The 144,179-nt window shown below is 40.5% G+C and overlaps 1 protein-coding gene across 1 annotated transcript; it reads right to left on the minus strand.

The window, feature by feature from the left end:
• Positions 1-38,789: 38,789 nt before the first annotated feature.
• On the minus strand, positions 38,790-99,299 carry SH3BGRL2 (SH3 domain binding glutamate rich protein like 2). The gene is made up of 4 exons (XM_080807012.1): positions 99,104-99,299; positions 60,057-60,242; positions 45,868-45,948; positions 38,790-42,919 (listed from the first exon to the last, which is right to left on the minus strand). The coding sequence occupies exons 1-4, from the start codon at positions 99,146-99,148 to the stop codon at positions 42,908-42,910; spliced, it is 324 nt and encodes a 107-aa protein (XP_080663138.1). The 5' UTR covers positions 99,149-99,299; the 3' UTR covers positions 38,790-42,907.
• Positions 99,300-144,179: the final 44,880 nt, after the last annotated feature.

The raw sequence follows: 144,179 nt of genomic DNA on the forward strand, positions 1-144,179 counted from the left end.
GAATCTCATGGTTTGTTTCCCTCTGTTTTTCTTTATTTATTTGTCATATGTTTATCTGTTTTGTTTCTTAAATTCCACATCTGAGTAAAATCATATGGTATTTGTCTTTTTAAAAATTTCACTTGGCATAATACACTCTAGCTCTATCCATGTCATTGCAAATGGCAAGATTTCATTATTTTGGATGGCTGAGTAATATTCCATCATATATACTACTTCTTTATCCATTCATCAGTTGATGGACATTTCGCCTTCTTCCACAGTTTGGGTATTGTTGATAAGGCTACTATAAACATGAGGATACATGTATCCTTTTGAATCTGTATTTTTGTATCCTTAGCTTAAATACTCAGTAGTGCAATTGCTGGGTCATAAAGTAGTTCTATTTTTAACTTTTTGAGAAACCTCCATACTGTTTTCCAGGGTGGCTGCACCAGGTTGCATCCCACCAACAGTACATGAGGATTTCCTTTTCTCTGCATTCTTACCAACATCTGTTTTTTCCTGTGTTGTCAATTTTAGACATTCTGATAGGTACGAGGTGGTTTTCACCATGGTTTTGATTTGTATTTCCCTGATGATGAGTGACATTGAGCATCTTTTCATGTGTCTGTTAGCTATCTGGATGTCTTCTTTGGAGAAATATCTATTCATGACTTCTGCCCTTTTCTTAACTATATTATTTGTTTTTTGAGTGTTGAGTTTTTCTTTCTAGATTTTGAATACTAACCCTCTATCAGATATGTCATTTGCAAATATCTTCTCCCATTCTATAGATTGTCTTTTAGTTTTGTTGATTGTTTCCTTCACTGTGTAGAATTTTATCTTGAAGTCTCAATAGCTCATTTTTGCTTCTGTTTCACTTGCCTCCAGAGATGTGTCTATAAAGAAGTTGCTGCAGCTGAGTTCAAAAAGGTTGCTGCCTTTGTTCTCTATGATTTTGATGGTATCGTGTCTCACATTTAGGTCTTTCATCCATTTTAAATTTATTTGTGTGTATGGTGTAAGAAAGTGGTCCAGTTTCATTCTTCTGCATGTTGCTGTCCAGTTTTCCTAACACCATTTGTTGAAGAGACTCTTTTTTTCCATTCGATATTCTTTACTGCTTTGTTGAAGATTTGTTGACCATATAGTTGTTGGTCTATTTCTGGGTTTCCTATTTTGTTCCATGTATCTATGTGTCTGTTTTTGTGCCACTGTCATACTGTCTTGATGATTACAGCTTTATAATATAGCTTGAAGTCCAGAACCAACTTTGCTGTTCTTTTTCAGGATTGTTTTGGCTATTGTTTTGGCTATTTGGGTCTTTTGTGGTTCCATACACACTTTAGGATTGTTTGTTCTAGCTCTGTGAAAATGTGAAAAATTCTGGTGGTATTTTGATAGGGACTGCATTAAATGTGGAGATTGCTTGGGGTAGTATAGACATTTTAACAATCTTTGTTCTTCCAACCCATGAGCATAGAACATTTTTCCATTTCTTTGTGTCATCTTCAATTTCTTTCATAAGTGTTCTATAGTTTTCAGAGTACAGATCTTTTACCTCTCTGGTTAGGTTTATTCCTAGGTATCTTATTGTTTTGGTGCAATTGCAAATGGGATCAATTTCTTGATTTCTTTTTCTGCTGCTTCATTATTTCTGTACAGAAATGCAACAGTTTTCTGTACCTTGATTTTCTATCCTGTGACTTTGTTCAACTCATGTGTTAGTTTTAACAATTTTTTGGTGGAGTCCATTCAGATTTTCTACATAGAGTATCATGCCATCTACAAATAGTGAGTGTTTGACTTCTTCCCTGCCAATTTGGATGACTTTTATTTCTTTCTGTTGTCTGATTGCTGAGGCCAGGACTTCTAGTACTATGTTAAATAGTAATGGCGAGAGTGGACATCCATGTCTTGTTCCTGACTCCAGAGGAAAACTCAGTTTTCCCCATTGAGGATGATATTAGCTGTGGGTCTTTTGTAAATGGCCTTTATGATGTTGAGGTATGTTACCTCTATCCGTACTTTTTTGAGGGTTTTTATCAAGAATGGATGCTCTAGGGGCGCCTGGGTGGCTCAGTGGGTTAAGCCTCTGCCTTCGGCTCAGGTCATGATCTCAGGGTCCTGGGATCGAGCCCCGCATTGGGCTCTCTGCTCAGCAGGGAGCCTGCTTCCCCCTCTCTCTCTGCCTGCCTCTCTGCCTACTTGTGATCTCTGCCTGTCAGATAAATAAATAAAATCTTTTTAAAAAAAATGGATGCTGTATTTTGTCAAATGCTTTTTCTGCATCTATTGAGAGGATCATATGGCTCTTGTTCTTCTTTTATTAATGCAATGTGTCACATTGATTTGCAAATATTGAACCACCCCTCTAGTGCAGGAATAAACCCCACTGATTGTGGCAAATGATTCTTTTAATGTGCTGCTGGATTCCATTTGCTAGAATCTTGTTGAGAATTTTTGCATCTATGTTCATTAAGGAGATTGGCCTGTAATTCTTTTTAGTGGAGGTCTTTATCTGGTTTTGGAATCAAGGTAATCCTGGCCTCATGGAATAAGTTTGTAAGCTTTCCTTCCATTTCTATTTTTTTGGGAACAGTTTAAGAAGAATAAGTATTAACTTTTCTTCAAATGTCTGGCAGAATTCCCCTGGGAAGCCAGTTGGCTCTGGCCATTGGTTGATTACTGACTCGATTTCTTTGCTGGTTATGGGTCTGTTCAAATTTTTTATTTCTTCCCATTTCAGTTTTGGTAGTTTCTATGTTCCTAGGAATTTATCCATTTCCCCCAGATTGCCCATTTTGCTGACATAATTTTTTGTAATACTCTCTTACGATTGTTTATATTTCTGTGGTGTTGGTTGTGATCTCTCCTCTCTCATTCATGATTTTGAGTCCTCTCTCTTTTCTTTTTGATAAGGCTGTCAATCTAGTTGTCATTCCTTTGTAATAATAGCTAACACTTTTTGAGTGCCTGCTCTGTACCAGTGTGCTAAACACAGATATGAACTCACTTGAACTTCATAATAAACTTGTGAAGAAAGTAGTGTCAATATTTCATGTTCTGGGGGCACCTGGGTAGCTCAGTTGGTTCAGCATCTGCCTTTGGCTCAGGTCATGATCCCAAGGTCCTGGGATCAAGTCCCACTCTGGCTCCCTGATCAGTGGGGAGTCTGCTTCTCCCTCTCCCTCTCTCCCTCTCTCCCTCCCCTCTGCTTGTGCATGATCTCTCTCTCTCTAATAAATACATACTTTCATGTTATATATAAGGAAACCAGAGCACTGAGAGTTGAAGTACCATGGTAAGTGTCCACAATCAATTAGTGGTAAAGCTGGAAGTGTATATTTGTCTTTATCATACTCAGTACTCTTAGTGTGCTCTTTGGTCAGTAAATTATGTCTTTCAACTCTGGAAAATGCTAGCTCAAATCTTTTCAAATAGTGATTTTTCCACTATTCTCTGTTCACTCTCTTATCAAAGCTCTTTGTTGGCAAAGGCCCTTGTGTATGGTTGTGCAGGTAACACACAGCATAACTCTAGGAGCACCATTCACACCAGAGGCTATGAACTATTTATTTCCTACTTACTTTCAGTCATTTCACTTAGAGACTTTTTTTTGGTCAATTCTCAGTCAAGGAATTGATGTTTAAATACATTTCTACTATATGCTTATAAAGTAGCTATTACTATCTGGTACTCCAGGAAAGAAGATGGTTTCTGATGACTTGTTGCCAAGGAAGTCAAGTTTACCTCAGCTTTTAAATCATAATCATAATCATAATCCCGCTTTTGTGTGTCATGTTCTACTTTCTTTTTTTTTTTTTTTTTAAGATTTTATTTATTTGACAGAGATCACAAGTAGGCAGAGAGGCAGACAGAGAGAGAGGAGGAAGCAGGCTCCCTGCTGAGCAGAGAACCTGATGCAGGGCTCGATCCCAGGACCCTGGGATCATGACCTGAGCCGAAGGCAGAGGCTTTAACCCACTGAGCCACCCAGGCGTCCCCATGTTCTACTTTCTTAAAAATGACTCTTGTACATTATTTAACTCGATTTTCATCACAATCCCATGAGATTGTTTGGGACTATGGTGTCATTTGATAAGGAAAATAGATCTCAGAAAAACCAAGGGCCTTACACAAGATTACAAAGCTATTGAATGGCGGCTAGATCCATAACTGAAGGGTGAAGTCAAGGCACCACAAATGGACTCTCACATCTTGGCTCCTCTTTCCATTTCTCTAGTCTCTTTTCTTATTACTTTTTGCCAGGCACTATAATTCTTCAACATTCCCAAATTCCTCAGGCCATTTCAGAGCTGATCTTTCTCTTCTCTCTGCTTTCTGCTTCCTCTATCCCTCTGTAGAGCCCATGGAACAGGAGACCACCAATAAGTCTACCACAGAGAACCTCATCTTTGATTTCTTTACCAAAGTCTGAACTTTTCTGTGCCTGCTTCTTTCCCACCAAATTCTGAGCTCCTGCAGAGGTGGGGGGGGGGAGGGGGGAGGGATTGATTCTTACCTGTCTGTCAATTTATGGTTCTTACCACAGGACTTGGGCAGTACACAGTTCACAGTAAGTGCCTAACATTTTGTGAATGAGTGAATATTTGAAACACAAAAAGGACTTCCAGATACAACATTTCTATGAAGTTTAATAGTTTGAAAACACTTTTATATGTCAATGCTTAACTGTTTACTTTCAAGCACTCCAAAAAATACTAAATGCTGCATTTACATATGTCAAATGAATAATGAACAAATTAACTAATGAGTAAGTTAGTGGATCATAACAATAAAATAATACAATAACTCCATATGTGTTTAATAAAAACCACTCTCACTTTAAAATTTAATGCAGTCAGTTTCATATGCAATTACCTCTTAACCTTTACTGACATTTAAATCTATAAACATTTATGTGATGTAAAATGTTTTAAAATTAGTCAGGGAATCTGAATGATAAGTATGAGCAAATACAAACCTGCCATGTTAGATATTGATTTCATCATTTCTGACCTGGGAAAATAAAATCAATGTTTAATAGGGCAGCTGATGACAAATGGTGAGGGCTAAATGAGCTTCTTGTGTGTATTCATTCTGATGATAAGTGAAACAAAAGGGATCCATTGTGAATTACGCGTGTGGCGGAGTTGATTAAACCCGCCTGCGCGGTCACAGTGTGATTGAAATATCACTGGATCCACGATGAGCTGCTCCTCTGGATGCTGTTTGCCTTGCGGGAGAAACAGGCAGGCAGATCTTCCTCGGTTCAGTGATTTTACTGCATATATACAATTTCAGCCAAGTGCAACAGAAAATACTTAGAATAAGGGCAGCACCAGAAAGACAGCCAAGCCATAAACGACAGCATGGCTGTTTCAGAGAGCCCTGATGCAAGGAACAGAGAAGCTTGAAAGGAGCAATGGACGCCAGGCATTCCATTACATCGTCAAAGCCAGACTAAAGATCATGTCTCTGCTAGTTTGGTAAGCAGGCAAGGCAGGAAAAATATAAGCAGATATTCAAGGAGAGGAAAATGTAAAGGCACTCGTGTCACACCTGAGCCAAGTACATCAGGCAAGATTAGAAGAGGAATTTAGGAGCGGGAGAGGGAGGCACCACTGCAGAGATAGAACCCCCATCACGTAGCTGTCAGTGCTGGTCTACTTCCCTTCTCCATTCAGCAAATGTGAATAAAGATCTTGCTGAGATATGTAAAGAATGCAAAGGGAACAGGTCACATCTGTGCTCGGGTAACCCTGCCCCGTTAAAAGTGCCCTTTGCCATTATCAATTTGACGTAGTTGGAGATGATGATGAGGAACAACGTCTGGTTCTTGCATGAAACCCATTTCCCAACAGAGTTAGAGAATTCTATATTACAATGGATTCCATTATTATTATGTTATCACAAAGATATTTACTTTGGGAGGCATTGAGCATATTTTGGGCCATAGGAATGTTGTTTGGGAAATGATTCCTTCAAATTTCTGGCCATTAGTATCTATGTCAGCAGAGGGTAAAAGTTAGGGGTGTTTTATTTATTTACACTATATGTTCCAAATCAGCAATTTATTTATTCCCTCCGGTAATCTGGTATTCTCTCAGGCTATTTTAGAAACCTCTTTTAGAGATTTCCATTAAAATCCATTAAGAGATGTCCATTAAAACTGAATTATACCTCTCAGCAGGTAGTTAAGATATTAATACTAGGTGTCAGTTACTTATAAAGTCTTTTCTGTTTGATTCTAACACAACTCCAGATAGAGACATGGGTCCAGAAGCTCGCAGGCTAAAATATCTACCTAAAGGAAACAGAGGCCTTTTGTGGGACTCTGCATTTGTAGGTTTTCAGAGCAGCTAGCTGCAAGCAGGTTAACATAATCACTTCACAAGTTGGATGTGAGAACTGGAAGGGTTGAGGGGGAAACATTAGCAGATCTGAGTATGATGCATTTCGGGTAGCTTATGCTATTTTAAATAATTCTTTGAAATGTTATTCTAAGCTTAATAATGACAAGGCAACCTCTGTCTTGACTATATTTTCTCAATTATTTGGCATTTGGAACAAATGCTTCATTTTACATTACATTACACTTGTTTAATTCAACTCAATAAACATTTTAAAGCTTCTACTTATACTCTTTTCAACTGAGAAGTATATCCCAAGGGCCATGTGCTAGAAAGACTAACTATGTAAAGCATAAATTGTGGGGTGGTTCCTGGAGACTAGATTTTACACAGGAGAAAATCTAAACATTTTTATATTAACATTATCAGTACTACATGATAGACCTGAATGTAAAATTCACATGAATTTTTTGAGAAAGAACAGCTTCAGAGAAATTCCGTCTTAAAGCAGTCTGAAGGCATATACTCTTCTGCCGTAAGTGGTACCAAAGAGGAAAAATGTGAGAACATTCCATGTAAGACAAGCTACTTGACATGTGGGAGTGGGAAGTACACAGAGTCTAACCCTGGTCCTTTTACTCAGAAATTGTAATTAGGAAGTAGGAAATGTATTCTGTGTGAACACACATGGAAGATGTAGAAAGACATGAAGGAAGGATCAATTCTATTTAAGAGTGTCATATGAGTGTTAATACTTGGAAAGAGCTTGGAAATCTGAGTAGAATTCCAACAGGTAGAGTGTGTGAGAGAATTGTCCAGGTGAAGGGATCAGCCTGTGCAAAGGCACAGGGGCGTGAACTAGCATGGAAGATTTAGGAACAAGGAACATGCCCTGTGGCTGGAACATAGACACAGGGCAGAAGGAAAAAGATGTGTTTGAAGTTGTGCTTGTGTACATTTTTTTCTGTGTTATTCCAGATTAATCAATATCCAGCCTTTAAAGGAATCTTCCTGTGAAGAATTAACTTTATAAAGTAAAAATAACTTCCCCATTTATTTGCAGAAAGATTGAATTTTAAATTCATTTACATTGTGGCACAACTACTTTTATGGTCTTTTATAATAGATTGGATGAATATTTCTCCCCATTTACCCACAGAGGGGTTTTGTTTGTTTCCACATAAACAAATTTATGTTTATGTAGTGTCTACTATTATCTGGAACAGTGGCAAAGACTGCTCCTCCAAAAAAAAAAAAAAAAAAAAAAAGATAGGAAACCTTCTCTGAAAAATGGTACTAAGCCCAGGTATATCTAAACATTTATGCCTCTCTGAGCCTCAGGGGAAGGCCAAATCTTGTTCCAGATGTCAGGATGATCTGAGAGAGAAGCGTCTGCCCTGGGTGAGGCCTCCTATATTTCTTTTACCAACACCTCCCAGGAGAGGCTTGAACTTAAGTATACCAGAAAACCAGTCATCTGATACCACCAACTATAGACAGTAATTCCCAGTATTCTCACAAATGTGGAATAAAGCAAATAAATCTCATTGATTCAATACCAGTATTTCCTCTCTAGCAGTTGGAGGATTATCACAGAGGTCTCTCTTTATTTCCACTCCCCTTACTCAGAAGTGCATCCTTGGTTTCCTGTGAATGTTCTCAAGGAATTCTAAATTGTGAAAAATCAGGGATCATGACCACATTTAAAACATCACTGGAGTAAAAACAGCTGTGGAGATGGGAACTTAACGTCAGCATCAATAAGAACAGTAATTACTGACCCATATTAAGGTCATAGAATGACCTAGACGGAAAAATAAACTGGGGCCTTGTCAGGAAAATTTCATGGTGCATGAGACAGGTGGAGAGGGATGAGGTAAAAAGACTGACCAGGCCAAAGGGCAAATGCACAACGTGGTGACTCCTTGTCATGCTCACCACAGCTAAGGTCTGTGTACCAGCTTTCCAGGGTCAGAACTGAATTTTGCCAGTGCTCCCACAGTTCTCAGGATAGAGTGATACACAAGCCAAAAAGCAAAGCAAAAACTTCTTATGTATTAGCACAATGTCAATTCATTAATCTTGGGATTAATTTCTGTTACTCGGAGCACCCCATCTGACACCAGGATCCCAGGAAGGCATCAGAAGCCTGCTTGACAAGCTTGGAGGAACAAAGGAAGGGGAGAGAAAGAAAGGTAAATCATACAGGTCTCACTTCAGTCCCACAAAAAAGAATGCCTTTTGCTGCATAAGAAGCAGCATAGTGTTGGGTGTATGGATTTGGGTTTGAGCTCAGCCTGGCATTTACTACCAGTAACCTCTGGTTGCAGCCTCAGTTCCCTCATCTGTAAAATGAAGATAATAGATAATAACAGCGTAGATGATAGCAATAGCTAACTTTTTTCTTTCTTACTCCAAAGGGCTTACGGAGAAGAATTTCACATCTAAGTCCAGGGCAGGAGGGATGAAGCTTATAAACCTGGAAGAAAGCCCAAGAGTTCAGGGTGGAACCCCAAAAAGGAAACGAAATAAATGGAGGAAGAGAGTAGAGAGCCAGGAGAGAAGACAGACTATCACACAGTGATAACATGGGTGGGGGCGGGGCTCCATTAAAATCCCATTTACTTATACCGATATACAGGGAGTTATGGGGTAACCCTCTCTACCCTCCATGCCCCAAGGAAAGGCAAGAGAAATCTCTCTTTCTATGGGTAGCGGAAGTAAGGATGAGGATCTCCCTTGAGGCCATTATCGGCTCCCGAGGAAGTTACTGGCCTTGGAGGCATTGGGTAGTTTCTGGATAGCTGTGTTTAGGGAACTGGAGGTAGGACTATTGGCTTGAGAAAGTTTCTGGTGTGTTCCAGGCCTGGTATTCCCACTGAGGACGTCCAGGGTCCAACTGGCTCCATGGCATCTGGGGGGTGGGGGGTGGAAACCAGAGCAGGAGCACCTGGTCTCCTCCCAGTACAGCACCCACTCAGGTATGGGAAGATGGAAAAGATGATTTGGGGATTCAATGAGAGTACCTGGAACCTTCTGGCATCTTGGGAAAGCTGATCCCCAAGGACACCCTGCCCTGGTCGTGCTATGCCCGAGAAGGCAGCTCAGATACCAGGACTGGGCCTCAGGGCACAGAGAGAAAACTCCCAGAGGCCATCCTGGAGGGTGATCCCTGAAGGAGGCTGCTCTCCAGGCTGGATGCTTAGGCAAGGGTGGGTCACGGGGGAGGGTCTCTGGGGGAAAGCACCACCAGACTCTGAGGAAGGCAGGGAGAGGCCAGGCCTCTCAGCCTCCAGACTGAGGTTGGGAGTCCTCTTGGTCCCACCTGCCTAGCCCACTCCCCAGCCAGCGTGGCAGCCAGGACTGAGCCAGGTGAGTATTATAAGACCTTGGCCAGGCCGTCGGTGTGCATACTGGTCCAGGAGGTGGATGCCTCTGTCATCATGGTCGCTGGTTTGAGCGACTCACCACCTGGTTGATCTGGGTGGGGCTGCTGCTTTCCCTGGACTCCAGGGTGAGGAGAACACTGCCAGTGTCAAGGTCATAAAAGTGGTGCCATCAGAACAGAAGAAGGGCACCATGTGGGCAGGTTCAGTGCCTGTGAAGACCACTGAGATGCGGATCCTGTGATCGCTGTTCGTGGGGATCCCACGATCACCGGTTGTGGGGAAAGTACAGAGGCAGGTCTGGTTGCTGCCGCCGGGGTCCTGGATGTGCATGGGTGCCATTGACAGAATAGTAGGGCACGTACTGGGAGGGGGGACTAAAGGTTGGGCCCCACCCAGCCTCTGCATGGCCCTCCAGGAAGGACATGGCTCAGCACACTCAGGTCATAACCATCTTAGGGGTCTGTGTTGAGGTCTGGAATCTTCCAGATGAGGGCATCTGCTCACCACACCCCAAAGGTTGACGAAAATTCTCTGCAGTTTGACCCCCTGGCTTTGCAGCTTATAGTGGGTCCCTCTCCAGAGCATCTTTGAGGGTCTGGAGAGGACTCCCCATCCTTTCCCAAGCCCAGAAAATAGAACCCAACGATGGCATCCTCAGAGTCATTCTTCCTCTTCCACCTGGTCCTCCACTGCAGGCACCAGCTTTGGCAGGCAGCTTCCTGCATTGTTTCTTGGGCAGCACACCATCTGGCTGGTCGTCTTCATGGCTCTCCCCATCCTCACAGTTCCCCAGGAAGGGGATCGTCTCCAGCACCCAGTCCCCCCAAGCGCTCTTTGCCATCTTTGCGTGCCACATCTTTCTTGGTCTGTTCATTTGTTTCACCAGCAGCAACTCACTGCTGCTGATCCCCCCAGGGACCGAGGTGGTCCTATGGACCTCTTCCCTGGGCTCTCTGGCCCCGCTGAGCTGCAACGAATGGCCCAGTAGGGACTGCACGCGCCTGGACCGCGAGTCCACGATGGCGTCCGTGTAGCCCACCTCTTCCAGGTACGGTCGGAGAACCTGCTGCCCCTCCCTCCGCACCAGTGGGCTATTCTCCCGGGTGACTGACTCCACGGGGCCATCGGACACTTGTTCTGACAGTTCTGGTTTCTTCTTCCTGTGGTTAAGGTCGATACTGAACTTCAGTTCATCGTATTTGGCCCTTTCCTGCTTCCGCGCGAATTCTAACATCTCGATCCACTGCACCAGGTCTGTCTTGACAATGTCTTGCCCTTTCTTTCTCCCTAGAGGGAAGTCACCTAAGCCTGCAAGTGAGCTCACTCGGCCCCCTCGGCTTCCAAGCGCACACATGCCTATTGGAAAAGTGCAGGATCCCACGCAGGCTCAGGGCCTCTGACTCCGTGATGGACCCAGGCTGCCTCAACCGCCTCCTCCCTCACCGCCAGGTAGGGCCCTAGGGTAGGGCCAGAGGCCAGGGCTGCCCCGTCAGACTGTCACGGGCCAGAGCCAAGTGAGTGGCAGGATCTGGCGGCCTCAACCATGGGGACCACTCCCTGCTGTGTCCTGGAGGCCTGGGGACCCCCTGAGCGCCCATGTCTGCATGTGCTAACTCTTAAGGAGCAGCTGTGTGGACCCGGTGTGGGCCCTGGGCTTTGCAGATATCCCTCAACGAACAATAACTCTCAGAAGTGAGCATTACTGTTATCCATATTTGGCGGATGAGGAAACGGTGGCACTATTGGTCCCTACAGAAATGGTGAAGAGTCTTCTCTACCTTGTTATCTTGTCTCCATCCCATTTCACGGAGCAGGGTTTGACTCCTTCCCCAGGTTTCTCTTAGTTTTCAGAGGAGTGAGTCAACTGTTCTCTGGATCTACTGACCCTTGAGGGGCAGTGGGGTCTGGAAGGGAAAAGGGATCTCTGGTTTTGTGATATAGAGAGGGGAGGACTAGTGATATATCCCAATCCAGCCTGGGACCCCTTATCTCCTAAACTATGTGAACTGAAACACATCATACTGAGATATAATTGATTCCTGCCCTGCTCTCTAAATCTCCATCTGGCCCATGAGAGTGATTCATATTCCTCATATTTAAATATTTTTGCCCTTATTGTGTGCCAGCTAATGCTCCTGACTTCAATTTACCGAGTGCATTCACACCCTCCCTTCTCCCTGAAGGTGTGAATTCTGTATTCTCTCATTGAGTAGCACTGAAAGGGTCATGCCCGAATCATGGCCCTCTTCTTCTTTGCTTTCCCTCGTGGCTATCAAAGAGTCTTGGATACAACTATATTTCATCCACTTTACCCTATCACAGAAATTCTTTACCTAGTGGCCAGAATATCAACATTTTTCTTCTATGGCCAGTGTGGAAAACAGCACTAAGTTCCTTAGTAATGTGTATCCCCAACACAGATAAGAAGAAAGCTGGCTAAGGTGGTATTCAGTGAAGAGAGCTTCTAACTTGGTCTTCCCACCCAGGTTACCACTATCTTAAGGACAATTACAAATCACTTTAAAATACAGATTTTGTTGTTATTCAGGTATGGCAAAGCCAGAAGATCAGGAGACAACTGTCATAGGAAAAATAGTTCGTTATATTTACAGTTCCCCAAAGGAGGGGGCATACCATGCCATAAGGGGCCACATAAGGAGGAACCAGGTTTAGTCAAAAGGCAAAGGGATCAAGGGAAAAATGTGGGCACTAGCCTTTATTATGGTTTCCATGGGAAGGAACTGGAGAGGCAGGGTAAGTAGGTTTGGGTTTGAGAAGTTTTAAATAATATCATCAGGGTCTGGGGCATAGTGGGTGTCCCTAGTTATCTGTTACCTGATCCTGGGGTGACTAGGGCAGACAGACAGTGGCCCAGAGTGTGAGAGTCCACTAAAGGATATGGTTGAGAGATGTATACACTAGATTGGCTGGTTTGCTTATGAAGGGTATGCTTACAGGTGAGTTGTTTGCTGTCTCTAGGAATTAGCTAATCCTGAGAGGGGTACTTGCTCTGGGGAAAGCAAGGTTCCCAAGATGTCAAACAGTAGAAAATAGAAGACATGGTTAATATGCGAACTGAGTGAGGTCCATCTGATCCAGATATTAATGCTCTTAGAGCATTAGAGAAGGTCATTTATCCAACACTTTAAAAAGATCACAAAAGAATTGAGAATAACTTAATGAAGACCATATGGAATAAAGACTGTAAGCAAATTACTCTAACTTAGCTTGGGCATCATTCTTTACTACAAACTATAAACACTATGTGCTATGATATTTATAATAACTTCTAATGTTGTCTCACTAGGAATCCCTAGAACACTTCGCAGTGTAGCAAGGGAAGCTTTTGGTTTTGATCTTCTCTGCTTCTGTCCTGCTGTCTCCTCCTCTGCTGGGCCTCTCTTTGATGATTCCCATCCATCTGTTGGAATGGTCATTTCTTTATATTTCTTATAACTATTTTCAATTAGCTTCATTCTTTTGATCTGTAACCATTGCAAACTTAAATTTTTAAGAAGGCAAGTGTTCTCCAATTGTATTAATACACCCTTGTCAATCTGTTGCTAATTTTTAAAAAAAATTCAGGATTCTCTCATGCAAGGCCCATTGACAATTACCTACCTGAGAATCACGCTGATCTGCATAGGGACAAGGGTTCCACTGCTTTGTGTTCTGAGAGGTTTTTATCTAAATACTTGGTTATGAAATAAATAATATTTTCTTTGATTAGCCTTCATATTTTACTTTTCATCTTTAGGATTCATCCATTTGGAGTCCACCTGGTATGATCTACTTCCCTGTGCTGAGCTCTGCTAGTCCGTGGGGGCTTGAGTGTGCTTTCACAGGGTGAGGGGTTTTTGTTGGAGCCTTATTGTGTTCTCCCAAATCAAATTCCATGTTCAAATTCCATTTCCACCATTTATCAAATGTCTGACATTCACCAAATAAACTTAATCTCTGTAAGCCTGTTTATTCCTCTGTAAAGTGAGTTTATAATAATACTCGCCTTATAAGGTTGTTGTGAGGATAAATGAACTAATACATATAATGCACTTACCACAACACCTGATACATCATAAATGGTTGATAATGGTTGTAATTACTCCCACAAACATCCTAATTGGCTCTTCCTGAAAGCTTTTGGCATTTTAAGTAACTTTTGTAAATTATTGGTCTCATTCACTATGTTGATCTGCCAGTTTAATTTTCAAATGTAACTTTATTTCTAAGCATCACCAGCAAATACCAGCTACTGGACCTAGAGCATAAAGACCTTTATAGACTCTTCTAAGTTTTATCTAATCAAAAGCATTATAAATTCTTATACATCAGAGTCTATAATGGATAGGACTACATTATGACTATGGACTATTTCCTCCTTTAAACAAAGTAATTTTAAATTATACTTTATGACAGAATCAGTATAAAAACAATGTACTCAAGGCTGCATTTATTATTACATATTCATCATTATTACATTCATTGTTTTTTCTGATTTTAAAAGAAATTAAAACTACAACATTTTCATGGTCCCTAAAGGTCTTATAGATCCTAGTGTCTACTGTATGAAAGGATAAGTCAGGCCTGATTTAATGGTGGACTCAGACCACAGTGAGAGTCAGGGAGCCCTAGTGATACTGTTTCCTCAAATGCAGCTAAAGATACTGCTACAGCTGTTTTGTTAATAGGGTTAATATTACCAAAATCATTTTTGTAGTGAAATATTATAGAATGGCAAAGAGTCATACAACCTTGAGACCACCTAGTTTAACACCCATTGTTCATAGATAAAAAATTAAGACTCAGTGTCAACATGTTCAGCTTGGATCCATAAAGAGTAAGAGCTAGAATCCCGTTCTCCTGATTACTGGGCAGTATTCTTTCCACCACACTATCCATTGCTCTTGAAGGCTTTATTTGAGCTTGGTTTTTAATTTGAGCTCATGTTACCTGGAACAGTCCCTGTAAGGGTTTTTTTTTTGTGTTCCGGGTTTATAATACTGACAGTAGAGAGGGTGGCCTTGTTTGGAACCATTTGGTCAGAGCCACTTCTCACTTCTGTCCTATCTCACAATCCCTCCAAGGCACCTCTACTCCAGATATGTGGGTTGTCTGGTCACAGTATCCTTGGGAGAGGACTCCTTTAGATGTGCACCTCCCTAGGAACTGAAGTCTAAAAGGCCAGGGAGGGAAAGGGGAAATAAGATTTGTCAGCTGCTTATTGTATGACAAGATATTAACTGGGTGTTTTATGTGTAATCTCTTCTTTAATCTGGAAAGTAGTTATCAATATCTTGTATCTTGAGCCCTACCATTTGCTACATGATTCAAACAACTAGGGAAGGCTAAACATAACTGGTCTCCTGAATATGCTGGCCTTCTTAGATACAATCTTTTGTGAGAGTGAGCCATAATTTTGAGCCATAATTTTGCAGTGAGTCATAATTTTGCAGTGGATTCCAACACTAGCTTAGTTTTTGGGGTTGTAGACCCAAGCTTCTTCAAGATCTACATGTATTTGAATATTATAATCTCTGGCAGAATGTTCCAAGTGGCCTGGTAACAATGATTCCAGCTTTACTATAATGCACAGGTTAATCATATCCTTGTGACAATGCCAAAGTGTGGCTTCATTACCCAAGGGATTGTGTTTATCTATAGTGATTAAATTAAGCATCCATCGACATTTCTGAGAAACACTCTAGCGCTATTTTGAAGTCTTCCTAATCCACCTAGATAAATCCTTTTGTGCAAAAACCATCAATATTTCCATAGGATAGTTTTCGTATGGATCATTCCTATGTTAACATACTAAAACAGTATTTAAGATGAAATATTTAGCCTAAATGGAGAGGCATTAAAAACAAAGACCAGCTGTTGAATCTATGTACTTGGTAAAAAAAACAAAAAAACAAAAAAACAACCACCTGGAATCAATATAGCATTTGGACACATGGTTGAAGATGTGCTTTTTGTGAGGAATGTGCCCTTGAGGGAAATGAACCTTTGCATTTGTATACTACTGTAGTGGAAAATAGGGGAGAACCTTGAAAGCCAGGGAACATCTTCAAGTACATGAGATGAGTGAAGAATGAATGCTTCGAATGTTGCTGATTTCAAGACAGCCAAAATAAAACAGCATTTTAATTAAATCCTGCACACTGGCAGTGAAAGCCCAGTCCCAACTTTGTGCTAAATTTTAGGAACTGAGTATGAATAGAACTCTTAGAGTATCTAAGTGGCCTGCACATAATTAAATCTGTGCTATCCAAGATGGTAGCACTAGCCATTCATTCAATAAAATACATTTTAAAATTCAGTTCCTGGTCTCTCTAGGCACATTGCAAGTACTCAGTAGTCACATGTGACTGGTGGCTACTCTATTGAATAGTGCAGATATCGAACATTTCCATCATTAGAGAAAGTTTCTTTAGACAGCACTGTAGTAAACATTCAATAAATACATCGTGAATGAATGGATGGATGCCTAAAATTTAAAAGGGGAGAAAAGATATTGCTCTTGAACCAGTCCTCTTAAAAGACATAATATTTTTGGGGAGGGAAGGGGGGATGGGTAAAGGGATAGAATGACCTTTTAAGAAGTATAATGTCCTATTTCATTGACATGTCTTAGGTTTCTGTGACAAACTTCTCTGAAACTTTTAGTAAAGTCTGTTTTGTTCATGATGACCTGTGTGGGTGGGGAGTTTTTTGAGGAGCTCATTAAAGGGGCTTTATTTCATATGTGGGGTCAGCATGGTGTAGAACAGAGGCCAGATATAAGGAAGAGGGAACAAGAAGTGGAGGAGGTCATATGTCACCAAGAAGACCGGAACCTTAGGGACAGATTTGAAATTCCATAGACCAGAGAACCAGGCTCAAGCCAACTTAAACTCTAATTAAAGTACCCTGGCTATACTTTAATATACTGTATTAGGAGTCATCAGGCTGAATCTGGCCCACCTATCTGTATTTGTAAAGCCTACCAACTAGGAATGGTTTTTATACTTTTCAATGATTGTGAAAAAAAAAATCAAAAGAATAATATGAACACATGACAACTGTATGTAATTCACATTTCAGTGTTCATAAAAAGTTTTGTTGGAACACAGCCACCTCGTTTGTTTACAATTGCCTATTGCTGATTTTGTGTGACAATGGCAGAGTTGAGTGTTTGAGGCAGATACCAAATGGCCTGCAAAGCTTAAACTATTTGTGCCCTGTCTCTTTACAGGAGAAATTCCCAACTCCTGTATTATCACATCAGTATAGGGGGAAAAGGGATCTACATACCAGATATCACAAAACATTCAGGCCAGGAATGGGTTACCCTAAAACAAACCTTCCTCATGGGGAACCATTACAAAAGAGGAGGTTTTAGAAGATTAGGGATGATGAGAGGAGTAGAGAATTACTTAACAGGAAGGAAACCCCTACATCAAATGTAAATGTCTACATTTTTATTGCTGATGATAGCAGGAAAAATGGGACAGATGAAAAGAAAACTGTGCGACCTAAGACAAAAATCATCCAACCTTTCTGAGGATCAGTTCAACTTCAGGCAAGTGTCCATCTGTGATTCAGAATAGCCCAGCACCGGACGGTTCAACAAAGGCCTATTTAGTACCTCCTAAGGGAGGGCCCTGTGCTAAAGTCAATGTGAAGGAAGGATGGGAAGCCTAAAGTTGGGCCCTTATTCTCCAAAAGAAACCACACATAATCTCCTTGAGGAGATAAGGAACCATATTGGATTATTGGTGATAAATGTGACAAATGAGAAATTCTGGAAATGAGTTATAGAACTAGGGATGGGATAGAATCAGCAGGAGTAGTCAAGAAAGATATCCTAAAGAAAGAAGGAAGGAGTTGGGTTGAAGCTTGAAGGCTGACTAGGGGGAGGGGAGAGAAGAAAGGCATTCCAGATGGGGAAATGGACAAGCAATGGCTTGGCATTAGGTGGAGAGAGCTCTCCTCTTTTGATCGCTCTAAAAGAGAGGTCAGCTAGGCTGAAGCAGGTGGATATGATGGGGAGAAGCTGGAAATAAAGAAAAATAGGACAGAGACAGGAGTTTGGGGAAGTTTTTTGAAAGCCAGGATAAAGGGTTTCCCAGATTGATAAGGAGAAACACAGTGTGTTTCTGTAAAGAGAAAGGTTAAGAAATTGGTATTCATCAAAGCAATAGCACAGGGAAAAGTTACGTGAGCACGAAGAAATCAGACAAGTCTGTTGATATTCTAGTAAGAGAGAGATGAACAGTAAGAAATAGTGCACACCTTAGACCTTACAAGATAGGAAAGAAATTGTGTTAACAGACACATCTTCTAGAGCTTCCAAGGATAAAATATAACATGAGTCCAAGAATAAAGGTGGGAATTGTGCAGCCAGCTCTATGAATTTAGGCACATCATGGAATAGCTAACTGCTGGCAACACAGTCATTGGCTTTATTTACACGAGGATCAGGTGAACATCTTCGAAGAGATAATGAGTAGAAGCATTGGCCCAGACAACTGGCTCCTTAAAAAGTATCCTACATCCTACTCTTCTGAACAAAGGATTAGAATAAAAAAGGCAGTGATTCAAGAGGGGAGAGGTTCATAGAACATTTGCTAATGCTACTAAGCCTGAATAGGGGAGAGTGAGACATTCTGAGTGGAGCCCTGAGTAATATTATTGGCTCCTGACACAGCCTTTCCAGAACTTCTCTCCAGATTCCTGGGAAGAAGGCGGTGAAGAGAGTGCAATGATCCTCAGTGAATAATATAGATAGACAGATAATAGATAGAGATAGATAGATAGATAAACATACGTATATCTATCTATCTCTATCTATCTCTATCTATCTATCTATGGTCTTGGAGACACTGCCGAAAAAACATAGCACAGTCACCATCTTTTCTCCCCCACCTTCTCTCTTGACCAGTTCAGTGTGAACGAATGGCCATACCACTGACCTCTGCAGCTAACAGATGACCACATCCCCCTTAGTAATGCTGACCAGCAGTGATCAGAGCCATGAAGCTTGGAGAACACCATCCTAAGAGATGATCAGTACACATAGGAAAGGCCATGACCCCTTGTCTGTGAAGATGATAAAAGGAACCAAAAGACTTCCATTGCAGAGATTGAACTAAAATGGCTAATAGTAGATGCTACTGTTTTTATACTGTCCTTAAGAACCAAGCTTTTTACCATTTAGGTTGGTGACCATCCCTAAAAATCCTGACTCCTCCAATAAGACAAAATTATTTTTTATAAACTGGAGAGTAATCATTTTGTTAGTTTTACGAGAAGATGTAGCATCGTGTATGATTTTTACTAGGAGTCACTGCTTCCCCATGGGGATACTCTTAAAGAAGAGTTTCACTGCCACATCAATGAGCCCTGATTGGAGCAGATCAGATGAGCTTGGAATGAATAGCTCCAAGGTCAGGTGCAGCTCACATGGAGGTTCTTGTCAACACTGACCATAAACATACTTAGTGTTTACATGAGAACAAACTGACTTGAAAAAAATAAATAAGTAAAAATTATCCCATGATTAAGATGGTTTCTTGTAGATATGAAATTGAAAATACCCAATTACCAGACTGACCTGGCACACTTGAGGAAAGGGGCTTATTAAAAAACAGAATGTTAACAAAAACTTTGAGTCATTTTTTCTTGGTAAACAGAATTAATTGTTTCTTTGTATAAGTAAATTTTGTGTGGATGGTATAGAGTTTTATGTTTATGAAGTTGTCCAAAACATCAAAACCTTTTGGTGATGAAGCCACAACTACATCAGTGACTAGAATGAATGGGAATTGTTGGCACTGAAATCGAAATATGTTTCTAGACTAATTTCTGTAGAATAGAGAGGTTGTACTACTAAGTAAGCTAAATTCTATAAGGAATAAGAGGATTTAATGATCTAATTTCCCATGATTTATTTCTACCAACGGAGAGGGAAGATAGATGGTTAAACTTAAAAATAAAATGTTACTATGCAACTGCTTTATTGTTAGAGCTCTTCCATTTTCCATCAAAAAAAAAAATAACTTCTGGATTAAATTCTTCTCATTACATTTTGATGTCATTCTTAGGCAATTAGAATTAGATTATAAAAACTCTAGGAAACTCTTCCAAAAGTAAATAAGAAACAAAACTTCAAAAGAAACCACAAATTACTAGCTCATAAAAAATTATCTGTGCATCTTTCAGATGAAAATAAAACACATTTGAACGTCTAGTTTACTTAATAGGTTATTTTAAAATCATGAAGTTCAGGGCAAGTTCCTGCAGTGAATACTAATAAGTGGTGAATAGTTATTCTGGTGCTTACTCCAACTCCATAAATTCAACAATGGTGTGATGTCAAAATAAAGGAATATTTTCCTTGTCTGCTGGGAGCACCACTTCTTGAACCTTAATTAAAGGGTGATGCATAAAACATTTTTTGCTAACCTAACATATTTGGAGTCAAGATACTGTCCAGGGAATACACTTTCAAATGAAAAGAACTTATTTTGGGTAATAATTATTTTTGATAATTAAATGCCTCTCAACTTTCTGCTTAAAATTGAATTGCTCTGAGACCAATGTTTATTTTCAAGCCGGTAACCAGGAAAATGAAGGTATAGACAGCAAAGTTCACTCTTTATGGGGTAAATATATGCTTCTAGATGGAATTTTAACTTAAAGTTTATTTAACACTCCCTTTGGCCAGGAAAAAGCAAAAAGCAAAAAGGAGCACAGTTTTCTTTTCAAGTAAAAAATGTGTTGAACACACGGCACAAGTACCAAACACATGTACGCCGGCACAGGCCAGGGCATCGGGCTGGCCGGCCAGTGTGATGACCTCCCACACAGCCTGGGAGCCTTCCCGGCTACACCTCTGGGAGGGCCGTGTCTTTGGCCCAGAAAGCACCAACTTTGAATGTCAGTGTCACATTTATACACCATAATGTAAAACTTTGTTCTTTGGGAGGACAGGTTATTCTTACTTAGTTGAACTTTGGAGATTTTTTTCTACTGTTCAGGGGTTGAGTCAAATATTATAGAGCCATACCTCATTGTAAATTAGGTATGAAAGTAAACACTGGTTAAAGTAAAAAAGACTATTACATAAAATACACATTTTAAAAAATGGATTAATACCAACATTCCTAAATCCAAAAACAAGCATATATCTAATAATTAAATGTCTAACATATCTATAATGCCTTTTCCTACATTTTTGGTTGTATGTTCTTTGATTACTTCTTTTTTTTTTAAATGAAACTAACTTTTTTTTTTTTTAAGATTTTATTTATTTATTAGTCAGAGAGAGGGAGAGAGTGAGCACAGGCAGACAGAGTGGCAGGCAGAGGCAAGGGCGAAGCAGGCTCCCTGCCGAGCAAGGAGCCCGATGTGGGACTCGATCCCAGGTCGCTGGGATCATGACCTGAGCCGAAGGCAGCTGCTTAACCAACTGAGCCACCCAGGCGTCCCTGATTACTTCTTTATATGAAAAGTACTTTTTATTAATTCAACTTTCTGTAGAAAAATTAGAAATAATTCACTCTTTCTTCTGGCAGAGATGATTGATCTTTTTTTTTTTTAAATCTTATTTATTTATTTGACAGACAGAGATCACAAGTAGGCAGAGAGAGAGAGAGGAGGAAGCAGGCTCCCTGCTGAGCAGAGAGCCTGACATGGGGCTCGATCCCAGGCCCCTGGGATCATGACCTGAGCCAAAGGCAGAGGCTTTAACCTACTGAGCCACCCAGGCACCCTGAGATGACTGATCTTTAAAAAAATTGTAGTTTAGAAGTTTTTTTCCAATACACAACTCATTGCTAATGGCCTATATATTTTTAGAAAATTTCTAATAGTGCTTGCTTCAGCAGCACATATACTAAAATTAGAAAATTTCTAGCAAATTGAAGAAATTTAAAGTTAAATGGAAGACATGTGTTGTAGGATTTCAGGGCATTTCAGATTTTTTTCTGGAGTGAGTGGCTAATCTTAACGATTATTTGAATTGATACCAGTCTATTATTTGGGTCATTTTCTCTGGAGCCACCAGACTATAGCAGGACAGCCTGTATCAAAATTGCTAAGACTATATCCGATATGTTAGGACACATAAAATGTGTAATTCATGTACAGATGTCTTCACTAATCCACTACAGGTTTGTGTTTTCAAACACAGGAATTCCATTACATTTGATTTTGCATAATTCCCATCAAAAAGTGAAAAAAAAAGGGTGTAGTGTTTTTATAATTATATGTCCTATTTATTGCCTACATTGCTGACCAGAAAGAACTCTCTTGGCATGGTATCAATGAGCCCTGAATCCTCTGTCTGTAATGTTCCACACCTATGGTAGGAAAAAATTTCCACAGAGCAGCTGATGGCTTTGTATATCACAAACCTTTTTCCTCTGTGCCCATATGCTTCAGTGGCAACTGTAGTAGGACGTGTTTATAGCATGATTCCACCTCTGGCCCTGTCGTTGTACTGCAGTGCTGTGAGTCAGCGCAGTGGGAAGTGGGAGTATTCTTGGAGCTCATCCCACACCAAGCCAGCTCGCAGGAATATCCCTGCACAAAGAAGCGACTGCCAACCACACAAATATTTCTCAAACTAAGTGCTTCACCAGTCCCGCCTCCACTGAGCCATATTTTAGCCCCTCGCCGATCTGATATATTTGACACTAGAGGAAGGATGGCAGAGAGTATGTTAGAAGAGAAAAAGACAGCCGTCGTGGCCAGCCTTATGGTTATTTTTATACAAACATATGATGATATGGGAGCACATTGCTAGGCCTCTACCTGCAGCCTTGAAAGAAAGTTGTGCAATGAAAGGCCCTGAAGCTAAACATTTGTGACAAAATTAGCCTCAGCGATTGTTGGGCGATCCAACCAGAGGCTTTGTGGTTCTCCAGAAAGATACTTACCATTAGTCAGTCTCTCTTCAAGCCTGAAGCAGTGAAGTTGAGACTAGATCTGGGGAGCTTTCCCCTCAGGTGTTCTATGCAAAAATCCGCATGTGCTTCTATTCAGAGTTAGTGTGGGGCCAACTCTGAAAGGGTGAACATTGGCTTCGTAACTTTAAATTGAGAACACCAATGCAGGGGAGGGCAGGGGAGGTGGTAGAACTACTGTTGGAAAAGGCATGTTCTTGACCAAAGTAGAAAAATTTGTAACACGCGATGTGTTTTCCGACTAGTTATTTCAGGGTCTCTAGGCTTTCACAGGATGGAGAAGTAAACTTGCACGTTGTTTAAGCACCTGTAATCAGTAGTTGCAATCCAAACTATTCTTGACAGAGACAAGGTAGCATCAGGATTACCGAGAGAATGTTCCTGAGTTATTTCTTCCTCCATTCTGCTGTCTTCCAATGCAGGACAATTGTTTAATAATTTAATAATAAACAATTTATTATTTCCCCATAATTCTGTGGGATGGATCCACTTGGCTGGGAGGTTCCGTATGCATGGCGTCATCGGGTCTCACATGGGTAGCTGCATGACCCAGGTACTCAACTGGGGCTGGGGAACACCAAAGAATACCCAAGATGCCCTCACTCCCATGTCCCACACCTCAGCCAGGTGCTGACGAGGTCTCCCCATGTGGTCTGCCATTATTCAGTAATGTAGCCTAAGTTTCTTTATACAGTAGCTAGCGCCCACCACAGCAAAGCAGAAATTGCCAGGCCTCGTAGAGCCCAGGCCTGGAGTTAGAGCAGCCTCACGCCTCACCCTCCATCACGCTGTGCAGGACAAAGCCAGTCACTAGGACAGACCAGATTTAAAGGCAGGGGAAACAGACTCTATCTCTTGATGGGGTAAAATGGTCTGCTGCAGGTAGAAGGATGGAAAATGTGTTGGCAGCCATTTTTGTAGATGGTCTATATGCAAAGAGATGGATGTTCCTAAAAGGACAAAAAAAAAAAAAAAAAAAAGGCAAGATGGAGTAGAACCCAGATGCTCACTCTTCTGGCACACAAAATGCATTGTCTCAGTCAGATCTCGGCCTTTCTTTCTAGTCAGTCACTATTTAATCACTTCATCCTATAGAAAGTTGATACTGCTGGGAAAAGGGATGATGCATGTTTTCCTAGACTGGGCCACCCAGAATGGCACAATCTGTGGTGACCATGTTCTAAGATTGAGCTTTCGGAGTACAAGTCCCCACGCTAGTTTTTCAGCGTATGCCGAGCTGAACTGATTCACTGAAGCAAACACATTACACACAGATATGCACACACACATGACCATCGGATTGTCAGTTTATTAATTTGAAACTGGAAAAATAGCTAAGTAATCCAGAATATTGTTTTCTGATCTGTATATCTTTTCGTAGAATTTGGACAATCTACTTGGAAAGCCAAATTATTTCTGGAGGTCGCATAAGGAAAATTAGAATCAGATTGGAGGAATTAGATTATCTTAATGTGGCATCCTCTTCTATGAGGCTTAAAGGAAGTGCCTGCCAAGTGGGCAGTCAGTTAGACTACTGGTACCCTGGCTAAATCAAATCCGTAGTCTGTTTGTATACAACCTTCAAGCTAAGAATGACACTGTTATAAAGAAGAACAAAGAAATATACAACAGAGACCATATGTGACTAGGAAAGCTTAGGATATTTACTATCTGGCCTTTTACAGAAGAAAGCATACTGAGCCCTGAGCCAGACAGCGAGTTACTTGACAGAAGGTATTCTCTGTTTCTCCTAGAACAGTGTTTACAAACTGCATGTCACACCCAATAGAGGGCTGTGAAACTAAGTTAGTATGTTAGGGGCCCAGTTGTGTCCTCTAATATGCATTTGTTAAAGTCCTAATCCCCAGTATCTCAGAATGTGATTGTATTCAGAGACAGGACTTTCAAAGAGATAATTAAGTTAATATGAGGCTATGATCGTGGGTCCCAATTCAGTACGGTTGGTGTCCTATAAGAAGAGGAAATTTGGATACAGACACATACAGAGGAAAGACCATGGGAAGACACAGGCAGAAGACAGCTGTCTATAAGCCAGGGGCAAAGGTGTCAGAAGAAACCAACTGACACCTTGCTGACACCTCGATTCGAGACTTTCCGCCTCAGAACTGTGACAAAACACATTTCTGTTGTTCAAGCCACTCTGTGTGTTATCCTTTGTCATGGAAGCCTTGGCAAACTAATACACAGGAATTTTAGAAATATGCGATAGGCTGAATGGAAAATGTCAGGGAGCACTGTATATTGAAAGAATAAATATTGTTTAACATGGTTTTATTACTGTAAGTATATGGTATGTATGTGTTGGGGAATTGATATCTGTGATGTATTTCTCAACATGGCTCATGGTCAAAAAGTTTGAGAGCTACTGACTTAGAATATAGTAGGCACTCAATGTGTTTGCTAAATAATAACTTGCATCATTGTGTCAGGGCCCCACCTGGGGCTCACTGACATTTCTGCTCTTAACTGTCTTTCCCTATAAGGACTTCTCTCTTCCTCTTCACATTACTTCTGGTATCATATTGTGATCACTTAGGGTATGATCTTCTTTAATACTGTCATGTCCCTAACTCTACCTTAAAATCAAATTCTGCTATTCACAAGGTCTTACTGCTTCTTGATTTGTGTGGCTTCTGATCATTTTCAGAACATCTCCAAATAGCTAACTTCATTCATTTTGGGGGGATGTAGCAGATATCTGTCATTTTTATATGACCAGCATGGATACTGACAAATGGCAATAGCCTTGTAACTTTTCTTTTGGGGAACCTCTCCATACTCCATGTGGTTTTGGAAAGCTGTTCTGTACGGTGGGTATGTGACCCAAACTGGTCAAAGTCTTCCCTGATATTTGACATACGCTTCTTAATTTTAAGGACTATGGTAACCCAGAGCTGTTCTTCCTTCAGCTTGGTGTACACACTGTGGATGAGGCCAGACACAGACTTGAGCAGAGAGTTGGAGAGAAAGAACTCTGGCAACATGGCTGGAGGCCCATGATCCAGCCATGCCTAACGGCTTAACTTCAGTCCTCAAATCAGTATTCTATTATCACTGCTTGAATTTAACAAGACGGGTGGGTTCTGTTTGCTTCACATTCATGTTATCGTTGGGTTAGAGTTGGCTATAAGTGCTGGTTATGTGGGCTGATAATAAACACCAGGCTACCCAATGAGAAGTACTGGTGTGTTGATAAAGGTGGGTTTAGGGAAAGATGATAGAATCTGGGTTAGGTACTGTGTGAAATCAATTATGTACACTATGCAAGCAGAAAGGAGATGTGTTAACTAGGAAAGATGACTGTAAACAAATAGTGTTAAATGAATGAAGACCATGTATGAGAGGTCCGCCTGTATGGCCAACAACAGAACTAAACCAATTAGCCAGGAGTTTAAAATCTTTCAGATTTATGATGTTTTGTTTAGAGGAGGAAATTATTGTATGTAATGATTGATTAAAAAGAGAGACTCCTACAAAGATGGTAATTATTCTGTCATTTTTAGTTTTACTTAAAAAAAATAATAAATATTAGGAAAACAAAGGAATAGCTTCAGAATCAGGTTTTAGTGAATTAGACTAGACCAGAAGGCAAAATCTATGTCTCTCTATCTAGTCACCCAGGTGTCTGTGAGGCTCTGCCTTTGACCTCTATAGAAACCTTGCTGTGGGTTTTGCTTCCTGAGTCAAACAGATCCCCAAAGTGTATATTTTTTGAAGACACTAAATTAATTGCCATGATAAAAACATCCCTGTAACTCATGGACTGTGAAACATTAAGAAAGTACAATAACTTGAAGCCCACCCAGTTTTTAATGCACTAAAAAATTACACTGAGACTGAAAATACAGCAAGATTAATAGGGGGCCTAGTGGATGGAGAGTTTCCAACACACTGTGTAGCACATACAGCGAGCTGAGAAGTTACTAGTGCTGCAAGACAATAGGCAGGCTTCACTTCATACTCTGAATGAGACAGCACAAAACTGAAGACACTCTCAACAGCCACAGTTTAGAGTCACCCCTGTCTTGATCACTTATTTCCAATTTCCTTCTCTGTTTTCCTTTTGTAAAAATCTCCATAGAGCCTCTAACACCTCTGATCTCCATTTTATCACTTTTATTTCTCTTTTTCTGGGCTCCCTGTGCTTCAGTTGGCTTTTATAAGATTTTGGCTGAAGGATTCTCCTTTTCAAGTGGCTTGCTTGCTGCCGTAAGAGTCCTTAAAATCACACCTGCTACTGCAAGTCCACTTGCCCCAACTTAGATTTTTTTTCCTTAGTAACTTTATGCATTCACTGGTCCTATTCCATTTCTACTGACTGTCTCTCAATTTCAGCAATACTTTCTCATGTTTTGGGGGCATATAAATACTAAGGAGCTCACCCCAAAATTCCAGAATGTCATATCCAAAGGATATGTTTTAGTGTTTGTTTGACCTTTCTTTGAGACTCTTCTCTCTCTCAGCTTTCCATACAGTATTTTCACTGTTTTTTTCTACTTCTCAGGGTGGTCATTCATTTTCCCTTCCTGGACTATCTTCCAGCCCAGCCACTGTGCTGTCCAATGGAGAATTCCACCATCTGGGTGTTTCACCTGCGTCTCAAACTCAGTGTCTGAAAGCAGCCTCACTATTTCTCCTATCTTAGTTAATTGTATCCATCAATAAAACCAGAAAATACGGGATCACCCTTCACTCCTCCCTCTCCTTAACAGCTAATGAGGCATCTCCATGGCCATGACTCTAGTTCCAACCCTGTCAACCCTGAATTCACTTTCTAATTGATCTTCACCTTTATTCTTCCACAGGTCACCATTCCCCACAGCCCGTCTTCTCTCACTGCCAACTCTGTGGTTTTATACAAATGCAAACATGATTCTTGGGCATGCTTGCTTGAAATCTGCCAATACGTTCCATCATCTCCAGCAGTGCTTCTGAACCTCAGCCTGATTCTGAATCAGGAGTCGCTGGCTGAAACGTGATTTTGACTGGAGATGGGGTGTGGCAGTCTCCATGTGCTGCTGCTGGGCTCATTGGACCATCTTTTGAGTAGCAAGGGTTCTAGATTCATGTCCGAATCCCAAAGCCCCTTATAGTCTGCTCCCTGCTTAATGTGATAGCTGCAGTTCTTGACGTCGTTGGGAAAACACCTATGATGCCTCAGTCACTCCAACCCTTCATTCCACCTTGATCCACTGACCTTCACGGTTTTCTAGCCGCATTTCTCATTTCATTTGTAGGCCAATTTCAGGAAGCACCAGCTGGGGATTAGTCTATATTCAAAAGAGAAAAATCAAATAAAATTTCCATAATAACAGAGGAATACGTGTTTTACAAGCTCTTTAGTGTGAAATGGTTCAATAATATCACATTTGTTTCACATTTCTTAACAATTCACCTTTGGGTCTTTACCATGGCAATCTTTTTTTCTTAATGAAAATCTCACTAAAATTTTCATGAGGCCAGCAGTGAGGGAACAGAACTATATTAAGAGTCTTATGAAAAATATATTATACATCTTTCTCTAGATATTGTCTTTTAATATTTTTATTGGATTATCAATTGCTTATCTTCATTCCAGCTTTATGACTCCTTTTTCTTTTATCATTAGAAGTGGCTAATAAAAGGGTAGATTAAAATACATTTGGCTGTTTGATCAGGGTTGAACATAATTTCCTACACCACAGACACTGGAAAGTCATGTTTATGTGAGAGAAGATCGACCTCCCCTTTCTCTGAGCCCATAACAGATATTATCGTAGGAAGAACAGTCTCTCATAACAAAGCTGAGCCATTAGGTTCGCCCCCATCTCCAGCCACTTCCAGCAGCACAAGCCAACATCTTATTAATCATGGAAGCTACTGCGCTATTTTACACCTTTCTGTACTTTTGCATATGCTGTTTGCTTTGCTTAAAACTCCCTTTCTCACCCCTGTAGCTAACTCTCCTTGATGTTTCAGTTAGGTCGAATGGCACCTGGGATTAGGAAGCCCAAACAGATTGCCTCAGCGGAGCTAGCTTCTTACTGAGTTCCCTACGTAAACACGGCTGGTCCTGCTGGAAGATCTGATTTTTTGCACAACCCTCATCCCCACCCTGTTAGAGGCAGGGACCCTCCAGCTCCTGTGCCTGGCTGGCACAGTGTTCACCTATAAGATGCTTGTGGTAGGCAGAATAATGCCGTCCCCCTCCTGAAGACGTCCGCGTCTTAATCCCCTGAACCTCTAGATGTGTTGCTTTACATTGGCCAAAGGGAATTTGCAGATGGAATTAATGATCTTGAAATGGAGAGTTTATCCTGGATTATCATGAGTGGGCCCAATGTCATCACGTGGGTCCTTTTGAGATGGAACAAGAGCCAGAATCAAAGGAGATGTCAAGTGAAAACAGGCTGAGTGATGCAGTCCTGAGCTAAGGCAGGCAGGTAGCTCCCAGAAGCTGGAAAAGGCAAGGAAATGGGTTTTCTCCTAGAACCAGCAGAAAAGAACGCATCCCTGCCAACACCTTGGTTTTAGCCTGTAAGAACCCATTTTGGACTTCCGACCTCCTGAACCCCAAGATACATTGTTTCAAGACACTAAATTTGGGTAATCTGCAGCAACAGCAGCAGTAGGAAACTAATATGGTGCTCAATTAATCTTCTTTTACAGAATGCCTGAATTAAGAAAACGCCTCAGGGGCGCCTGGGTGGCTCAGTAGTTAAGCCTCCACCTTTGGCTCAGGTCATGATTACAGGGTCCTGGGATCGAGCCCTACATCAGGCTCCCTGCTCAACAGAGAGCCTGCTTCTCTCTCTCCCTCTGCCTGCCGCTCTGCTTACTTCTACTCTCTCTATCTCTCTGTCAAATAAATAAAAAATCTTAAAACAAAACAAAACAAAAAAAACCGCCTCAGGGTCATCTTCTCTGCCCTCCTGTTCTTTCTATCTGCTCTTTCTCCCTGAGCTGTGAGGGAAGCTGCAGGGAATGGCTCTAGAAGATCTGCTTGGTCCAGCTGGGTCAGGGCTGGGCAGGGAGGCAGGAGGCTTCCCACTACATCACTCCACCAAAACACAAAGTCACACTTCGTTAAATATTTTCTATCACCTCTTGGTGCAAGATCCTGTGGTTGGTGCTGTGGGAAATCTTATTTGGTCTATAGTTTACTTTTGAATTCCCTAGAACTCTTTGAGAATAAGCACTACATTACAGTAAATTCAAACCTGGCGATCAGCCCCTGCGCCCTGCCCCCAGCCTCCCTCCAACCCCAACCCCCTTGTTCCCTGCCTACCCCAGAGGTGCTGGAATGCCCACCTCCTTTGAGAACACGCGTTTCCTGACCCACTTAGGTAATTTTCTGAAATAGTGCAGTTTTCCCTTCCCCAGACCTTCATTTCCAGTTTCACGTACATAAATGTGTACTGAAAAAGACTTTTTAAAAGGTAAATTTCCTTTTCACCATTATCCTCACAGGGCTTTTTAATCACTATGGTGACAAGTGAAATGCAGACAGCTCTGTGACTGTGCTCAGCTGCAGGCCTCTAGGTGTCGCCACCAGCCAAGTCCTGTTGAAGGGTGTCTGGCCCCATACATACAGGCAGAGCATGTAGTTTTTTTCAAGATTATCCAGGGGAAAAAAAAGAAAAAAATATATGGTTTCCCTCTGTTACATATATATGTTTATATATTCCATTCTAGCTCTAGTTTTCTGTGCAAAATTCAAACTAAGAGAATAAACGATAGACGTAGTGACTTTTTACTCTTTTGTTTTATTTTCCACATCAGGACTAGAATATGCGGGATTTTGTTGGGCTCTCAGAATATTCATTAAAGAGGCACTCAGTTCCATAAATTCACAAAAAATTGTTTTTCTTGTATAATACCATTTTAATATTTTCCCTTCCTTTAGATCTGCATACAGTTTTGGAGGCTACAGAGTTGATTTGATTTTCAAACCAGGTGGAAAGCAGCAAACACTGAAGAGTGGATACATTTAGAGTTCTGGAAATACTCTGAAAGTTCACTAGTCACTAATACTCAGCTCTTCCCCATTCTGAAATTTGACAACTTATAAATGTAAATATATGGGGCTCCTGGGTGGCTCAGTCAGTTGAACATCTGCCTTCGGCTCAGGTCATGATCTCAAGATCCTGGGATCCAGTCCCACATCAGGCTCCCAGCTCAGTGGGGAGTCTGTTTCTCCCTCTGCCACTCCCCCTGCTCTTTCTCTCTCTCTCAAAAATAAATAAAATCTTTAAAAATAAATAAATGGAAATATATGGTATTTCAAAATCTGGGTGGGAGAATTCAGAAGGGCTCAGAAAGATGAAAACCCTGCCCTCCAGGATTGCTCCTTTCTGATTTCATCATTTTTCTCCACCTTGCCAAATCCAGAAGAGTTGTCTGCTTTGACTCCAAAACGTATGACAGACTTTTACAAAAATCAGTTCCGTCGCTTCTCTTTCTCTCCTTACACTAGAACGGCCTCCTCTGTTCACATGTCCTTGTTAGTGCTGTGGCTCTGCCCCCACCTTCTGCTATTCTGCTTTCATCCTCTCCCTGTGATTCTTGTCCCTGACCTTGTAATCACTGCAGCTTGCTTCTGATGGCTGCTATAGGTCACATTTCGTAGGCTATGGCAAGATTTACATTGAATAACTGGAAAGAATTTTCCGTTGAAAGATACTTCTTGCCTCGTTTTTCTTTAAACTAAGATTTAGCAGACCTATGTGTATACACACAAAACCACACACACACACACACACACACACACACACACACAAAGAAAATGAGAACTTTCCAAATCTTGCATTTAATATTTATACAGTCATTTTCTGAAAGCTCTGAATATAACCAAAGCTACTGTTAGGCAAAGAACTTTGACTATAATGAAGGTTATTGTAAGACAAGAGAACATGCTGTTTTTATCATCCACCCACTTGCTCTCCCCAAGAAAAATACTGAACAGCAGTTAGCTCATTTTAAGGGCTATATCTAGTTACTGCTAAACTGGCAGACTTCTGTCGGGCTTCTAAAAGCAATTCGTATTGATTTCTGACTTTAGGGCTAAAATTAATAAGGAGCCCAGGAAGGCCAGGGGTTTTCCTTGAACAGAGAAACAGCCCAAAGGTTATGTTAGTGACTGAATTTGCTGTGCTAGTTAAGGGTTAAAAAAAAAAAAGAGAGAGAGAGTACATATATTAAAGACTATGAATCACATTGAAAAAATGGGCAGTTATATAATAAAAGTTAATATCAGATTTTGGTCTCTTTTTATTGTAAGCCAGCAGTGACCCTTCCATTTGCCTATTAGAGAAAGTAGAAAGTTTTGTGAGCTAATCGTTCTGTAAAATAATACCTCCCTGGCCGGTGTGTTAATGGGTGGCAAACTCTGGGTTTGTGGAGTAAGAGTAATTCATTTCTGGAACCAAGACTAATGTTATTACTGATTTATAGACACCTGTAAAATCCGTATCATAGAGCCCAAGAATTAAAATGGCGCAGAGCATCTCTAGTGAGGCTCCTCACCCACCACTGCGGAAATCCTTTCTACAGCTGGGCTTGGTGGCACCACCATCACATCAACAATGGGAGATCCTACTATGACGGAGGTAACACTAGAAGCTATTTTCTTTTTAAGTTTCTTTTAAATTTTTATTTATTTATTTGACAGAGATCACAAGCAGGCAGAGAGGCAGGCAGAGAGAGAGGAAGGGAAGTAGGCTCCCTACCGAGCAGAGAGCCCGATGCAGGACTCGATCCCAGGACCCTGGGGTCATGACCTGAGCCAAAGGCAGAGGCTTTCACCCACTGAGCCACCCAGGTTCCCCTAGAAGCAATTTTTATATTCCCAATCAAGTCCAGAACGGTGTTGGTACTCTGAATATCTATTCGTTACTCTTGATTTAGTAAACGTGTCTCAGTGTCACACAAAAGCCTCAAGTACCAGTGAGAAAAATCAAAAGAGAAAACGGGCACAGCAAGCATTCCAGTAGCAAGGCTAGAGAGAGCCACAGGTAAGGAACGGACTGTTCTGGAGTGGTCGTCCTTGGAAGCCAATTACTTTCTCAGCAAAATTAATTTCTCTTTCACTTCAGGTTCACTTAAAAGTTAATAAAAGGAAGAATATCTGGCAGGATCATCTATCTCTCCATCTACCCACTCGCTTAATCACTAGCCACCATGAACTGAGAGTCTGGGAATGCACATAATCATTGGATTTAATTGGATCTGGCACATTCTATTTCCTAATAACCTTCTGCCTTGTCTTCCATTAGAGGTAAAATCTTTTAGGGTGAGTAGATAGGTCAGACTTTACAGAGAAGTTTTTCAATTTTCTGTTTGCCATAAGAGTAAATTAAAAACAAGAAGATTAAGAGCCAATAGCTATGTCCTTTATGGAAGTACTGGGTTCTTGGTATTTATTGTTGAGGAATTAGAGATTCTAGTGCAAGGCTAAAACCAATGTTCTAAAAATAGGTTGGTGTGTATCCTCTGATAACTGATTACATGAAGAGTCCTTTCTAGAAGCTTTAAACATATACTTCAGCATCATGCTTTTTCATTTAAATAATACTTCGTTTTCAACGTGAAACTGAGAACCACAAAGTAAGGAAGACTAGAAGTCATGAAGTCATGTCACATCCTAAGATTTGCATCTTTCTGTAATGTTTGTGTTTGTGACATGAAGCTCACAAGCTTAGGTAACGACTGAGTTGCCAACTTCATACAGTGAATTTTTGGATACTTGACAGCAAGGCATCAGTGTTGCTTGTAATGCAAATTTTCACTTAAACTGCCTAAACTTCACAAAACACTGATAATCTTTTTGCTCTTAATAAACATGCCTAATTCCCTAAGAGAAGTCACTAAGGAAATTCGTTTTTGATACATGCCAGCTATTGGTTTATCACGTCTTAGCTCCAAATTCACCCTCAAACATTCTGTAATCGTGGACAGAATCCCTTTAAGCATGTCTCCCTCACGAGTCCGATGTTAAGCTTTCTTAGTTGGAGGCTCTCCTGTGTGAGAGCACGGTGGGTCAGTGGTGTGGGTCTGATGGTGCTGCCTTCTCTTGCGGGGGCGGGGGGGGGGTGTTGCAGAGCATAGGGTCCCACAGAGACCTGGAGCTCTGGCCCAGCGATAATCTTCCTCAGCCCCCTTGACATGGACACACGCTCCTAGTCTCCTGTCTGTCCTGCATCTTGACTCCCTCTGCAAGCCTACATGCCTGGCCAGAGTTCCTGGCCCCCTGACCACACTTGAGGTTGCTTGCTGTTGCACGTGACTGGAGACCAGTCAGCAAACCTCGGTGCCATCATCCAGTTAGCTGCAACCTTGACACCCACCCCGCACCAGGAGCTCTGAAGCCCCACTTCCCTCCCAAGTTTGTCCCTCCTTGGGTATTCTTAGCCCTGCAGTAAAACATAGTGTTCTTACATCTGATAGTCACTCCTTTCTCAGTGCTTGGGAATTCTTTATATTTAATTTCCTGTGCAAATAACCATGTGGTGTTTACCTCTTGCTTGGTTACAGACTGATAAACACACACTTCACTTAGCAACTGGTAATTGTCAGCAGAAAGAACGCAAGGAATAGGCATTACTAGTGATATAGTAAGAAAAAAACTTCTCAGTTCATGGCCATACATTTAATTATCAATTAGACTGTTGAACATATACTAATAATCCATGTATTTTATTTGACTGCAGGGTCAGCTTTTATGTAACAAATTTATTGTATGCAAGTTAAAAAAGGACATACTAGTAATTCGTCTCTCTTAATATAAAGCTGACCCAAACCAAATGGTATAAAATAAAAAAAAAAAAACACCAGGAAAAGTTAGCTTCTGAGATACTAAGCAGTGAACATTTATGCTCACAGGTAAATTACAAAGAGTACTACACTTTCACCAACATCACACAAACATAATATCAATACTGGGTGTCAACAAACTCACATAATGGTCTTAATACAGAAGAGATAATGGTTCTGGTTTTTATAACACAAATTTGGGTTTAACTGGTGACTGGTGGTTATACCCTCACTAAAATGGGAAAGTGCTATTCTCTTTCTCAGATGTTTACCAGGTAAAAAAATATAAGCTGAGATACAAAGAAAAAATATGACTTACTAGCACAGAGTTCTTGGGCTTTGGCTGGACAGCTTATTTGGTGATTCTCAGTTCTACCACAAACCATGAGAAGGATGCTCTTCCAATCAGCAAAAAATTAGAATGTAAGTTTTAACTCTATTGAAAATACTATTCAATAAAGAGCTATTTGCAATGCAAATGCAATAAAGTCTTCAGTAATGGGGAGAACATTGGAGAAAATAGATCTTCCCCATCATCTAAAATCTATTCTCTCCTGAAATTACCCATTTTCAGGAAGATGGCCATCTCTTGAGATAGACACCACTCCCACCCAAACTCCCCTATCACAACCTGTCATTTTGCCTGCATATCCGTCTGATTCCAGCAGTAGGTCTGTCCATCCTTACTGCAGATGTACCGGTTTATGTGCTGGGGTTCTAGAGGACAGAGCCCCTCTGGAATTGTCTCAGAGGCAGCCTGGTCTCTAAATGAGTCAATGATAGGGAACAGGTGAACAGGTTTCCTGCTGTCACTCAGAAGCCACCGACAAGTCTGAATGCCGTAGTCATTTCACCTGCCAGATATGTAACTGCTAAAATTCTGTTTGCCTGGTCACCTCATGACTAGAAAGGGAAACTTGTCAGGATTCAGTTTCTCATTTTGATTCTGATGGTGTAATAATAAATACTTACTAGACATGTAAAATAGTAGGGCAAGGGAAGCTGCAGCGGGAGGCATTCCTTCTGCCTGCCAATCTGGAGAGTAAAAATATCACTGCTGTCATCACTTCTGCTACCTGTACTAGTTGGGTAGGATGTGGCTAGGAGCAGATTGTTTAGGAGTGGTTTACCACTGAAGACAGGCAGGGAGAGAGAAGAGGGTAAATCCGGTCTAGGATAACAGAGTCAATGCCAAATTACGGATCTTTTTGCCTCAACAATTGATCTCAGAGTCATCTTTGAATCTGGCTTTGAATCCAGACCCCAGAATCTGTATTTCAGCCTAGGGATGTTATTAATAATGTGGCATGAAATGGATTGATATGAAGAAAAATACTACCCCAATTTAATAATTTGGGATAATAATATCAATAAGCTACATCAAATGAACATGAGAAATGTTCATCTATAATTTATCTCACACAGATTCTGTGGGGTTATTCCATCCATCCTGAAAGGATAAATCCTACATACTATGGTAGTTCATGAGAATGACAAATAATGAGCCCCAAAGCAACATACAAAACAGCTACGTGAAACACAGATAGTTGGCATCTGTTGGCGTACAATGACTATAATACAATCACTCTCATTTCAGGGAAGGGTCCCAAACAAAATAAACAACAACAACAAAAAAGTCAAACAACAACAACAAAACCCAGGGCACCTGGGTGGCTCAGTCAGTTACACATCTGCCTTTGGCTCAGGTCATGATCCCAGGGTCCTGGGATTCAGTCCCAATTGGGCTCCTTGCTCAGTGGGGAGCCTGCTTCTCCCTCTGCCTGCTGCTACTCTCTCCCTCTGAGAAGTAAATAAATAAAATTTTTAAGAAACAAAACAAAACCCATTCTCCTACTTAACAACTACTGTCGCCATCCATTTTTTTAAATGACAAAATATAGGTTTTTCCCCCAAAACCGTTTCGCTGAGAGTAGCAACAAGAAAATGTCTTAAAACCCTGAGCAAAGTAAAGGTAAAAACAAACAAACAAACAAACAAAAAACCCCAACAAAACCCTGAGCAAAAAAGGGAAGATATTTTCCCTTAATCCTCACATTCTGTTTTACTCTTTGGCAATGAGACCAGAGAGAGATATGCAAAAAGTAGATTATCCATATATTCCTATGAGCTCAAATGAATTTTACCAATACAGACAATTAACATTTTAGGAAATCTAGGATAAAATCCTATTGATATTTATTACTGTTTTGCAGATTAAAGATGCATCTGTATGGTTCATTAAATTTCCTCATTAAAAAGAGGGGGCAATTGGGTGACTCAATGGGTTAAAGCCTCTGCCTTCGGCTCAGGTCATATGTCCGGGTCCTGGGATCGAGCCCTGCACCGGGCTCTCTGCTTGGTGGGGAGCCTGCTTCCCTTCCTCTTTCTCTCTGCCCAGTTGTGATCTCTATCAAATAAATAAATAAAATCTTTAAAAAAAAAAAAAAAGAAAAAGAAAACACACACACACACACAGCACCATGACTGTTCATAGATGTGGGCCAATTAGAGATTAGACACCACTTTGTAAGGCAATAAAGGAACAAGAGGTTAGATACACACAGAGATGCCCCATATTACCACACACACACAGATTACTCTTTTTATCCCAGGAAAAAAAAAAAAAAACCTCCCTCTTCACTACAAAAGTGCTTCAAGCTAGAAGGACAAAAAAGCAAAATGAGAAAAACATCTTTCTTGGCAGTATTAGAAAATTATATTCCAAAAGATGTTCACACTTTCATTTTACAAATGAAAGAAGGAGCATTATGCCAAAAACCCCAAAAACCTTTTAAAGGTTTTGTAAATTCTATTGTAAATTCAGGCAGAGGTTGGTATGGAATAGTAGCATCCAAGAGGACTGTAACACAAGCCATACATGTAATTTAACATTTTATAGTGGCTACATTAAAAAAAGTGAAATTCATTTTAATATTTAATTTAACCCAATATGCCCCAAATATGATCACTTAAAAATGCAGTCATTATAAGAATTATTAGTAAGTTATTTTACATTCTTTCCTTCATACTACATCTTCTAGTATGCCAGGATCCTATTAAAAGTCTATTAAAAATGCTGTCCCTGGGCAGCAAGAGCCTCAGAAGATAAGGCTGCATTATAGTTTCTCATTCTTATACCCACCAGTCAGTTCACACACATGAAAACATGCTATGAGCACAACACACTGGGTTATATTCATAGGCTACAGATCTAGCTCATTCAGCTTCAGGATTATTTAACTATGAGTATAGGTTCAAAACAATCTGTGACTTTAACTTTTTTGATGTCCTTTTAAGTATAGTATTATTTTGGCCTAGCATAAGTCTTACATTTTGGTAAACTAAGGAAATGTGCATATATAAATATGCAGTCTATATAAAGATCAGTCTATATAAAGATTTCCTTTCAATAAAATTTTGTAGCAGAAAAACAAATGATATTAATTTCCTGCCAAATAACTAGAATTGATGAGCCTTACAATAAGCTTCAAAGAAAGAACCTTGCTAGAGCACAGAGGGACTTCTCTGGGCTAATATGCGGACAAGCTGAAAATTAGCACACAATAAAAACACACAATATATGCACTTAACTTTATTTTCTCCAAATAGAAGAAAGCTTCACATGCTTTTCATACTTCTGGTAATTGCTTCAGAAGATTTTTCTACTCTGAATATAATTTCTCTTTAAATAGTTAAATAAGCATTAACTGATAAAAGGTAAGTTATAAAGAACTTTTACAAATTGATAATTAAAAAACAGAACACAGTAGGAAAAAAGGTAGGAGACACAAAGAAGAATTTCCAAATTCCTACTTAGGAATTACCATAATAAAACACATTCAACCTATTAGTAATCAAATATGTGCAAAATGAAACCACAACGAGATACCATGTTCTATTTTTCGGCTTGGCAAAAACTTGATTCCGATGATCCCGAATGTGGGCAGGATCTAGAGTACTGAAAATTCTAGGATACCAGTGAAAGTGTGAGCTGGTACCATGACTTTGGAAAACAATTTGGCCTTATCTATTGATAATGTGCTTTGCTGTATGACACAGCAATTCTATTCAAGGTATACATCCAGTCTTGGCTATGTGCACCGAAAGTCATATAAAAGAATGTTCATAGCAACACTGTCTTTATCTATTTCAAAGAAAGATGCAGTTCAATATCCAGCAACAGAAGAAGGGAAAAACTGTGATACAGTCATTCAATGAAGTAGTACCTAGCAGTGAAAAGAAACCAGGATACTTGTTCCAAAATGATAACACCCAATTGCAAAGAACATAAGGTGACAGAATACAGTTTAATGCCATTTATTATTATTTAAAGGTACAGAGAATAAAGGAGGTAAAACGGTAAAGGGGAGAAAGGCTATGATCCGCAGACTTCAGGAAAGGGGCTCCCACTCTCAAACAGGGATGGGATAGGGCCCGAGAAGAGCACACAGCGCCTCAAAGGAAAGGCACTGAGCTGGTAGCAGGCACACAGGCGCTTGTTCTCTTTATATTTTAGTGTGTATGTATGTACGTGTATATATCCCATTGCAAGAAATAATCTTAAAACCTGGAAGGGCTGTAACAAGCAAAGGAGATTACACATAACGTTTCACGACGAACGGAGTGCCACGCGCCGACCTCGACCCTATTGTTCATCACTCGGCAGTAATGGCCGCCCTTGACTGTGTTCTTCTTCACGGTGGAGACTCCTGGCCTGCTCAGACAGTACCCACTCCAGTCCAGGGGCTCAACACATGCTGACTGAAAGGATGACCCACACTTCTAGAAGAACTAGGAACACTGAAAATCTGGGGTATAAGTGGGCAGTAATGACCTGGCTTATTTGGTTTCACGATTCGGCACATTTCCTTCAAACTTAGTCTGTTCTCTTTTCTCTCCTCCTTTACCCTCCTTCTGTCTTGGTGCTTAAGGTCTGAGATAGTTCAGTGATGAGATCAGCCTCAGACTCTGCCTTCAGAAATGTTTTCTCCCGCTTTCAGAGAGGGCTGCCTCAAGGGAGGCCTGGCTTTTAAGGGTGGTGGCTACACTGTACTTGGTTTTGCACCCAATTAAGGGAACAAATCCACCAGCCTGTGGCTTCAGTGTACTCAGGAAACCACTATCATCTACTGGAACCAACCAAGGGAGCAAGAGATTTCATGCGTCCTTGGTCCTGGTCACTGAGAGGATTCTGTGATCACTTCCCAACACACATACACACAGGACCACGTCATATTGGTCTCCTGGAATGGTCAAGTGCTCTGCCCGCATTTTTACAACAAATCTGCAGCATTCAGGTATGAGATTCAGGAACAGGAGTAGAAGTACAACATCCCAACTGAACAGGAAGGTTTCAAGCAAACACAGAACTGACATTAGAAAAGGTATAAGAAACAGTAGGGGACAAACACTCCATTTTCAGAATATGTGTTTTCTGGAATTTATTTCTCTTTAATGCTGAATATAAAATCTGAGATTTTACCAGGGCCCTTAAAGACAAACACATACACACTGAAATCTAGAAATAATAATTATGCAGATCAAAGAGGGCCCTGACACTTAAGAAACGCTGTTAAATGAAAAGTATTTCTAGAAAAAGCAAAACCCTATATAGCAAAATCAAATTAAAAAAACAAAACAAAACAGAAAGAGACTTTGGTACCTTTCAATAACAGAAGACAAAAACAAGTTTAGTTCATTTTTAAATTCATGTAATACAAAACAGTTAGGTATTTAAAGGAATCTATAAAACAGAAACAAATCTAAAATATATCAGAATCTGACAGAGAAAAAAATTTTCCTTTTCTTCTCTTTGATTTTAAAAGAACACTGGAATTTGGAAAAAATTAGTATTTCCCCAACTAAATTTTCTTTTGGTCTGCATATACCTAGCAGGATGGCACTCTGTATTTTACCTAATTTTAAACTGGCATAATTTTATTTTTAGCAGCACATTTCCTTTGTCCCAATGAGCCTACTCCAGGAAATAAAAATTCTGAAATGCCTTTGATATTACATCTACGTCTACAACTCCCACCTAGATCTTTCCTAGGTTTTTAAGCGTGTGAATATTCAAATCTAAAGGCAGCTAGTTAAAGAAGGGAACAGGAAATCATTACATGTTTGGAATTTAGCTGGTAAAACAGTACAAGGAAAGAGACAAGCTTCTCTGAACACAACATGGTCCCAGAGGGCAGTGCCCAGCGGAGCCTGGATATTGCGGCAAAGGCCACACAGGGTGCTTCCACCTCCCTCATAACAAGTACAGCACCAGCCAGGGCTGGGCTCTCCTATTTCTATAATGATTTTAAAATAATAATAATTATTATTAAAATAACGAGGTAAGGAGAAGACGATGTGCGACCAGTGGCAATTTAGCAATGCCATCCAACTAGTCTGTTTAGGAGACCCATTCGGGTCCTGCCATAACCACAATAATGCAAAAGTTTTAAGATGAACAGATCTGAGGAGCTGTCTTTGTCTAGCAAGTCTCCTATTGATCCCACAACCCCAGAATTTAACTTGCAAGGCCTCGATCTTACCAAGTTGGTTCTTGGCGCTCATTGGCAAGAGCAGACTAAATGAAGTTAGACCACTGTGGCATTAAGCTTTTTAAAACTGTTGTATCTGCAAACGAAATTATAAGCCTTGTCAGAAGATGCATTGACTCAAACACAGTATCCAGTTCAAAATAAAAGATTCCTGGATAGTCCCTGGGATTTATCAGATGGAATGTGACCTGGATCTTCTTTAATACCACCTAAGCAGTAATACCCATGATTTCACAACAGCTTTCCTTGGAGAGAAAATTGTGGATCATGTATTTGTTCCAGTCAAGTCGAAATCTATGGTCATGCTCTTCTTCAGGTCGTAGTCCTGGGCTCCAAATCTCAGGCTGGGGTTTCTGCGTCAGCATTCAAGTCTTTACAGTGGTCCACATTTAGTTAGTTGGAGGGTGAGAGAACATAGGTGACAGGGCTTTCGTTCTTATGTACTTTGAATTTCTTACATCCTGCTCAGAATGTGAATGACAGGTCCAGCATCACGATGCTGAGGAAAGCAGAATATTTTAGGCAACCCTCTAAGAATTTATCCTATTCGAGGCTATTTATGTTTGGCAACCAAAAACTCTAAAGACCATAAGCAGGGACAAGGATGGAGAAAAGGAACCTTTGCCTGAAGGAAGTAGACATGTTCAGCATCCATTCCAAAGGGCGTAGAGAGATTCTACATGCCCAGTACAATTCAGAGCTATTCTCTGACAGCCCCTTTCTCTGAAAGCTCACTGGTATCCATATATGGAATGAGAACACGTATCTACATTACCCTGAAAAATCTGGGACTGTACACTGGCCAGAAATAGTAGCAAGCAGTTAAAGGTCTGGTGAAAAGCAACCAAGGAAAAAAAAATGAAATTGTACCCCAATATTAGTATCTTTTAGTATGCCTCATTAAGGGCTCACAAAATATATCTAGCCAAGATCTTCCTTTCTCAAAAAAAATATAATCCATTCACAAAATAGAATAAGCAGCTGTTAGTTAGGGAAGCTGCATTTAAAAATATGTTACTTGTGCATAAAGAAGTTGCTAGAGCTGAAAATCCCTTCAGATAGGAGTCAGATCATTTCCCTATAAATTTACTATCTAATTAGGACACCTCCTAAAATATATCTTTTCTAAGCTGTCTTTTACATTTAAATAAAACTTCTCCCTTGCAGGAGATGAAGAAGCCTGTATTTTCCAAAATACCAACTATTTTTATCCCTGTAACTTGGTCCTGATCACATATTGTTGCGACAGTGATTTCTGGAAACATCTGTAGGAGTTTGGAGGATTTATGGAAATGAGTGTCCGTTACCAAAGGAGGCTAGAACATCTTTATCTATAGGTGCTATTACGAAGCCCAGGACTAGTGACAGCTGTGACTTTTGCAGCAAAAATCTGCAGCCCTTTGTCAGCCAGCATTGCTTTGTTTCTCTCTGATCAAAAGATTCCACTAGCCTGGCAAACTAAGTTCAAGGATATGATCCAGGCTGCTTAAAGAGAGGCGGGTCTGAGCCATACTGGCATCAACTACAACCTAGGGCAGATCCAACATCTTCTCTCCAATGGTGCCACCCACTTTATCTTTCAGTCATTAAGGAAGCACACCTGTAACAGGTTAGAGTACCTCCAGGTGAATGAGGCAACTGCAGGCAATTTTGAAAATAAGGGAAAAACCACCACAGTCCTGATTTGGTTCTAAGCAATCATGCAACCCCATTATACCCATGTCTTCTAAAAACACCTTTTCCGTGGCAAGCAAAGTTACTGATGATGCACGTGGCTTTAGTCACAGTGATGCATTAGGTAAGCAGGTGTGTGCTGAGTACCAGGGGGCGCTCCAAAATGCATCTCCGTTATCTTCCACTTGTCTTCTCTAAGGTTCTGCCTATTTATTTAAAAAAAGAAAAAAAGGTCACTCGTTGCATTGGGTTGATAAGAAAATTCACCCCGGCAATGATGTTTTAATGATGTCAGGAATGAAGATGTTGGAAATCTTAAGAAATCACCCCCATGTGATTGATTAGAGCAAATCCTAGGTTTCAGAATCAGCATAGATTGCAATCATACCCACCCAACCTGCCAAGTATGAAAGTAGAAAGGAAGCCACCTGTTTCCAATGACTGCACTGACTGACCATGATTTACTGGTTGTTATGTATTTTGAATATCACCTCTGAATGGCAGGGATCCCAAAGCAGAAACTTCTACTCCAGGCTCTGCCTTAAGTCTAATTAAACAACAAACCTGATGGTTTTCTACCTGAAAATTATTGGTGAAAAGGCCTCCTTTTCTCTTAGGTAGGTACCCAGGATGTGTTGGCTTCTACTGGCTCCAACCAGCCAAAGAGGAAGTGGGCTCCCCTAGGGTTTCTATCCTTTCAATTTTTTGAAAGAAAAGTGAGAAACCTGTATTTTAAATATAAGCAACACATTTAAATTCTTTTTAAAGTTCTACGTAGGACAGATGCATCCAGACCCAGTGTGGCCTACAGGCCAGCATTTTGTGACCTCTCAACTTTCTCTGCCCCGTCCATTTCTAAGAACTGCCCAGAGTCTACCTACACCTGGGCCTGTTGGGCTTGTGAACGTTCTCTTCCTGTCATCTCTCTGTTCTGTCCTCATTGTGTAAGAGCAATTACAGACGCTAGTGGTGTTTTATACATTCCTCGGCATATATGTATATAGCATATAGATAGCCCTATTGTTTATGTACATATACTGCAGAGAGGGAGGGAAAGGAAAGGAGAAAAAGGGGCATCCATCTTTTAGTACATTATACCCATGAATGCTCTGTCTAGGCCTTTGAGTGTGGATTGTGGATTGAGTGTGTTTTACTACCACAGTAAAAAAAATATGTGAGTAGGAAGAGGGTAAAAGCTGAATTGCTCTTAAACATATTTTCACCTCTCTCCTATGCCAAGTGTGAATTGCCATTAACCCTTAAGGCCCTGAATGATTCACGAGAGAAGACTGCACAAACAATGCACCATATGACCGATTGAGGGGCTGGAATATGGTGGGCTGAATGGGTGGGGTTGCCCAGGGCCTTTAATACCTTTGGAATGGTCGATTGAAATCAAGCAGTTGTCAATGGCATCGGAAGACCAACTTTAATACTGTGACCATAGGTCATGTGAAAATGCATACTTTATAGATTATAGACTTCCTGGGAAATTTATGAAAATAAATATTTTTAAAGAGTAAAAAAGTCAGCCTTCAGAGTCTCTAAGGAATCTGCCTCTTCAGGGAAAAATGAGAACAAAGATGGCAGGCACACAGTACTTTATTTTTTAAGGTTTTTTTTTTGGAGAGATAATGATGTCCACTAGATTTATACATCCTTTAGATTACTCCCACCCGTGTTTTTTCCAGGTCTTTGAAGATAAATCTGGATTGTTTAATATTTTTGGATGAAATATGTTGTAAAAACACTATAATTTTCCTAACAAGTATTCCAATGTTCCATCTTTATAAAAATAGTTTTAAGAACCTTTAAATATTATATGTGTGGGTTTTGCCACTGTTTAAAACATATGCATGGAAACCACCCACAACCATCTGTGGACTTAGTAATGTAAAAACAAAGCAAGATTTCACATCGGCTATGAACTGCGGGTGTTGGTATAAAATTTATATTATTGATAATTTCTGCTTTCCTCCCATAGGTGTTCCAGAAATGGTACAGATCCTGGGTAGCCTCAAGAGACCTATTGCTTACAGACATCAAAGTACCCAGTACTGCACTTTCATTTCAATTTAGTGTTAAAAATAGATACTTTAGAATTCAGTCTCAATTTGAAATAGAGTCAAAACCTCAACTGGTTTGTATAAAAAGACTGCAAGGAAATACACCCAAAAAAGTTAACATGTGGGGCGCCTGGGTGGCTCAGTGGGTTAAGCCTCTGCCTTCAGCTCAGGTCATGATCTCAGGGTCCTGGGATCGAGTCCCGCATCGGGCTCTCTGCTCGGCAGGGAGCCTGCTTCCTCCTCTCTCTCTGCTTGCCTCTGCCTACTTGTGATCTCTCTCTGTCAAATAAATAAATAAAATCTTAAAAAAAAAAGTTAACATGCTTATCTCTGGGTGGTGGGATAACAGGTGATTTTTATTTTCTACTCTACTCTATACTTTTGTATTTTCTTAAATGAACCTTTCCTAAATGAGGCTACTTTCATAATCAGAAGAAAATGGTATTTTTTAAAGGGGGAAATAAAGTATTACCTTATTTAATAAAGAAACTCTATTTTTTATTTTGGAAGTGAATCTATACATTTCACAAACTTTTAATAATATATATAACTTCTGGTCTCAATACTAGTAAAGCTTGAGCCTTTTATGTTCCTTCAAAGACATATGATGTAATAAAGTAGCTTCAAAAAGCTTTCTGATTTAGTTTAGGAATTTTAGTGTTTTTTTCAAAGTTGACCATTTATTATTACAGACCATCTCCCTTCCAAAGTACAGGAGTTAAATGTGCAAAAAACCTTAAAATATGGCTTTGATTCTGCTATTTCAAAAAATGTAAAATAATGTAAACATGCACTTTAAAATAGAAAGCACTTACTACCTAAATTCTTCTTGGAAGAAGGGGATATAGATTATAAGTAAAATAAATGATAGATAAAATTAAACTCTAATATACAACAATTGAAAATTGGAGGGAAAAAAGCTGGACTTTTTTGTGTGTTTTTACACCAGGTAGTCCCTGACCATGCACCTGAGCAAGCAAAATTTAAAAATTTAGGAGACTACACACGCATTCCTTTAACACCTTCAATCTCAACCCCTAGAGACAATTCAAAAAAGATAATTTTAAAACAAGAAAAGATTTCCCTACCTTTGATGCCAACCGTGGTTTCAGGCCTAAAAATGAATAGACCGTGTTGCTTTCCTTTGCTTCAAAAAAACTGTCATAATCCTAGAAAAAAGAGGAAGAGAAAAGAAAAAAAAAGCAGACAATTATCAGTATTTGGTGATTCTAAAAAATTCTTTATGGAAACGAAAAAATGCACCATTGCTTCATGCAGGCCAGGGAAGGCCTACATAAATCTACTGGATTGGCTCTGCTTGAGCATAAAAATTTCTGAGTATGACGATGGGTGTATCATATTTTTAATAGAAGGCCTGTGACAAGATTAATATGTAAAACACTGACAAGACAAGTGAAATCAGAACACGTTCCCTCTCCCTCTTGTGCCAAACTAACATTTATTTGTGTGAAATCACTCTGATAAAAGATTTTACTTCGGGTGCTTCGATATGAAAGGCTGACTCCCAATTCCATTCTTATATTTTGTTATCTAGGGCTTTAAAAAAAAAAAATCACTGGGTAAACAGAAAGCCATAAAGGTCTCCATGTGTCAGTGCAAGTGCTTCTATTCTGCTTTTGAAGTTTTCCACATTTTTTCAGACTGTGTCTTCAGAGAGAATAAAAAGATCAAATAAAACCTAGAGGAAACTATATCCTCTGTAACATTTATCTTTGCCTCAGACACAGAATCATTTTTCTCTTCCTACTTTCACAAGAGAAACTAACAAGGAATTCTGGTCAATGGGTTCATCAATTGTTTCTTTTCAAACGTTTACATAGATGTAACTATATGGTTTCTAAGTCCAGGTAAAGCAGTCTTCAAATTCGGTAGAAGTTCCTCGGATAACTTTTTCCAAAGGATCAATGTAAGCAGACAGCGATCAGAATCACTGGAGCCATTTGCTCTCTGCCAGGGACTTTAAAATCAGTACTTCATTCAATCCCCACCACAGACCACCAGGTTGAACACTGGCTCAGAGTCAAGAAATATTCTGCCCAAGTCTGACAGGCAATCTGTGAAAGAGCTGAGATTTGGGGCCAATTCTCACTGATGTTAAAATCAATGCTTTTTGGACTCTGATGCTTCCTGGCCAGAACGAAACCGGGTATGGGGCACCCTGTATATCAGTCACTGAATCCTAATGAATTCGCTGCTGAGCCGAGCCAATGGCATCACAAGTATTTCTGAAACCCGTCTAGGAATCTGAATGAGAGTCCATAACTTGGAGAATGGAGATTTGCTTCCTGCAAAGGATGCCCCAATGATGAAAAAATCTTTGAATTATTTCACTCTGTATAGAGACTCCCTTGTTCAAATGCTTTAGCAAGTTGAGTGTCATGTGGCTTTGAAGGCAGCTTGATGTTGATCCACGATCCTCTCAGCCTCAGGCCTTCCACTCGCTCTGCCTTCCATAGATATTCAGGTGGTAGCTCCCCCTGCGAGTTAGGAGCAGGCCTACTACAGTGCACCGCCAAAGAGAGCCTTCCTTGACCTGACAGGAAGGAGCAATTTATCTAAAAAGCGAGGCTCAGCAAAAAAGCTACGTCAAAAGTGGCATTTTAAGCTGAAATATGAAGGAGGAGAAGAGCTGACCAGGTGAAGTGTTGGGACAGGGAACAGCACTGGTGAAGAGTGAAGCTGGCAAGTCTGACAGGGAGGAGCATATGTAATATGAGCATATTCAAAAAGATTTTGAATTTTATCTTAAGTACAAAAGGAAATGATGTATGGGTTCTGGGCAAGGAGCAGAATGATTTAGTTTCCTTTAAGAAAGTAGCTAAGTTAGGGGCCCCTGGGTGGCTCAGTCCATTAAGCACCCGACTCTTGATGTCGGCTCAGGTCACGATCTCAGGGTCCTGGGATCAGCCCCACACTGCACCGTGCCCAGTGCGGAGTCTGCTGGAGATTCTCTTTCTTGCCCTCTGCACCTCTCCTCGCTCATGTGCATACTCTAAATAAATGGACATGAAATCTTTAAAAAAGAAAGAAAGAAAGAAAATAGCTAAGTCAAGTGTGTGGAGAATGGCTCAGAGACAGGCCTACAAGAAGGAAAGCAGGGAGAAAAGTCAAGGGAGCACTGCGGTAATCAGGTAAGAAGGTGGCAGCCTGAACCCAACCAACGATAATGGAGATAGAGAAAAGTGGACAGACTGGAGATAGATTTTGGAGGAAGAACTGACCATACTCACCTGGAGAACTGCGGGGGAGGGGGTTAGAGAGAATTAAGACTTAAGGCAGCTCTGACCTTTGTGATTTGACAGAAAAGACCAGAGAAAAAGCAGATGTGAGAGTAAGGATGAAGTGGTTTCAAAATGTTCAGTTTGAGCAACTGTATGGGACATCCAAGTGAAGAAGATATCAGCTGCGCAGCTGGAGGTTTCTAGTGACTCTAGGATATTACAGATTTCATAGTTTATGGAAAATTTAATAATTTTTATAAGAAAAACTATGTCACAAATAATACAGGTCTAACAGAACTTAGGCAAAATCCCATGAACTGAAAATATTGTTACAAATATTCTTTATAACAAAGGTACTTCCAAATAGTTGAATACCATTTTACCGATCTGGGTTCAAATCCTATTCAATGCATACTTTCTCTGGCTTTAACATTACTATGGCTAGGGGGTTTCTTACCCGAGTATTGAATTGGATCCTCCCAATAGCTTAGAAATTGTCACTTTAGGTAATTAACTCCTTTCAAAGCGACAAATATAAGGTTTGGTAATTAACTTTAAAAGCAGAATAATTTAAGGGCAGTAATTTTTAAAAATGTGTGTTAGAATAGTACCTGATACACACCTGGTTACCAATATTTGTCAAGTGGATGAATGAGTTGTGTTTGCTAATTAATGACTGATGGGTCATGTTTTAGGTAATCTTATGCTAGTAATATAATTGGAGTGAATCCTACCCTACTATGGGTTCTTAAAAATTATGTAAAAAATTTATTTTCTGATATTTAAAAGTCTGATGAATCTCAAAGTGTAAAAGGTTTTCAGCGCTTTTTTTGTCATATTTAGGCAGGGAGGCGGTTGATAATTTAAAATCTAGGATTTACTAGTTAATACCCCCTTTTAGAGATAATAAATTAAACAGTATGACTGAAATAATTTAAGAGTAAAATAGTATTAGAAAATTTTAAATCACCTCCTATTAAGACATAAGTTCTTATGGCCTTAGGCATTCCCCAATAAAAGAGAAAGTTCTGCTTTCTTATCAAATTCATCTCATTTATCAGGCTTCTATTTTTAAAGATGTATTAAGGTCTGTACTGCAAAAGTTAAAAGCACTGTATTTTAAAAACTCACTATAAAGCCTCGAAGTAGACTTGCTGAATTCCATATAGTCAAAGATACTTTCTGAAATGTCTATAAATACACATCTACAAGTTATATATTTCAGCAAAATCAACCTTCTGGAACTGTACAATATAATGATCAGTTAATATTACCTTTGGAGAAGGGTACAAATATACAAAGCATATTCAAGATAAAACTGCGCAGTTTCAGAAGCTAGTACATTTTCATTACACATAAGACAAAAGAAGAAAACTCACTTTGTTTCTAGTGCAAGAAAAGAGAAATTTCTGGACTATACAGGTATCAACATAACTGAGCACTATTACTAATGGAACATCTATCTAAATGCTGCAACTTTAAGAAAAATAAAGAAGGCTAAACAGCTGTTAAGAAGGGGGGAAAAAGCTTCTGTCACCTAAACTTCTGTTTGCATTCAAGTGAAAACCAATGTCAGAAAATTTATAAGCTCATGATAAAATCTACAGCAGGTAGAGTGCACAATAGCCTCCTTCTTCCACAGAGCTCACTTAAGTACATTACCCGTACACCACGATTAGACTATTAAGGACTAGACGAGCATTTGAGACAAAGACCTTAAAGTTCTTTGCCCTTTTAGTGTTCCCTAGGAGAACAGTGAGGAAAACCCACAGCAGCCACACTGCTAGGCTGTATCACTTCCCACGCTAAGTCAATGACAATTAAGTGACAGACCCATATTATTTCCACATGCCAAGGGCATATCCAAACAGGAGGCTGTGCGGAATAAAAACTACATGGCTTATAAGTAAATGGTGGCAGCAATCGGTTCTAACTAAACCAAAGCAAATTTGGTTTACCCGAAAGAAGAAAAAAAAATTTAAATTCTAAGACAACCAGCATTATTGCTTCTGCAGCTGAAAATGGGCAGAGGCTCCTTCTTAAAATTTTTCAAGGCTGAGGGTAGCCTCTGAGCAGAATATCTTGATTTAGTGGATAAGGACTATGAATGCTATGTTCTATTTTATAAAATCTTGATATAGAAGGAAAAAATAGTTGACAGTTCCAATCCTGGTAGGGTATGTAAGATGTATTTGTCTGAAACAGCTTCATTCAGCAATTTCTATGCCAAACACCAAAAATATGGGTAAGTCCAAAGCTGAGGATTTTAAATTCCTAATTCATGTTTAACAATTCTGACCAAGCTGGTACAAGATGGCAGAACGAGCAAATATAACGACCCAAGCACCAACTGAAACTGAATGGAAAAAAAAATTTGTGTGTTAAACATAGGAAAAGGAACCAGCAATAACATTTTAAGAAATACCCAGAGGAGTTAAGTGAAGAGGCTAAAATTAATTAAGAGAATCTCTTGGATATTGACATTTATGTCATTCTCCTTTAAGCCACAGGGATTTCGTAAGATAGGATAATATACCCTCTTCTATGACTGTGGACACAACAGCTCTGTAGAGATTAGCATTTATAGGCTCATACCAAAATAAATATTAAATATGTTTATATATTATATTTTAGAATAGTTATTACAGTCAGAGAGGAGAATGTGACATATAAGCTTCAGCAATGCTGTGCATGTGTGGAGGGGGATCAACGTGGGGGAGAAATGAGAGAAGCCATTAAGAATGCAGATTTCTCTTCATCTTTCAAAGAAAAACATGCCCTCTAAAGTTTTATATCAAGGAATACAGGCACAGAATGGTGATAACCAAGAAAACTGCAAAGCGGAGCCTCACAGGAGAGGCTATCTCTTGGGAGTTCGGGGTGGGGGGCACCTACGAAGCAGGGCAAAGGAAAACGGACTTTTCACTTCTGACCCTCCTTTATTGTCTTTACGTTGATAGTATTAACACAGCCTTCGTTCTTTAACAGTTTTGTTTTCTTTTCATTAACTCTAACTGCATAAGGCTCAGAAAGAGAAACATTTTAACTAAAAGAAAACCTCCAACGTGGATCCTATTTAAGATACACCCTTAAACATGAAGCTGGGGCAGCCTGAACCCGTCTGGATGAAGGTTTTCAATATTCACGGCATAAGCCATCGTTTTCTTTTTTTTTTTTTTTTTTTTAAGATTTTATTTATTTATTTGACAGAGATCACAAGTAGGCAGAGAGGCAGGCAGAGAGAGAGGAGGAAGCAAGCTCCCCGCCGAGCAGAGAGCCCGATGCGGGGCTCGATCCCAGGACCCTGGGATCATGACCTGAGCCGAAGGCAGAGGCTCTAACCCACTGAGCCACCCAGGTGCCCCAGCCATCGTTTTCATGAAAGTCACGTCCCAGGGATTCATCACTGTAGAATACTGCAGCAAACATCTCACTGAGGTGAAAGTGGGAGATTAAACATTTATAGATAGAAGAATAAAAACTACCGTTATATAAGAGAGATAAAACCGCAAAGAATATCTAATTAAATTGTTATGCTTCTGGGCATACAGCTGATCAGCAAGAGATAGAGAGGAATTTCTATCACTCCTTCCCCACCCCCCCGACTTTTTCCTTTCCTAGTATCTGTGAGGATGTCATATAAGATTATTTACAGTAAAACATCTGAAGATTGTTCTTGATTCGATAAGTTATCTTTAATTTGAATTTAATTCAAATTAAGTTTCTTAAGAAAATTCTACCTGTAGGAGAGGCAAGCTTCCAACAGAGGTGATTTTCTAAACAAATTTCATTGTAAAATTTAGAAGATGCCTCAGTGAGCTTCCTCTTGAGACTTGACTTTTATTAATAAAATGGGAATGCGAATGCTCAGAACTTGACAAGGCGGGACCCAACTGAACAGGTTAGCTACCTGCTCAGCTGAAAACATCTGTGTAGCTATTCACCCATTCACACAACCAATTTTTGGTTAAGTATGTTCTGGGTTCCTAGCATCATACAGATACTAAGATAAATATGCCACAGAGCCTGTTGAAGTGAACACAAGGAACCTCACGGACTGGCTGAAGGGAACTACATGAAAAAAAATTCTGAGATAAAGATCCTAACAGGAATAAGGCACAGGTTTGCCAGGACTAGGGGAGGGGCAGTGATAACCAGAGCCCTAGTTAGAGAAAGCTCAGTAACAAGGCCCATTTGAATTGAGTTCTGAGAGAGAAAGAGGGTGGAATTCCATAGGAGATAAAAATTAAAGGATTTGATAATGAAATGGGATTGAGGTGAGGAAAATGAGTTTGGGATAACTTTGAGGGCTTTGCCTTACATACCGTGTAGATGATGTAGTCATTAAGCTTATGTAAATAACATCCATATTTTAGAGACAGAGCACAATCTCCCGTGAATAACGAAAATTTTAAACTTCAGCTTTCCTTTTTTTCTTTTCCTTATTGACTCCAACAATCAGAGTTGTAGTAACACAAAATTACTGCCAGTCAGGCTTCAGCCTGGGTCAAAATTCTATCACTACGTTCTACTCCATCCTGCCAGACCATACACTTCATTTTCACAGAGGAGACTTGGAAACAGCTAATCTTGTGTTTCTCAAATGTGGCCTCTGAAGAATCCCAGGAGGCAGAAGAAACAACAGACCTTCTAGATGGCCCCTCCTCTGAGCTAAGCATGGTTTGACATTTTTAAATGACTAGAAAATAAGACGAAGAAAACCAAACGAAAAAGAAGATATAGCAGAGAATGGGTGGTCTGAAAAGACTAATTTATCAGTTGGCCCAACCCTTGATCTAGAAGATCGGAGGATATATTTTGAGGCAGCCCCTATAAAAGTGAAATTTCTTTTGAAGCCTTGTTCAATCTTAAAAATCCATGGAAATCAGGCACCCTGCCCCATAACGTATCTGTGTTTCTTTTGCCATTAAAAAATATGTTTTGCAACGTACTCAAAATCTTCAAGTGAAATGCTGTTTTGGGCAGATCGGCAGTCTTTATTCTATGACTTTGGGCACCCCTGAGCCCTGAGAGACTCAACTTGTTTTATCTTTTACTAGTTTTCATTTTGCCAAGTGATTTCTTCTTCAGCTTGAACTCAGATTCTAGGGCCACCAACAATAACCCTTCATTTCTTGATAACAGTCCATCCCAAAATATTTTTGTTATTTGACAGAAGACTCTTGAAGAAAGAAGGAGAAATGACTCTAAGGAAAAGAAAAACAGTAGAATAGCTTGAATGAGAATGTACTTTACAAAATAACATTCAATTTAATGCATTCTTCAAAACAGCTTGCCAGTTGCAAACTATTATTTCAAGTGACTGGAAACAAACTAAATAGCCCACAGGGAGGGAATGATTAAGTTAATTATAATAATCCACCCAAAGGAATAAGATGCAACCTCTAAAAAACAAGCTTATAATGACATGGAAACTACTTCTGTTAGAGAACAAAGCATGGCACAAAATGGTATATACAGTATGATAAAAAAATGTGACTTTAAAAATTTAAATCAACTGGTAAAAAAAAAAGAGAACGTGTATAGGCCAAATGTTTGCAGTTGTATTTGAAAGGTAGTATTTATTGTTTCCCCTTTCTTATTCTCATTTTTCAAATATTCTCTACTTCCATATCCATTTTAGTGCTGGGAGAAAAAAGTAACAACAACAATAATAATGTTGGATAACCAATTCAATACGAAAATCTCTTTAAATATCTCTTTCCAACAACTTCTTAAAAGATTGCTGGCTGAAAATCATTTCTTACATTTATGTGTGGAGATATATATTTATATGTTCAAATTCAATATATTCAAATTCAAATATATAATTTTTAAAAAATAAAATCATATGTATGAATCAGGGATTTTAAAACTGATCATTAAGGAAGTTGGTTCTGCATGCTTCAAAAAGATGCCCACACACACTTAAAATGTAGAAACAATACAACTACATACATTTAGGTGTTCTGTGCTGTGCTTCTGAGCCTCCACCAATGGTTAGAAGACACTAACATATCTTCTTGTCTCCCTTGATGGGAAAGAAAGAATAGGAGAGGAGAGGCCACGAGGAACCATTGTGGGTCATTCAGCCTTTCTGCACCTCCTTGAGATTATTCTAACCCATCTCTAGTCTACTTTCAGGCTCCAATTAAATGGACAAAGTTGGAGGACTCGCATTTCCTGATTTCAAAACATATTACAAACCTACAGTAATCAAAACAGTGTGCTACTGGCATAAAGACAGACACATGGACCACTGTTACTGAATAGAGTCCAAAAAATAGACCCACATTTATATGATCAAATGATCTTCAACAAAGGTGCCCCAAGACCACTCTCAATGGGGAAAGGACAGTTTCTTCAACACACAGTGCTAGGAAAACAAGATATCCACATGCAAATGAAGTTGAACCCTTATCTTACACATATATAAAAATTAACCAAAAAATGAATTGAAGACTAAATATAAAATCCAAAACTGTATTTGGCAAGTAATGATCTTAGGTATGTCTCCAAAAGTACAGTCAATGAAAGCAAAAATAGACAAATGGGACTACATTAAATTTTAAAACTTTGTTCATCAAAGAATACAATCAACAGTGTAAAAGTCAACCTAAGAATGGGAGAAGATATTTGCAAATTAGATATGTGGTAAGGGGTTAATATCCAGAATATACCAAGAACTCTTAAGACTCAACAACAAAAAATCAAATAACCTGATTTAAAAATGGGCAATGGACTTGAATATACATTGCTTCAAAATTGACATACAATTGTAAAATAAGTGTATGGAATGCTCAATGTCACTAATCTCAGAGAAATGCAAATCAAAATCACAATGGGATACCACCTCACACCTATTAGGATGGGTGCTCTCAAAACAAGATGAAACTGAAAAAAGAAAACAAGAAGTATTAATGGGGATGTGGAGAAGTTGGAATCCTTGGGTACTGCTGATGGAACTGTAAAATGGCACAACCATTATGGAAAACCGTATGATGGCTCTTCATAAAATTAAAAATAGAACCACCATGTGATGCAACAATTTCACTTCTATGTATATATCTAAAACAACTGAAAGTGGAATCTCAAAGAGATATTTGTAAACCCATGTTCAAAGCAGTACCATTCACAACAGCAAGGAGGTGGAAGCAGCCCAATCTGTCAATGAATGAATGGATTAAAAAAATGGATATATACACACAACAGAAGCCTTAAAAAGAATTGAAATATTGTCACCTGCTTCAATGCTATAGGCTAAATGTTTGTATCCCCTGAAATTCATGCTGAAATCCTGATGCTTAAACGTCTTCAGGAGGTGATCAGGCCATGAGGGTAGAGCCTTCAAGGATAGGATTAAAACCGTTATAAAAGAGGTCCCCTGTCCCCTTCCACCATGTAAGGACATTTCCAGAAGTTGGAAGTCTACAATCCAGAACAGAATCTTCATCAGAACCCAACTATGCTGTCACCCTGATCTTAGACTTCCAGCTTCCAGAACTGTAAGAAATAAATTTGTTGTTTGTACGATACCCAGTCTGTGGCATTTTGTTACAGCAGTCTTGATGGACTAAGACATATAACAACACAGATGAACCTTGAGGACATCACGCTAAGTGAAATAAATTAGTCACAAAACGACAAACAGTGTATGATTACACTTCTATGAGGTATCTAACATAGTCATACTCATAGGTAGAAAGCAGAACGACTATTATCAAGGTCTGGGGGGAGAGGACAAATGGGAGTTGTTTAATGGGTACAGAGTTTCAGTTCTGCAAGATGAAAAAGCTCCAGGTATCTGTATTACAGCAATGAATATACTTAACACTACTAAACTGTACACTTAAAAGTAAGATTAAGATAGTAACTTTTACAATGTATGATTTTAATCAAATATTTGTAATATTTATTTAATTTAATTTAAATATATTTTTAAAAATCCAAATCTTCCCCACCCCCACCGAATAGGGAGGGAGAAGAGAAATGAAAAGGGAGAAGATACTTTCCTTTAGTGCAGATGTGTGCATTTTCACTTCTGGTGCACTCCACACATGCCAGTTCCACACAGAGAGAGGACAAAGCTTAAACCTTGAACATGAGGACCATGGGCTTTCCAAAATCCAAATCAGACACTGTAAAACCCATCAGAAAAGTCTAGAAATGGTTTACCTTTAGGTTACCCATTTCCAGAGAAGAATCTTGCTCATGGTAGGGATACTCTCAGGAAATAGCAAGAACAACCAGTCTGTGCAATTTGGGTACTTGACTACAAACAACAGAAATGGACATTAGCAACTTGACAGGAACTTGTGGCAGGGGAGCCGAAGTTGTGAATCCCCATTAAAGCTGGAGGACCAATTTATAAGACGAACTTCTATGTCTGGGTGGCCAAGAACACACCCCGGCCACACCAGGGATTTGCCCCATTAGGACACCTGCCATGGCTATTCCTGACCCCAAGACCCTTGTCCAACTGCTCCTGTGTTGCTGCCCTATCCCCTCAATGTTCAAAATCTGGGGTGAGAAGAAGTGACTGAACATGCCAACGAGCTCCCATTCAGTGGCGGAATTCTGCCCAACAGGCAGGTTATTCAAATACTAAAGGGCAGAGAGAAGGAAATGGTCTACACTGATTACCAAGTAGCTTAGCAGAAGTTTATGTCTCCCATGGCTAGCTCACCCAGTTTAAAATGAAGTAGTAAGTTTCCAGCCAATTCTGGGGAACAGGAGAATCTTCAAGCTCACTGGATCCTGTTCCTTACAACGCGGCAGGTTTCCATAAGCTACCCAACCAGATAAGACCACTCCTAAACTGTCACTAGGTAAAGCAAGGCACACAGGAGCAGGCAGGATGAATGAGACCATGGCTAGTTGCCCTCTAATGCTTTTGCTTCTGTCAAAGTTGAATTGACTTGATGGTGATAAGAGCAGATACTGTCTTCCAAACTCTGCCAGCACAAACTATAAAGACAGAGTGTGTACCAGTGCTGCTGTCACCATTCCCACGGGACTAACACTGCTCAGTCAGAGCAGTGTTTAATCAATGGGTAAGACTTTAGCTAGCTCCCGGACAGTCCATCTGAAAAAAATGTCCATAGACTCTGTAGGCCAAAGATACACAGAAATTTAGAAAGTCATAAAGAAGTGAAAGCAAGGGTAAGGAATTAACTTTCTTTCACATTACATTCTTTTATTCATTCAATACATTCCTGTATTAAAAAGGCTCTGAAAAATAGACTTCTATTTTCACAATGACAGACCAAGATGTCTCTTCCTCCTTTATCTTGAAAAATCAACAAGAATTTAAAAAAAAAAAACAAAAAACAGAAACACCATTTAAAAAAAAACAAACAAACCAGGAGACTGCTATAGCTCTGAACCACCACCTATGCAGGTAGTGAGGAGAGAAGTGAGGGGCATGAGAGAGCAGAGGAGAGCAAACCTCAGTGTCTGAACAAGCTGCCGGGGCGGCCCCCCTGAGACGTCAGGAATGGGAGGCATTAGCTATTGTGAAGGTGCGGTGAGTGGGCAAAGGCAGCAAACAGGGAGACTGAAAATCTACATACACAGCAGTTAGATTTCCAGGGTGCCTCACTCTCTCCAAAGGAACTAGAAGATATACTGTTAATAAAGATGGCTTCTGGAAAGCAATAAACTTACAAACAGCAGCATGGAAGGGTAGGGGGGTGAAAACAGCAATGTGAAGGTGAATGGCAGTGAGCAAAACCCTCCAGCTCTCTCAGCCTATAGGCCCAGAACTCCAGTAGTCTGGCTGATATCCCCAAAGCAAGAGACTGAAGAGCCATTCTCCAGAAAAATTAAATCATCATCTGAGAAAAGACCTGCAGATTTTATTATCCGTATCTACCACAAGAATATAACAGGCTACCCAGTCAAACTACAGAGAAGTCTGGTAGGAAACAAGCCCCCACACATATATATGAGCACATGCACAGCTTCTAATTAGCTTTCTAGTGCCTCAACTCTTAAACAAAAGACAAGGATCACCAGATATGTGAGGAGAGAAAAGACCAAAATAAGCACATGAAAAAAAAAAGGGAATTAGTAGAACAAGAACAATACTAGTAAGAGAAGAAAACCTAAAGAAATCATATTTAACATCTACACTGAGCTAAGATCTTATACTCATCTTATAAAAGCACATTATTAAAAAGAAAAAATCAGGATGTAAGAAAGGAAAAAAAAAGATGACATAAAAGTTCAATGAAAAAATTCAGAGATTAAGTTAAAGAAATCTTCCACAAAGTAGAACAAAAAGTTAAAGAGGACAATACAAAAGAAAAGGATAAGAATATTAGAAAATCAGTATAAGAAGTTCACATGTAAATTAATACGTATTCTAGATTAAAAGAACAAGGGGAAAAAGCAGGGAGAAATTTTTCAAAGAAAATAATATAAAAACGTATTTAATAATCATGTAATTCTTGGATAAAAGGGACCTACTGAACACACAGCACAGTGAACTGTGTAACATAGTGTACACATAACATGGATTACATTATGGTAATTCACCAAAAAATTTTAGGATACACTTATAAATAAGAGACATTAAAAACCTGGAAAGAAGAAACCGGCAAAAACATACAAAAGATCGAGGTAAAGGGCATTAAACTTCTCCATCATAGCACTAGGAACCAGATGATAATGAAGCAAAACCACCAACATTCTTCCCAACCTAGAATTCTATACCCAGCAGTATTACAACTCAACTATAAAACCAGAACAAAGGAATTGGCATACCTGAGAACTCTGAGGGACAGAAAACTGCTAGATTTTTAAGTCTTACAGCACTATTTGACTAAGAGTTTTGCTTTGTTTTGAACTGTACAGTTTATATACAGTTTCAGCTATACCTCATTTCAGTTTGCAGACATGAGAGTCCATTTTCTAGGGTTTGTAATCATGAATGGTATATACCTTCAGTTACCACATAATCCCTTAATAAAATATGAGATTACAATGTAAAAAATTCCACAATTTAAACAATAAGCTTTATTCTTAAAAAGTACTTTATAGTCACAAAATATCCTAGGAAGTAAGACAGATATTATCATCCTTTGCTTAAAGATGAGAAAACTGATACTTTAAGGGAAATGACTTCCCAAAGGTGTCAACACAAACATAAAGTCATACGAGAACTCCTATATAAATCTAGTGCCATGTTCAGGATTTTCCCCTGACATGAATTCAAGAAGTCTGTGCACAATGTTTATGGCTTTAAGTTTCAAGATCTCTTTCTCTCTTATGCACAGGGAAACTGTTTCCTTTCAAGGTATCTAAAGCACTGTTATCCCTTTTCTCCACTCCAATATAACCCAGCTACTTATTTCACCTTAAGCACCTCAGTACTAGAGCCCCTTCTCCTTCTCCAGGCCATCCTCAAAGAACTGTAGTACAGGTCCTAAAATAAACACTTAATTATACACTTAGAGTATGACAAGGGCAAATCCTAACTACTCATTAAAAAGAAGTTTCTTGGGTTTTTTTTTCCTTAACCCAGGGAGAAGGAAAATAGATAGACAAATGTGACTTCATCTTCTCATATGCTACATACAGAAAGAAGGCACCTAATGTATCTCAGGTGTTCATAATGACCCATCTGACTCACTACCATAAAAAAAAAAATAAACAAAAAACAACTCTGATTTATAATCAGCTATTAGCAGAGGAGTAAAGATTCAAGAATAACTATCCCTTCCATTCTGCCCCCAAAACGTATTAATCAAAATATCTGCTTTAAAATTTAGAACACAATAAACACACACACACACACCCCTTCCCTTCCCACCACTTTCCTCAAGCAGAGAGACAGGAAGACTGACAGACAAGTATGCACTCACATTCACACATCGTCTGTGTCCTTGGACTTATATACCCTCTTTCAGACTGTGAACCTGAATAGCACAGGGTGAAGAGGTCACAGTCCTCCCTGAAAAAACCCAACTTCACTCTAGGTAACTGTGTTTCAAATCAACCAAATAACAGTGTGGTAACAATCTGCTACTTACTCCACAGTATCGGTCACCATTAAATATCTGAGGTGGCAGAGGGTTGCCCTGAGCAGGCTTCTTTTCTGGGGGGATGTTTTTGTACATCCATTGTCTTTGTTCTTCTGACATCGTGATATCCACCTCCTCAAACTCTATCTTGTTGGCTTCCAGAAATCTAACCACATCCTGCTGTTTCTTCTTTATCTAAAGAGGGAAGACAAACAAATAAGGAGACAGGCTCATCTGAAACAATATGTAAAGATTTCCAAATTGAACTAGAATTGATTTCTTATTGTCAAAGATCACTGATGCAAAAAAAAAAAAAAAAGAGGCAATGTCCATAGGCACCAAGCACCATCCTCTCACTGGATAACCAGCAGAAGTCTGGGCAAATCCTGACATGATGATTTCTTCACCTAGACTCCCCAGAACTCTGGGGCACAACCTGGAAGGATCAGATTATGTATGAGGTGAGGGACTCAGTTCTCAGTAGGCCATAACCATTCTCCCTCCCACTTACAGAAGTTGACATTTACAATCATGAAAGCTCCCTCTGCCAAAACCATTTGAAAACCATGTATAGCCCATCTGAGATGTCAACATTTCACCGATTCCCGGGAGCAGCAACATTTTTATTCCCCTCAGCAGTCTCTTTCAGATATTCCACAGCTGTAGCCACTGTCATGAAAGCATCTTTTCATCAGTTCACAAGAGAAAAATGTTCTCTGCTTCTAAGGTGAAAGTAAACAAGCATCATCTTACTTTGAACTTAACCCTTTTTGTTCCTCTCATCTTCATGTTTCCTTCTTCGGTCACCAGGAGTCAGGTATGCTCTTGAAGAGCAGCAAACACATCTATAGGTTTTTAAAATCTTATCAATCTTCTTATTTAAGGGCACATATTAAATAATTCAGACAGGGTGACAATAGTCAGTATCTTAAACACAGCATGTAAAACATGATTCAAGAGGCTTGCTTTTTCTAAGTGAATCTGGGAAATGTACATAGAGAACAAACTTAAGCGGTGAAGTAATTTTATAATGGCCATAGAAAAAAATCCTTTTGAGAGATCAAGTCACCAGAAAGACCTCTCATCTAAAAAACAGAATGCCTGAAGAACAAACATTCATATACTGATGGCCCCTACTAATTTCCTCCACCTTCCCCCCAAAAGCCTCAATGACATGTGCTTCTGAGATGGAAATCTGTTGTATGCCATGAGTACACAGTTTTTGATCACTGAGTTAAAGTCTATGAATGACTAACAAGATTGCACAGTTAGTATGGACAGAAATACAAAGCTGGCCAAATAGGAATCTTTACACGTGGTGGTATCAGAACTACTGTATGGTACTTTGATGTATTATCTTAGTTTCTTGAATTAAGCTCTTTCTAATTTCTGAAACAGTTAACTTTTTTCCCTCACTGGTATACAATTTCAGAAATGTAGTTATATTATTCTGAAACCTTGGCTTGCAAAAAAAAAAGTATTATTCATCCTACTTAATTTCCCTTTATAACTATATAAGGCAGATAAACAAGGCTGATGCTGAGGTCAAAGTGGTCACCTATTTTGATCAAGGTCTTAGTATGTGTTCTCGCTAACAATCATGTCGTTCTCCTATTTATTGAGTGGGTCCCCATTGCCCTTGGAAGAACACACACATTTCTTAGCATAGCACAATGTCCTTCATGATCCAGTTCCTTTGACTATGAAAGCAATGTATTTGCATTTTTAGAAGTCTAGAAATTGTAAAACAACCTAACAAGAAGTTACCTGCAATCCTCTCAAAATTTAATTGGAGGAAGAGGTTTGGATTTAACGTCCATATATAGAGCTTTACATATGCAACACATTTCAAATGTTCATGAGAGTGATCAAAAATGAAACTGACACACAGTCACACTTGAGTTTTCCATATAATGTATATACACATAATATCCATCCCACCTCTACATCTTCCCCAAAATGTGAGTGCCGAAAAACTCATATACTCTCAATACTAGGAGATATCAAAGATACATACATAGCTTCTTTAATCCCCAGTTCCCTAGCTCCCCCCACCACATACACACAACATTTATTGCTAGACTATAATCCCCCACAGCTCAACTGGCCATTCCTTTCAAAGGATCACCCTCAAGAAAAACAGCTGCATCTTGCCCCTTTAACTCAAAAATACACCCTGCGTACTGTCCTGTCATTAAAAATTTTTCAAAAGCATGAAATATATGCTTAGCAATCCATCATGTACATGTTTTTTGTTAACTTATATTCAATTATTGGTATTTAGAATACTTGTAACTTCCACCACTAGAAGTATCATGTAGTGAACATCTTTATTTAGAAATCTTTGACTATAACTCTCAACACTATTTTTAGTGACAAAGCTCTATGAATGAAACTCAAATCAAAGGGTAGAGACATTTTTCAGGGTCCTGATGAACACATGCTAAATTGTTTTTCAAAAAGTCCATGTCACTTACGTTCCCATTAGCAATGTGTGAAAGGGTCCATGTCTCAACACCCCTCCCTCCTTACAGTCAATATTTAAAAGATGTATCACACAATATTAAAATTCAAATGATGTGAGTGATGGATGTGTTAACTGTGGTAATCATTTCACAATATATACATATATCAAATCATTGTGTTGTTATACATTACACTTACGCAATATTATATGTCAGTCATATTGCAATAAAACTGAGGGAAAGGAACAAACTGGCTGCTGTTTAAAAAAGAAAAGAAATTCAAACTCATCATTACACACTAACAATGCTCAAGAAGCAAAGGATAGTTACTAACAAAGGTGATAAGTGACAGTAATACAGGGAGTAAAATGTAAATAATTATATCTCTGGTTTAAAAGAGGAAAGCAGAGAAGGCAGGAGTAGGTTTGTGTTTCAAAGAGATCACTTAATACTGCACAACTAAAAAACAAAAAAGGAGAAGCTCTGTATGTACCGTTAACACTTCCATGAAAGATCTCCAGAGTACATTAGTAAGGGGTGTGGGGGGAAAGGAAGAGAACTCTGCATAGACTAGGAACACTTTTTAAAAATAGAAAAAATAAAGGAACACATTTTATTTGCTTTTATTTATGTTAAAAATGAACTCTTGAGTTTATCTTTGTGTATGGTGAGGCAGGAATCCATCAGAATCCTAGAGGAGAACACAGGCAGTAACCTCTTCGATATCAGCTACAGCAACTTCTTTCAAGATATGTCTCCAAAGGCAAAGGAAACAAAAGCAAAAATGAATTCTTGGGACTTCATCAAGATCAAAAATTTCTGCACAGCAAAGGAAACAGTCAAAAAAAACAAAGAGGCAATCCATGGAATGGGAGAAGATATTCACAAATGACAGTACAAATGAAAGGCTGATATCCAGATCTATAAAGAACTTCTCAAACTCAACACACACAAAACAGATAATCATGTCAAAAAATGGGCAGAAGACATGAACAGACACTTCTCCAATGAGGACATACAAATGGCTAACAGACACATGAAAAAATGTTCATAATCACTAGCCATCAGGGAGATTCAAATCAAAACAACACTGAGATACCACCTTACACCAGTTAGACTGGCCAAAATTAACAAGATGGTAAACAACATGTGTTGGAGAAGATGTGGAAAAAGGGGAACCCTCTTACACTTGATGGGAATGCAAGTTGATACAGCCACTTTGGAAAACAGTGTGGAGATTCCTTAAGAAATTTAAAATAGAGCTTCCCTATGACCCTGCAATTGCACTACTGGGTATTTACCCCAAAGATACAAATGTAGTGAAAAGAAGGGCCATCTGTACCCCAATGTTCATAGCAGCAATGGCCACGGTCGCCAAACTGTGGAAAGAACCAAGATGCCCTTCAACGGACGAATGGATAAGGAAGATGTGGTCCATATACACTATGGAGCATTATGCCTCCATCAGAAAGGATGAATACCCAACTTTTGTATCAACATGGATGGGACTGGAAGAGAATATGCTGAGTGAAATAAGTCAAGCAGAGAGAGTCAATCATCATATGGTTTCACTTATTTGTGGAGCATAAGAAATAACACGGAGAACATGGGGAGAATGAGAGGAGAAGGGAGTTGGGAGAAGTTGGAGGAGGAGACGAACCATGAGAGACTATGGACTCTGAAAAACAATCTGAGAGTTCTGAAGGGGCGGGGGATGGGAGGTTGGGTGAGCCTGGTGGAGGGTATCATGGAGGGCACGTATTGCATGGAGCACTGGGTGTGGTGCATAAACAATGAATTCTGGTACACTGGAAAGAAATAAAAAATAAATTAATGAATTCTTGAGAGTTATATAAAAAACTAACAGAAATAGATGTCTAGAGGCTAGGGGAGTGGGAACTGGGCGACAGGAACAAAGTAGTAGTGAGAACTTTAAACGTTTTTGAACAGTGTGAATATGTCAATATTCAAAAGATAAAATAGAAGAAAGTTGAGAAAGAGAGCTTCATATAGAAGGGAACAGCAGTATATAGCCATAGAGATATGGTGTTGTTTTCTTGTGGGGTTGGGTTTTCTTTGAGTTTTTTTTTTTTTTTTTTTTAAGATTTTATTTATTTATTTGAGAGAGAGAGAATGAGAGAGCGCATGAGACGGGAGAAGGTCAGAGGGAGAAACAGACTCCCCAGTGGAGCTGGGAGCCGATGCAGGACTTGATCCAGGGACTCTGGGATCATGACCTGAGCCGAAGGCAGTGGCTTAACCAACTGAGCCATCCAGATGTCCCAAGATGTGGTATTTTATATAAATCAGGTTTTCCAACAGGACATGAAACTCCAGGAGTCAGAGCATGTCGTTCTCACTGGCCTCCATGTTTATTCAAACTTATAAGAAAAGCCAGATGATTCAAAAGAAATTTTTCTTGGGGGTGCCTGGGTGACTCAGTTGTTAAGTGTCTGCCTTTAGCTGGGGTCCTGATCCCAGGGTCCTGCTTCACCCTCTTCCACTCCCCCTACTTGTGTTCCCTCTCTCACTGTGTCTGTCTCTGTCAAATAAATAAAATCTTTAAAAAATAATAAAATAAAAGTAAATTTTTCTTAAGAAAGAGCTAAGGCCACAGAAAATTAATACTACAGCAAATCATTCAAATAAACAAAGGGCAGAAATTTAACCCAGAGCAGGAAGTTTTGAAGTGGATATCTGTGGCATTAGCATCAGGAAGGAAGATGAGTCAAGCTGCCACTACTGGCTATTTTTAAGACCTGCTGGGGTGAATGGGGCCTGGAACTGCGGGAGCCCAGGCTTATGTGGCAGGGGGACAGGCCAGCTTGGGCGGGGGGGACTTGGGAGAAGAGAGGGCTTGCTGGGTGGGGCCCCAGGTAATAGAAAGGATTCCCGTGTGGCAACAGGAAGCTGCCCACGGCGCTGCACCTGCTGGCATAAACCCAGAATTCAAATAACACCAGCATATACCACCTTGACACCTCCTTGACCCAAGGAGCTTTATCCTCCCATTTCAACTATCCTGAAACAAAACGTACCCAACAATCAATATCAAAAGACACATGAGGTGAAGGTGGAAGAGAAGTAAACTGTGGGGCAACAGTGGGACTACCGTCACTGTCACGCATGACAATTCAGCTGTGATCAAGGACCTATATAACTCAAGTTTTTGTTGTTGTTGTTGTTTTGTTTTGAACACACTAAGAAGCCTCGGCAGATAATGCTAGTTTTTACCCAGTAGCCCATCTCCCTTCCTTTCTTAGTATCAGAAGCCTGGTTTTCTTTGGAAAAGCGATGCGCTCCATTACAAAACCCTGTTTTACCCAGACTCCTCTGGAACCAGAGAGTCGTCACATGACACAGTTCTGGCCAATGAGAGAGAAGGCAGACCTTCTCCGGAGGGCTCCACTTAATGAATGAAAACACAAAGTCCATTATGTCCTTCTCCCTCCTCTCTTGAAGGAATACAAAAGTGGTGCCTGGAGGTGCAGAAACCATTCTGCAACTGTGAAAACAAACACCACATGCTAAGGATGGCCAAGCAGAAAGACAGGAGCTTGGGTCCTTGATGCTGTGCAGCCAGCTCTAAACCTTTCTGTATTAGACAAATTAACCCTGAATTGCTTATGCCACTCTGTCCAGTTTTTCTATAGCTTTATCTGAAGAAAATTCTTAACTGCTACTTAAAATGTCTTCAGAAATACAAGTATGATGGATTGAAAATAAAAGCTATTACTGCATAGCAGAGCCTAGAAATAAAAGCCGTAAGACATAAATTTAAGTGAAATGAATATGTCACTGAATGAACAGATGAATTTTCATTATTTTTACAAAATGACTGCCAAAAAAGAAAAAAAAAAAAAAAAGGTGTTGGACCCCAAAGAGAAAGATATCTACAAAAGTATGAGAGTTTAAGAAAAAAAAAAAGAAGAAAAGCATGAGAGCTGGATTTTATTATTCAAACATATACCATTACACATCATCCAAAGCAATTAAAAGGCACAGACAATCCAAAATCTCTTAGGCTAGATTATGGGAAGGCAAACTATGGCCCACAGGCTAAATTTAGCTCATAACAGTTTTTGTATAGCCCACGGTCAAAAATGGGATATTTTTTAATGGGGTCAAAAAAAAACCAGTACTTGATGACATGTAAAAATCATATGAGATACAAATTTCAGTGTCCGTAAATAAAGTTGTATTGGAAGATGGCTCCACCCACTCATTTCCACACTGTCTGTGGCAAAGCTGAGAGCTGCAACAGAGGCACAGGGCTCCCAAAGCTTGAAGAAAAAGTCTGTCCTTTACAAAGTTTGTCAGCCCTGAACTAGACCAAAGATCCCCATTTCTGGCTCAAAGTTCAATTTCTTAATGAGGCCTTCCCTGACAACCAGGTTTTACATTTTTCCAGCATCCCACCCCCCAACTCCCTACTTCCTTCAAGGCTCCATTTGTTACCACAGCACTTAGCATATGACATACTGAACGTTTTCCATATTTATTTCCCTATCTCCCCTAATAGAATATAAATTCCACCAGGCCAGGGATTTTGTCTCCTGTTTTGTTCACTGCTGTATCCCCAGGGCTTCGAAGCATGTCTGGCATGTGGCAAACACTCACTACACGGCTGTTAACAAACAGACAGGATTTTCACACATGGAAGGGCCAGGGTGACAGAAAGGCTTCATCCTGACTCTCAGCACTGTTGGTTCTCTCATCCTTTAGGATGCTCTACCACGGAGAGTCCTCCCTAACCACCTTAGCTCAAGTTCTATTGTCTAAATTTATTAAAATTTTATTTATTCGCCTCTGTGCTTGACTTTAGGCTCACCTCTCTCCACGTCAGTTCTGTCAGCACAGACAGGCAAAGCAGGAGGCCCTCAGTAAATATTAACTGAACGGATGATTAAAGAATTATCACTCCAGCCCTGAACATCAAAGATTTCCAGGTGATGTTCTAGAGATCAAACGGAGTTGGTAATTTAATTTAGGAACAAATGTAACTGAAGTTTAGCCAAAAAGGAATGTAGATCAAACGCCAGTATTTCTCAATTAATGCTAAAGCTGTATGATTTTAAAAAGCAGTGTGTCTAGGACACTACATGTAACTGTAAATTACCTAAATAATTCAGAACGATCTGTAGACCCTGAATGTGAAAAAGGCTTTGCTTTTAACATTGACAATGATATTGAAGAAGAAAGTTGTATGTGACTGTATGTTTAAATAAATGCTATTGTCAATTAATTTTAAAAACTGCAAGTGTATAATGTCGTATTTTGTTTGGCCCAAATGTTTTAATTGTTGATATATCTGCAAATTGATGGAAATTGAGAAAGAAGCAAATATACCAGTATTTCCCTGTCTCCGCTTCCAACAGCTACCATGGGGTTCTCTCACTCCCATCCACTTCCCCCAATATTTCCAAAGCTCTGAACCAAGCATTTTAAGAGGCCCTGTATCAATAACTGATCTGTATTCCCCTCAAAATTAATATGTTGAAACCTAACCCCCAAGATGGTGATCTGAGAAGGTGGGGGCCTATGGAAGGTGATTATTTTATGAGGACAGAACCCTCATGAATGGGATTAGTGTCCTTAAGAAAGAGACCCAAGAGCATCCCTGCCCCTTTCCACCATGTGAGGACACAGCCAGGAGTCTGCCGTCTGCAAGCAGCAAAGGGCTTTTCCCAGAACCCAACCGTGCTGGCACCCTGATCTTGAACATCCAGCCTTCAGAACTGTACGAAATAAATTTATACTGTTTCTAAGATACCCAGTCAATTTTGTTATCACAGCCCAAACAATGACAATGACAGCCCAAACAATTACCCTTTCAACTCCATACCCTGGCAAGCGAGACCTACCCAAGCCCTGGTGACCCACCCCGACCGGCACCCGGGCGATAAACCGTCTGGGCTGGTGCTGCTGAATGGGCTGACCTGGCATGAACACTCGACGACCCGCGAAAATCGTAGTGAAGATGTCTGTAGCTCTTTCACTGGGCAAACGCCTGGCTCCAGGAGTCCCTCAGGATTGGATGAGAGGACCAGCCAAATAAATTACACTGCACTTGAGTCAGATTAACCCCTACTCGGAGGCACTTTTTTTTTTTTTTAAACATTTTATTTATTTATTTGACAGAGAGAGAGAGATCACAAGCAGGCAGAGAGGCAGGCAGAGAGACAGGGGAAGGCAGGCTCCCCGCCAGAGCAGAGAGCCCGATGCGGGGCTCGATCCCAGGACCCTGAGATCACGACCTGAGCCGAAGGCAGAGGCTTTAACCCACTGAGCCACCCAGGTGCCCCCTCGGAGGCACTTTTAAGTAAACTTGCATTCCTCCACTCTCTCTTCTCCTTGGATTAGTTCTTTCCCAGAAGGCTGACGTTAGGTAATTAAGGAGCCCCTGCTAGAATCCTTCCATAGGCTTCTAGACATGTCTAGTCATGTGTCAACTCTAGGATATACACAGCTGATGCGGCACCTCTGGACCTTGAGAGCCACTAGCAAATAAAGAGAAATAATCAATTTGAAGAAGATAGTTGTTATTGTTTTTAATAGAGATTTAATGTGCATAATTGTGGGAGAGCAAGTTTAAAGAGAAATGAAGTACAGATGGAAGACAACAAGGAAAACTGGAGGGAGGATGGGGAGTGTGTATTTTTGAGGTAGACTCTCCGAGTGTAATCCTGGCCCTGTCACCTGGGTAGCCTTGGGGTAACTACAAAGCTTCTCTCTCAGTATTGGTTGCCACTTTTGTGTGAAATGGACCCATTTTTTTTTGTCATAGATTCACTGAGAGGATTAAATACAAAAAGATCTGAGCAATACCAGGGACTTGCTCAACTGTCCCATTCCTTCAAATGCATGAGTTTGCCTTTCTTTGCCCTAGATGGGACCCTCTGCAAAAATATATACAAAGTGCCTTCTGGGTACTTTCAAAGGCTTTAGGTATTCGACATAACAGTTCTTTATTTCACTTACTTTCACACTTCAAATACAGTTTTCTTTTTTCTGACTTGAGGCAGATGTAGGACTGATTAAGACCTTCTATATACCTCCCATGGAAAAAGTGAAAGGCAAAGGAAAGAAAACAGAAAGTATAAATTTTCTAGTAACTTGACAAAACTTACCATGGAGAGGCTGGACTGAACTAAGGAGGAGAGGGCCCTAAGACAACTCCTTTCCACCACAAAGGGAGGAAAAGACCCATGATCTTTCCCTTGTTAAAGACCCTAGGAACTTCCCAGTAATTGAGCAAAGTATCTCAAAGAAACATAATTTCACGGCAAATTATTTTTTTCTGAAGATTTTGTTTATTTGACAGAGAGAGAACAAGCAGGCAAAAGCTTCTGGCCAAGGGAGCTGGCGAAGCAGACTCCCCGCTGAGCAGAGAGCAACATGGGACTTGATCCCAGGACTGGGGAATCATGGCCTGAGCCAAAGTCAGATGCTTAACTGACTGAGCCACCCAGGCACCCCACATGGCAAATTCTTTAACTAATACCTCACTGGTGGACTCACTAGGCACTATACTGTCAGAAAGAGGATGCAGGCGGCAGGAAGTAGTGGCAGACACTAGCCTAGTTACCTCTCTCTCAGTCTGTGAAGACTGGAAAACCGAAGTTCCAGTTTGCCCAGGCACCCTTGCAGCTGGGTAGCCCTGTGACCCAGCTCTGGCCCCTGAGGTGTGAGCCCACGTCTGCCGAGTGGAGCTTCTGAACAAGGCTTTGCTCTCCTGATCAAGCAGAGGGATTCAGATGTTAGGCCCTTCATCCCTGCCCTTCCCCCTCCTTCCTGCTTGGAACCTCAATGTGAGGGCGAGAGGTATGGAGGCAACTTTTCCACCCGAAGCCGGTAAACATCAGGAAAAGACCAAGAGAATCCTAGAAACACAGGGCCTGAACAAATCAGCCTGCAGACTTACAGAGAGACCAACACTTCCATTCTTTTAAGCTCACGTTAGCCAGGTTAGCCAGGTTCTCCCTTAGCAGCAGGTGAACACACTCCTCACTCGGCCACTCACCAATATGCTTCATTGTTGGGGAGTAGGGCAGGCTGGAGACTAAACCCCAAGAAGCCATCTGCTGTCAACGTTCTCGCACTGTTTAACTAAACATGAGGTCACACACCAAGTTCAATGTGTCTGGTGTCTGTTGCACGTTATCTTACTAGAAAGCAAATACCAGGTTACCAAGTCAAAGATAACAATGAGAGAGGCTGTCTAGCAAGAGATTGAAACTTGAGTTTTAAGGAATCAAAGTGTCAGATAGAGATGGATTATGAAATACATGACGATTTCTGAAACAGCCAGTATTATATGGTATAAATTAAAGCAATAAAATCTTAATAATGGAAAAAATTGTGCTTTTTCATCTGTGTATTATTAGCACAGTCCCTGCTATTTAACAGGCACTCAATATGTTTATGTTAACCATATAAATATTACTCAGTTTGAATAAATACTTTTAATGTTTTCTTTTGAATCCACATTTTTGGTCCTGTTTTCTTAAACAATTTGCATTGGTTTCTTTTTTCCATTTTTGTAAGTCATCTTTGCAATTTAATAATTTTTTTATTTTAAATAACTCCCATGATTTCAGCCTGAAGCGAGTATTTTTTATACTATCTTCCAAGGATACAAGATTTTATACTATCTTCCAAGGATACAAGATTTAGAAACATATTTAATACAGTTGTCATAACATACGCATTTGAGGTAGGATATTTTGGTTGTATCAAAAATATTTTGTTTTTATAATCTTCAGAGTTATCTTATTGCATGCATGAATTCTATTAATTACTAATGTTTAGAACTTTATTCTACCATTAGAAACAAGTATATTCTAAGGATTATTTTTTTTAATTAAAAAAGAAAACTCTTCCAAATGTGCTGACTTCTTCATGATAACAAGTATATCAGCAGTAAGCTATCTAACATACTAACATATATCAGACCCTTTCTCACACATACAGACACACACCCTCTTCTTTCTTGACTCATCCATTCAAGGTAAATAAACTTTATCAAGTAACTATTTTACAGAATGGATTTGAGGAAATGTTTGATATTATTTTGGTATTATTTTATTACTGAAAACAATGCTTGTCATCTATAAAAACTGTCAGTATGAAAACCTGTAAATATAACTTTCTAATTTAAAGTGTTTCAAATGGAAAATTTCATAAGAGTTTTTAAAATTTTCAGTGTAAAATGTAAAATTCTTCAACTGGTTTTCAGGAACTTACTGACATCAGGAAAGACAGTATAATTTCAGCTATCAAAATTTAACAGCTTTTGCATGACTAATGAATGGGATCAGAAAAATGATTACCACTGTTCCTTAATTATAATGATGTTCATCCTCCATCTAAATCTATGGATTCTTGGGGAATTACCTTTTCAACAATGACAACTGTTAAAGCCAACCTTCAAATTGTAGTATTGATTGTTAGCTCACACTATTCTCACTAAGAAAAACTGTTTTTGATGAGAGAAAATTTTGATCATTAAAAAATACAATCAACAATATTGTTTGAACTGCATCCCATGACTTTTATTGCTATTCTGTGGACATTTTATGATGCACATCTTTTATTAGTATGGTAGTATATAGACTGCACTTATTTAAAGCATACGCATATTGGGGATATGTGCTCAAGGAATTTTTTAATTATTATTAGGATTAGGGTATGTGATCAAAAAATTCCAGAGATGACTGCACTAAAAAAGCCTTTGGGGACCAGAGGAAACACACATGTGCGTGCACACAAGATTGTAATGTTTAAGTCTTTATAATGCTTCAGTCTAAATAACTTTCAAGTCAGAAGGCAGATCTCTGCTCCAAACATGAGAAACATTAAATTCTATTAATCTAATTTTTCAGTGCCTTTTTTCTTATACTAGGTTTTAAAAGTTAAGTTTGCAAATTCCTATCCTTCAAAACCAGCAAAAATGGAGGGAACAAAATCCACCATATTTTCTAAAACTATGGCTTAAATCTTGACATCCTTTGCCTAGAAGCATTCTAGCACGCCTGGGAGTGGAAAAGTTACCACCAGACTGATAAAGAGATCCTAAAAATCTAATCTTGCTTCACTGTAAATATAGCAGCATGTTATACTGCTAATATATTTTCTATGGGTTAACATAAATGAGACACAGTACTAAAACTAGAGTCAGAAAAGACAGGAATATTAGCATACACTTATGGCACCTGAATCTGGCAAAATAGAGACATCTTAAGGTCTGGGCAACATTTTTTATCATCTGTTTTCTCTTCATATTAGTACTTTAGTCCTTGATGACATAACGTACTTCCACAGCTTCAACTATCACCTCTATGAAAAGATATCTAAAAATCTGCATTTCAAAACTGGCCTTTTGCACAGGGTCAATCCCACAGTTCCAAAGCCTTTCTGGAAATTTATGCTTGAATGTCCCAACGTCACCTCAAACTTGACGGCTAAAACAAAACAACAAAAACAATGCTGTCACAAAGTCAATCCGCCAATCCACCTCCTTCCCCTAACTTTCCTGTTTTTATTAACAAAATACAACTTTGTTGATGACCTAGTATGACAAGAGAACCCCCTACAAGTCCAAAACTTAACACTGTTACAAAGATAACCTACATAGGGGCACCTGGGTGGCTCAGTGGGTTAAAGCCTCTGCCTTCAGCTCAGGTCATGATCCCAGGGTCCTGGGATCGAGCCCCGCATCGGTCTCTCTGCTGAGCAGGGAGCCTGCTTCCCCCTCTCTCTCTGCCTACCTGCGATCTCTCTCTCTGTCAAATAAATAAATAAAATCTTTAAAAAAAAAAAAAGATAACTTACGTAAATGAAAACCATGCACTTGTGATTAAACTAGACGAAGGGCGCCTCTCATACTCAGTTTGGTAGCACTAAAAACAGGGGCAGTATAAAGAATAAAGAAGGTGAGGAGGTAAACCTGACCACAGCAAGCCTGGCCTTGAGGTCTGTGCAGAGCCCTGGTTCATGTGGCCCTTTGCTCATGATGGTTGGAACACTATAATAATGATGCCAAGGGCAACGGCCTGATCCTCATATGGGGCCACATAACTCTGAGTCATGTTCTAGTCATGGCCAGTCAGAAAGAGAAGGATCACCCCAGACAAGTTCCTTATTCCCTCGAAGCCTCAGTGTCTCCACCTGTGAGAATCTATAGATCATAATTCAGCTCAGAGGGCAGCGATGAAAATTAAATGACATAATGCTCCCAGAGTTGTACCTGGCCCAATGAAAGAACTCAATACAACGTTTACTATTATTATAATTTTGATTTTATTGTATTTTTTAAAATATTTTATTTATTTATTTGACAGAGAGAGAGAGAGAGAGAGAGAGAGCGCACGCACGAGAGCACAGGCATAAGCAGGGGGAGTGGCAGGCAAGAAAGAGGGAGAAACAGGCTCCCCACTGAGCAGGGAGCCCAATGTGGGGCTCGATCCCAGGACCCCAGAAACATGATCTGAGCTGAAGGCAGATGCTTAACCGACTAAGCCACCGAGGAACCTCCTTATAATTTTTATTCTAAGGCCACTAACCTCATCCTCTGTTCTTTTCTTTAGCAAGCGTGTTCTGCTGGTCACTGGGGATACCTGGACCCGGTACAATTCCAGTCACCCGGCTTCTCTTTCTCCATTCACTCCTTGATTCACTCATTTGTTCATTCCACCAGGACATTCTGAAGGTCTCGCAGGTGTCAGGCACTGTACCCAGCGGAGGGGTAAACACTTGCCTCTGCCTTACTTCAGCTCACTTCCCAAGTGAGCAGTGAGTTACAGGGAGCCAATATTCAAGCACCGACAGCGCCCGGACTTTACTACTTGACTTAAATGTAGGATCCACTCTTTTTGGGACTATACATTTTAGTAAGACTGAGTTCCCCTTAATTTATTTTTTTATTTTAAAGATTTTTCATTTATTTATTTGACAGACAGAGATCACAAGTAGGCAGAGAGGCAGGCAGAGAGAGGGAGAAGCAGGCTCTCTGCTGAGCAGAGAGCCCGATGTGGGGCTCGATTCCAGGACCCTGGGATCATGACCTGAGCCGAAGGCAGAGGCCTTAACCCACTGAGCCACCCAGGAGCCCCAGAGTTTCCCTTTAAATACTACCATAACCCTTTCTCACTAGCAGCACATGTTCCCTGAGGGGTTACTCTGCACCCAGGCTCGTGCTCCCACACATGCTCCCATCCTCCCGGGGCATTCGGCTGAAGCAGCTGGAGAGCGAGCAGAGCCGACCCCTGAACGGGGGCTTGTCCAGAGCAGAATGGGGTTGGGAAAACAGACACTAGTCCTTGCTGTGTGTTCACAAGAATAACCTTTCGACTCTCCCATCTCTGCCGCATACAGGAACTGAGAAAAGGAATGCAAAAGTTAAAACTAGAAAGTGGAACAGAGACAACAAGAGATTTCAGTCAAGGGAAAGAGTGAATTAACAAATGTCCCCATGCTATGCCCTCGGACTTAACGTCACTACTGGTGTATTTATTTTATTTATTTTTTTTGGTGTATTTATTTTAACACTGAGAGCCAATGTCGATTTAAACACCTTTGTTATTGTGAGTCACAGTTGTCTCTCTTTTGGAAATACAGATTAAGACCAAGACGGTTTATATGTAATTAGGTCCAGTCAGTTCATTTAGCTCCCTAACTGAAACTCGGGCAGGTGTCTGAGTTTATGATCTATTGCTCTTGAGCTTAAAGAAATAATTCAGAACCAGTCAGAGAGAGGGTGCTACTGCCCCACCACTGGCCCAACAATTCTTCCCATGAACTCAGATCTAAACACCATTAATGAAAATGCTACCTGTATGTACTTCCTGACTGGGAACAAATATTTTCAGAGCAGCTTAGTCAACTCCTTTCACATTCCAGATCATAGGTTAGTGAGACATTATTTGTTTCTAATTCTTGGCATAATTTTAAAAGATAACTAAGTAGGACAGGACCAGAACTGAATTAAAATTAAAAAGATGGAGGAATCTCTAAAATCTGCCCCCTCAAGCTTAGTAACTTTATTTTTCAAAACCACACTTAGATGTTTGATCCCACAGGACTCCTTGTTCATGTGAAAACCTAAGGCCAGCGTCTCTCCCGGCAGCCCCCTCTCTCCCAACTGCTCCATCAGGGGTTCCAACAGCCAGATCTTCCTTCAGTTTCCTAGTAACCATGAGGTCATCTCCTCCTTTCTTTCCTTCAGCTGCCAAGTCCTGAAACTGCTACCCCTCCTCTCTTGTCCATTTTTCCCCATTTCTAAAGTCCCTATTGTGCTGCTGGCCACACCTCTCAGAAATTTACTATCCTACCCACTCCCTTCTAAAGGCAGACAAGAATGTTCTTCTCAAGCACACATCACTATCTTTTCAGAATTTTAGAACTCCTCATTGACTCTTCATAACATCATAGAAAGACAGCTACATGGTCTCACGTTCTTAGATTTCCGGAATTGTAGAATCCTGATGTACACTGTCACACACATCGCCATCCAGCCAGAGCACCTCAGCTCACACCCTAGGCCTGTTGAGAACTGAATGAGGCTTAAAATCTCATCCCTCCTCTCAACAGAACACCCCACCATCTTTTTTCTCTAAATTATGCAAATTTACCTTGTTTGGCTAGACTTTTACATACACCGGAGTCCAAACACCTTGGTTACATCTTTATTTACTACGTTCTCTGACATTTTACATTTTTTGTAGAGCTTACACAGTATTAGTACATATTAATGTCACTTAGGGTTCTAGATGTGTGTGGCACATATCCCAAGAGAATTTTCCAGATAGTATATACTCACATTGTTGTCTCTGGAGTTTGTCAGAAAGTACAGATTCTAGGAAGAGGAATGAGTGCTTAAGATTTACTCACACATGGGGGGGGCACTTGTGATGTGGGAAACTGAAGCAGAAAAAATTATTAAATTTCCTTACCCACTGACAAACCCTTAAAACAGGCAGAGTGACATTCCTCTAGGGACTCAATTACCTCCACCTGGAGGCTTTGCTAAGGGCAAAGGGCAATCCTAGCCTGACTGACCCCTACCCCCAACCAGGATCCTTAAGTCTATTTTAACAATTCCTTTGGAAACTCTATCACTAAACCCTCCAAGATACAGGTTGACAATTATTCCCAAACATATGGCCCACTGATACACATCTCAAGAAAAGGTCTCAAGAAAAGGTCTTATTACTGGTAATGAATAACCTTTTTCCCAACAACAGATAGCCCCTTAAGGTCCTGGAAACCTTGCTTCCAAAATTCCTTAGAGACTTAAGCCATCCCTAACCCCCTCCGCAGCTTGCAAGTATACAATGGACCATGCCTCACAGCCCCGGGGCAGCAGCTCTTTCTGCCCCTGGGTCCTGTCCCCTGTGCTTTAATAAACCACCATTTTGCACCAAAGACGTCTCAAGAATTCTTTCTTGGTCATCGGCTCCGGACCTCACTTATTTTATTTTTTTAAGATTTTATTTACTTATTTGACAGACAGAGATCACAAGTAGGCAGCGAGGCAGGCAGAGAGAGAGAGGTAGGGAAGCAGGCTCCCTGCTGAGCAGAGAACCCGATGCGGGACTCGATCCCAGGACGCTGGGATCATGACCTGAGCCGAAGGCAGCGGCTTTAACCCACTGAGCCACCCAGGCGCCCCCGAACCTCACTTATATTCTAAGACTTCATCACTTGGGTGTCTTAGTAGGTTAAGTGTCTGCCCTGCTCAGGTAATGGTCCCAGAATCCTGAGGTTCAGCCGCATATGGTATTCCCTGCTCAGCAGGGAGTCTGCTTCTCCCTCCCGCTACCCCTCACCCCCTTGTGCCTGTGCACATGCAGTCTTTCTCCCTCTCTAATAAATAAAATCTTTTTAAAAAAATTTTAGTCACATATAAGAAAACCAGAAAATTCAGAAGATCTTCGAAATGGTACTACCACCCACTTACTTGCCCAACCCAGAAACCTGGGCTTCATCTTTTTGACTCTCCCAGATGGTACAATTAATCAAGTCATGGCCTTTCTGCTTTTCAAATTTTTCTTGAACCCACCCATGTTTCTCCATTTTCACTCCCATTAGCCTTTGCCAAGCCATCGTCTCTCGTATACAGTTTTCCTGTGTCTTCTTCTAACCAGATTCCCCCAAATTGCTTTTCACTGAGCAGCTAAAATATTTTTATTAAAGCATAAACCTAATGGCTTCACGTCTGTTTAAAAACCTCTCTTCAAAAAAAAACAAAAACAAAAACAAAAACCTCTCAGCAACTTCCCATTATCCTTGAGATGAAAGAAAAAAAAATCCTTGCCCAGCCTCCTGCCCCTCCCCCACTCACCCTGAAGCAATGGCTCTCCACCCACAGTACATCCAGATCACCTAGAGGGCTAATCAAAACAGACTGTAGAAAGGAGATCAACCTCAAAACTTCTCACTCAGTAAGGCTTGGGTAGGGCTCAAGAATTTGCATTATATATCCATAGAATTGAGCATTATCCGGCCATAAATATAAATGAAGTACTGACAGAGGCCACAACATGGCCCAACCTTGAAAACAAGCTCAGTGAAAGAAGCTAGTCATAAAGGAGCATAAACTACCTGATTCCCTTTATATAAAATGTCTAAAATGGGCCATTCTATAGACGGAAAGTACAAGTGGGTGCCTACTGCTGGAGTGAGGTGGATGGGAGGCACGGGGGAAGGGCTAAGGTGTGTGGGATTGGCATTTGAGGTCCCAACTTCCTCAGGCCAACTCCCACCTCTCCTTTGCCTACATTTACTTCCTCCCCATAGTGACCAAACCTGTTTCCCTCACCAGGAATGTCCTCTCGCCTTCTCAACATTTAAGTCCTAAACAAACAAACAAAAAACTCAACAACAACACAAAACATTTAAGTCCTACTCTTCCTACGAGGCCCAGCTTAGAGCCTACCACTCACAGTCCCATCCCACGTCCGGAATATCTTCCACTTCCTCTGAACTTGCAAAGAACATGCTACTCAAATTCCTTTCGTTTCTAAGAGTTAGTGGATTTTGCCTAGTCAAGTAGACAAGAATTTTAGACATAATTTTAAATTCTGGAGGGCAGGGAACATATGCTACACCTCTTTGACGTTAAAGGACCTTGCATACTATGTCAGCAAACGATGAAGTTGCAGAAACAATGATGTGAAATTGCCGATGCCTGGACCATGATCCTGGAATCAGTCATTTGTCCTACAATCATTCAATGGCCTGTCAATCTAGTCTTTTGCAAAATGGTAAAACTGGCCACAGAGAAGTCAGTTAAGTAACTAACCCAAAATAATTCACTATGTAAGTAGCACAAGTCAGGGCTAGAACCCGGATTTCCCAAAGAGCAGCTCACCACCCACTTCTCCATTCTGCTAAATGACTGACATTTAGGATTTGAGACACCAAGAACCCTTGTCCCATTATATCAACCTGAGTGAAATTACAAGGCTTTAAGCTCCACATATTATTTCCAGCAATTAGTTTTAAGGTATTAGCAAGGAAACAGCTAAAATTCAAGAATTAAGCATACCAAGAAACACAATACAATCATGAACCGGAGCTACAAAAATAAAAGAGAGGGGGAAAAAAAACCCACAAACACTTCAGATATCGAAATTATCGGATATAAATTACTAAATAAGTATCTTTAGTAAGTCCAATAAAAGAAAAGTTAGTGGCAGATGGGAGTCTCAGCCAACTAACGCTTTCCAAAGCTTCTAGAGAGGACATGAGTCAGCCTCCATAACCACACATCGATGCTGTCCAAAGTCCAAATAAGACTCCATATTATAAGGTCACCAACACCAGGACAAAACCACAAGGGGGACAGACCTTTTCCACTCACAGAAAATGCAAAGGGACCATATGTACTCTCCTTCCTTTCCTTCAGGTACAGGTGTAAGCACTGCCTGATTATCACAACAGCTACTTTGGGCCAAAGACACTGAAGTCTTTACAAATCCCAAAAGGAAAGGACACCCACAATCTGACACACAAGGTTTAAAATGCATACATTAAATTAAAGTTTCAAAGGGGCACTTAACCAGTTCAAAATCATGGCTCAAGGGCAAGTAACTAGAAAAGGTTTCTAACTGGAGATAAACAGGCAACTGAAAGACAAAAAGTACAGAAGCTAAATGACATTAACACCCCCTTCTGAAAGTTGCTCCCATCTCAAAAATATCCACTGGACCGCCTCTCCTGACTTCCAGGTCCATTCTGCTCTATCTGGAGACTTTCATTCATGCATTGCGAAAAAATTTGAGAATAAGGTCCAAGATGTGTCAGACTCCCTGCAAGATCTCACAAACCAGTCTGCCTTCACGCTCCATCTGAACCATGCCTAGTCCACCTACCTCCCCACCACGCACACTAACTTCAGTCTGGTCACAGCCTTGGTGCTTCTTCAAGCATCAGTGGTAAAGAATCAGTTTGCTGTTGTTCTCATGTTAATGTTCCAATCTGTCACAGACTGATACTTGCAGAAAATAAATTTCTAGAGAAACAAAGTAACAAAGACATAGAAAGAGAAGGCTAGGGGTGCCTGGCTGCCTCACTCAGTAGAATGTGGGACTCTTGATCTAGGGGTCATGAGTTCAAGCCCCACACTGGGTGTAGAGTTTACTTTTAAAAAAAGAAAAAAGAGAGAGAAGCCTAAAGTTTTTATTACTATAGCATTAAAAAAACCCAAACTCATAAATTACTGTGTAAACTTACTATAAAAGTTCCTAAATGTTTACCTTCAATTGCAGTGCTAATATCAGCAACAAAGTTTGGTCCATAAGTCATACTCTGAGCAGCTCTACTCCAAGACTGGCATTTGTAGAAACTGACTGGGTCTTTATGTAAATGCTTCCTCCATTCTCATACTATCCACACTTCCTATACAAGTTCTATTTATTCTTCACAGCCTAGCCCCAAATCCACACTGTGCTTCACTATGTCTACCCAGTGGTTCTCAATGGGGAATAACTTTGTCTCCCATCAGGGACATTCGTTAATGTCTATAGACACTTTTGGTTCTCACAACCGGGTGGTACTACTGGCATTTAGTGGCCAGTGGCCAGAGATGCTGTGAAACATCCTACAACGCACAGAAAGCTGTCCACAACAGTCAACAGTACCAAGGCTGAGCAAGCCTGACTAGCACCAACCACTGCCTTCCCAGATCATCTCCTTCATCAGAGTCCCAAAGAATGACACACAGCCTGGCACGGTTTCATAACAGTTGCATGTATCTGCGATGTTCCCCAACTCAACCATAATTCCTCGGAAGGCTGAAGACCATGAGAGAGCATCACATCTGCATCCCCAGTGGGATTCGGTAGGGTCTTTTCGGAGGAGCTGCTCATCACAGACCTGTCAGTTAATCTGTCTCCTTCCCCACCTGCTTGATGCAATGTAAACAGCTCTAACTAATTTCACCACCAACACAAGTATTAAAATACTTTTCGTCTGCATTTAAAAAAAAACTTATTTGCATTAAAAACAACAACAAAAGAACAAGAGCACCTGATTGCTTCAGCCAATACACATGCAACTCTTGATCTCAGGGTCATGAGTTCAAGCCCCACATTGGGCATAGGGCTTACTTTAAAAACTAATTAACTAATTAATTAATTTAATTTAAAAAACAACTTGTATTACTTAGCAATGTGAGGCCATAATAAAACATTAGCAAATGGAATGAAAGATGTGGTTGGTTTGATTTTATTGTTTTTACATTTTTTGTCAAGACTACATGTTTACTTCCTTAAAGAAAAAAGTCGGTCAAGTATAAAATATGAATTTAGGATGCCACGATTTTACAAGACTATAAATGAAAGTTTTACACAGTGGCTCATACACGTGCCGCCTGTTAATGAGATTATACTTTGCAGAAAAGCTGGTCTAGCAAAACTTGCTGTAATAGTCAAAATCCTCCGCAGTAAGGAGGAAATCCTGCTGAGGACAGTATTTTCTACAGGCAAGAATTACTGGCCTTCATCCAAAGGCCATGCCTTTATCAATGGCTGGAGATGCTACTCTGTACATAGTGTGTTTTTGAATATGTTGTTCCCATTTCTGCATCAGTTAATCCTCAATTGTGTGGAAAGTGATCCTAAGAGATGATCTGGAAACTACTTCTACTTACATTTGAAGAGTAATTTGAGGGACACCAGATCATTTTCACAATTACATTTTATGAGGCATCATATAATTAGTTCTCATTTCCTTTGTAGGCACAAACTGATACCTCTAAGAGAAAGTCTGGATGCTCTTTTATTTTTTTTTTAAGATTTTATTTATTTATTTATTTATTTATCTGTCAGAGAGAAAGAGAGAGAGAGCACAAGTAGAGGGAGCGGCAGGCAGAGGGAAAGCAGACTACCTGCAAGGAGCCTGATGTGGGGACTCAATCCCAGAGCCTGGGGGTCATGACCTGAACCGAAGGCAAACACATAACCGACTGAGCCACCCAGGTGCCCCTGAAAGTCTGGATGCCCTTACCAGCATTCTATGAACCCATTCTGTCTTGGACTGGCCACATCATCAGCTTAATCTTCCGACCTTGGGCTTCTGAGCAAAGCTACGTGCCTTGTCTGCTAAAAACTCTCAGCCAGCTTCAGGTAGACACTTGGTTCTGTTTGGGTCTCACACAACTGCCAGATAAAATGCAGTCTTGAGGAATACCTCCAACTTCTGGTGCTTCCACCTCAAATCTCTCTGTATCTTCAGCCATATAATTCTCCATTCCATCTTGACTCAAGAGAGTTAAGTGGAGAAATTTACAAAGGAGAGAGAGAGAGAGTGAATACACTGGGAGCCAGCACAAAGAAAAATTAAAGTCTCTTTAAAAGGTCAAGGAGTCATTGTTTACTCACAGGTTTTTATGAGACCTTGTGGAGACCTTGCAATGTGTTAGGCTGTCCTAGGAACTATAGGAACACAGGTGACAAAACAAGGCCTCTGATTTGATGCAGTGCATAGTCTAATGGGGGGGGGGGTGGAGACAGGGCTTGCCAACCATGAACTTCCATATGAAACTGGCAGTCACAGAGGGGTGCCTATAGGGCTGGGCAGGACTCTGGGGAAGTGTGGGAGGAGGGGGGCACTATGAAGCTCAGGGACGTGTAAGCGAAGAACAAAAGCACAGTGCCAGAAATATAAAAAGAAGGAATACAATAAATCAAACAGCTCTGAGGATAATGGGGGAAAGGAGCCTACAGGTAGGTATTATACCTAAAGGTAGAGAGAAAGAAGATGGAAGGCAAAAGGAGTTGTAACAAGGGGGACAGAGGTAGGAGCAAGTAAGTTACCTTCTCCTGGAACTGGAGATTGTGGTTTTCTGTATAACTGAAGCTCATCCCTTCAAACACAAATTTATTTTTACTTCATTTTAAACTAATTTTAGTTCAGAAATCTTTCTAAAATGCACTCCATGTGTTCTTGCATTGTTCAGCAGAGCACGTCAGAGCAAAACATGCCCAACCTGATTCAATCTGTTCTGGATGAAGAATCATCATTACAATCCATTTTTGTACTTTGATGGGGTGCACTGGCATTCTCAGAATCACTTATGTGTAAAAGTCTGCTGTTTTACCCTAGACCAACTACAGCCTGAAACTGTGCTTCTGAAAGCTGGTACTTCTCAGAGCTCCCCTTTGCCCTCAGTGGAGCAGGAGACTGCTGTGGCTGGTTTCAATCAGCTGTCTGAGGTGAGGCTCTGAAGGACAGCCCCCCGCCCAGTCCCCCAGTATGTGGAATAGCCAACTGCCCCTCAGAGGCCCCTCTGCTTCCTTCCAGGTCTCCAGCGTCATTCCACACGGGCGCTCTAGAATTCTTATATCTGCGCAAGAGAAGTAATAGTATAATACAATCACCTCTCATAAGATGGATTCTTCATGTCACTTATTTAAGAGGCAGGAAAATACAGGTATCGCCGCTTTTTCAAAGTTCACAGTATGCCACTTCACTTTTATATAAAAGGCCTACATTAGTACCTATTTTCACTAACTGAGAAAAATCTAAAGAGGATTTTCACCTTGATGTAAAAGGCAAAAAGCAAAAATAGCATTCAGCATTTGTTTGGCAGCAAGCCTTTATAGACGCAGAGCGCTCCCCAGCAGCGGGAGTGGCACCCCCAAGCTCCTTCCCCGGAACTACACACAGCAGCTCAGCATCAAGCCTCCGTAGCTTTGAACCCTGTCTCTGAGCATCTGTGCTTTATCTCTATTTATTGTATGCATCTGTTAGCAAGATGTGTCTTCAGGTATCAAAAAAGCCTAAGAGAGGTTATCTTCTTGGGTTTGGGAACACTCAACATTGTTTTCATATAAATGAACAGTAATTGCTTCTTTGCTTGATGGCATTTTGGCTTATGAAAAGTTTCATAGGAATGTTCTACTTCTGGGTAGCAGGGGAAACCTGTAAATCATGTCCCTAGCAGCCTTTTATGTTTTCCAGGGCAGACTTCCGTGTATGTGCTCCATGCCGGTCCCACTCTGGCATGGTCCTGAACTCTTGAGAAGCTCAATATTTGTGATGTGGAAGCTGTAGAAACAATATCTCTTTTTCATTCATTCAGCAAATGCTACATGCCAAGTTCTTTAAAGGAAATGTGGAGGTATAGAAAGATGAATGCAACAGCTGTGACCTCAAAGAACTTAGACCTTGTAGTTCAAACAACCTGGGTACAAAATAATTAAAACTAAGGGTGGAACGTGTGGAGGCCCCAGGATAGCAGTTCCATTGGGTGCACCATGTTGGCCTGGAGAAGCAGAGTCCTCCCAGTTTGGAGGGAGGAGGAGAAAGGGAGGGCCGTGGGGAAGACTTCACTGGGAAATGGTACAGGCTTCAAAGAAAGGAGGGGAATCTGGTCACAATGCAGGGTGAGCACAGGCAGAGGGGATGTTAGGAGAAAAGGCATAGAAGGCAGAAGGTAAAAAAAGCCTGGTGTATTTATATAGTAGTCAAAGGAACAGAAAGAGAAAATGCTGCAAAGGTAGGTCAGATTCAGATCACAGAGGGCCCCAAATGCCAGGCCAAAAAGTTAAGCCTTGAAGCTGTAAGCGTTGGGAGCCAATGAAGTTCTTCTAAGCTCTCTGAACCCAACACACAGACTTAATCTTGTTAAAAGGATGAAGCCTTTTTCTCCCCTTTAATGGAAAAGGAATTTAAAAAGTCAATTATTAATCATCTCCTCCCTGTTAATTATCTCTTAAAAACCAAGCTCGCTATTAAAACAGCCCCATGGAACTAACTAGAGAGCCTCCATTTGTCTAGCTCTCACACTATGGGAACTACATATCCGTAGAAAAGGAGTCATCTAGTCTAAAACAAAGGACAGCACAGACATACAAAGCAAATTCATTCTTTTGATGAAAAATAACAGGGAAGGTGACATTTATTTCAGGCCACAAGCTCATATAAAATATTTTGGGGAAAAAAATAAACTCTTTTCCACTGGCCACTTGTATTTTAGTGAAATTTTCTAGAACAGCCACCTTCCCAAGAGGATGCTATTTTTCCATCAGCTCTGATATGACTTTCTTTGTCCTCATCCAAATAAACACATCTGCCCTTGAGACTTACCTACGAGATAGGTCATTTTAGCATTACATTCCATGGGACTCTGTATTACCCTCTGTTTTTCATGTTTACCTTTTCTCCTCAGAATAGGAGTTGTGTGGGAGGGGAAAGGATCATGCCATGTACCCATTCTGCATCCTGAATATGGCTAAACACTGTGAAATAAAAAGTATTCATAAACATAGGAAAACAGATTAACCCGATCAATTTCTAAAATAGATATCCCTAAAGACCCAATTCTGCGTTAATCATATTGGTTCATATGTAGACTAGAAGAAAAAACTTAAAAACTCAAAGCTAGAAGAGCTCTTCAAAGGATGGCTCTCAACCGGTTCTTAAAAAGCATCAACATTATTAGTCGTTAGAGAGATGCACATCAAAGCCACACGGAAATACCACCTCATACCTACTAAAATGCCTAGAAATGAGAAGACAGACAATAACAAGTGTTGGTGGGGATGTGGAGGAACTGGAACCCTCAAACCTTGCCAACAGGAATATAAAATGGAACAACCACTCAGGAAGACAGCTTGGCAATTCTTTACAAAGTCAGACACAGAGTTACCATATGAACCACCAATTCTTCTCCTGATCTAAATCCCAGGGAACTGAAAACATGATCACACTAATGTTCACAGTAGCATTATTCATAATAGACCCAAAGTCGGCACAATCCAAAAGTCCATCAACTGATGAATGAACAAAATGTGGTATATTGATGCAATGGAATATTATTCAAGCATAAAAAGAAATGAAGTACTGATACATACAATAACATACACGGACTCTGAAAACATTATGCTAAATAAAAGAAGCCAGAAACAAAAAGCTACATATTGTGGGATTCCATTTACATGAAAAGTCCAGAACAGGCAAATCCATACAGAAAGGAGATCAATGTTTGCCAGGGACTGGGGGCAGGACGGAATGGAGGGTGACTGCTAATGGACATAAGCTTTTTGAAGTGAGGGAAGGTTCTGGAATTAGATCATGGCGATAACATAGGAAGTATATTAAAACCCACTGAAAGGTACAACCGGAAAGGATGAATTTTATGGTATGTGAATTATATCTCAATTAAAAACAACAATAATAGCCTGAGGAGAAACGTGGAGCCCAGAAAGCTTAGTTTCTTGTCTAAAAACAGAAAGCTGATTAAATGGCAGCAAAAAGGGTGGGGGGAGAGCACCTGGCTGGCTCAGTCAGTAGAGCATGTGACCCTTCATCTCTGGGTTATGAGTTCAAAACCCATGTCAGGCACAGAATTAACAAAAAAGAAAAACAATGTCATCACCAGAACCAGACTCAGTCTCCCAACTCCCAATGCAATATTCTAGGTCCACAATGCACTGGCAAGGGCAGTCAGTGCAGACGAACTAGTAATTTTACAGCTCACACATCATCAGAAGGGAAAGATGAATCAAATGATCTCTTTAGTTCCTTCCGGTTTTAAAGCAATCTTTGTGAGCATTTCCTCTCTGCTACTATAGATTAGAGCAGGGGTTCCCAACCAGGTGCGATTTTGTCCCCTAAGAGACATCTGGGAATATCTGGAGACATTTTTCATTGCCACAGCTGCGGGCAGGGCGTACTACAAACACCCAGTGAGTAGAGACCAGGTATGGTGCTCAGCGTCTGCAATGCACAGGACAACCCCACAATAAAGATTTACCCACACCAAAATGACAACAGTGATGCTGCTGATGCAACCTCACTTAGGGTATGATCAAGTTCATTTTTAAGGTTTTCCAGGAAGTTCTGTCCTGGAGTATAATGACTCCAAGCAGCAGGTCAGAGATCAGAGTGACTGAGAGGCCAGCACCAAGCAGACAGGAAATAGACACTTTTTACTTCCCATAATAATTAGTTTCCACAGAATCATTCATATACCCGTAGGAGTCAGATAGTTAACATAAAGTAATGGAGCCAAAAATCACCGAATAACTATTTAGGACTACTATTTCCATCTTTCCACAAAGAAACTTTCACTGGCTTCCATTCTTCATGAAACACATAGAACCCTCTCAATATAATCTTGTAGTTTCCCACTTTTGATAAACATACATGCGAAGAAATACTTCATACTATAGGAAAAAGAACGGCACAAGCTCAGTAACAAGAAGCTCAGTTGGGAAGACAGCAGGAATGGTAGGGGGTATGGAGACCCCCAAGAGCGCATGCCCCGATGAAGGGACCACCACTAATCAACTCTGATGCAGCCAGGCCATGATGGAGTAAGGCACTGGGGTCAAAGAGATCTACAGATGTCTCAAGAAGAGGAGGAATTCTACATTGTATGTGTGTGAAAAAAACATTCCCCAGGATTTAAAATCTTTGCTCAAAAACATTTTAAAACACTGTGTTAACTCAAAAGAGAAGGGGTTCTAGCCTCTGCAACTAGACTATGACCTCTAGCCTACATGGACCCTAGTAAACACAGATGTGTTCCATTTAACCCGGGACCTATTCTCTGGCTAGAACAATAATTTTTTTTTCCTTAATTAAATCTGAATAGCTTATTTAGAGTTGAAAATTCACAAAGAACAGAGAATTAGTATAGACTTAAATATAAATGAAATTCATAATATTATTAATGGCTGCCTTGTCATTAAGTTCCAACAACTTTACAAATGGGGATACTGAGATCCAGAGAAGTTCAAAGACTTGCTATGCCATCTTGCCACTGAAAACACCAGAGCCATAATTTGAACCCAGGTCATTATACTCCTAAAGCTCACCTTCTTTCCATTTATCATCTTATTTATATCACATAAATGTCTTCTACAAAGGATAGCTACAAGGCTCTCTCAGTAAATTACATGTAAAGAATCTGATCTTAGAGATAGAGATGGCTGACAATATGGAAAGCACAAAAATTACAATTATTAAACAGGGCAGATGAGGTGAATGAATGTTCTCCTACTTATACGGACCCCTCCTGCCTTCCTGTGCACGTTGACTGCATCTTTCCCTCTACACACAGTGGAAGTCTGCACTCCTACAGGCCCTCCGTCCCTCTCCTACAACCACTAACAGCCCTGCCTCTGGCCTCCCACTTTCTACACACTCTTGCACTGAACTCCCACGGTAGGCTGCAATATAACTGATAAACTCTTTCCACCCAAAAGGACACATTATTTACAGGGTAGAAAACAGGGAACGATGAGCCTGTGGAGAAAATGTCTCCCAAGAACAGAGGATCCCGGATGGAAAGAATGAGAGCATACACTTCCACTACCACCACCATTTGCCCCAGCAGATCTTATGCTGACCAAAAGATCCCAAGGGATTAAATATCTGTCGTGGACCTCATCCCGGCCAACCTTTCCTTCTCCTATATTACCCCATGAATTTCCCATCCCATCCTGCTCCCTCCAGCTCAACACATCAACTCAGTTCTACTCTATCACCAAACCAAGACAACTGCACTTGAGGTAAATCATACATTTGGTTTCAGGACATCCAACAAAACATTCAACAGTGTCTTCAAAGACCATCTCAGTTTTTCTCTAACCTCTGACTCCGTCTTCTGGGACATGGCCATTGGGAAAATGGATGACGCAGATGTAGTGTCTGTACCTTCTGGATTCTATGACAAGGCAAGTTATTTGAAATTTCTGAGTTTCATTTTCCTATTCTACTAGAGAGAGTAAAGGAGGGTGGGAATGAATGTGAATGGCTACCAAGCCAAGTTCCTTTGAGGAATACAAAAAACAAACATAAAGCCTTGAGTATGTCCCACACACGGTGTGAATGAGAGTTGCTGTTTCCATTACTATCATAATCTTTATGAAATATTAGCTTTCCATTTCAACCCGTATTTCTTATATCTCTTACCAGTCTCTGCAGGAGCAAAGTCATTGCTTTCACATGTCAAGGACACTGCAGCTACAGTTACCTGCTCAACAGCTGAGTGGGGACCCCTGGAACTGCTCCTCTCTCCTTCACTTGAGCTCACACCCTGTTATCCAAGCCTGTTTCTGAGTCTGCAAGACCCAGCTTCTCACTGGCCTCTGTGCTGGGGCTTTTCTTGTGAGTAACGTGAGATAAAAGTACTGGACACAAAATCTTAAGACAGGGAGGAGTTCAAATCTGGAGTCATTGAATTGAATGATCCTAGGCATGTTACTCAATCACCCTGTACCTCAATATTCTCATCTGAAAAATGGATATAATAGTTTGTAGAGGCATCCTTATGATTAAATAACTTATAGGAAAAACCCGACCACATTCTGGGCCCAGCAAAACACTAACTGTTCACCTGACCTTCCAGGGCTCTAAGGCTCAGCAAGGCTGAGCAAGGCTCAAGGTAGACAGGCTCCAGGCTCAGCAAGGTAGACAGTCATACCTGACAGTCCACCTATCCCAGTGTCTTCCTCCCCTTCTCTTTCTACCAACTTCTCCCACAAAGCCCCAATCTCTTTTGCCACCATCTGCCTGCCCAGTTGCCACCTAGGAAAGCTGCCCACAAATGTTTAGCAAGCATCAAAGTTCAGTGTTCAGCTTCACAGTCACGATAATCACTTTCTTCACTCACCTACGTTAAACACAGAGATCCTGGCCCTTCTCTACCGCCCTCCCCCTGTATCTGGGGTGAGATGTTTGCAGAGGATACTGTCCACCCATCAATTCGACTTGGTGTTTCCCATTTCTTTTCCCTTTTACTCCCAGATTCAAAATACTCTACATTCAGTTATGCAAATCTCAGAGAGTCTACGACAGGGCTGGCAAATACGTGGCATAAACCCTGGTCCTCCCTGCTCTGGAGCCAGGTCAGACATCAACAGTCAATCACACTGTTTGTTTCCCAGCTCATCCCAGCCAGAACTCTAAAACCCCTTTCCCGGCTTCACCATCCATCAGTCAAAATTGTCGTTTGGGATGAAATCTACTTGCTAAGCAGAGGAAGCCTGAAATCAAACCAGGACTCTAAATTCATGCACTAGGTACAGCAAAGAATAGTGACCAATTAATTGCACGGTAGTAAGCACTCTGTACGTAATGAATAAATATGGCTTAGGGCCTCATGCAAGACATGTTGTGTACCTACAAAAGGTTCAAAAATTAATTATAATTAATTACTTAATTAATTAGAGTTACAGAACTCTAAGTGATTTGTTTGGGGGGATGACCTCAAATTGTAATGCTCTTATTATTTATTCAAACTTCAAACTTCAGTAAAAAAAAAAAATTCTTTATCCTTAAATTTACTAAAAATTTGAAAATTATGTCAGCATGCATCCTTGGCTTAGGAAGTACTATATACTATACATAATTTTTTTGATGATTAAAAATCTTACCTGATCCAAGGTTATAATTTTTTTTTTTACTGTTATTACTACTTGCTGCTGTTGATAAGGATATAACAGAAACAATAGGTAATATGCACTGAGTTCTTACTACGTACCTGGCACTCTGCTTAATACCTCCTATGGAAGACCTATTCATTCAGTTCTCAAAGCAGTCACAAACAGAAGGTACTGTTCCCATCTCATTTTTACAAATGAAGAGTCTCAGGTTACTTGCCTAAGGCCATGTCCTTCAGCAGCAGCGGAGCTAGAATTTGCACAGCCCCTGCCTTAAATGTGAGACTATACTGCCTTCCAATGAGAGATAATCGGCGGATGGGGCAAAAGTAGGTGCTTGGCTTCAATATAAGCTAACTCCAGAATTAAATAAACTGGCAAATGTTCAACCCAAATACTTTGGCTAGTAAGTAGTTTATTTATCATAAAAGGTCAGTGCAACCCGAAACTCCTGTCAATAGGGATCCAGGCTTGTGGAAGTGGCAAATTCCCATTTAAAGAACTATCCTAATGAACGTAATTACTAAAGCAGAGAACTAGTAAGCTTCAAATCACATGGGAATGTCATGAATGAAGAAGACCATACTCGCACTCCTTTTGTAGCACCAAAAGGAAAACAAAAGAACTTAAAAGCTACGTTGGTTGTGTTGCTTTGGGTTTTCTGTTTTGTTTGGTTTTGTTTTCAGCATAGGATTGGTATGCAGTAATAGTTGCTGACTTTAACTATACTTGCATTTACCAAATACCACCGACTGACCTGTCAAGCAAGTCACTTAATTGGGTATCTCTTCTTCTCAGCCTTCTACTCCCACATCCACTAGGCCCAAGCTGACAAAATGCCAATTCCAGATCCGAGCCATCACTGGTAGGAAATAGAAAACACATCTTGAAGTACCGAAAACCCTTTGCCCTCAGTCACAGCCAGCATTTCATTTCCGGCTTCAGGAGCTCTGAAGCCACGTTGGCAGAGAGCCCACGAAGGTCCGGCAGGGAGGCAGACACACCCTGATGCACGCCACACCCCGCCCTTCCACTTTCAGGGGTCAGTTCCAGGAAACACCCTTTGGGGTTTTTCCAGGTACTGAACCAGCCCAGAAGAGTTCAATCCCTTCAGGAATAAATAAGCTGTCAGTAACAGAGGGAACCCAACCCAGGGGACTAACCACATTGTTCTAGTCTCCAGGGGCTGCACCAGCCTGAAAGGACCTGGGCTTGTTGGTAGGGGGCCGCCTACCTGCCAGCATCTAGTTCAGCTGTCAGTCCTACCACAAAGACGTCAAGAGTCCAGAAGGCACTTTCCTAGGTTGATTTCTTTTTAGAGTTCAGAAAAAAATAATCAAACGTAAAACAAATAACAACACTTTCAGTTACCATAGTTCAGTTCCTCAGTAATTAGTCAGTGCTGGCAGATAAACTCAGAAAAGCCTATTTTTAAAAGAGGACAGATAAAAGGGAGGCTGCAGGGCCTCAAACGATATTGCTGGGCTGCGGCTGCCTGTTGACTTCTAATCTCCAAACCTACCTCTCCCGCCCCAACAACCACCCCCATTCCAAGCAATACTGATCACTATTGGGCTCAACAATCACTCAACAGAAAGGCTCAATGACATGCCTTCTTTTTTTTTTTTTTTTTAAGATTTTATTTATTTGACAGAGAGTGAGAGAATCTCAACTAGACCCTGCTGAACACTCAGAGGAAATCAGTCCCACACTTAACCGGCTGAGCCATTCAGGTGCTCCTCAGTGACATGGTTTTAAACAACTAGAAAAAGGACCACCAAAAAACAATTGTATATAATCAGAGGTGGATCTTTTCCATGAAATATTAATAAGCATTTGCCATGTCCCTATTTCATAGGAAAGAAAGTTCTCTTCATTAAATTTCTAATTTGGAAAGCTGAGGTCCTTTTTCACATACTGAATTAGACAGTGTAACCAAAGCTAATCACAGAAAAAGAGAGTATATAGGAATGTAATCTAAATCAGAATAACCTGCTGCTAGCTAACTATGCAGCTACTGTAGCCCCCATTAAGGCAATTCCTACTGAAAATTTGCTGAAACCCGAAAGGGTCTCCTTTTGAAGTTAGAGTTTAGAGGGTGACTTTTAAAAAAACTGAGTTAGCAATTAAAGTAATAACTTCTTGATCCCATTTTTTAAATCTGCATTTCAAAATAAAGTATTTAAAATTTTCATGTATAATGACCATAATTCACACTAATTTTTATTTTTAAAAGTGAAACATTTTAAAGTAAAACATTAAAAATGAAACATTTAAAAAGTGAAACACTAAGAAGCTAGACTTTTTCTATTCTGTCATCTACTTCTAACTTCACTGAAAAAACAACCAACCAACCACAATTCATTTCAGAATTTTTTATAAATTAAACACAAAAGGGCACGTAGGTGGCTCAGTTGGTTAGGGTTAGGTGCCTGTCTCTGGCTCTTGTTGTGGGATAGAGCCTCATGTGGCTCCCTGCTGAGCAAGGAGTCTGCTGCTCCGTCTCCTTTCTTCCCTCCCCGGCTCATGCACAATCTCTCTCAATAAATTAAAATCTTAAATAAATAAATAAATCATGAAAAAAATCTAAAGAAGAAGTATTATTTAATTTGGTATCTCATACTGCTGCTTATTAAACTGTTTTTCTTCACTATACTTGTTTTCCTTTTGTTTTGACCAAAAAAACCTGAAAAAGACGAGATTCAAATAGTCTTAAATTCCTGCAATGTGGAAACCACATATTCCATATTATAAATACTTACCAAAATTTCATTTTCTCAAATAAACGGAAATGTTTACTAAAAGCATCCCAATACAAATGGATAAAAAGCCCCTAGTTTTGTAAGAGTCCATGCCCTTGATTATATTTTTAAGTTTAAAATATTATGGTAGAATGAGAAAATATCAAATTTGGGAAATAATAAAATGAACTAGAAAAACTGAGGTCAGGTCTTCAGTTGGGATAGTGCTAAATCTCCCTTCCTAACAACAGAACTTATACATTAACTGCAATTCCATACAATTCCATATCCAGCAGCTAACTTTGAGATTCAAAAAATGTGCCTGCAGTCTTTCCAATTAAAGGGGGAAATTCCATTAATTAGTGTTTCTATTTCAACCCTCATATTCTGTGTTGTTATGAGTTGAATTGTGCACCCCCCAAAATGTTGAAATCCTAATCCCCAGTACCTATGAATGTGACTTTATTTGGAAATAGTATCTTTGCAGATGGTCAATCAAGATGAAGTCATTAGGGTAGGCTCTTTTCAACAGGGCTGTGTCCTTATAAAAAGGAGAAATCTGTGCACTGTGATAGACACAGACCCAAGGAGAACACCACGTGAACATAAAGGTAGATGTCAAAAATGATGTATCTACATGGCAAGGAATGTCAAAGCTGTCACCAAACCATCAGAAGGTAAGAGGCACAGAACAGTCTCCCTCCCAGCCCTAAGAAGGAGGCAATCCTGCCAACACCCTGATCTAGCTTCCAGAACTGTGAGACGAATTCCAGTTAACCCCCCAATTTTGGTACTTTGTTAATGGCAGCCCTTAGGAAATTAATGCACTTGCCCTCCCTTAGGATCACATCCTTCTTCTTACACCCCCAACTTACTCTTGCTTCTCCTGGTCATTTCTTACGTGCTCTCACCTCCCTAACCTCACTCCACACCCTCACTCGTCAATGCTCTTCAGCATCGTTTCTCATCAAGGGTACCTCTGCCATTCTCATGGGGGACTGTCCAGCACACTACAGGATGTCAAGCATCCCTGGTACTCTCATTCCTCCAGGGTATCACGGTGCCCACAGAGGAGAACTGCTCTGGAACCTGCCAGCTGGAGTCTGACTCAGGCTCCCACCATCTACTGTGTCTGATCTCTTCAGGGCAGTTAAATTCAGCTTCTCCATCTGTAAAATGGGAACAAATAACCAACCACCTTGCCCAGGACTCTGAAGCTTCAGTGAGTTAAAGAGGCTAAACAGGTGCGCCTAGGTGGCTCATTAAATGCAGGCTTAGGTTATGATCTTGGTGTACTGGGGTGGAGCCCAGGCTGTGCTCAGTAGCGAGTCTGCTTGTCCAGCTCCCTTGCCCTCTACCCCTCCCCCTGGCTCATGCTTGCTGGCTCATGCTTGCTGGCTCATGCTTGCTGGCTCATGCGCATGCCTGTGCACTCTCTCAAATAAATAAAATCTTAATAAATAAATAAACAGGCTGATGACCCAGGCTTACCCTCACCAGCTTCTTCTGGAATTAGAATCACGTAGGGAATTACTGCCTATTAGTCTATTCTACATGGTCATATCCTTACTTTAGCTGCCGTGGAACTCCTTGCCAGGGCCTCCTCACACAGCGAAACTTCACTGAGTACATTCTGTGAAGCTGCAACAGCTTCACTGGTTATTACATGTTTAAAATAGTTACATCATGCCAACTAGTAAGGTATGCCTTCTACAGTTGCAAAGATCCAGACAACTTTGGGCATAGTCTCTATGAGTTCTGCCGACTACTCTCATCCCCACTTGAAAATAGAGTAGCAGCCCTGGGCAAACCTCTACGTTTTCCAACTTTGCTTCCAATTTCTTTGTATTTTTTCCTCCCAGTGATGGTCCCTCTCTAATAATCAAGGATATACCATTCATTTCACCATGCTCCATGCTAACACTGCCCAAGTTCACATCAGCCCTTCATTCTCCTTTTTAAATGGTTTGTATCCCAGGTCTTTGAGCCGTAGTGAGTTAGCACTGATTTGTTCCATAAGGCCGGCATTTAAGTCTTTCCCCAGCCCTCACATACACCTACCACCTGATAGCACCTAACACAGAGCCTGGTACTTAGCAGGTTTTCAGTGACTGATGAGTATAAGAGTCAATCAGGGGACGAATGAATGCATTGCTGAATGAACAGAGGAATGAATACGTTCAGGAGTCAGGAGGTCTGGTGTCCATTTAACCGTTCCTTAGCTCTGCAGCGACTGACATAAATGACTCCAGGGTAAGCCATTTGATCTCTATGCCCAAATTTCCTTCTCTGTGATTTTTAGGTGGTTGGATGTCACAAGAAAACCATTTTAGGTTTTCTTCCAGCTCAACTGAGCCCAGAAACTTTAACAAAGAGTGAAAGATTGTTATTTCTTTTTCTGAGACATTTTAGTCAAGGCAAGCACGGGGTAAAGATTTTTCTAAAATCACATACCAGGGATCTCTCCCTGCCAGAGAGTCCCTTGTTACCTGGGGACAAAAGGCTCCAGACAGCATACAAGCTGCAGATACTGAAGACGTCTCTGAGATGCTGAGCACTGCAGAGCTTGTCATCATGGGCTTCTTGCAGAAACTGAAAGTCTACCCCATCCTCAAATGAGGTCCACAAGGACATCGGTGGCCTGCCCTCTTCTACCCCAAACTCCTCCCTTTCCAGCCTGAACAAGGCGGGCCCTGCACTCCCTTCTGGGCTCCAAATCTAACTCAAGTCCTTTCTCTGCCATCTGCCTAAGGCTCCCACATGCATATTTTATGATTTCTGGCACACTGCCTCCTTATCTAACATCCTGCAATGTATTCCTCTGCCCCTATATTACTTCTATTTCTGATAATGTGTTCTGAAAGAGGCAAGTGTCCTTGAGGTATACTTTATTACTGGTGGTTTTGGCTTTCCTATCTTATCTCCTCACCCGGTCCTCACCTAAATTTCTTGAGGGCAGAGGCCACATCCTCTATTTCGCTCCAGTTCCCCACAAGAACAAGGACAGAGCTGCGCAAGCAGCAGATCCCTAGAAAATACTTGTTGCATGAATAAAATAATGAATGAATGAAATCACTGACGGATTTCAATTTTTCAAATTTAAAGTCATATTAATATATTTCCTGAATAAAGTTACCAGGATACCCCTTCCCGGGTATACAACCAGAATAAATAAAATTTTTAAATGGCACTTATGAAATATACTATTTTCCGAGGACTGAAATAAATGTCCTTCACTACAGTATGAACGAGAGCAACATTATCAGCTGTATAAGAAATCTACTTTTTAGGTATCCATACTATAATAATGTGGTCTGTCTTTTATTTCCTAGTAAAAGCAGACTTTACCTGGAGCTGGGGCGGATAATCCCTTGGTGTTAGTTATTCCAAATATCACTGTTATGTGTTGAAGCTGGAAAATTCAGGGAAGTCAGACAAGATATGAGGATTTTTCTCTAAATACATTGTTTAAATCTCCTGCTGATTGGGGCAGAACACCTTTTTGGAAATACCATAGACTCACTTAGCAAAGTCAATTTCTAGTTACGTTCCTTCCTTGTGGTTTAATAAACTTCAGCTAGAACCAAACTGATTTGGAAATCAAACTATTTGTTCTCCCATGCACTTGTTAGTCACAGTTGGTCACCAAATAAAATAGCACCAATGGTCAACACAACACTGCTGGAGGGAAAACATTATGGCTATGCCATCAAAGCTTAATGTAGCTTAATTCTATAAGCCCCATTAACGTCCCCAGGCCAACACTTAACCTAAACAACTTCATTATCTCTTAGAAAGCATTACTCTCACATACAACCATATACTTATCATCACCAAAAGTATCAACATTACATTATTACAGAAAAACTATGTATTAAAGTAAGAGATAATATTATAATTAGAGGGACTTACTGACTGAGGATTGAGAACTAAAAAAGTGAGGTCCATTAAAATAGACAATTACTATTTATGGACATAACAAATTATGTCTTCCAGCTCAAATCAAACCAGAACACATACTACCAAGCAGGGCAGTGAGGGAAGCTGAGACATCACAGTAAAACACCAAAGGACAAGAATAAACTCATTTTGAGGCTAATATGAATACAGTTAAAGTGGGAAAAGAAAAAAAAAATGCTGTTACAAGGATTTATCCACATTTACACAACTGATGAAATCAGAACAGGTTAAAGCTAGAATGTAATTCTGAGTTTTACATCATAACCCTTCATTCTACAGAAGAGAAACTCAGGCAGGGATGGAGCCCCTTCTCCAAACTTAGGTCTCTGAAGTCCAGATTCATGTGCAAAACGCGTAACGGTAAATTCAAAAATTAAAAAAGGTCATAGGCAGACAATAAATACTTGTTAATGGATTTGAGGAAATAGAGATCCACAACTCCAGAACTATCTTGGTATATTACCTGCTGACAGGATACGCCAAGTAATTACCTAAAGTTTTGACTTTGACTTGTCCATCATAACCTAGGCTTCTTAATACTACAGATCAGCCCTTCCATAATTAATAAAATGCTCTTACAACAATTATTGAAGCATACAAGTTGGTGGTGAAACCAAAAGCTTTGGAGCATTCCTATGAAGAAGTGCATTTGAAAAAAATCTATCCACAAAATAGTATGGGTTTCCTGACGCATGAAGTGTAGTTCAATGGAGAAATCTGTAAAGGACAGGTATGACTAAGCAACCACAAATAACCAGAAATACCAAAACTATCAGGAGTATGGGGACACCACATGCCTGCATATAAAGATAAGGTGGAGTTTCCCATCTATTGTTCCTAATGAAAAAGAGGTCTTTTTTGTACTACAGTGTTGATTTCTTTTTAAATAAAAGTCTCTTCTTTTTAAATAAAAAGTGGTTTTTAAGGATTTACAAACAATATTTTATTCCATCCTCCATTCCACCTACTTCAGAAACAAATTTGGGGACAATCTGGTTGTTGCTGGGCAGACAACTGACCAGATCAAATTTAAACAATCAATATGGCACTTTTGATGTATCTGATTATGTATTTCACCAAGGAACCCCTTAAATCTATAGTTTAACTCTTACTAAGGAAACCAAGTCTTCATAATCATGTAAAACATGTCTTCCTCTGTGGGCTATCAAGTATATTACTGAATTTTTCCTTACAGTCGGACACCTCGCTATTTTAACTTCACTCCTTAAAAAAAAAAAAAAAAAAAAAAAAAACCACGAATATCGACCAAGCAAAACAGCTTAAAATAATTAGAGAGACCACAATTTATACATCAAGATGAAATTGACCATGGCACTACAAGGGTAAAGAAACCAAACACACACATTTACATAAAGATGTAAAAATATTCATAGCATCCAAGGCAGGGGAAAAAAAAAAAAAAAAGACAAAACAAAATCCTAGCACGACAGGACAAACCCAGTCCACAGTTCTATTTGCGCAGGTATAAAACTAAAGAAATGTACTGGGTGGCGAGGAAGGGAGGGGGGAGAGCAATTACTACTTAAACTTGTTTCATTCAGGAGCTAGGTAGCTAAGCAGCCTAGATAAAAGCTGGTTATACAAAATATAACCAGGCTGAATGTCCCAAATCGGGAAGAACTAACACCAAGGGAAACGGGACCCCCGGGGTCCTCAGACTCCCCCTTCCCCAAATTCCCGAGCCACACTACTGGAGCTGGGGGCTGCCGGCGGACTCCATTTTCCCGCAGCGCTGTCTCCCTCTCAGGGCCTGTGGGTTAGCTGGGGTCCCCCACCCACCTTTGCTCCCCGCCCTTTTCATTGTTGTGCAAGTGTGATGGATCACCTGCCCGGTGCGGGTTCCCGCGTCCGGACGCGCTGCGCACCGAGACGCGCAGGGGCGAGCGGGGCGCGCCTCCCGCAGGACCCACGCCTGGTGCCCGCGACCCCCGGAGACCCAATCCCGGCCCGCTGCCAGTTCCCGCAGTGCTCACCGCCACGAAACCCGAGGAGGAGGCGATGAACACGCGGATCACCATCCTCTCGCACGCCGGGACGGGCAGTCAGCCCCCACGGGCTCGGGGCTGGCGGGGACGCGGAGGCAAAACTCGGCTAGGAGCCGCCGCCGCCGCCGCCGCCGCCGCCGGGCAGAGCGCTCGGGTGGGGGAAGATCGCAGGGACCTGACTCCCTCCCGCGGGTCAGCAGATAAAAGCCCAGAGCCTCCCGGCCGCTGGCCGAGGGAGGAGGGGGAGGGGAGGAGGAGGAGGGAACAGGCTGCGGGGCGTGATGGGAGTTGTAGTTTCGTTCTCTGCCTGGAGTGCCTAGTGGACTGAACTCTTTCCAGCTCCTCCTTACTGCGTGACAATCGCTTACACGCGCAGGTGGTTGGAGGGGAGAGGCTAGGCAGACGCTGTGACAAGGGGTAGCGAGGATCCCGGAGAGACCGAGAAAAAGAAAACTAGGCAAGAGGGTTTGGTTCAGAGTCCAACCTTGGGCTGTATGTTGTGGTTTACTGATTTGGAGCATCCCCACCCAGAAACGCCGACAGAAGGGATCGAGCCTCAGAGACTTGTGGTCTTGAGGCCGCTAGCGTGCCGGGCAAGCCCGAACCTGCGGCCGGCCCGTGGGGCGGGGTGGGGCGGGGTGGGGCTCTCAGCAGGTGGCGGTGGTAGGTGCTGTGGGGCTGGGCACACCTGTGTGCTCCCAGCGGCTCTGGAGATGGCAGAAAGGTGATTCTTCTAGTTAAATGAGACGTCTCCTCCTTCTGTAAACACCGCAAATTAGAAGCCAGCTGAGAGCACAACCGATATTTTATTTTTCTTTGCAAAACTGTAATTGTAGTAGAAAAAATAAATACCAAGCGAAATTAGAATCCTCCTATCAACATTGGGCATCAGGACCCCACCCGCCCCACCCGCTGCCCTACACAATGGCTTCGCCTCTGTGCCCCTTATATTTACAACGGAGCCAGATCTGGGCTTTTTTCAGAACCGATGCACATTCCAAGCGCAATCTCCCAGGAGGATGCTGTTAAATAAAAAGCTTTTATGTAGTTGCTAATAGTTTAGGAATAGTTATTTAGCAAGAGTTTTCAGTTTCACAAAAGCCCAAGCCTCTCACAGTTTGGTGGAAATGAACCAGTTTTCTCTGCAGTTACTGTATTTACTTTCTGCGTTTCAGCAGGGGAGTTTAGCAGAGTTCTGGGAACAATGTTAATTAATAGTTCTAGAAAGAAAGAAATTAGATAATGAAGCCTCTAGCTCTTTGGTTAATTTCTTACACAGATACTAACCATTTTGGAGCATTTGCTTTTTAGAGCAATTTTTAATATTTCAAGTTTATAACCTTTCCTATTATGTCATTTCTGTAGTACTCTTTTTTACTTTAGCACGTTAACAGAAGATTCAATCCTTATATGACTTTATTTCTTCTTATAAACAATAGCTAAATATAACCTTTGCTGTAATTAATATCTCTCTGCATAGGCACGTTAATTTGCCTACCATACATGTGGAAATGAATATTTATAAAATTTAAAATAATTTCTTTCTTTTTTTTTTTTAAGATTTTATTTATTTATTTGACACAGAGAGAGAGAGAGACAGCGAGAGAGGATACCCAAGCACAGGGAGTCAGAGAGGGAGAAGCAGGCTTCCTACAGAGCGGAGAGCCTGATATGGGGCTGGATCCCGGGACCCTGGGATCATGACCTGAGCCAAAGGCTGACGCTTAACCGACTGAGCCACCCAGGCACCCCTAAAATAATTTCTTAAAAGTAGATACTACGTTTCCTATATAACTGCCACTGTTAAAAGTCAACATTTTCTTCAGTTTGGAATTATTGAGCTGTGAAGATATGGCTAAACTCAACAAATAGAAACTTAGAGCCTATTCTCTGAAAGGTACCAAAGTGGATGAAAAGTTGAATAAGTCATTTCCTCACTCAGCAGAGTACCTATTGTCTGCAAAACAAAAAGACAGGTACAGAAATAGCAACAGAACAAGACACACTGTACCAATAGATTGTTGTGTGGATATAAAAGGAAAGGGTGGCTTTTTAGAAGAGACTTTGAAGATGAGTAGAATATCTGCTGGCAGATGGGGGGAATGCTGGGTGAGACTATGCAGAGTTTATGAGATCGACAAGCAGTTGTTTGTGCTTCAAGGAAGGGTTATGAGGGGACTAATAGGAACAATGTGGAAAATGTAGGTTTGAATGAATGCAGCAGGAGACTCTCCCTGGTTGTCTGCCTAGCTCCTCGCTCTTTTGTGAAATCTGTTCCTCAGCTTTGATATAAGAGGTTGTAGGGGCGCCATACCAAATCCCTGTTCGTACAGCAAGACCCAGAGCTCAGTTTGCCACAACTAAGTTGTCTAGGGGTGAACACCTGACCCAAGCTTGGCCAGGCAACACCCATACCCTAGAGATTTGGAATTAGCACTGGGAAGGAAATAGCATAAGCTTTAACTTGTGACGTGGAAGCTGGGAGCTTTTCAGAAGCCATGTTTCAACATGAGAACCAGAGAAGCTCAAGAAGCTAGTCAGCAGGAAGAGAACAACGAAGCACACAAAATGGAAATTAATTTCAGAGAATCCTGATAATGTTTTTGTCCAGGGGTCCCAAAACTATGACCTGTGTAGCAAATTGTGTGTTTTATAAATAAAGTTTTATTGGAACACATTAATTTTCATATTGTCTACGGCAGAGTGACAGAAACCATATGGCTTGCAAAACCTAATACCTTTATTATTTGGCCCTTTATAGAAAGTTTGCCAGTCCTTGTTTATGGCTCAAAATGTCCCTACATTCCTACTTTTAAGGCCTACATAACATCTCTGTATCCATATCATAAATACCTCATTTTACTTAAGCAACCTGAAATAGGTTTCTGTTTCATGCAATCACTAAGAAGTTTACAGTGAATTTGTTAAGCTTTCCAAGGAAGAAAAGGTTATGATTGGAGCTATACATTAAGATCATTCTGGTAGGAGTAATTTTTATTCTCTGCTGGTGAAAAAGTTTATCTCTAGAACTTGTATGCAGGACAAAGTGTTAGAAAGTCCAGGAACCCACAACAGCACGTGTAGAGTTGAGACCCAGAGTTAATAAACAACATGGAAGAGTGAGTGAGAGTAGAAAGCAATCTGGAATATAAACTAGAGGTCCAAGATGAACACCACAGGGTATCATACCACACCCATCTGATGAGTAAAGTCTGCAGATAAGGCAGGCAGCCAAAACTGAAAGACAGAACTCCGAAAATTGAGTAGGTCAATAGGCTTTAGGAAAGCTGCTCTTGTATTACCTAAGACTTGAGCCCCTTCATAAGCCACGATAGACCATCTGGCTAGCATGGGTTTTTTCTTAGCTTTATTGAGATAGAATTGTATAAATTACCTATTTCACCCATTTCCCCACCTACCTCCTTTCTGGTAATCATTAATTTGCTCACAGTAGTTAAGGGACTGTTTCTTGGCTTAGCTCTCTCTTTTTTCTTCCCTTGCTCATTTGTTTTGTTTCTTAAATTCCACATAAGAGTGGAATCATATGGTATTTGTTTTTCTCTGACTGACTTATTTCACTTGGCGTTATACTCTCTAGCTCCATCTATGCTGTTACAAATGACAAGATTTCACTCTTTTATGGCTGAATAATAATCCATTGTATGTATGCACCACATCTTCTTTATCCATTCATCTATCAGTGGACACTTGGGCTGCTTCCATAATCTGGCTATTTTAACTAATACTGCTATAAACATAGGGGTATGCATGTCTTTGAATTAGTGTTTTTATATCTTGGGGGTAAATATCCAGTAACTCGATTACTGGATCATATGGTAGTTCTACTTTTAACATTCTGAGTAACCTCCAGACTGTTTTGCACAGTGGCTGCACCAGTTTTCATTCTCGCCAACAGAGCAAGATGGTTCCTTTTTCTCCACATCCTTGCCAACACTTGTTATTTCTTGTGTTTTGGATTTTAGCCATCCTGACAGGTGTGAGTGAGCCACTATGATTTTGAAGTATAAAGGGAAAAAATAAAATTTTAAAATATTTGCAACTGTTGGAAAATATTAAAATACCTATGATTTCTATTGGTAACAAAGTCATAGATGTTTGCTGCTATTACAGTGGCTTATTGCCTGCATTCATAATTGAAGGAATTAGTAAATTTTTAAAAAAAGATTTATCTGTTCATTTGAGAGAGAGAGAGAGAGAAGGCACTGGGGCACATGAGGGTGGAGGGGGCAGAGGGAAAGGGAGAAAGAATCTCAAGCAGATTCCCCATTGAACCCAGAGCCCAGCACTGGGCTGGATGTCACGACCCTGAGATCATGACCTGAGCCAAAATCAAGAGTCGGATGCCTAACTGACTGAGCCAGTTAGGCGCCTCGGGATTAGTAAAGTAAATTTCTGTTACAGTTTAACGAAAGTATAAATATGTTAATTTTTTTCTCAATTCAAGTTCATGAACTCTGTAACTTCTATCCACAAGTCTCTTCAGTAGGGTGGGAGGGCAGTTGTGTCCAAGAATCCCAGTTTAAGAAACCATAGTCTGACAGTATCCAACTGTGTAAAAGCCTAGGAATTTGCCTAAAAAGAAAGTACAGAAAGAAACAAGAAGGAGCCATGAAGAATCCCTTGGAGAACTCTTCCATTCAAAAGTTGGAAAGAGAACAAAGAATTAAAAGGAATGGAGGAACTATCAGAAAAATACAAAATGAAAAGACTACAGTGTCACAGAACCCATGAGAGGTGTTCTAAGCTTTAAGAAGTAGAGAATAGTGGGGCGCCTGGGTGGCTCAGTGGGTTAAAGCCTCTGCCTTCGGCTCAGGTCATGATCTCAGGGTCCTGGGATCGAGCCCCGCATTGGGCTCTCTGCTCAGCAGGGAACCTGCTTCCCTTCCTCTCTCTCTGCCTGCCTCTCTGCCTACTTGTGATCTCTGTCTGTCAAATAAATAAATAAAATCTTAAAAAAAAAAAAAAGAAGTAGAGAATAGCAAGAACATTGCTCAGCCTGGAAGTCGGGAAAGATAATAAAAGGGAGGCTTGGAGTCTGTTAGTTGGGCAGGCTGTGTTCACATTCCAGCTTTGCCACTTAATTTCATGGACAAATTTTGCCACCTCTCTAAGCCTCCATTTTCACATCGATAAAGTAAGTATAAATAATGACTCTCATTCACAATTGTCATGAATGTTAATTATGCTTAGGATAGTCTCCAAATTATGCCTGAAAGTATCTGTTTGCTCCACCTGGCTACAGATGTTTGGACCAACTCTGTGTATTTCCCTCAGTGGGACCCATTGCAGCTTGAAAGCAATTTATGACAATTATGACCAGGCTTGAAAATACATGCCAGTCCTCTCTCAGGAATTCACAGTTGGAAAATCGAAAGACCAAGGCAATTAGCAGTAGGAGCATAAAGGAGGATGCTGCAAGGGAGGGTGCAGTGGGGTTGAGATGCTTTGAGCAAGTGAAGCAATGAGGAAACAGAAATGAAGACTAAGAGGAAGTCTGTCCGTGACAGGAGAGTGGAGCCCCCGTGGACTGAAAAACAGAAACACTAATGAAGAGGCTGGCGGCTGTCCTACATCCAGACTCAGTTTCCGCAAATCCAAGCATGCCCCAATTCCTGCCTTGGGTTGCTGTTTAAACACCTCCATCTTTTATCTTGGGCTTGTGTAAGTGGGGGTCTTTTCCTGACACCTCTAAAATCCTGACCAGAAGCTCCAGGTGACATGTAGGTAGTGAATCACGTGCCCACAGCAGTCATGAGGAAGGTCCAGGGACACAGGCTTCACCATGCAGACTACAGCAAATGGGACCACACTGCTCAAAAACTTTGGGTTTTTGTCTGAAATATTCTGATATTTCAATGTCGACTCAATTTTTTGAAAAATTGAGTCAGCAAAGCCAAAACTTCTGCAAGTCCTGTGCAATCCTGTGGTTCTCCAAGTTTCTCTCTCCAGTGTAAGTACAACTCTGAGGCCAGGGTTGGCGCCCACTAAACCCACAAGAAGCACTAGGTGTTACTATAATGATGGTTTGTTATCATTGCTGGCCTTTGCAAGGGCACTTCCAGCAGAGGATGAAGGCATTCCCCTGATAGCAGTGGCTTGAGGATGGATGGGGCCCTAGAAACAACTGTTCCAGTCTTTTCTGATTGAAAGTTGGGGAATGATGACAGGCAATAGGCAAGGACAGAAACTTGAAGGGGCGTCAGGGAACATAAACATTCTTCAGGAAGGTTTATCTAATGACTAAATAAAGAGCTCTTTTATTTTATTATTTTTTAAGATTTTATTTATTTATTTGACAGAGAAATAAAGATCACAAGTAGTTGGGGAGGGGGGGCTGGGAAGAGCAATCTCCCCACTGAGCAGAGACCCTGATTTGGGGCTCAATCCTAGGACCCCGAGATCATGACCCGAGCTTTAATCTACTGAGGGTTTAACCTACTGAGGCTTTAATCTACTGAGTCACCTAGGCGCCCCTAAAGAGCTCTTTTAAACAGTCAGGTGACTCAACTGTCCAGATTTTATTTTTAGAATGGAATTGAATCTGATTGATAATTCTGTACTATCAGGGCTGCCCTCTTTTTAACAGCACCTAATCCAACACTACCTAGCTCCCCAAGGAGTTCACTCAAGGCAAGTCAGTCACCACACCGTGCCCATCACAAATCCCTGCCCTGCTCCAGGCAGTTGCTCCTCTGAAAGCTGAGTTGGCACATTTGGCTGTTAGTGGGTGACAGATCTGTGGGAGAGGAGGTTAGAAGCCAGAGGGCAGGGGTAGATCAGAGTGGTAAAGGAACTGGTCTCAGGGCCAGACCTGTCACAGCTGTATGCACCATCTTTAGGCAATTTACTTAACTTGGGACACCTCACCTTCCTCGTTGTTGGGGGCTTAATGGAGAAGATGCATGTAAGTGCTTTATTACACAGCGCCTTGGACGTAGTTGGGACTCAGCAAGTATTAGCTATTACTAATCATATAAAGTAAATCAGAGAATGGCCTTCATTTGCATAAAGAATATAAATTTCATAAATATTTCCTTTTTTAAAGATTTTATTTATTTTAAAGTGCCAGCAGGGCTGGAGGGTTTGGGTATTGGGGGGGAGGTGTCGAGGGAGAGGGACAAGCAGCCTCTGTGCTGAGCACGAACCTGATAAGGGACTTGATCTCATGACCTGAGATCATGACCTGAGCTGGTAAATCAAGAGTCTGATTCTCAACTGACTGAGCCTCCCAGGTGCCCATAATTTCATAACTATTTCTGTTTTATGTCTGTGAGTTTATCTAAATAACAAAGATACGGTTTGTATGAGCCTCTTTGTACAGTGCCATGTTCAGTTGAAGTACTTAACAAAATCTTTTTGATGTTAATGAAGTTTAGAGGAGGCCGTACTTAAGATAAAAGGAATATTGGTGAAATGAAGCAGTAATAAAGTCAAAGAACGGGAGCTTGAATTCCAGAAGAGAATTCACCCTCTGCTTTTATGTTGCTTCATAAGGCTCATTCTGTCTATTTTTAATAAAATAAAATCTTAGTAAACAGGAATACATTAACCAGTCCCTGAATTGGATGGAATTTTCCACACTCATGTTTAAGGAATGAAGGAAAATCATAAAGTAAGGAATAAACCTTGAAACCAACATATTCTTGAATCTGTACATATTCCCCAGAGGGTTCACTATCCTTTCTGACAGGAGAAAACATGTTCATCTCTTCAATGCCTTGATTCCCCTAGAAATTGAAAAAAGGTATGGGAAGAAAAGCAAATGGCATAAGCCACTATCTTGGAACCGTAACAGGGAGGATTTGAGATCTGCTGTTCACCACAGGAAGAACTAAAAACCTTGTGTGCAGTTGATTTCTTTCAGCTATATTTATTCAGTATGTGCCAGATGCTATGCTAGGTGCTAGGAAATCAAACCCAGTCCCTACCCTCACGGAGATTATGGCTAATCCAGAGGATGAAAGATGAACAAGAATATATCTACTTGAAGCAACAATTGTGTTGCTTTTTGTTGCTGTTTTCTTAATCTTGAAGGCCTTTCCTAATCAACTATTTTTGGAGAGAGTTATCTATAAAATTCTCTCTGCCACTCCAAGATTACATTGCAGGTCAGAAGATGATATCACCATAACAAAATAAAGATTAAAAGTTGGTATTACTTAGATAGTTGTAGGCAACACAAGGTAGGAGAATTTCCAATACTCTACAATATTTTGGTTGTTAGTTCACTGCCTTTATAAATGATTACCATATTATAATAAACAAAAATTTACATTTAGGTTATTGTTGAATTCTGAAATTACTTTGATTCCTCATGAATATATTGCTAATGAGATTTCAGTTCATTATAATTTGTTATTATGCTAGGCATAAAGGTCGTTTAGAATAATTGCAATGGAGGACATATAAGAAAATGTTTATATATAGCTACAATTAAAGAAAATGGAAAAGTGAGGTTAAACAAACATAAAGTGTTGTTATTGTTGTAGCAATTATTTTTATTATTTGTTTCCTGTGATTTTTTGAAGGGCTTGCTGAATGGAAATTATGAACATTTGCTTTTAGTTCATTCTAATACCTTGAGGCATAATGATTTCAAAAAGAACAATGAGAACTTTACCTTTAAATTTCTTGACTCTTTCCTTAAAAGTAAAACCAAAGGGTGAGTATAAAATATATAGAACACTTTAACGTTAGGTTGCCACTTTGTTTCCTCGTTTCCTTGCAGCCATCCCTATGCCGTTCCTTTAGGAACAACTTCCATTGTGGATATCACTCTACTTTGGTCTCGACCACTGTAAGAGCCTGTGGGTCTCAATACCATTTTTCCAGAGGGAAGGCATTTTTGCATTAAGCAGAATTCCTTTTAACACTGACGTCAGGGAGCGAGACTTCCCTATGAATTCAACTCACTGTAACTCAGAAGCCATGATCTGGCCAGATATTACTAAGTTTGTGACAAAACGAAATATTTAATAATGGAATTCTGCCCCTTCCTTGCTTCCTGGTTGTAAACCAGACTTATTTGAAAAATTCATTAAATTTTTCTTGCTCTGAGAACAATGTAATGGAAAGTCTTATTTTACTTTAACCACGGTTTACATTTGCCCCAAACATACAGCTTTTTAAAAGCCCAATCCATTCAGTTCAACTTACTTGTTGAATACCTGCTCTCTGAGTAACTTACTAAATTTCATCTCTTCAGCAATTTGCATTTCTTTAAAATTTAGTAATTATTAATAAATCATCTCTCAAAACCAGAAAAATACTAACATGTCTCATAATTCCTGAGAAGCTTATAACCGATAGCTTATTGCTCATAACAGGAGGGGTATTAAGCTTATAACAGGAGGGGTACTAAGCAATTCTAATTCCATTCATACCATGACCATTTATCAAGGTCCTACTAGGCACTAGGCACTGGGCATTAGGCACTACTGGATACTGAGAATATGAAGATTCATAAAACAGAGAGTGTTCGTTGGGGGTAGGGTGAAATGTTTTTGCCCCAACTGAAGTCCTGGGTAGAAGCACAAACAAAGGTCAGTGAGTGGTTGTGTGAGAACAATGCACACAAATGGAATATGGGTCCTTTGAAAGGAATCTTTGTAGTGTGATCTGAAGTTTACTTGCCATGTGTGTCACTATTGTTCCTGTTTTAGATAGTAGAGTAACATCTTAGGTAGTTAAAATCTCGTCGGTGTCTATTTTCCTGTGATTTGCTACATTTTACCTTTGTTCCTGGGGGAAGAGTAACAACTGTATACTGGGAATCAAGGTTGAAAGGCGGAGATGCTGGAGAAAACAACTCCGCCGTCCTGAATAGAAGCCTGGGAGCCTAAAACAGAGATGGGCTTCCCATGTCCAAAATCTACTTCTGTTCCCATTTCAGTTGACATACATGCAGCTGTATGCTTGGCTAAACCTGACAAATTTTCGGGAACCCGAGTGACATTTAATTATTTCACTTAACAAGAAGAGTACTGGGAGGTGAACCTAGATTTCTTGTAACAATGTCCTCAAAATCCAGGACACTTTCCCCTTTTCATTTCGCCATCCTTTGCACAATGACATTCTTCCTTGGGCTTGGGGCTTCGTGTTGCCAGCGGCTGCCACAGCCGTAAGTAGAGAATCTTCATACCATCATCAAGTAGTAAGAAAGAAGGCAAGCAGAAAATATGCTTTCCTCTTCTCACAGACGAAAAGCTTCCCCAGAAGTTCTCTAGTGGACTTCTCCGTCAGCCTCATTGGTCAGAACTCGGTCATGGAGTCACCTGCAAAGGAAGCCAGGGAAATGTGTATGAGTAAGGAGAATGCGAGAGCCAAGATGGGCTTAGGTCTGTTATCATTCATCCAGCGGGTTAAGATGGAGGGTGGGCATACTAAACGCCAAACCACTGAGATTCTGCCGGCAAGGAAGACAATGGGGGCTGAGCGCAACAGTGATTACTACAGACATTTGCTTAGTGGGACCTTGAATAAATTATTGAGCATCCGTGCCTCAGTTTCCACATCACTAAAATGGAGATAATAGTAAAACCTAATTCCTAGCCTTGGGGTGAGGGTTAAATGACATAATCCATACCAAACGCTTAAATAAGTGCTAGAACATGGTAAGCATTCGTAAATATTGGTTATTAACAAAAAGAGGCACTGTATTTTCCAAGGTGCTTGATTTACAACCAAATTCCTCAAATTTCCTACATAGCATCGTGTGCAGAAGATATAGATCTGGAGAACATGAACATTTCAACCCTCCAGGGAGAGTTCTTCCCATAAGACCTATGTCTGTGTATATAGTTTGGACCCTTTCTCTGCTTTCCCTATAATGTCCCTCATTCTTCTTTCTTTCCTTCCCTTCTCTCCCTTTCTGCTCTTTTTCTCACATCTACTCCTCTACACATGCTCCTTTTCTCTCTCATGATCCCCCCACCCCACCCCACCCCCATCTTTCAGACCAGGAAATGATCAGGGCTTCACCCTGCTCCTGACTTCAAGGCTAAAAAAAAAATGCTGACCCTCATGCAGGACTCTTCTGAGTCCTGACACTGTTATCCTCTAACAGGTGATATATTCGGAGCTGGGTTAATTTATTCTGCGTATGTAAAGCCTAAGTAACTCATAGGCCGGGTGACAGTCATGCATCTGGTGTGGGGGACTCATGCAAACCACACTTCGCTGCATGAGTTTCTTTTTGCTGTATCATGCTCCTAAAGGCCAGAAGAAAATCACCTTAGGAAGAGGCAAGACCTTTTTAATTTAACCAAATTGGTCTACTCACCTTTTTCTAAAAGAGTAGGGCAGAAATAGGACAAATAACTTAAGAAGTGAACTTTGAAAGAACGGATTTGCAAAAGAATTACCCAGCAAGAAAAAAAAATTGTTTCTCATTTCAAAAACAAAACAAGAACAAAAAACAGAACGTGATTCTATGGATTGATGAGTGTGATACCACAGGAATAAAAGAAAACTAAATAAATGCGGGTGTTGTGAGCTTTGGAGACCAGCGGTGAGGGGGAAAGCCAGCTATCTATTTAAAACTACTCTGAGAGCAATTGTTGGGTCACAGGGTAGCTCTATATTTAATTTCTTAAGGAATCTCCACACTGTTTTCCAAAGTGGCTGCACCAGCTTGCATTCCCACCAACAGTGTAAGAGGGTTCCCCTTTCTCCACATCCTCTCCAACACACGTTGTTTCCTGTCTTGTTAATTTTGGCCGTTCTAACTGGTGTAAGGTGGTATCTCAGTGTGGTTTTTTATTTGAATTTGCCTGATGGCTAATGATGTTGAACACTTTTTCATGGCTCTTTACCCCAAAGATAAAGAAGATATGGTCCATATATACTATGGAGTATTATGCCTCCATCAGAAAGGGTGAATACCCAACTTTTGTATCAACATGGACGGGACTGGAAGAGATTATGCTGAGTGAAATAAGTCAAGCAGAGAGAGTCAATTATCATATGGTTTCGCTTACTTGTGGAGCATAAGGAATAACACGGAGGACATGGGAAGATGGAGAGGAGAAGGGAGTTGGAGGGGGAGATGAACCATGAGAGACTGTGGACTCTGAGGAACTAACAGGGTTTTGGAGGGGAGGGGAGTGGAGGATGGGTGAGCCTGGTGGTGGGTATTAAAGGAGGGCACAGAATGCATGGAGCACTGGGTGTGGGGTATAAACAATGAATCTTAGAACACTGAAAAAAAAATTAAACTATTCTGAGAAATCCAAAACATTCGTTTTTGAAAATGGAAGTTCCAGCTTCAGTGTGCAATACAATCTTTCTTCAACTGATTAATAGGACTTCTGAGTCTTAATAAAATCCTGTGTTTCTTTGTTTTTTAAATTGCCTTTAAATTAGCACAAGAGGGAGATGGTTCCCGTTTGTGCCTTCTAGAGAAGGGAGAGGGAATAGATGCAGAAGTTAAAACCAAACTGCTAAAGCCACTCCCTTTCCTCACTCATCGTTCCCTAGCTCTCCATCCAAACAGGAAGAAGCCTGTGGCAGGATCCATGGGAAAACACCAGCGCTTTGGTTCCTATTTACCCTCCTCTCCAGCAAAGGCAAGTTGACTGAGGGGAGGAATCTTTGGGAGTCCGCTGTACCTGGTGTTCCTTGCCTCCACCCAGCCAGAAAACCTTAGCAGAGGTCAAAACCTCAGATGCCAGTGAGAACCAGAAGGGTACAAACAAAGGCAAAAAGAGCCACAATTAAGATAATAGAAGCTGAACTGCTTGTTTTGGATTACATAGCAACAACAATAGTGTAGGATTGTTGAATAAGGTATGCAGTAATACCAAAAGAATGAGGAAGGTATGTATGTACTTATATGGATTCTCCAGGATGTATGTTAATATCGTGAGGAAAGGAAAAAAAACAAAGTACAGAGCAGTGACTATCATTTACTTTGGGGCTCCTGTGTGGCCCAAAGTCATTGGGCGTCTGCCTTTGGCTCAGGTCATGGTCCCAGGCTCTGGGATCGAGCCCCTCATCTGGCTCCCTGCTCTTCGGGGAGTCATCTTCTCCCTCTGCTAATCCCCAAACCCCCTCCTTGTGTTCCTCTCTCAGTCTCTCTCTGTCAAATAAATAAATAAACAATCTTTTTTTTAAAAAAGATTTAAAAAAAAGAAGTAGAGGAAATTATAGACACAGACATAAAATATCAAACCAACAATAATAAAATAATTGGTTACTGAAAGAGGCCAGGAAGTGGGGAGGAAAGGGGGCAGGGTAGAGGGGATATTTGGATGAACATAGCTGATTTCTCTATGCTTTTATATAATTTTTAATTTGAGCCATATAAATGCTTAAACATGTTTTTACCTATTCAAAAATAAAATTTAATGACAAAGAAAAATAAAAGCAAACCAAATTTGAAATCAAACCGAAACAAAGTAACTATATATCATATGGGTGACATACACAGAAAATTCATTCAAGTGACTTTGAAACACAACACTCTTGCTGTCCGTCTTTAACTGAATGTATTCTAAGGACAAATAAGAAATTCCCTCCAAGAAATATCAAAATTTGCCATGTAATTTTTTGGTATTTTATATATATTATAGACTATGGCAAGTAAGTAAATAAGTTAGGGTATTAGGAACTGAGATTTTCTATGTAAAAGAAAAGAGGTACAAATATAAAATAAAAGGAAAATAACAAAAAATATGTAATATTTAATTTGAATTGGAAATATCAATATGAACTCATGATCTAGATAAATATACTTCTCAGTTTTAGCCACTGAAACAGTTTAGAAGCAATGACACTCCAATGACAATGAGCTCACCAAGTAGAGAAATCTTGGTTTTTAAACACTATTCTCAATAAAAGTTTCCAGGGCTCCTTGGAGAAATGGCTGATTCTGAATCTGGAGCATGGAAAGTACAAGGTGAGCCCAGGACATTTTCTTGTGCCAAAAAACAGGGAAGTGCCCAGAGAATAATGCGGACATCTCAAAGGTCACAGGAGCCAGCCAGTTTGAAAGCGCTCCCTCTATCCAAATTTGAGGGAGTTTGAGCACCCAAAATGACTACAACTGATCATAAAAGTTAGATAAATAAAAAGCCACAAGTTCATTGAACTGTTTAAACAAGAGGGAAAAACCAATTTGCCACCACTGAAAGCAACTTGTAGCAATTCCTTACTCTGAAAGTTAGCAATAAGAGAGAAAGAGACATTTACCCTGCCTTTTATTTTTTATTTTTTTTAAAGATTTTATTTATTTATTTGACAGAGATTACAAGTAGGCAGAGAGGCAGGCAGAGAGAGAGGAGGAAGCAGACTTCCCACTGAGCAGAGAGCCCGACTCAGGGCTCGATCCCAGGACTCTGGGATCATGACCTGAGCCGAAGGCAGAGGCTTAACCCACTGAGCCACCCAGGTGCCCCTACCCTGCCTTTTAAAGGAATGATATAATTCACCTCAGTAGGTAAAGAAAAGCTCTTGTTTACAAATGTATGTCTGCAAATAAATGAATAAGAAATGATAATTCAGAAAATCACCATTTTGCAAGCACTAATTAGATAATATATACAATTAAGTAAGTATCCATGATGTTGGGATGCCTGGGTGGCTCAGAGTTAAGTATCTGACTTCAGCTCAGGTCATGATCCCAGAGTCCTGGGATCAAGTGCCCTGTTGGGCTCCCTGCTCAGTGGGAAATTTGCTTCTCCCCCTCCCTCTGCCCCTACCCCCTACTCATGTTTCCCCTCTCTCTCAAATAAATGAATAAAATCTAAAAAAAAAAAAAAAAAAATCAAAAGTACAAGGATGTTGTGGAACAAATTATCCATACCTTTTAAAACAGATTTTCAAGGAATTCCCATACCTTTGCAATTGTAGTGACGTAGCAAAGATGTTAGGGTTTGAACCCCACGGCCAAGAGAGAAGTCTTTGGTGCATAAAGGTGGTTTTATTAAAGCATGGGGTCAGGGCCTGTGGACAGAAAGAGCTGCACTGGGGTCATGAGGAGTGGCTGATTATATACTTTCAAGCTGGGAGGGGATTAGAGATAGCATAGGTCCCTAAGGAATTTTGGAAGCAAGGTTTCCAGGACCTTGAGGGAGCTAATTATTGTTGGGAAAAGTCATTTATTACTGTCTAATAAAACCTCAGTCATGAGACCCTTCAGATGTATATTGGTGGATCATATGCTTAAGGGATGAATTGCCAGCATATACCTTGAGGGTTACAGATAAGGAAGTTTCCAAAGGAATTCTTATATGTTAAAAGAGACTCACAGTATCCTGGTCGTTCAGGCTAAGATTGCCTTTTGCCCTCAGCAAAGTATTAACATCAAGGCAGCTGAGCTCCTAGAGGAATGTCACTCTGCCTGTTTTAAGGACTTATGAATGAGCTGTAAGTAGTAGGAAATTTAATTTTTCTTTTGCCTTTGTTTCCCACATCAGAATGACATGTGGATTGTCACTTTAGCCAAGTGATAGTATATGGTATCACTGTTGTTGGACAACTTGGCGTTCTGTCTCTTGATTGAATCGGTACGAAGTACAAATCACCTATGAAGTACTCAGGCCAAAAATGCTTAACCTAATTCCAATCCAACCTTCAGATCCATCTTCTAGTTTACAGGAAAAATGGGGGAGGGAGTTTACATGAATACCACAAGGAAAACAGACAGATCCAGAGTATGGGTTATTCTACCAAACTTTGGTCTGCGCTCCTCTTAAAGTCAACGTCATGAAACAAAATAAACATACCAAAGCTCAAGGGACTCTTTGTTTACTTTCCTTAACCAAATACAATGAGTAAAACTTGATTGGCTCTTGGTTCCAAAACACCAGTTGCCCCAATGAGCAGTCATATTGCTTGGGTTTTCAGGACAAAGCCTGGGTGCAGGATCATAATGCAAAAAACAAAGAAAACTGTAACAGCTTTTGGAGGGAAGGAAATTTTTATCTGGATTGGCTGTTAAACTAGGATATAAATGGGGAACTATTATTAATTTGCTTAGGTATGAACATGATTTGTGATTATGCAAGAAAATGTCCTTATTCTTAGGAGATGCAGGACTAAATAGGGTTGGGTCCCCAATGTTGGGTCCTCCAATAATAGGTCCGTGATTAAAGGAGCGAGACTGATACAAAGCGAAGGTCAAGCCCAGCTTTATTTCGTGCCAAACATCAAGAACCAAACCGACTGTTAAACAGATCGGTCGGGGCCGCCCCTTACAGAGAGGGTGACCCCTCTCTGTTTCACAGACTAACTTTTGAGCGCAAAGGCCGTGTGGTTGGGCCTGGCCACGCACAGGTGGCCAATGAAATTGTAACACACAGAGAAAGCTGCACAATCATGTTAGGTCACACATAAGTGACCAATTGAATTACAATTTACCTTAGTAGACATTTGAACCAGCCTATCACTTTGGTCAGAATTGGCGCCCAAAAGGTGCCCAAAGGGCGGGGCCCATACTCCTTGGTAGCTAGAGAGACAGTATGCGCCCCCACTGATTGGATACCTCCACCTGGCCCGACCCACCCTTGTATTTGGGCTTTGTTACCTGGGACTGGTTTCTGGGACTTGTTTTTAAGTAAGTTCCCCTGGTGGGGGGGCAGGGTCAATTTAAGTTTTACTGCATAAACAACAAAATGGCAGTTCAACCAGGGTGGGGCCGCTCTGGCTGAATAGGCCCTTACAATAGTTAGGGGTGAAATCTCAAGATGTCCACTACTTAATCTCAAAATTTCAAATAGATGGCATAAAATAGATAGATACAGAGGAAGACATGGAAGTATTAAATATGGTAAAACTTTAACAATTGTCGATCAAGGTTTTTGATGTTTTTCATAATCAAAAGTTGGCTGAGGGGTGCTCAGCCGGCACAGTTGGTAGAGAATGTGATTCTTGATCTTGGGATTAGAAGTTCGAGCCACACGTTGGGTATAGAGATTACTTAAAAATAACATCTTTAAAAAAATTGGCTGAGAATCTAAATATGAATTAAATAGAGTAAGACAAAATATCTGGCACTTAGTAAATAGGTACTCTGTGCATTTGCAGTGAGCAGAGCTTCCCAGCATGACAGGAACAGCATGAGAGAGGTGGACAAGGACCCTGGAGGTCATCTGTGCAGCCCCCCTCATGTAATCATAGGAAGAGGAGCTCTGGTCTCTGAACACAGTGGCTGGTGCAGATTCAGGACTAGCCTCCTTGAGGCTATGTGGTTTTTCCCCGTAAGAGAATGTGCTCTGGAATCAGGAAGACATGCACGCAAAGTACCTGTGTGATCTCAGGTGAGTCACTTAACATAGCTGCAACGTATCTTCTCCCTATATCCTCCTAACAGGATAGTCACTAAGAGGGTGTAGCAGAAAAATAGGCAAGAAGAGCCTAGAACAAAAGTGCCACATAGCTCAGAATCCCAGTAAATGCTGGTATTTATTACTCCAGCCTACAAGCTCCTCCCCACCCTCTAGTTTTCTGCTGCCCTCAGCTTTTCCTACAGTTGCCCCATTGAGCGGCCATGTCGCTTGGGCTTTCAGGAGAAGGCTGGCTGCAGGATCATAATTCGAAGGGGCTCCTGCTTCTCCTTGGGGGTGTTGCCGCCCAGCCATCTGATGTGAGCTGTGCTGTGTCATCGTGCTGAGGGAAGTCCTTCACAGCAGTTCAGGGCCTTCTGCCTCACCCGCATGACAAAAGAAGGTGACTTCGGCCCATGTTCTTTCAGAATGAAACCTGGAAGAAATCAGGGGTGGTTTAAAAAAAGAAGACTTTTTTTTTTTTTTTTTTAGGAAGAAATACAAAATATTATTAGAGTTATAAATCCAGAAATCATTTGACATTGAGATTGGTACAGTTCACTGTGTGCTCCAAGTCACACACAGGAGGGGCTAGCAGCGCCTGAAAGATAAATGAGCATGACCGTGGCGTGTTCAGTACGATCAGGTGTTGCCTTAGGTACTCAACAGGTGCCGTCACTCTCAGTCCTCAGAGCAGCTCTTTGAAGGAGATATTCCTCCCCTTACAGATGAGGGAGCCAAGCCTCAGGGAGACAAAGCCACTTGTCTATGAGGCAGCAGAGCCACGTTTACAACTGGGTCCCGTTCTAAAGTCTGCATTTTTATGACCCCATAAGGTGTACCAGGCTATAGAGTTATCTGCACAGATGTGGCCTCACAGAGGTCACTTGGGAATGTCCATTCAGCCGGACATCAGCCAGAAATTAGAGTCAAGGTGTAAACTTGTGATATCGCCTGCTGACTGGCTGAAACCCAAGCTCTATTTGAGCCCCTGGCTTTTATTCCAGCAGTGTGTGGTCCCTGCCGTGGGGTTTCCAAGCAATCAGGGGGTCTTATGGGCTCCCAAGTAGAAGGATGGTCCCTAACCAATGCAAGGGGGTCTGAGTGCTGGTGCTTTAGGCCACTGTCCACTGCAGAGGTTAACAGTGAGTCCTCTGGGCTGCCTCTGGCAGTGTTTGCCTACATCAGTCCTTAATGGAAGTAGCCTCTGGGTTGAGCCCTGGAGGGGAGCCAGAAGTGGCTTACTTGGAGAAGAATCTCCTACCAAGCCACCTTCGTTCACGTCTATGGTTCTTTCTGTTTCTGCTCCCAGAAACCCACCAAATCAGAAAGTGGTTTTCAGCCCTTTTCGTCTTGTCCTGGGTTACTGTCCCAGTCCTTCATAAAACTACCCTTTTCCATGGGTCACCTGGGTGGCTCAGTCAGTTAAACATCTGCTTTCTGCTCTGGTCATGACCCCAAAGTGGAAGGATCAGGCTCCTTGCTCAGTGGGGAGCCTGCTTCTCCCTCTGCCCCTCCCCCTGACTGTGCTCACTCTCTTATGCTTTCTCTCTCTCAAGTAAATAAATAAAATCTTAAAAAAAAAACAAACAAACAAAAACCTACCCTATTCCTCTCCTGTGGCCACTGACCTCCATGACCCACAAAATGCATACTTTGTTTCCACCAAAAGACCTGATTCAGGAATAGTCTGTTTGAATAAGAGCAGTTTCTACAATGTGCCAAAGCCGTACTCATAAGCTCCCTTGAATACTTCCTGGAACTAGTTGGGTAAGTAAATAAATGTGTGTCTACTATGTGCAAAGCTTTGCTCTAGGTTGAGAGAGGGATGCCTAAATCCCAGCCGAGGGTAAGACAAAGGCAGAGGTGGTTGTGGTATGAGGCCCAAAGCAAACGATAAGAACAGTAGCAAAAAAAAAAAAAAAAAAAAAAAGAAGAAAGAAAGAAAGAAAGACAGACCACCCAAAATGTTATTTGGGTTTTAAAAAGAAGAAGAGTAGGGCAACCCTCTGGGGTCCCCTTCCTCTTTGGGAGCACTGTACTATCACTTTACTACCATCACTCAATAAATGTTTTGTTGCCCACCAAAAAGAAAATTAAAAATTAAAAAAAGAATAAAAGAAGAAGGATAAAGAGGAGGAGGAGAGAGTGAAGAAGAAAAGGAGAGAGGGAAACAAGCCATAAAAGACTATTAAGGATAGAGAACAAATTGAGGGTTGATGGAGGGGGAAAAGGTGGTGGGTGGGCTGGATGGGTGATGGGTGTTAAAGAGGGCACTGGTTATGATGAGCACTGGGTAATGCATGTAAGTGATGAATCATTGAATTCTACTCCAGAAACCATTACTACACTGTATGCTAACTAGAATTTAAATTTTAAAAAATTAATTAAAAAATAATAAAATTTTTAAAAGAAGGAGAATCTCTGGTCATCAGGGATAAGGAAAGATTTCAAGGAGGCCATGGCATTTTACAACATTTTTGAGCCCTAAGTATTATATGTCAGGGGGAAAAGACAAATAAAATTCCTCTCTTGCCCATCTTAGCTCTTGCCATCCTAGGTAAGCATTCTAGATTCCACCCAGGCTAAATAATTTGTTCTATCTGTAATGTTCTCTACCACTTTTTACCTTCAACTTGGCTCTTTCTCCCTGAATCACTTCCTTTTAACCCACGGTCTCCAATTGGCTAAATCTAAATTACCTCCCCCAAGACTCATGGCATGGGTCATCTTCTCCAGAATGCTTTCTATGTGGGAACCCCTAATGGACTTTCATAGCAACATGTGTCTCTCTGTCCTTGGTAGTGTGGGGTGATTATTAGCAAGGCTTCTAGAGCCAGAATGTCTGGCTGTGAATCGTGGCTCTGACATCTATCAGCTAAATTACCTTTACTTGTTAAGAGGACTGAATTCATCCTCATAAAGTACTTAGAATAGTGTCCAGTTATAGAAATCACCAAGAACATTCTACTACTATTAGTGCCACCAGCAGCATCATAGCATATGTCATTCTGGATTGCAATTCTTTGTCTGTTTGATACTATGACAGATCTTCTTGAGCACAAAGACTGTGTGTTATACAACTTGGTATCTTCTACACTTCATACATTTCCCAGAACATAATAGCATTTAATACATACTTGCTGGAATTGGGGGTGGGTGGGTAGAGAAGTGAAATGAATGTGGGCAGGTCCACAGGATAAGACCAGAGAATAGCACTTGGCATGGTCTAAGGCATAACCTGATGTCATGTGATGAAGGTAGAATGGAGGTCATCAGAGGCGAGGAAGCATAGACTGATGCATCCTGATGTCAGAGGGATTATTCAGATGTGTTTTTTGATTAACAAGGCTGGATAAAGGAAGTGCAGGGATATCCTGGGAAAACAGGAAATCCAGGGACATGATGCTTGCGTCAGATGGGGTGTGATGCTTGCAAGAGTTGGAAGATGTTGTTGCAAAGGAGGAGAGGAAGCATGGCACTGAGAAGAGAGATTGCCTCTGTCCTGTTCTCCATTCCCATTATATCCTTTATGTTGAAAACATAAACTTTGTTGGTTAATTGCTTATTCAACATCCTTCCCTGGCTTTCCTAACTTGTAGTTTGTATGTGTGAACATGAGTGTATGGGTATGTTAGCACACAGAGAGCTTCATGTTTTGGCCCTACTGATCTCACTACCTTCCACTCCCTCATCTCTGCCCGTCTCCACTATATCATATTTCAGTCCTCCTTGCTTTGGAATGCTGATCTGTATCAGTATTTGCTATGTGACCTTGGACAAGTCACTTTTATTTTCTGGGCTTTTGCATTTTCTGATATAATATAGAAAAGTAGAACTGTAATCTCTATAGCAGTATTTTTAAAACTTCAAGTCAAAACTCATTAATGGATCAAGAAACTGATTTAATGAGCCAAACATTAAAATAGGAAATAGAACAAAAAACAGACAGTAATATGAAATAAAATAGAATATATATTAGATAGAATGTGTGCATGTGTGTATGTATATACTGGGCCATATGTAAATATATTTCTTACTATGAATCATGGTAAAAAAAAGGTTGAAAACACTTCTCTTTAGATCCTTCTGGCTTTAAAATTCAAGATGTGTAAAATAGTTCCAACTTTTCTTTGTAACTTTGAAGGTGGAAATGAGCAGGGGGGAAAAATGTGTTTTTAAGGAAAAATTACTCATGCCAACAACCAACAACTTCAGGTTGTGCTGATGAGGCAGTTATCCTATGTTTCTTTAATTCGAGAAATTATTCATGATAGTACAGTGACAGGTACCAGATTTCTGCGGTAACAGAGAATCCAGCTCAAAGTTTCTCACTGAGGGGTGGGAGTGGGAGGAAGCCCTCTGGGGCCTTCAGAATCAGGCTTTCCTTTGGCGGCAGTTACAGAATGAACACAGTGTATCTGCCAAAGGATGAGAGGGAGAAGAAGGAAGAGCCAAAAGGAGGAGGAAGAGGAAGAGGAGAAGTTAATATTTCCTTCTCCCAAATCACAGGACAATTATGTAGTGTTTCTCTCCCTGATGCGTAAAATGCCACCATTACCCATCTAGTGCTGTGTGCTAAGCACGATCCCTCCTAAAGATTCTGAGAGGACTCCACCCTAATAAGGTAACATATGAGAGTGAGCTCTACAGGGAAGTGTTAGAGCCTGAAATTCTGTTGAGATCTTGAGTTTGAGTAACAGGAAACACAAGTTCAAGTCCCAGCTCTGAAGTTCAAGGTCTAGATCAGCTTTCAATGAATGTTTTTTGAGCATCTACTAATTTAATCTTGTTAAGTCCCATTTTTTTCCCTTTTCTAATGCAAAGGCAATTAATTAGAACTTTTCTGAGTTTCCTTTCATATCCAGGACTCAAGTGAGTGGATCTCACTGTGATGCCTTTATAAACTTTTTACTTTTTTCTCCCAATAACCTTGCGACAGTTATTTTTATTCCATTTTTGGATGTGGTATGGAGAGTTAAGTGACAGGTCCCAGGTCATGTGACTAAAAGCCAACTCTGGTCTCTGCCTCTGAAGACTTTTATATAGTAGCAGTTTTTAAACATTGGTCCTCTCACGCCTGCTTGGGGGCAGTGGCCCTTGCCTTAGCCAAGCTTACTGACTCATAGTAAGGTGGATAGCCTCTCAGATGATTCTGGTGAGTCCCAAAGCTTGAGGACCACAGCACTAAACAAAGATGTAAAAGAGTTTAGGACCCCCCCACTTCCCCCACCTCTACTCCCCACACTTGATTCAGGATGAGTTGATGAGATGATTTTCCTGAGTGACCACAGCAGCACCTCATATTCACAGCGCACTTTCTAGCAGCCAAGCACGGCGTGAGCTTCCTTCTGTGAACTCGTATTGAATGGCAGTCACATTATGAATCGAGTGCTATCTGTACTTAAAAGGGAGATGTCTGAGTTGAGGAACTTGACCTGGTCATGAAGTTAGTGAGTGGCAGAGCCATAGACTAGGCAACATGGCTCCACTCTCCCCACCTGGGACAACCGCACCAACCAGTCTCTCAGGTCAATAAAAGAAACTGAAGCAGCACAAGAGAAGAGGGAAGTGGGAAGACTGGACAGAGAGCAGGAAATGAACTGAGGAGGAAGCCTGGAGATGCTGAATACAAATATTCTGTATTTTAGTGTTTTCCATCTTTAGCCTTAGTGAGAGAGTAGAGGAACCAGACACATTACGTGGTATCTATTATGAAGCAAAATGAGGAAAATGACACATCTTCCATTTCTTATTTAAAAGTGTGGCTTTGTCATCAAGGAAAGAGGCAGGACTTAGAGTATGAAGATAGGGGCTAGAGTCTGTGTCCACCTGGGAACAGCCCAGACTTTGATGGAGCTTCCGCCATCACAGGTAATGAGCTAGACGCCTTCACCTTGACCTCTCTGGGTTTCTTTATCTGCAAAAGGGGCATAACAATACCTACTTGGTGGAATTGCTAAAAGTAGCAAATCATATTAAATATTTGGCCCTGCCTTGTGAACCACCAACAGTTGACCTATGTCCAGGGACATTATAATCCACATGCACTTTCTTCATCATCATTTGCTTGCCAAGTACCCACTGTCTGCCCAGTATTGCTTAGACATGGGTAAAAACCCTAATTCGTGGGTAGCACAACCACGGAGACCAAAAGTGGACCAGCCAGAGACTATCAATACCTTGTTTTGTGCATAGCTCTTGTCAACTCAGTGAGTGCCTTCTCCATACTGCAGATGAAACCTGTAGATGAAGGAGGTCGAATAAACTCCCTGACCTCAAGAGGCAGAGCAGAAAGCAGGAAAGCAATCCCTCTGGTCCGTGAGCACTGGCTCCAGATCAATGTGGCTTTTTATTTTTTTAAATAAAATACAAAAAATAGAGAAGAGTCCCATCTATTATTACTTCTGATCAGTGAATTATCTGACAGGTAGGAATTCCAAAGTTCATCCACTGTTGGTAACATTTACACAGAGCCTTATCTCTAAGTACAAAAGCTCTCAGGTGTCGAGGAAGACTATAACTCCTTCTCTACATTATTTTCCCTCAAAGACCCCAGAAACTATAGATTATAGTACAGTATACTATAAACTGAAATAAAATGTTTTTTTTTTAAGATTTTATTTATTTGACAGAGAGAGATCACAAGTAGGCAGAGAGGCAGGCAGAGAGAGAGGAGGAAGCAGGCCTCTCGCTGAGCAGAGAGCCCGATGTGGGGCTCGATGTGGGGCTCGATCCCAGGACCCTGGGACCACGACCCGAGCCGAAGGCAGAGGCTTTAACCCACTGAGCCACCCAGGCGCCCCTGAAATAAAATGTTAAAAAACTAGTCTATTTCACTGGAGTGAATGTTGCGCTTTCCTTCCCTAGGTTACAGATTGTTTTCATTTCTGATTCTGAGAAGGACAGGCTGGTGGATTATTTTATTAGCCATGGTATAAACAGAGTGCTGTTTGCCTTTGAGGTTAACAGGGCCTCCCAGAGGTATCTTCACACCTGACCCTCGGGTAATGAAAGTTCCAGTAAGACTCAGGTAATAATAGTTCCAGTAAGACTGGCCCTCCTCAGGGGGGGAGCCTGAGGTCCCCTGGACATAGCCACTGACAGCAGGATCAGTGGCAGGATGTCCTTGCTGGCCGACCCCAGGCCCTTAGATGGCCAGGAAGGACACAGATAGATGTGAGAGGGACTGGCCTGTGCCAGCTGAATTCATAGAACCAATGGACGTTTCCAACTTGATGAGTACACAAATTTGGTTCTATGGATTTTGTGGATTGTTAGAGGACTTCTGTCACAAATACTTAACATTGAGCAAGTTGGGCTTCTCTGAAACCAGGTAGGTTTTGAGCTGTCTCTTCCTGCTTTCAGTTGAGGAGAGCTCAGGAAATGGGAATTGATTTTATCCTAGGTAGAACGTAATGAGAGAGGACATTCCGTTTCTGCAACATCCCAAGCTTCATTTCAAAGTCAAATCAAAATTATTTTTGTATTATTCCATGGTTCAGATTACTTAGATATTCCAAGCATGTATTTCAGCAGCACTGTAACAGACAGCAGGTTGCAGTTTGAAATCGGTTAAATTTTTTCACTCACTTAATATCAGATCCTTGATAATCGGGGTGCCTGGGTGGCTCAGTGCGTTAAAGCCTCTGCCTTCAGCTCAGGTCATGATCCCAGGACCCTGGGATCGAGCCGGCATAGGCTGTCTGCTCAGCAGGGAGCCTGTCACCCCTCCCCCACCCCACACGCCGCCTGCCTCTCTGCCTACTTGTGATCTCTGTCTGTCAAATAAATAAATAAAATCTTAAAAAAAAAAAAAAAGATCCTTGACAATCATCTGGAAGTTCCTAGACAAGGTAGAGTTAGGGGAACAAAACAATCATGGGGAATGCTGCCAGAAATTATTATACGCAGCAACTGGGCAGTGGAATTTGTAACAGACTGCATATACCTGTTCTCTTGTGTGGATGGTGAAGTTATAAAAAACCCAGAGCCCAACCTTGCTTAACAACATGGACTTGCTTATAGCAGATATTTTGGGAACAATTCCCATGCCAGATTCTCTTTTTTGTGTTTTTTTTTTTTTAATTTTATTTATTTATTTGAGAAAGAGAGCTAGTGAACGAGCAGGAGCAGGGGTAAGGGCACAGGGAGAGGGATAAGCAGACTCTCCACTGAGTAGGGAGAACCTCTCAGGCTGGATCCCAGAACCCTGGGATCATGACCTGAGCCAAAGACAGATGCTTAACCCATTGAGCCACCCAGGCGCCCCCCATGCCAGATTCTTTACAAGCAATGAATCCTCCCAGAGAATCAGCAAAAGAAGCATAATGATTCATATTTTATAGATGAAGAGATTGAAGCTGTGAGTGGTTGAATCACTTGTCTGAGGTTACACAGCTATTAACTGGCTCAGCTATAATTAGAATCTGGATTTGCCAAACACTGGAGTCCATGACTGAATATTTTCAAACTAGAGACTTGAGTTATACACTGTAGTTAATTAAGGCCAATTGATTTAGCAAAGCTCTATTAGCTAAAAAAGAGAAAAAGCTGTTGTTTGATAATAAAAGCAGCTACCACTATCATTTATTGGACACCTTCTTATTTATTTTTTTGATTTATTTTTTTATTAGTTTCAGAGGTAGAATTTAGTGTTTCATCAGTTGCATATAACAACCAGTGCTCATTACATCAAAGGCTCTCCTTAATGCCCATCACCCAATTATCCCTTCTCCCCACCTTCCTCCTCTCCACAACCTTCAGTTTGTTTCCTAAAGTTCAGCATCTCTTATGGTTTGCCTCTCTCTCGATTTTCATCTTATTTTATTTTTCTTTCCCTTCCCCTATGTTCATTTATTTTGTTTCTTAAATTCCTTATATGAGTGAAATCATATGATATTTGTCTTTCTCTGACTGACTTATTTTGCTTAGCATAATACCCTCTATTATTTCTGTCCATGTCATTGTAAATGGGAAGACTTCATTCTTTTTGATGGCCAAGTAATATTCCATTTGTATATTTTATAATACTTATATATATTATTTTACATATATATTATATATATGTGTGTGTGTATATATATATATATATATATATATATATATATATATATATATATCTCATACATCTATCCTCCATATCTTCTTTATCTGTTCGTCACAGAAAACTCAGAAATGGACCCTCAACACTATGGTCAACTAATCTTTGACAAAGTAAGAAAGAATATTCAATGGAAAAAAGACAGTGTCTTCAACAATTGGTATTGGGAAAACTGGACAGCCACATCCAGAAGAATTAAACCAGACCACTTACTTACACCATACACAAAAATAAATGCAAAATGGATGTTGGCACCTTCTGTGTGTCAGGAATGTTTCCCGGTATCTCATATCCCTTATTTTATTTAAGCCACAAAATAGCCCTAGGATTGTTACCCACCTTTGTAGGTGAGGACAATGATAGAGAGGTTACCTGGTTACTTAGCAACCTTCCAAGGATCAGTTCAGGGTTTCTCCGGCTCCATACAGGAGGATTAAGCTATGGATCCAAGTTGTGAGTAAACCTAGGATATAAAATTATAAAATCACAGAAACTTGGAACTGAGAGAGATAGTCAAGGTGGCCTAGTCTAATTCTTTTATTTTGTATGTGAGAAAACCTAGGTTTAGAACCTTACCAAAAAAAATCACACATCATCTAGTTGTAAATCCAAGTCTAGGATACAGATTCAATTCAATTAATTAATTTTGATTTGAGTGCCTCTTCTGTGCCTCACATGACCAGGTCTCCTATCTCCAGGATCAAGGACTTTTTTCTTCAGACTTCGTGTAGAAGGCAGAATAAGGACTGAGATCATGCAGCTCATCCCTAGTTCTGCAGAGGATGAGCCTGGGGCCTGAAGCGTAAAGAAAACAGGTGTGACAGGGCTTGATGAGGGAGCTGTATCCGTTCCTTTGCTTACTGCCCATTCATATGATATACCTCTAGTGAGGGTCTACTTGTGTGCCAGGCACCACTGTGAAATATGACATATACTCATGAAATTCCTGGACGCTGTCGGACCTCGTGTAGAAGTCAGGATGGGTTAGACCTTGTGTAGAAGGTCATGTGTCCGGGACCTGAGATCTCAGTCATGGGACTGACAACAATTATTGAGAAAAACTTTCAGCCTGCCCTGAAGGCAGAGGGGAGGGATCAGAGTTGGAGCATCAGTCACAACGTGATCCTAAACGTGAATGTCAAAAAAAATACTGCTCTGAGTTACTTTTGAAATAACTTGTCTAGCATGAAATAAAAGCCAAGGCTTTTGATTAGATCCTCACTGGATGATTTCTTTTAATACAGTTAATAAGAATTACGGAAAACATCTGTTTCGGTAACAAAGGCCATATTCATCAAGTTCACAACTTGTGAACTGTGAGGGCATTTATGAAGATAAGAGCGGCTCTACCGTGCACAAGGCAACATAGGGTGCAGCTTCCCCATTGGCTTCAAGGGCATGACTCTTGTCTGTCTCTCTAAGCTGAAAACATGAACTCCTGAAGCACTTTATTTATGAGACTCTTTTTACTCTAAATATTTACATATAATTTAAGAAATGTATGTTGAATGATAAAAATGTGTGACTGAAAAATAAACAAAATAAACAAATATTTATTTATAAATATAAAATAATAGATATATATAATATATAAAAATTTATATAAATAATAAATAAATAAAATAAAATAAAAACAAAAAGTGAGCTCGATGAGTTAAGTGACAATCCAAGGTTATATAACTAATTAACATCAATCTTGGACTTGAAGCCTCCATCTAATTTGTATTTCACTCTTCCAATTTGCTTCTTTGGAATCTTTCAACACTATTAAAAAAAAGAAGAAGAATGGTAATATTGTGCCTTCCTTTGCTCCAGAGTAAGAATGTCAGCAAAATGTCTTGCAATCTTTGAACAAGCAAGTGTAAAGTTAATGTATGGAAAGGCAGACATTATCTCAGGTGGCGTATCTCTAAAACCTGTAACAAGTTGCATAATGACATTTCTAAAATTCTCTAATTTGACACTGGAAATGTGCCTTCTGTGTGCATAAATGTAATAATAATTCCATTTGCTGGGTTACATGAGAAATGAGACTTGAATAGCTTGCCTTCTTTGGTCAGATAAATGGATGAGAAGATTCTAGCCAGTCTCTTTTAATTTTGTGTCCACAGGCATATTTGCTCCATTAGTGGATAATAAGACCGTCTTTATAATAAAGGCAGCCAGGCTGAAACATGGCTGATTCAGTATTTTGGAATCCTAAAAACTAATGGAAATATAGCTATGGGACTGACTGCTTGGATCAATGTGGCTATTAGATCAACTGTGTAAGAATGAATTCTTAATAATTGCCATAGAAAAAAAGGATTGTGCCAACTCATTTGACTCTGTTGACTTAACCACATGGTAGGCCTGGGAATGGATAAGCCTGGACAGAAACATGAGGAATGAAAGAGAATTCTCCCCTTAGGAAAGCTGTCAGAGGGAGGAGAGCAGGGGTGGTGTACGTGGAACCCTGAACCTGGAGGGGCAGGGCACATTCTTGAATCAAAGCCAGTATCAGTTATGGCCATTCCTTCTCAACTAGTCAAACTCGTCTGGATGTGTCTAAGCAATGTCCTTCATGGGCAAATAGATTTTTCAAACAGTACATGCTTTCTGCCCTCTATATACATTTGCCCCTTATAAAACAATGCTACCTCCTGACTATCAGCACACCGACCTCAAATACATATCCCAAAGTCCAAAGTCATGAATGAAAAGGAGCTTATCACACAAGGGGAAATCCTATTGCTTGCCAATAAGAAGGCATCTCTCCTACCAACCATGAATGTATGTTTAGTGTAAATGATCAACTTGACTCTCCACTCCTCCCTGTTCTAACCCTGATAAGAAGCAGATTGTTAGGTCCATGGAGTGCTACACCCTCAGTCTCCCCAGAAATTTTGTGGGGTATGGAAGATTAGTCTCTTAGCACAGGACTCTGCATTTCAAACTTCCCCGGGGGCAGGGTACCCCAACCTTGCTAGACATCAGACAATCACCTAGGCAACTTAAAATAAATAGATGTTTTTCAATTGTTCCCCATATCCAGTGAATCAAAATTGAAGGTAAGGCGAGTGGGGGTGGGTTTCAACAAGGACTCCAGGGAGCTCTGATCTACAGATCTCTGATCTGAGATAGGAAGCCAGATTCTTAGATTGAATTTGGGGGAGATTTTGTAGGTCATGGACAGAATTTTTCCACTGTATATGCTCAGTTATGCTGAGACACTCTTGGAATCTTTACAAAACCATTGTCATAGTGCCCCCGTGTTACTACGTTAGTGTCCTCGGCTTGAATTGTAATCTTTTTGGAGGAGGTTCTGGATCCTCTTATGTCAGAGCCTCTCAAGCAGTTACTATGTGCCAAGATTTTCGGGCAGCAAAATAGGTTAAACCTGTTTTCTATCTACTGGAAGCTAACACTGAGTCTAGATTGGGGAGAATAAGCCTGTCTGTCATACATGAAAAATCAGATGAGAATCTGGAGACTAAAAGAGTAGGAGGTACTGAAGGGATGAGTCTGATACACCCCGATCCAGGTGGATGTTGGTAACAGTCCTCCTAGGAGGCCATGGGGAGCCCTCATCCAGGCCCACGTTACATCTCTTGTGATTGATGAAACACCCAAGGTTGCTGTGCATCTGGGCTGAATCCGACTGGACCAGTAGGGGAGGACCAAGCAGTAGAAAAGCACCTCCCAGCCTCTAAGGGAAGAACTCAGGAAAGGCTGGAATATCCAGGAAGACTGTAGATCTGTGGGGAAGGTACTCAACAGGACTGTGGATTTAAAGAAGGGAGGGAAATGATGATAATGAAGATAAGAAGAGATATGAAGAGCCAGGAATTCTTCCTTCTGCCAGGTACACTGGGAGGCCAGCTGGTGCTTTTTGTCCAGCTGTGCCTTCTGAGCCTCATATTCCAGTGCTCTGCTCTCCATCTCTGGATTTGTCCGCCAGACTGCGGGCTTTCTCACTTACACATGCTCTCTTGCAAGGCCAGAGTTCCCCTGTTGTGGTTTGGAAGCTACAGGGAATCAGCTGGGGTAGGAAGATCCACACTGCAGAAAATTTTAAGACCAGCTGAACCAAACAACATCAACAGAGATCACACTGAGACTGGGAGCAATCAAGGCCTGTGTGTTTATGGGTATGTTGTGAAATGAAGTTATTTACGTTCTAAAAAAAGAGTGCTGGGGGGAAAGATGGATGGTTCTGGTAGTAAAGCCGGCCATGAAGTCCCTTTTAAATGTCTCAAGAATTCTAAAAATGTACCGTAGAGGGGTATCTCCTCTATTCTGATAAAGAAGCCAAGTGCGTTTTCCTTTTAAACAACTAGAAAAAAAAATACTTATGTCTCTCTCAAAACTGGAGCCTGAAGTAGAGTTCTGAAAATAATGAACATCCAAAACCAAAATAGTTTTCTTTAAAAAAAAAAAGAAAAAAAGAAAAGTGTGGTTGTAGGTAACAGTGGCGTTACTCATACGATGTGTACAACTGGCAGAACTTTCCATTCAGATTTAATTGCACAAATAAATGACAAAAATCGTTAATTTCTATAAACTCATCTGAAGAGGAAATTATCTTGGGTCTAAACAACAAAAAAAAGTACAGTATTTAGTAAAAAGAAGGAGGAAGGTGGGTTTCTGATTTCTAAAAAGCCAAATATCCAATTTCCTTGACAAGGTAACCTGTGACATTTTAAACAAAAAGCAAATGGCTCCTGAAGAGTCTGCCAGCCAGCCAGGTACTAAGGGTCAGACGGTTTTTCTGTGACCCGCCAGTGTCGGTTCCAGTTATAACTACGCAGTGTAGTTGTATGCATGTATAATGCGGTGTAACCAGAATCATGAGAGCGGAAACTTGTGAACTCTTCTAGCAAGGGTAGCTAATGCCCAGCATGAACAAAAGTTTTCAGAGGCCTATGAATACAAATATAGCTGTAGATGTGTATATGACTAGAAAGATTTGGAAAAAACAAAATAGAAGCCCCACCACCTAACACTGAAACATTCTGTGTATGGATCTCCTGAGACTTCAAGCTGACCCCGTGACATAAACAGGGCAGACTTGGCCTTTCCTTCAGGAGAATGAACACTTTGCAATCCCCACCTGGGATCAATAGGATGCCAGGTGGGTTTGTGAGCCTCCCGCAGCCAGCTGCTCTACCCAACCATCTCTCACTGCTGGAAAGGCCCTTTCTAGCCCTCAGCCTCAGTTTCCCAATTTGCAAAGTTAGGTTTGGAAGACTAATCTAACGGCACTCTAAAGTTTCATTACCTTACTGCTTCTTTTAAATGAATAGCCTCTGGCTTGTTCCATTGGGGATTAATATGATTAAGGCGGTAATCTAATATCCAGGAGAATTAACCAAAGCAAAAATTTTCCACCACGATTCTATTTCCAGATGAAATTTGCTTCCCAGTGACCAACTCTACCATAATGTTTTCAGACACTGTTTTCATTTCCTGATTTGCTCAGCAGGAATGATTTCTCTTTTGAAAGCGTTTAAACAAACTGACTGTAATAACCACACATGTTCCAAGTTTTCTTCACAAAACTTGCATTTTGGCTGCACCGGCAGTTGATAGATAATAACAATGCTTGTTCAGCTGCTCGAATGCCTGTGCCACACGTTTCATATTCGTACTAACATTTGAACTGAGGTACTCATTGAACTAATTTCCCGCGTCTTAAAATTGACTGAATATTGCAGCTTTACCACAACATCGAACATTCAAGGTGGTTTGTGAAGAAAGTTACAATCTTAATACTTGTCTGAAGAATTCCTCATGCTACTTTAAGGGCAGAGAATGGGAAATTAAACTGTAATGGGAGATTGGAACAAGATTATGAAATTATTCGTTCGTATGACTAGTATAGTTCAACAACTTATTTTTCTCTCAAAATTCTGTGGGTCGCCTGCCTGACTGTTCGGCTGATCTCTACTGGCATCCTTTCTGGGGCTGGACCCATGTGGTAGTTGGGCTGGGGGTGGCGGCGGAGGGGACTCAGCAGGGGGCTGTTGGCCACAGCACATTGATCTTACCTCATGTAGGCTCCCCATGGAACCACCCTGAGCTTTCCTAACAGCATAGTGGTCTCACTTCAAGAGTTCTCAGAGGGAACATCCCCAGAGTGTGAGGAGAGAGTTAGAAAACCTTCTAAACAGAAGCTATAAGACTTGTGTCAACTCTGCCACATTTTATTGGTCAAAACCAGTCACAAAACCAGCCCCAATTCAAGTGGCAAAGCCATGTTACAACAAGCTTGTGGGATGGGACATATGGAGGCAAGCCATCTCTGCAAAACCCTTTATTATAACCCACCTGACTAAATCAATGCGCTAATCATCACCACCCCCATGGCTCGAACCATTATGGCTCCTGCTTCAAATTTGGGATTTAGTCATCTCCATCAGGTTCAAATGCAGAAGGGTGAGCTCCCTCATGGACAGCTGCTCAGACGTGCTTCTCTCCAGTTGAAAACTTGTGAACCAAAAGGCAAGTTTCTGCTCCCCACACACCCAACACCCAATGATGACAGAAGGACAGGAAAACTGCCACAGACAAATGATTATATGTGGTGCACCATGGGGATCCTAAAGGAAGCAGAGGTGAGCATGGAAAAAGTGGGAAGTTGCTGACCGCCCTTGGAAAGATGGATTAGGAGCCCTCTCAGTCCTGTGGTGAGAAATAATCATGGAATCACCATAATTTCCTGAACATTTACTATACCAGACACTGTTCTGAGTATTCTCCACACACTTCCTCATTTAACGTTCATCACTAATTTGAGAAGAAAGGAATCCATCTGGCAGTTGAGGAAAACCCGGGCTCGGACACGGTTAGTGAACTAAGTCACCTAATCCCCGTGGCTAATGTGGTTGGAGGTGGGAAGACTGAAGGTAGCTTTGAACTTTCTAGCTTGGATATTAACCAGGATAGGCAAGTGGAAAAGTTAAATTAATCTTTGGACATGTGGATTTTGACGTGCCTGCAAGATACCCGCGGGGAAGAACTAAGTGCCGGAAATACACACTTAGCAGTGACTGGCCTTTTTTAGAGATTTCTCCACCTCTTATTCAAACTTATTCAAACCTTCAATACAAGTCTGAGTTACAGTGTTTCCAGCATAAAACTGCATTTCTTATTTGTCTCTCCTTTACTTATATGAGAGGTATGGAGGGGAAAGCAATTTGGGGATGCAGTTTGGGGACAACAGTGGTAAAATCCAACACCTGCTCAATGCAAGCTTGTTAGGGCTAAAAGTGGCTTCTGTGTGGCTGGCATTTCTTATAAACCATGCTGTGGGGCATGGGTAGGTGGGATGGCTCAGGGCTGGTTTTTCTGCCAATTGTGATAGAATTCTCACCACAGTTCCCTTGAACTTGCACAAGAAAGCTCTATTTCTAGTGAGAGATGGATTTAGAATATTCATTTCTCTCTCTCCTGGGGAGAATATATTCTTTGCATGCCCCACATTTGAGGATAATTCGAGCTTTGGTCAATGGAGAGTTTCATTTCCTTGTAGAGGATAGTTCTTGTGTTTTAGTCTACTTCTGGTCTAATTTTAAATCAATTGCAATTGAAAACATATGAATGTATCAATTGCTGAGACATTGCCTAATTATAAATTTAATAAGGGGCGCCTGGGTAGCTCTGTTGGTTAAGTGCCCGATTCTTGATCTCAGCTCAGGTCTTGATCTCAGCGTTGTGAGTTCAAGCTGCGCACTGGGCTCCACGCGGAGCCTACTTTAAACAAAAAAATTAATAGGAACAATGGTCTCTGAAGGATTGAAAATCAGAGCCATTGCAATACTTCAGATATTTCTTGATGCCCTCAAGGGGAATTTTACTAGCATTCTAGAGCGCTTCACTTGGGAGTAGACATGAAGAGCTGTTGTGTAATGATGCAATTTGATTTAGAATCACCCTCTTAAAAAATGACAAAAATAACTCATGTCACTGTCAGGTCCATTTTAATGTTTAGCTGGCTACAAGGTTATATAACCCTTTGGTGTATGGTAGGCAAGAACACAGATGGTCCAGTAACCATAGCAACACCACTTTGGCTTGTTTTCTGCCTGTCAGCCTTTTTCAACATCATATTCCTTTTAAAGCAGAGGCTCTCTCTTACATTCACGCTCATTTCCTCTGACTCTTTCTCCTTCTCTCCCCCTCTCCGCATTCCTTCCTCCTTTCCCCCTCTTTCCTTGCACTCCCCTCTGACCACTCACTCTTGGCAAACTGAAAAAGAACAAAACAGTCTCATAGAACTTCCTCCTGTTTATTCAATCACTAAATTATTCAACCTCAGATACGAGTTTGAATTAAAATGTTTCTATCATAAACTACATTTCTTGTTTGTCTCTCTTTTACTCGAATAGGATATATGGAGGGGAATTCAGGGGCCCCTGGGTGGTTCAGTCCTTAAGCAACTGCCTTCTTCAGCTCAGGACCTGAGCCGGGTCCCATTCCATCCAGCTCCCTGCTTGGGTAGGAAGCCTGCTTCTCCCTCTTCCTCTCTCCCTCCTTGTGTTCCCTCTCTCACTGTCTCTCTCTCTGTCAAATAAATAAATAAAATCTTTTTTAAAATCTGCTTAAAAAAAAGGGAAGGGAATGCAATGATATGGCCACAAGTTAGCAAAATAAGGGTGTTTTTAATCCTTGGAGTTTAAGCAAATACACGTTGAGTTTCTACATCTCAAAAATCAAACCTGTAGGATTATTTCAGGGCTCTGAACTTCCCTGAAACATCTCTGGGCAGAATTTACATCTCCTCTCTTTTTGTTTTTTAAATGTCACCCCCTCAGGAAGGCTTTCCTGAACTTTGATTATTTTCCTAGTCCCTGTACACTTCAATTCTGATTTATATTTATTTTCTGGATTAGTTGTTTATTGTCTTTCACAATAGACTCTAAACTCTATAGGTCAGAGACCATTTTTGAAATGTTTAATATTGTATTCCCAGTATGTTATATAGGATTTGGTTCCTTGGAAGAATTAAGTAAATCATTTTCAAATGAATGAAGGAATCAATGTTTCCTTTTGGATATGCCTTTTAGATCTGGTTGCAGAACAAATCCAAACCCGTTTGTCAAATTTGAAGAGCTGGTACATTTTCTGTTTCCCCCTTTACTTTGGCTGCTAGAAAGCTCAGGTTAATGTTCAATCATAGTTTTATTTGCTAATGAGCTAAGCATATTTTCTTTCTTTCTTTTGCATGGCATTTATTTTCTACTATTATAGTTTTGTTATTTAAAAAAATTTTTTTTTACTATGAGTCACCTCAAATACTTCCCTTTAAAAAAAAAATTTGTTTATTTGAGAGAGAGGGAGAGCACAAACCAGGGGGGAGAGGTGGAGGGAGAAGCAGACTCCCTGCTCAGCAAGGAGCCCCATGCAGGGCTCAATCCCAGGGCCCTGGGACCATGAGCCAAGCCAAACGCAGACGCTCAGCCAACTGAGACACCCAGGCATCCCCTCAAATGCTTCTTGAAAGCAAAAATCATATAATAACAATAGATACAGTAAATGTAATATACTTCATAGTAAAAGGATTTTCCAAGAATCACCTAGAGAGAATGATGTGTACTATGAATGGTTAAGTCTGTAAAATAATGACATGGGCAATAACCAACGAAACTTTATATGTTTTTTTAAGATTTGTTTATTTTAGAGGGGAGAAGAGACAGAGGGATGGGTAGAAAGAGAATTTCAAGCAGACTCTGCTGAGCTTAGAGCCCAACCTAAGGCTCAATCTAATGACAGTGAGTCAAAATCAACAGTCGAAGGCTTAACCGACTGAGCCACCCAGGTGCTCCTAACTAAAGAAATTTTAAATAGAAAATTGAATTTTACTCTTTAGTTATGTTATTAGGTATTAGGTGAAAACAAGCAAACATTATATGTGAATCATGTCATATTTATCAGCAAAATAGCTGAACTTTTAAAAGGTAAAATCCACTTGAATTGCTGAAACATTACTGCATTATTTATATATATTATATTTATATATATAGACATAAAAAAATGTGCAGATACGATATGCTCTTGCAGATCCACTTAAAACTCTCCCTCTGGGGCCTATAAGATTCCCTGCTGCCTTTTTCTACAGAAACAAAACCTGTCTAAAAATCATAATGCACAGGTTTTACCACCTTCAGTAAGTGGTGCTGACAGATGACCCTGGTTTGCAGATTCAGGGCATGAAATCCTTCAGCTGACACTGAGATTTGTTTACCAATGGTGGAGGGGGAGGAGAGGGAAGCTGAGGAGGAACTCCTGAGATGCTTTTAAGAATCTGTGGCCAGAAGAGGAAGCTGTGGTGAGGGAGCAAATCAATGACATCAGTGTCACCTGGGAAGATGGTACGACAAGTGAGGATTTATTAATAGAAAGGACAATGTGGGAAAATGTCATGCTTAGAAAATAAATGATTAGTGAGGATTTAGTAACAGAAAGGACAAGTATGGGAAAATGTCACACTCAGAAAAGAAATGATTAGTGGCAAGGGAAGCTGGGAACCCACTTCAGATGAAAGAAAGAAGTACTTTTGCCCAGCAATACGTATCTACCTCTGTGCCTGAGGGGGCAGGAAGGGAAACAAGGAGCATCAGTTTGGTTTTCTCCCTGGCCCCCCGTGAGTGGGTGGAGAGTGGAGGAATGGTTAATGTGGGTAATGCAGGTTTTGAACCAGCTCAGGAATGGAGGGTCCACTGGATTCCTCTGTCCCTGTTCCTGATTCTCTAGGCCAGGGGACAAATAGAGAGTGATTTGCCTTCTGCCTGTTACTTTTCCTCTATTCAGAACTCGAGAAGGGGTCTGTCACCCCAAAGTCCCATCTTGGACCTTGAAAAACATTTAGTTGCCAAGCCCCCATTTTCTTGACCCTCATATCATTTCTTTCTAAGATTCCACACTCATGTTGGGCTAACAATAAGGTGCATTGCTTTTTCAGGAGTTTCAGGGAGTTAAGTAATCGCACCCATATCCCCTGTGGGTTCTGAACCAATTGTAAAAGGAAAACAAACAAACAAGCAAATCCTGGTGTGTAAAGAGTATTTGTTTTGTGAGGGTGGTTGTTGTTTTTGGCTATTCCCCCTTCGTAATAGCACCCACATAACATTTACAGAATATCTTCTCCCCCATTGTGGGTGATTTCTGTGGGACCACTGATCAAGAGCCTGCTGGGTCCTGGCCAACTGAATCCATCCCAGAGTTGTGTGTCTGGATTGTACCAGTCTTTTTTTCTCACAACAGAAGCTGCTAAGAACATTATTGCTCAGGTCTCCTGATGTTTGTGTGAAAAGAATGGATTTGCTATGTCATAGGGTGTGTACATGTTATTGCCAAAGCATTTTCCAAAGTGGTGCTTCTAGTTCGCACCCTCATAAGCAGCGAATGGCAGTTCTTACTGTTCTCTGGCCATGCTAACACTTGACTCTTTCAAAACTTTAAAATTTCCCCACTTGTTTTAAATAGAACAATGGATCACTGTGGTTTTAATTTGGATCTATCTGATACTGAATGAGGTCAAGCACTTTTTAATTTTCTTAACAACTTCATTGACAGGTAATTCACATACCTTACAATTCACTCACTTAAAGTGTACATTCAAAACTTTTTAGTTCATTTACAGAGTTGTACAAACATCACCGCAAGCAATTTTAGAACATTTTCATCATGGCCTAAAGAAATTCTGTGTCCACTAACAGCCATTTCCCATTTCCCCTACCCAAATCCATTAATAGAGGCAATGTTTTGCCTCTATTGATTTACCTACTCTGGACATTTCCCATTAAGTGAAATTATATAGTGTCTGATTCTTTGTGAGTAACTTCCTCCACTTAGCATAAAGATTTTAACTTTCGTCCACATTGTAGTATATACCATTATCATTTCTTCCTTTTTCTTTCCATATTTCATTCCTTTTTATTGCCAAATAATATTAGTCCATTGTAGGCATATACAACATTTTATTTATCCTTTCACCCATTGAATGTTGTATAGAAATACAACATATGAGTCGTTTCCATTCTTGAACATTGTGTATACATTTTAGGTGGATATATATTTGCATTTCTCTTGGCACATACACCCAGGAGTGGAACTGATGGATCATATGGTTCACTTTATGTCTAACCCTTTGAGTAAATGCTAGTGGCTGCAGTTCCATATTAGCTGCACCATTTTGCATTCCCACCAGTAGTGTATGAGGGTTCCAGTTGCCCCATATCTTCACCAATATATTATCTATCTTTTGATTATAGTCATCTCAGTGGATGCCAAGTGATATCTCAGTTTGGTGTTGATTGACATTTCCCTGACAACTAGTGATGTTGAACATCTATTTATTTGCTCTCAGACCATTTGTGTATGCATCTTCTTTGGAGAAATGTTTATTCAGACCATTTGCCTATTTTAAAAATTGGTTTAACAGTCTTTTTATTATTGAGTAGTAAGAGGTCATTACATGTTTCATAAAGAAGTCCATTATCAGATAGAGAAATAGCAAAAATCTTCAACCAATTTTAGTTGTTTTTTCAACAACAACTTTTGTCTTTTCACTTTCTTCATGGTGTCTCTTGAAACACAAAACCTTTCAATTTTAATGATGTCCATTTTATCATTTTTTTCTTTTTCTTTTTTTTTGCTTTTGGTATCATATCTAAAACCATTGATTGACTAGTTCAAGGTCATAAAGAATTCAATTTCTGTCTGTACTTTCTTTTAGAGTTTAGATCTCACATTTAGACTGATCCATTTTGAGTTGAATTTTGTAAATGGTGGAAGGTATGGGTCTAACTTCATTGTTTTGCATTTGGCTATCCACTTGTCCTGGCACCATTTCTTGAAAAGACTTTTCTTTCCCCTGTTTAATTGTCTTGGCATCCTTGTTGAAAATCAGATGACCTTAAATGTGAGGGTTAGAAATAAATGCGATTCTATTTTGATGATCTCTATGTCTTTTCTTATGCCAGTACCATGTTTTCTTGATTACTGCAGCACCATAGTAAATTCTGTATTTGAGAAATATAAGCTTCCAAGTCTGTTCTTTCTCAAGATTGTTTTGGCTATTCTGGGTTCCTGGGATTTCCAGGTGAATTTTAGGTTCATCTTGATTTTTGCAAAGAAGTTTGCTTTGATTTTAATAGGAATTGCATTATTTGTGTAGATCAGTTTGGAGAGTATTGCCATCTTTACAGTACTAAGTCATTCGATCTGTGAACACTGAATGTCTTTCCATTTATTTTAGGTCTTCTTTAATTTTCTTTCAACAATATGTTATAATTTTCAGAGTATAAGTTTTGTACTTCTGTGAAGTTATTTTTTTTTTAAATTTTTATTAACATAAAATGTATTATTTGCCCCAGGGGTACAGGTCTGTGAATCATCAGGCTTATACATTTCATAGCACTCACCATAGCACACACCCTCCCCAGTGTCCATAACCCAACCACCCTATCCCTACCCTGCCGCCCCCCCCAGCAACCCTCTCAGTTTGTTTTGTGAGATTGAGTCTCTGAAGGTTTGTCTCCCTCCTGATCCCATTTTGTTTCATTTTTTCCTTCCCTACCGCCCACAATCCCCTACCCTGCCTCTCAAATTCCTCATATCAGAGAGATCGTGTGATAATTGTCTTTCTCTGCTTGACTTATTTTGCTCAGCATAATACCCTCTAGTTCCATTCATGTTATTGCTAATGGCAAGATTTCATTTCTTTTGATGGCTGCATAGTATTGTGTATATACATATATACATACATATATATCATATATATGTATATATATACATATATATACATATATATCACATCGTCTTTATCCATTCATATGTTGATGGACATATAGGTTCTTTCCATAGTTTGGCTATTGGGGACATTGCTGCTATAAACATTTGGGTGCATGTGCCCCTTCGGATCACTACATTTGTATCTTTAGGGTAAATACCCAGTAGTGCAATTGCTGGGTCGTAGGGTAGCTCTATTTTCAACTTTTGAGGAACCTCTGTGCTGTTTTCCAGAGGGCAGCTTGCATTCCCACCAACAGTGTAGGAGGGTTCCCCTTTCTCCGCATCCTTTCCAACACCTGTTGTTTCCTGACTTGTTAATTTTAATCATACTGACTGGTGTGAGGTGGTATCTCAATTGTGGTTTTGATTTGTATTTCCCTGATGCTGAGTGATATGGAGCACTTTTTCATGTGTCTGTTGGCCATCTGGATGTCTTCTTTGCAGAAATGTCTGTTCATATCTTCTTCCCATTTCTTGATTGGATTATTTGTTCTTTGGGTGTTGAGTTTGATAAGTTGTTTATAGATTTTGGATACTAGCCCTTTATCTGATATGTCATTTGTGAGTATCTTCTCCCATTCTGTCAGTTTTCTTTTGGTTTTGTTGATTGTTTCCTTTGCTGTGCAGAAGCTTTTGATCTTGATGAAGTCCCAATAGTTCATTTTTGCCCTTGCTTCCCTTGCCTTTGGTGATGTTTCTAGGAAGAAGTTGCTGTGGCTGAGATTGAATAGGTTGTTGCCTGTGTTCTCCTCAAGGATTTTGATGCATGCATTGAGGTCTTTCATCCATTTTGAGTCTATTTTTATGTGTGGTGTAAGGAAATGGTCAAGTTTCATTCTTCTGCATGTGGCTATCCAATTTTCCCAACACCATTTGTTGAAGAGACTTTTCCATTGGACATTCTTTCCTGCTTTGCTGAAGATTAGTTGACCATAGAGTTGAGGGTCTATTTCTGGGCTCTCTATTCTGTTCCATTGATCTATGTGTCTGTTTTTGTGCCATTACTGTACTGTCTTGATGATTACAGCTTTGTAATAGAGCTTGAAGTCTGGAATTGTGATACCACCAACTTTGGCTTTCTTTTTCAACATTCCTCTGACTTTTTGGGATCTTTTCTGGTTCCATATAAATTTTAGGATTACTTGTTCCATTTCTTTGAAAAAAATGGATGGTATTTTCATAGGGATTGCATTAAATGTGTAGATTGCTTTAGGTAGCATAGACATTTTCACAATATTTGTCCTTCCAATCCATGTGCATGGAACGTTTTTCCATTTCTTTGTGTCTTCCTCAATTTCTTTCAAGAGTACTTTATTTGGACATTGGGGAGGGTACGTGCTATGGTGAGTGCTGTGAAGTGTGTAAACCTGGCGATTCACAGACCTGTGTCCCTGGGGCTAATAATACATTATATGTTTATAAAAAATAAAAATATATATTAAAAAAAAGTACTTTATAGTTTTCTGAGTACAGATTCTTTGCCTCTTTGGTTAGGTTTATTTCTAGGTATCTTATAGTTTTGGGAGCAATTGTAAATGGGATCAACTCCTTAATTTCTTTTTCTTCTGTCTTGCTGTTGGTGTATAGAAATGCAACCGATTTCTATGCATTGATTTTATATCCTGACACTTTACTGAATTCCTGTATGAGTTCTAGCAGTTTTTGGAGTGGAGTCTTTTGGGTTTTCCACGTAAAGTATCATATCATCTGCAAAGAGTGATAATTTGACTTCTTCTTTGCCGTTTTGGATGACTTTTATTTCTTTTTGTTATCTGATTGCCGAGGCTAGGACTTCCAGTACTATGTTGAATAGCAGTGGTGATAGTGGACATCCCTGCCATGTTCCTGACCTTAAGGGAAAATCTCTGTTTTTCCCCCCTTGAGAATGATATTCCCTGTGGGTTTTTCATAGATGGCTTTGATGGTATTGAGGTATATATCCTCAATCCCTATACTTTGGAGAGTTTTGATCAAGAAAGGATGCTGCATTTGTCAATTGATTTTTCAGCATCTATTGAGAGAATCATATAGTACTTGTTCTTTCTTTTATTAATGTATTGTATCACATTGATTGATTTGTGGATGTTGAGCCAACCTTGCAGCCCAGGAATAAATCCCACTTGGTCATGGTGAATAATCCTTTTAATGTACTATCGCTAGTATTTTGGTGAGAATTTTTGCATCCGTGTTCATCAAGGATATTGGTTTGTAATTCTCCTTTTTGATAGGATCTTTGTCTGGCTTTGGAATCAAAGTAATGCTGGCCTCTTAAAATGAGTTTGGAAGGGCGCCTGGATGGCTTAGTGGGTTAAGCCTCTGCCTTCGGCTCAGGTCATGATCTCAGGGCCCTGGGATTGAATCCTGCATCAGGCTCTCTGCTCAGCAGGAAGCCTACTCCCCCCCCTGCCCTGCCCCTCTGCCTGCCTCTCTGTCTACTTGTGATCTCTGTCTGTCAAATAAATAAGTAAAATCTTTTTAAAAAATGAGTTTGGAAGTTTTCCTTCCATTTCTATTTTTTGGAACAGTTTCAGGAGAATAGGTATTAATTCTTCTTTAAATGTTTGGTAGAATTCCCCTGGGAAGCCATCTGGCCTTGGGCTCTTATTTCGAGAGATTTTTGATGACTGCATCAATCTCCTTACTGGTTATGGGTCTGTTCAGGTTTTCTATTTCCTCCTGGTTCAGTTTTGGTAGTTTATATGTCTCTAGGAATGCATCCATTTCTTCCAGATTGTCAAATTTGCTGGTGTATAGTTGCTCATAATATGTTCTTATAATTGTTTGTATTTCTTTGTTGTTGGTTGTGGTTTCTCCTCTTTCAGTCATGATTTTACTAATTTGGGTCCTTTCTCCTTTCTTTTGGATAAGCCTGGCCAGGGGCTTATCAATCTTATTAATTCTTTCAAAGAACAACTCCTAGTTTCATTGATTTGTTCTACTGTTCTTTGGTTTCTATTTCATTGATTTCTGCTCTGATCTTTATTAATAATTTCTCTTCTTCTGCTGGGTTTAGGCTTTCTTTGCTGTTCTTTCTCCAGCTCCTTTAGGTGTAGGGCTGGGTTGTGTACTTGAGACCTTTCTTGTTCCTTGAGAAAGTCCTGCATTGCTATATACTTTCCTCTCAGGACTGCCTTTGCTGTGTCCCACAGATTTGGAACAGTTGTGTTTTCATTTTCATGAATTTTTTCAATTCTTCTTTAATTTCCTGGTTGACCCATTCATTCTTTAGTAGGATGTTCTTTACCCTCCATGTATTTGAGTTCCTTCCAACATTCCTCTTGTGATTGAGTTCTAGCTTCAGGGCATTGTGGTCTGAAAATATGCAGGGAATGATCCCAATTTTTTGGTATTGGCTGAGACCTGATTTGTGACCCAGGATGTGGTCTATTCTGGAGAATGTTTCATGTGCACTAGAGAAGAATATGTATTCTGTTGCTTTGGGATGGAATGTTCTGAATAGATTTGTGATGTCCATCTGGTCCAGTGTGTCATTTAAGGCCTTTCTTTCCTTATTGATCTTTTGCTTGGATGATCAGTCCATTTCAGTGAGGGGAGTATTAAAGTCCCCTACTATTATTGTACTATTGTCAATGTGTTTCTTTGATTTTGTTATTAATTGGTTTATATAATTGGCTGCTCCCGTGTTAGGGGCATAGATATTTAAGATTGTTAGATCTTCTTCTTGGACAGACCCTTTAAGTATGATATAGTGTCCTTCCTCATCTCTTATTATAATCTTTGGCTTAAAATCTAATTTTAGGATTGCCACCCCAGCTTTCTTTTGATGTCCATTAGCATGGTAAATTGTTTTCCACCCCTTCACTTTAAATCTGGAGGTGTCTTTGGGTCTAAAATGAGTTTCCTATAGACAGCATATCAATGGGTCTTATTTTTTTAATCCATTTTATACCTCATGTCTTTTGATTGGGAATTTAGCCCATTTACGTTCAGGGTAACTATGGAAAGATATGAATTTAGTACCATTGTATTGTCTGTAAGGTGTCTGTTACTGTATATTGTCTCTGTTCCTTTCTGGTCATTACTTTCAGGCTCTCTCTTTGCTTAGAGGACCCCTTTCAATATTTCCTGTAGGGCAGGTTTGTTTGCAAATTCTTTTAATTTTTGTTTGTCCTAGAAGATTTTTATCTTTCCTTCTATTTTCAATGACAGCCTAGCTGGATGTAGTATTCTTGGCTACATATTTTTCTCATTTATTGCTCTGAATATATCATGCCAGCCCTTTCTGGCCTTCCAGGTCTCTGTGGATAAGTCTGCTCCAAATCTAATATTTCTATCATTGTATGTTACAGACTTCTTGTACCGAGCTGCTTTCAGGATTTTCTCTTTGTCACTAAGACTTGTAAGTTTTACTATTAGATGTTGGGGTGTGGACCTATTTGTATTGATTTTGAGGGGGGCTCTCTGTGCCTCCTGGATTTTGATGCTTGTTCCCTTTGCCCTATTAGGGAAATTCTTTAGTATAATTTGCTCCAGTATACCTTCTGCCCCCTTCTCTTTTTCTTTTTATTCTGGGATCCCAGTTATTCTAATATTGTTTCATCTTCTGGTATCACTTATCTCTTGAATTCTCCCCTCATGGTCCAGTAGTTCTTTGTCTCTCTTTTGCTCAGCTTCTGTATTCTATGTCATTTAATCTTCTATATCACGAATTCTCTCTTCTGCCTCATTTGTCCTAGCAGTAAAATCCTCCACTCTTGATTGCACCTCATTAATACGTTTTTGATTTCAGCTTGGTTAGATTTTAGTTCTTTTATTTCTCCAGTAAGGGATTTCATTTCTCCAGAAAGTGTTTTTCTATTATCTCCCATGCCTTTTTCGAGCCCAACTAGCACCTTGATAATCATCATTCTGAACTCTAGTTCTGACATATTACCAATGT

Source organism: Martes martes (genome assembly GCF_963455335.1).
Source record: "Martes martes genome assembly, chromosome: 6".
Taxonomy (NCBI): Eukaryota; Metazoa; Chordata; class Mammalia; order Carnivora; family Mustelidae; genus Martes; species Martes martes.

Bases quoted from the DNA above. Each gene is read 5' to 3' on its own strand.
- SH3BGRL2 (XM_080807012.1), bottom strand. From the start codon at position 99,148: ATGGTGATCCGCGTGTTCATCGCCTCCTCCTCGGGTTTCGTGGCG. The intron at 60,243-99,103 runs GTGAGCACTGCG...TTCCCTCTTTAG, and splicing joins CCTCCTCGGGTTTCGTGGCG to ATAAAGAAGAAACAGCAGGA. The intron at 45,949-60,056 runs GTAAGTAGCAGA...TCTTTTTTCTAG, and splicing joins ATGGTGACCGATACTGTGGA to GATTATGACAGTTTTTTTGA.